This window comes from Myotis myotis, unplaced genomic scaffold, assembly GCF_014108235.1.
Source record: "Myotis myotis isolate mMyoMyo1 unplaced genomic scaffold, mMyoMyo1.p scaffold_m19_p_2, whole genome shotgun sequence".
Taxonomy (NCBI): Eukaryota; Metazoa; Chordata; class Mammalia; order Chiroptera; family Vespertilionidae; genus Myotis; species Myotis myotis.
Genome location: NW_023416324.1, coordinates 14,002,876 through 14,128,173, shown reverse-complemented (window position 1 = coordinate 14,128,173; position 125,298 = coordinate 14,002,876). Strand labels below are relative to the sequence as shown.

Genomic DNA, 125,298 nt, shown 5'->3' with positions numbered 1-125,298 from the left:
GCCCTGCACTGCGAGGCTTCTCCCATGGAGACGGCTTCGCCTGGACGCCTGGACGCTGAGAACAGAGGCCCTGGCAGGCCCTGCAGGCCTGAGACGATGGAGGGAGCTGTGGGGCCGAGGAGACGCTGTGGGGCTGTCCCGGTGCAGGCCAGACCCTGGCCTCCTTTGCCCCAGATGCACCCCGTAAACACAGTCACCCGGATCTCCCCAGCAAGGCCCAGGGTGGGGGGCAGCTGTTCGCCCCACAGACACCCAGCCTGGCCATGTGAGCAGGGCCTGCACCTCCATGGCTGGTTCATTTGGGTCATTAATGAAATGAGCTGTCAGACGGACAAGGGTGGGGGAGCCAGAGAGATCGCATGAACTGTTCCTTATGGAAACCCGGAGTGCCCCCAGCCTCCCCCCACGAGGGCGGGGGGCGGGAGGAGGCGAGGGGCCATATCCCCCAACATTCGCACCGCACTGTGTGGCCCAGCGGCTAGCGGAGCCGGCCGGATTCCAGGCTTCCTATTTTTAGCCTTGCAGCTAACGCACTGTTTGTTTTATATATTTATATTCACCCGCAGAGCGAGCCGCCCTGAGCCGGCCGGGCGGGCTCGGAGGAAGCCCTGGGCGGAGGGGAGGGGCCAGCCGAGGGCCAGCTCTCTGGAGCCACCCTCCCTCTGTGCCCTGCCCACTGCTGGGAACATGGGCCTCCGTGGGTGTCCTAATGGGTGGCAGCTGTCTGGGCCACACCACCCCCCTCTGCTCTGTGGGCCTGGTGTCTGCGAGGCCTTGGCCAGAGTTCATTCACTCATTCACCCAACAGAGGCCCAAGCCGCGCCCCACCCGCAGGTGCCAGACAGCAGGAAAAAAGGCGCAGAAGTCACAGCCGTGCCCTTGAGGAGCCCACGGGGCAGACAGACAGGAAAACAATGCTAAGCCGGGGGATAAGGGAGGGGGGGTGGGGGGGAGGGGGAGACAAGGTGGAGAGGTGAGTAGACAGTCACCCCACAGAGAGGCAGCAGGAAGGCCTTCTAAGTAGAGGGAACCTCCTGGCCTGGAGGGAGGGGCGTGGCTGAGCTAGAGGGGACGGTGGGGAAGGTGGGATAATGGCCATGGGATGGGGAGGTGGGCAGGCTCAGCTCGTGGGGGCTGAGGCCACGCTGAGGGACTTGGACTTGGTCCGGGGGCGCCGGGGAGCCCAGCCGAGGAGTGGAGGCACGTTCTGATGGGCACGTGTCCCAGGGGTTGCCGTGCAGCGTGGAGCGTGGGCTGTGCAGAGCTGAGCCCTGGTCACAGGCTGCTGCAATGGTCCGAGCAAAGGAGGGTGAAGTTCGTGCAAAACGACGTGGAGAGGAGCGGAGCACTGCCATCACAGGAAGGGCCCTGTGGCCCCGCCCTCGGGTGCACGGGTCTCTCCGCTTCTCGGAGCTCCTGGCATTTGATGGGACCATTGTGGACACGGTCTTGGTAATATTTTTGCTCCTTCTGACTGTGCAGTGACAACAGCCCTGCCCTCTCCCTGACTCCTTCACCCCACAGGTTTGTAGTGAAGCCTCATGTCCTGCTCATGACAACCCCTGAACACACCTGAGGCCACAGGCAGCCTCTGTGACTAAAAGGTCCAGGGCTCAGAGTCTGGTCCAGCCTCCCAACTCTCCTCCGTGACCCGAAGATGTAATGACTGTAAGACTCTGAGTCTGAGGTGCCCAAGTGTACATATTAGACTTTAAAACAACACTAGTACATTATTCTGGGGAAAAAGTAGATAATACAGATTGCCAACAATCGCACAAGAAGAATTACCCATAATCCCACCCCTCTAAAAATAACAATTGTTAATATTTTTACGGATGTTTTATTTCCCATCCAGACCTCTATTTTCTATACATATATAAATGTTTTCATAGGAATAAACATGTTTTTCTAGCTAGGTACACATTGCATATACTATATCTCCATTAATATAAGTTAAAAATAGAAATAAAGGTAATCTAGAATGAAATCACTAGAAAGATGGGTTAGAGTTGTTTTGTCCTTTACAGTATATTTCCTGGTATTTTCCAAATTGTCTAAAATGAGCACATTTGTTAGAGGCATAGTATATTGAACTACTAGATCTTGATAAATATCTAAGCAGAGTTCAAGAGCATGCTTGGCCAACTCATTAGCTGATATGTCACCTCTTACAGGTAGCCTTGCCGGATAACCCATGTTGAAAAATCTTACCATTTTAAACTCAGCCCATTAAGGGCTACCATTTTACAGATGAGAAAACTGAGGAGTGAGAACAGAATCCCCTCTCAATCCTAACAAGGGCAGAGTAATACCTGAAAGAGTTGAGTTTAAGTTTCTCATCAGCTGAAGGTATTAGAGGCTTAAAGTAAAAATTAAGTTAACTTTAGGAAAAAGGCAATATTTCTTACACACCTGAGTTTGTTTCCCATGACTTATATCCTATATAATAAAAGGCAAATATGCAAATTGTCCCTTCGACTGGGAGTTCCACCGAGAGTTTGACCAGGGGGCGGGGCTGGCTGGCCAACCACCCTCGGCCCCTCCCCCCGGCTGGCCCTGCCCCCGGTTGGCCCTCCCACCCTGATTGGGGTGGGCCGGTAGACCCCACCCGCGCACGAATTCGTGCACTGGGCCTCTAGCTTGCTATAAAGACAAATCATCAAGGGGAAAAGACAGAAAGGAGAGAGAAATGAGGAAATGTTGTTTTATAAGCAGAAGCAGAAAAGACACAAGTCTTTACGGCTCTTTCTCTGCTTCTGAGAGCGATATGTTTGCCTTTCTGAGTTGTGATTCTAAGATTTCACACATTTTGAAGTCAAAATACAGAATTCACTGTCTCGGGACCCTCCCATGGGGACGCCCTGTGAAGGAGGCCCAGCCTCTCTGCGGCAGGGCGCCCTCGGCCTGGAAACGCACACCGTGGGGCTATCTGCCGAGGTGGCAGGCTTTCCCCGTCTCGCACAAGTTCCAGTTCTTTTTCCATGAAAACAACTCAGTCCTAAATCACCGACGCCTGAAATTAGAAAAATACGAGCCCCATATTATCATAAAACTATTTTAGCACAGTGGGGCCCTCTGGGTGGCGGGAGGGGGGGCCCAGCGCTGCGCGGCAGCCCCTTCCAGTTGCAGCCCCTGGAAAGGCTCCGCGGGACGAGAAATTTGGTTTTCATTAGCAGCGAATGTGAAGCGTTCTGTCGCTCTGAATGGACCTTTGATTCTGGCTGGCGGTGGACTCTTTCCAGGGCCCAACGAGTTTTGTTTTGTTTTGTTTTTTTCATATAAAACGGGCCCGGCCCTTCTAGCTTATATCTCCCTGAACTACACAGGAATTGGGCAACACCCCAACCTCTTGGCTTCTAAAGTCAACAGCTGGGGCGGGCGGGAGGGTCACCCGAGACCATTCGGCTTTGTTGACTCTGAGGTTTTATTAAAAATGTTATGTTTCCTTGAGGTCTGCGCCAGACCCAACCAAAAAAAAAAGCCAGAGAGGGGCTGGGAGGGGCCGAGGGCATTTTCAGCACCTGGAAGACAGCCCACCTTGACCTGCTTCCTCCCACCCAGCGGCCCTCAGCAATGGCCTCCGCTGTAGAATCTCTACAGAAAGCACTCTTTATGCCTGTCTGTCTCCTTCCCGTGGAAGAACATGGGCTGCTCCTTTATTCGTTTGACACAGGCCGGGGAAGCACTTTCTACAGTGTTGGAGCGTGGGATGCAGCTGCAATTATGTCAAGGTCCTCAGCCCATGGAGCTTCCGCCCCCATTGGAGAAAGACCATAAACAAACAAATAAATATATGACATGATTTCAGGTAGTAATTAGAGCTATAAAAAAATAAAATGGGAGCCCTGGCCAGTTTGGCTGAGTGGATAGAGTGTGGCCTGCGGACTGAAGGGTCCTGATTCAATTTCGGTCAAGGACACATGCCTGGTTGCCGGCTTGATCCCCAGCAGGGGGCATGCAGGAGGCAGCCAATCAATGATTCTCTCTCATCATTGATGTTTCTATCTCTCCTTCTCCCTTCCTCTCTGAAATTAATAAAAAAATATTAAAATTAAAAATAATTTAAAATAATAATCCTATATAATAAAAGGGTAATATGCAAATCGACCAAATGGTGGACAACCAGTCGCTATGACACGCACTGACCACCAGGGGGCAGGTGCTCAACAAGGAGCTGCCCCCAGCCTGCAGGCCCTGATCACCCTATCCAGGCCTGCTGGTCAACCTCTCAGTCCCTTCCCTGGGCTGGCAGGCCCTGATCATCCGATGGTGAACAGGGATCTGGGGGTGGGTGGCAGTAGACCCGGGCAGCGCCAGGCCAAGGCCCCCATCCCACCAGTCACCCCACACACAGAGGGTGACCAGCTTAGGGGACAGGGCACCGGTGAGTGGGTGAGAATGGCCAACCTCTCAGTCTCTTCTCCCCCTCCCCCCCACCCCTCCACCCCACCCCTGCTGCAGGCTCCAGTCCCCTGATGGCTAACGGGGAACCGGGGTTGGGTGGCAGTGGGGGCCGGGGCCTGGGAAGATGGTTCTGATCACAGGCCAGGCCTAGGCACTGTACCCGTGCATGAATTTCACGCACCAGGCCTCTAGTAATAAAAATAAAATTGGAGAATATGATGGAGGGAGCCTGGGAGTGACAAAGTGACACTAGGTGATCAGGGAAGGTCCCTCTGGAGGGGACTGCAGATTCGCAGGAGCTTAGCCAGGAGCAGCCCGATCTCAGGTACTGTGCTAAATGCGGTATCTGTACTGGGGCAAGTCAACAGAGTGTCTGAAATTTGGTATCAGCTCTTGATTTGGCAAAGACTTTCCTCGTGATGCCCAACAGCAGAGGGGAGCCATCGCAGTTTGCCTTCCCGTAGCAGGGGCAGCAGGACACCTTCACGGCCCGGCCCCGGGAGCCATGTTAACTCTGCTCCCCATCACAAGATCATCGCCAGGGACTCTCTTAGGTCAGTTGCCCAGGAGCAGAGCTGGGGGTTTGGTGGGGTGGGCTTTCCGAAGTGAAATGAGGGGAGTGGGGCAGAGCAGGGAAGAAAGCTAATCCCTGATGTCTGGGCTGGAGACTGGGCTCATTCTGGTCTCATGGGGGCCTCTGGATCATGAATTTCACCACTGAATCCCCCCCCTTCTCAGCCAGCCCAATTGTGTGGGTGCTGACCCCCTGGAGGGGTGTAACCTCCCTAGGAAGATCCCTACTATTAGGCAGAAAGCAATTCTCCAGAGAAGGGGTAGCTATGAGCTGTTAGCAGCCAACACGCACGCGATGTCAACATGAGGGATCTGGGTGATGTCTGTGGACTGTCAAGCTCCCTCCATGCTGTGAACTTGGGAAGCTAGAAGTGGCAAGAACATGTGTGCCAGAGGGTGGAGGGCAAACCCCATGAAGATTCAGGGGTCCACCATGTGGATGAAGATATTAATGAGCCAGGGAGCTGAGCTGAGGCAGGCCCCGCCATCACCTCTAAGATAAAAGGTAAGCTGCTGCAAGGTGCCCCTTGCACCTTCTACCACGCAGTAGGCAAAACAATGTCACCCCACCCCACCCCACCCCACCCCTGCAAAAGACATGTCCATGCCCTAATCCCTGAAACGTGGGACTATTGCCTTACTTGGAAAATGGGTCTTTACAGATATAATGAAGTTAAAGATTTCCAGATGAGGATTATCCGCGAGAGTCCGAAACTTAATGACAAAGGCTCTTATAAGAGACACACAGAGAAAGACGAGGACATAATGTGACCCCAGAGGCAGAGACTGGAGTAAGGAAGCCACAGACCAAGCAATGTCTGGAGCCACCAGAGAGGTGGATGGAGGCCAAGAATGGATTGTCCCCCCGAGCCTTCCGAGGGAGCACAGCCCTGCCAGCACCTTGGTTACAGACTTCTGACCTCCAGGACCCGGGGGGAATCAATTTCCATCGTTTCAAGCCACTCTCTTCGGCCTCTTTACATTTTGGAACAGCGTATGCCACACTTGGGAATACTGTTCTGGCCTATTTATTAGAAGATCATAAAACTATCAGCTTTTTATTGTGTTTAAATATGTGGCAAAAAAATTTACCATCTGAACCGTTCCAGTGTACAGTTCAGTGGTATTAAGTGCATTCACGTTGTTGCGTCACCGTCACCACCATTCATCCCCATAACTCTTTTCATCTTGTAAAACTGAAACTCTACGTTCATTAAGCAATAACCTCCCCCCTCACTTCCCCTTTCCCTTGCCCCTGGCAACCATCATTCTACTTTCTGTCTCTGTGATGTTGATTACTCTAAGCATCTCATGTAGCGGAATCATACTGTTGTCTTTCTGTGACTAGCTGATTTCACTTAGCAACATGCCCTCAAGGCTCATCCGAGTTGTAGCATATGACAGGATTTCCTTCTCTTATTCTAAGGTTGAATAACATATCACTGTATGGTTATACCACATCTTGCTTATCCATTCATTCATCTATTTTAAATTGCATTGCTATAAACATGGGTATGAACCTATCTCTTTAAAACCTCACTTTCCATTCTTCTGGGGTATCTACCCAGAAGTGGAATTGCCGGATTATATGCTAATTCTATTTTTAATTTTTTGAGGAGCCACCATACTGTTTTCCATAGTCGGCGATACCGTTTGACATTCCCACCAACAGTGCACGAGGGTCCCAATGTCTCCACACCTTCACCAACATTTGTGTACAGAAGGCTGTCAGTTTGAGACAAAGAAAGAGATGACTGCAGCGATCCAAGGGTCAGTGCCAGCTGCCCTGCTATTGAAGCCACATGGCCAAGAAGATTCCAAACTGTAGATAAGACTATGGGGCGGAGTCTTAGGCAAGCCCCGGTAGGAGAGTGCTAATGAAGACTTCTAGGGTTTTCTACAGCAAAGAACTATTCCCCCTTAGAAAGACCATTTCTGGCATGTGACTGGCCATCATAGAGACTTGAGCACCTGCCCATGAGATATACTACCTGAGCTTCCATAGTGAGCTGGGTATTATCAGATCCAGCAAGTCATCATATTAGGGCACAGCCACAGTCCATTACAGGTTGGAAATAATGTATTGGGCATTGGGGCTGGGAATGTCCTGAGAATCCAGGTATATTCTATGAAGAGAAGCCAGCTCCCCATGTCACCTACTCCTGTTGCATCTATACCCATCCCTCAACACACACATGTAGCCCATGGTCACAGTTCCCGATGGTCAACCATCAGGGGAGTAAAGAACTCGGGTCTGGTTTGTGGGCTGGCACACGGGACAATGAGCAGCAGATGGTCATCCCTCCATATGAAGGAAGAAGAGCTACGCATCAGCACTAACTCCCGGGTTGGTTGGTCAGCAGCGTGAAAGGACAGGTTAGACCTGAGATGACGTGGCTGGGGGAGGCCTGCCTGAGGAAGGGACAATTGGGCAGGCGTGTGGGACACACCTCAATGCACAGAGCTTTGTTCCCAATGGGAGGACAATGAGCTGGGCTTCCATACTCCTGCATGTATGCCTGTCGGTCATTATCGTGCTAAGGCTTCCCCAGGGGACACCAATGCCAAGGCAATTCTAGCTGTGTGTGTGTGTGTGTGTGTGTGTGTGTGTGTGTGCACACGCTAAGCAGTTGTAGTAGCTTGAGGGAGGCCTCCAAAGAGAGTCACAGGTCAGGCTGTTAGAAGCAAAGGCACACAGGAGGGGCTCACAGGAATGGGGTGTCAGCTACAGCCTCCTTCCCAGTTATGGTCTCGGCATTTCCTGGTGCCCTGGGTTGCATAGTGTCCCCTCTGAAATTCCTGGCCTTCTGAACACTTCAGAATGTGGTCTTCTTTGGAAACTAGAGACCCAGTGCACAAAATTCATGGACAGGGCAGGGGGGGTGGGTAGCGTGCCTCAGCCTGGCCTGTGCCCTCTCCAATCCGGGACCCGTCGGGGGATGTCTGACTACTGATTTAGGCCCGATCCCCTGCTGGCCTAAACCCCCTAACTGCTCTCCCTTGCCGGCCTTACCCCCTAACTGCTCTCCTCTGCCGGCTTGAGCCCCCTAACTGCTCTCCCCTTCTGGCCTGATCACCCCTAGCTGCCTCTGCCTCAGCCCCACCACCATGGCTTTGTCCAGAAGGACATCCAGAGGGTTGCCTGGAAGATGTCTGGTCTAATTAGCATATTACCCTTTTATTAGTATAGATAAGATCACTGCAGATGTAATTAGTTAGGTTAAGATGAGGTCATGCTGAAGTAGGGAGGGCTTTTAACCCAATATGGCTGGTGTCCTTAGAAGAGAAGACACAGAGTTAGAGACACAGGAAGGAGGTCGTGTGAGGGAAAAGGCGGAGATTGGCATGATGTACCTACAGGTCAGGGGACACCAAGGACTGCCAGTGGCCACCAGAACCTAGAAGGGAGGCATGAAACTAACTCTGACAACACCTTGATTTCAAATGTCTAGTCTTCACAACTGTGAGAGACCAGCTGGGTGACAGGTAAGAGACAGCACACGGAGCTCCTGGGCTCTGACAGAGGCCAAGAGGCCTGCATGTCTTCATTTGGCCAGTGAGACCCAGGAAGATACTTATGTTCCAAAAGGAGGAAAGGAAAAACCACACACTTCCACTGTCGTCCAGGAGGTAAGGAGCTGCCTCCCATTCACAGGAACCTGGGTCCAGGCTGTGGACAAGAGTGCCATTAGTTAGGGCTGGAAAACGTATCCAAATGCTCCTGAGGTTGTTTTTGGAACCACATCTGGCCAGATGGTAGAGGTGTTGGGCTTGACAGCTGGACCAAGGCCAAGTTAAGGCAAGAGGAGGGAGTGGCTAGTACCAGTGAGCAAGCGAGGGAGGGGTTCTCTCCCCTTTGCTCCCAGAGACCCCTTGTTCATGAATGAAGGTCTAGGACAGTGATGGCGAACCTATGACACGCGTGTCAGAGGTGACATGCAAACTCATTTTTTTTTGGTTGATTTTTCTTTGTTAAGTAGCATTTAAATATATAAAATAAATATCAAAAATATAAGTCTTTGTTTTACTATGGTTGCAAATATCAAAAAATTTCTATATGTGACACGGCACCAGAGTTAAGTTAGGGTTTTTCAAAATGCTGACATGCCAAGCTCAAAAGGTTCGCCATCACTGGTCTAGGGAGAGCAATGGATGTTGCCAAATTGTCCCTCTGGGTGGGACACCAGTAGCCATATCATCTCAGTTCTGTTACCTTTTATATATATATATATATATATATATATATATATATATATATATATATATATATATCATCTCCCAGACCAGGGGAAATCCTTAAGCAGCAAGAATCCACTAAAAATGGGATCTCCCAAACTTCACTCAGTCAAATACCATCTTTCACTTTTTGCCATTTCTGGCACATATCAGCTAACTAGTATTTTACTCAACATTTTTCTTGAAAACATTGCCTCTTTTTAGTCTCTTCAAATTGGATATCCGTATGCAAAAGGATGAGGTTGGATCCCTACCTCACACCATTTAGAAAAATCAACTCAAAATGGATCAAGGGCCTAAAGCTATAAAACTCTCAGAAGATAACATGGGAGTTAAATCTTCATGACCTTGAATTTGGCAAAAATAAAAATAAATTTAAACATGACACAAGCAACAAAAGAAAAAATAGATAAATTGGACTTCATCAAAATAAAAAATTTTTGTGCATCAAAAGACACTATTGCCCGAGCCAGTTTGGCTCAGTGGATTGAGCGTCAGCCTTCGGACCGAAGGGTCCCAGGTCCGATTCCAGTCAAGGACACCTACCTGGGTTGCAGACTCCTCCAGGTCTCATGCAGGAGGCAACCAATTGATGTGTCTTTCTCACATTGATGTTTCTCTCTGTCTTTCCCTCTCTCTTCCATTCTCTCTAAAAATCAGTCGATAAATATCCACAGGTGAGGATTTAAAAAAAAATTGACACTATCAACTGAGTAAAAAGGCAATCTATAGACTGAGTGAAAATATTTGCAAAGTACATATCTGATAATGTATTAATATCCAAAATATAGAGAGAATTTAAAACTCAACAACAAATAGATAAACAATCTGATTAAAAAATGGGCAAAGGAGTTAGATTGACATGTCTCCAAAGAAGTTATGCAAGTGGTTGTAGGAGTGTGTTTGTGTGAACAAAGCAGCTCTAGTAGCTCTTCAGACAGTTGCACATGAAAAGATGCTCAACGTTACTGAAATGAAAACCAAAACTACAGTGAGATACCACTTCACATCCACTAGAATGGCTATAATTAAAGAAAAAAAAGGAAATGGCAAGTGTTGGCAAAAATGTGAAGAAATTAGAACCCTCGTACATTGCTTGTGAAAATGTAAAATGGTGCAGCACCTTTGAAAAGGTCTGGCAGTCCCTCAAAAAGTTATACACAAAGTTACCATATGACCCAGCAATTCCGCTCCTATATATATGCCCAGAAGAATTGAAAATCAGTATTCAAACAAGTACTTGTTCATGAATATTTATAGTAACACTATTCACAATAGCCAAAATGTGGAAACAACCCAAATGTCCATCAGTGGATAAATGGGTAAACAAAGGGTAATATATCCAGACAATAGACTATTCTTCAGCAATAAAAATGAATGAAGTGCTGATATGTGCTACAACATGGATGAGCATTTGAAGCATTATGCTAAATTAAACAAAAGGAGAGAACCAAGATGGCGGCATAGGTTAACGCCGGAGTTTGCTGCCTTGAACAACTACTTCAAAAGTGAAACCAAAAAACGGAAGGGACATCACCCAGAACCACAGGAACGCTGGCTGAGTGGAAGTCCTACAACTAGGAGGAAAGAGAAACGCATACGGACACTCAGAGGAGGCGCAGTGCTGAAGTCAAATTCTGAGGTGCGGAGTGCGAGCAGCGGGCTGGCGGCGGAGGGCACGGTTGGCGTTTTCAATCGGGAGGGAGTCGCAGACTCTGAGCTCCAGATCCGGGCGAGTCTTTAGGGACCCAGACTCAAACGGGAGAAGCGGGACTGTCTGGCTTCGGTCAGAGCGAGTGCAGCTTTCTCTCTGAGCTTTGCAGCGGGTGCTGGGACTCAGAGAGGCAGAGCCCCTGGGGACAGGACTGAGAGCCGCCATAACTGCTCTCTCCGGCCCACCCTGTTGATCCTGTGCGACCCGCCCCGCCCAAGCCCTGCACAGAGGCTTTTGCCGGATAGCCTCAGGCAAAGGCTAGATTAGCACCTCCCTAGAGGACAGAAGTTCTCTCACTACTGACACAGCTGATTCTCATAGCCACTTGGCCTGGAGGTCAAACCCTCCCTGGAATTAGCTACAACAATCAAGATTTAACTATAAGACTGCGAACAAAGACCACTAGGGGGTGCACCAAGGAAGCATAACAAAATGCGGAGACAAAGAAACAGGACAAAATTGTCAATGGAAGATATAGAGTTCAGAACCACACTTTTAAGGTCTCTCAAGAACTGTTTAGAAGCCCCCGATAAACTTAATGAGATCTACAAGAAAACTAATGAGACCCTCGATCTTATATTGGGGAACCAACTAGAAATTAAGCATACACGGACTGAAATAACGAATATTATACAGACTCCCGACAGCAGACCAGAGGAGCGCAAGAATCAAGTCAAAGATTTGAAATGCGAGGAAGCAAAAAACACCCAACCGGAAAAGCAAAATGAAAAAAGAATCCAAAAATGCGAGGATAGTGTAAGGAGCCTCTGGGACAGCTTCAAGCGTACCAACATCAGAATTATAGGGGTGCCAGAAGATGAGAGAGAGCAAGATATTGAAAACCTATTTGAAGAAATAATGACAGAAAACTTCCCCCACCTGGTGCAAGAAATGGACTTACAGGTCCAAGAAGCGCGGAGAACCCCAAACAAAAGGAATCCAAAGAGGACCACACCAAGACACATCATAATTAAAATGCCAAGAGCAAAAGATAAAGAGAGAATCTTAAAAACAGCAAGAGAAAGAAACTCAGTTACCTACAAGGGAATACCCATACGACTGTCAGCTGATTTCTCAACTGAAACTTTGCAGGCCAGAAGGGAGTGGCAAGAAATATTCAAAGTGATGAATACCAAGAACCTACAACCAAGATTACTTTATCCAGCAAAGCTATCATTCAGAATTGAAGGTCAGATAAAGAGCTTCACAGATAAGGAAAAGCTAAAGGAGTTCATCACCACCAAACCAGGATTATATGAAATGCTGAAAGGTATCCTTTAAGAAGAGGAAGAGGAAGAGGAAGAAAAAGGTAAAGATACAATTTATGAACAACAAATATGCATCTATCAACAAGTGAATCTAAGAATCAAGTGAATAAATAATCTGATGAGCAGAATGAACTGTTGATTATAATAGAATCAGGGACATAGAAAGGGAATGGACTGACTATTCCTGGGGGGGAAAGGGGTGTGGGAGATGCGGGAAGAGACTGGACAAAAATCGTGCACCTATGGGTGAGGACAGTGGGTGGGGAGTGAGGGCGGAGGGTGGGGCGGGAACTGGGAGGAGGGGAGTTATGGGGGGAAAAAAAAGAGGAACAAATGTAATAATCTGAACAATAAAGATTTAATTAAAAAAAAAAAGAAAAAAAAAGAAAAAATAAATAAATAAATAAATGAAACAAAAGACTACATATTATATGATTCCATTTATATGAAATATCCAGAGTAGATCAATCCATAAGGACAGAAAGTAAATTAGTACTTGTCAAGGGCTCAGGGGAAAGGGAAAAATTGAAATGACTACTAAAAGGTACAATTCGGTGTGGGGACGGGGGGAATGAAAATATTCTGGAACTAGTGGTAATAGTCGTGAATACACTAAAAAACACTGGGTTGTACACTTCGTAAGTGGGTTTATTGTATGGTATATAAATCTGCGAAAAAACTGCCTTCGAACCTGGAGAAATGGGGATCCACTGGGTCCACCGAGGCTCTGACTCCTCATGTTAACAATGCCCGCCTCAGAGGAGGCCCAGGCTGACTCTTGAGCTAATGTCTTGTTTCTCAAATGTTGGGTGCCGCGGAATCCCCTGGAGAGCTTGTTAGCACGCTAACGGCTGGCCACATCCCCAGGGTTTCAAATTTAGCAGGAGCCCAAGAACTTGCACTTCCAGTAAGTTCACAAGTGATGAGGACTCTGCTGGCCTCTGGACCACCCTTTTGAGAACCACTGAATTAACTCACATAAAGTGCTCTGGGTCTGGCCCCAGGTCAAGGACTCAGTATCGTGTGAGCACATTTTAATTATTCCCACAACCATCGCTGGGAGGTTTTCAGGACCCGCGTGCACGTGGTTTTTCAGTTGGGGAAACGGAGGTTCAGAGAAAGCAGTCGAGGACGGGAGGTGACAAGGCTGGGACCTGAGCCAGGCGTCCCGGTCCAGCTGGAAGACTCTTCACAGGCGGGCGGGGAGCACCTTCCCTCTGAGTTCCCACAGCCCTGAAGCACCCACTAGGACCGGCCCCTCCTCCCCTGCAAACTCATTGCACTCTCCCTGCCCATTCTGCGGTTTTATCGAAACCTGCTGTTCTGGATCCACTCCAATGTGGATGCCGTTTCCTGCCACCCCTTCCCAGCCCCAGGAGCAGGTCTCAGCCTGGTCCTCCCTGCCACTGCCTGCCCTGCCCGGGGACCCAGGCCTTGACCCCAGCAGGCAGGGTGAGGAAAGGCCGCCTAAACCAAGTCACAGAAGGAAGGGGCGTTCTGGGTCCCCAAAGGGGTCACATAACATACTCTCAGTGAGCCCCTCAGAGTCTGTGGCATTAACCCAGCGGTTCTCAACCTGTGGGTCGCGACCCCTTAGGGGTCGCCTAAGACCATCGGAAAATACATACTGAATATATAATTACATATTATTTCTGTGATTAATCACTATGCTTTAATTATGTTCAATTTGTAATAATGAAAATACATCCTGCATATCAGATATTTACATTATGATTCATAACAGTAGCAAAATTACAGTTATGAAGTAGCAACGAAAATAATTTTATGGTTGGGGGTCACCACCACATGAGGAACTGTATTAAAGGGTCATGGCATTAGGAAGGTTGAGAGCCACTGCATTAACCCCTCTGAGCTCATGGGAAGCCATTCTGCATTGTCATCTCAGGGGCTCCTGTCTGTTTTACGGAGAAGTGACTTTCTTAGGGCAGTGAGTCTGGCGGCCGCAGAATGAAGTCTGCATGTGCTCGTGAAGTCTGTCGTGGGCTCATTCATTCACGTGTTTCCTGGCCACTTGCCTCGTGCCAGGGGCTGCTGGGCTCCAAGGGAGCACAGTGATTAAAACCCAGTTGCACAGGGTCACAGCCAGCTTGGGAAGACCATGCTGACCCTGAAATAGTCTTCACAGGGGTGTGTCCGAGGTGCCACCCCATAAAGAACACCTTGAACCATCAGCCCCCCGAGGGCACAAGCCCAGGCTCCATCTGCACCCCAAAAGACTGTCCGGAAGCAGCGTGTGGACCAGGGGTTTCCCACAGCGTCCGGCCCTTCTCTCCAGGTCGGGGCCACCGGTGGACCCCAGAAAAAATGGGCAGACACCACTTGTCTGGGAACAAGCTGGCCAGCGAGACTGCTGGCCGGGAGGGAACGGGGCTTGGTCAGCAAGACAAGCTGCGTCGCAGAGAAAACCACTTCAGTCTGGGAAGAGGTTCGAAGGACAGTGGTGCACTCTGCTTCAGCGACTCTGAGAGGCACCGTTTTCACTTGATTCTCTCTGAAATCGGGGTGTGTCTTACTTACAGTGGCTTCTGGCCAGGGGCCTCTGGATGGAGCTGTCATTGTTAAATAGGTCAGGAATGGGTTTCTGTGGCTCCGAAGGAAACCCTGGAGACAATAGAGAAGTATTCTCTTAACCTCTGGGGCCCAGACGGCAGGTACAGGGTGAGGGAGGTGAGGAAGCAGACGTGTTCGGCAGCATTCCTCACACGGGTGTCAAAGTGGGGGGGACTGCACAACGGTAAGGGCCCAGAGCCATGGCTCTCTGTGCAGTTCTGCATTCTCAAGAAACTCTGCTTCACCCTGGCCAATGTGCTCAGTGGTTGGGCGCCAACCTATGAACCAGGAGGTCGCAGTTTGATTCCTGGTCAGGGCATGTGCCTAGTTTGCAGGCTCCATCCCCGGTGGGGCGGCGTGCAGGAGGAAGTCGATCGATGATTCTCTGTCATCATTGATGTTTCTTTCTCTCCCTCTCCCTTCCTCTTGCTGAAATCAATAAAAATATTTTTTTAAAAAATAATTATTTTAAAAAAGAAATGCTGCTTCATGGCCCCTTTGGTGGAGAGGGGTAGAGGAGGGCCCAAAGGAGTACTGGATACAGCAGTGGTTAGATCAAGCTCAGAGGTGTACCATTGATGGTGATAAACAGCCCTGTATTGTAGCAGTTGCCAATTGCCATGGTGTAAATATTCCTATTGTAGTGGATTTTAGGTGACTGGTTTAAAACCCAGCTTGCAGATTCTCACAGCCAATTGGCCTGGAGGTCAAATCCCCCCCAGTATTACCTACAACAATCAAGGCTTAACTACAACAAGACTGCGCACAAAGACCACAAGAGGGTGCACCAAGAAAGCATAAAAAATGCAGAGACGAAGAAACAGGACACAACTGACAGAAATGGAGGATATAGAGTTCAAAACCACACTTTTAAGGTCTCTCAAGAACTGTCTAGAAGCTGCCGATAAACTTAGGAAGGCCCTCAAAAAGACTGGTGAGACCGCCGATAAATATAGTGAGATCCTCAAGAAATCTAATGAGACCCTCGATGTTGTGATAAAGAACCAACTAGAAATTAAGCATACACTGACTGAAATAAAGAATACTATACAGACTCCCAACAGCAGACCAGAGGAGCGCAAGAATCAAGTCAAAGATTTGAAATGTGAAGAAGCAAAAAACACCCAACCGGAAAAGCAAAATGAAAAAAGAATCCGAAAATACGAAGATAGTGTAAGGAGCCTCTGGGACAGCTTCAAGCGTACCAACATCCGAATTATAAGGGTGCCAGAAGATGAGAGAGAGCAAGATATTGAAAATCTATTTGAAGAAATAATGACAGAAAACTTCCCCTACCTGGTGAAAGAAATAGACTTACAAGTCCAGGAAGCTCAGAGAACCCCAAACAAAAGGAATCCAAAGAGGACCACACCAAGACACATCATAATTAAAATGCCAAGAGCAAAAGACAAAAAGAGAATCTTAAAAGCAGCAAGAGAAAAACAGTTAGTTACCTACAAGGGAATACCCATACGACTGTCAGCTGATTTCTCAACAGAAACTTTGCAGGCCAGAAGGGAGTGGCAAGAAATATTCAAAGTGATGAATACCAAGAACCTACAACCAAGATTACTTTATCCAGCAAAGCTATCATTCAGAATTGAAGGTCAGATAAAGAGCTTCACAGATAAGGAAAAGCTAAAGGAGTTCATCACCACCAAACCAGTATTATATGAACTGCTGAAAGGTATCCTTTAAGAAGAGGAAGAAGAAGAAAAAGATAAAGATACAAATTATGAACAACAAATACGCATCTATCAACAAGTGAATCTAAGAATCAAGTGAATAAATACTGTGATGAACAGAATGAACTGGTGATTATAATAGAATCAGGGACATAGAAAGGGAATGGACTAACTATTCTTGGGGGGGGAAAGGGGTTTGGGGGATGGGGGAAGAGACTGGACAAAAATCGTGCACCTATGAATGAGGACAGTGGGTGGGGAGTGAAGGTGGAGGGTGGGGTGGGAACTGGGAGGAGGGGAGTTATGGGGGGGGGAGAGGAACAAATGTAATAATCTGAACAATAAAGATTTAATTAAAAAAACAAAAACAAAACCCAGCTTGCAAAATTCCTGACTATTTAACAATCAGCTCACCACTGGTCACTGATATACATGGGCATGAAAAACACCCTCATCAGATATGCTTAAGGTTTGTGCACTTTATTATGTGTCAGCTTTAGCTCAATGGGGGGTTTTTTTGTGTGTTTTTTTGTTTGTTTGTTTGTTTAATCGTCACACGAGGATAGTTTTCCATTGATTTTTAGAGAGAGTGGAAAGGAGAGGGAGAGACAGAGAGAAACATCAAAGTGAGAGAGAGACACATCGATTGGTTGCCTCCTGCACACACCCCAACCAAGGCCAGGGGACCTGCAACCAAGGTATGTGACCTTGACCAGAATCTAACCCGGGACCCTCCAGTCCATGGGCCGACGCTCTATCCACTGAGCCAAACTGGCCAGGGCTAGCTCAGTGTTTTTAAAACAGAGAGAGAAATCCGGGTAACCAACACTTGCTGGCACAGAAGACAATGTTGTGTGAAAAACATGAGCACACTCAAAGCTGGATCTTGAATGTAAAGAAGTTCATGTTCATATAAATTTCATTTAGTATACATTTATTTTCATATAAATATTCCTTTTATGAATGCATAAGAGTTATATATATATAGTCAGCGTCTATGTCTAATAGAAAGGTATCAATAAAAAATTCTAAATGATAAAGTATCGTCTCAGTTTATTTGACAGTATTTTTATTTCCTATGGTATGTAAAATAGTGGCATGTGTTGTAGATTTCTTGAAATATAGTAAATTTTTTTCAGTTTTATGGCTATTCTCAGGAGTTGGTTAGAACACTAACCTAAGACTCAAGAGATGGGTTCTAGGCCTGGATTTGCTGCTGTGTGGCCTCGGGCAAGTCGGTTCTCCTCTCTGAGCTTCAGTGTCCCTGCTCCTGAAATAGGGATGATAATACTACCGACCTCATGTAGCTGCTGGGAGGATCGCAGGGGATACGGTGCATAGAGTGGCTTAGCCCATTTTAACAGAAGCTGAGCACGCTAAGAGCTCGATAAAGGCAGCGAAATGTTGTTGTCGTCACTGGACTCTCCAAACTTCCATCTATCAAATGGTCCCAAGTCCCAGGTTTGCTGGGAAGATCCACTGAGCTAATAAACGTGTTATGCAAACTGGAACGTGCTCTAACAAAACAAAACAAAAAAATGTAAAGAGCAGTCTAAAGATCAATAGCGCTGGCCCTTGCGGCTCAGTTGCTTGGGCGTCTCCGAGGCACCGAAAGGTTGTCATTCAGTTGCCAGTCGGGGCACATGCCCAGGCTGTGGGCTCCACCCCCAGTAGGGGGCCTGCAGGAGGCAGCCGATCAATGTTTCCCTCTCTCATCGCTGTTTCTCTCTCCCTCTCCCTTCCTCGCTCTCTAAAAAAATCAGTAAAAATATCTTTTTTAAAAGATTGTGGGCAATAGACGTGAAACATCAGGGCAACGAAACCATGACTGGACCCACCACCCAGGGAAAGAGTAAAAAGGGAACTGTGAAACATGCATCAAGCTCAACGCCCACTTCCACACGTGGAAACATCTGTCACTCTGTGGTCAGACCTGCCGCCGGCCTCGCCTCGCGGTCATTTCAGAATGGAGAAGTGGCGTGGGCCCACCTCCTCGTCTGCAAACGGCTGACGTCGGGGCTCGGACAGAGGGTCGGGGGAGGCCCCCGAAGCTGAACTGAAAGCATTCCCAATGGGCACCTCTGCAGCCCCACCCGGTGCCCAGCTGTTCTGTGGCAGGACCACGTGGCCCTGGGGCTAAGGACTCGGCTGTCACAGCCAGAAGCAGCTGCGCCCAATCCCAGCCCTGCCCTGCCCCTGCCCCTGCCCCTGCCCCTGCCCCTCGCTAGCCCCGTGGCCCTGGGCACTCTCCTCCATGAGCCTCAGAGTCTCCTGCTGGGGATCATAATGACCTGCTTTGGGGTTGTTGGGGGGATTAAATCAGATAAAGTCTGTGGAGCACCTGGTAGGCCTCGCACATTGTAGGTGCCTCAGAGAACCCCCCTTTAACGAGGGGCCGTCCACCAAGCCCACGCCCCTGCAGAGCAGGTGGAAGCCACGGGGACACTCACGGTTCATGCGGTGCAGTTTGTGCTAATCGAGAGGGAAGCACGAGGTGCTGCCACCCCACGGGGGTGCCGGGAGCTTTCCTGGAAGAGCTGAATCTCCTCAGACGGGTAAAGGTGAGCTGAGCAGTGGAGGGTGGGAAGGGCATTCCTGCAGCTACGACCACAGGAGCAAAGCCAGGAGGCACAGAGGGCTCCTGCTCCGAAGACAAACCCCTCATCTTCAGGCTGGAAGTCCCAGGGAAGCCAACGTTCTTTCTTCCCCCGAGCCAGCGCTCATACTCAGCGGGCAGCGAAACGGGCTGCTGCTGCTCCCTAGAGCAGCGGTTCTCAACCTTCTGGCCCTTTAAATACAGCTCCTCATGTTGGGACCCAGCCATAAAATTATTTTCGTTGCTACTTCATAACTGTAATGTTGCTACTGTTATGAATCGTCATGTACATATCTGATATGCAGGATGGTCCTAGGCGACCCCTGTGAAAGGGTCGTTCGACCGCCAAAGGGGTCACGACCCACAGGTTGAGAACTGCTACTCTAGAGTTAGAGAGTGAGCTCCCCGGCACCAGAAGCATCCAAGCACTGACGCTGGGCTGGTCCCAGGTCTGTTGCCTCAAATACATTCCCTCTGTGTTGTAGAGGCTGATGACTATATATATATATATATATATATATATATATATATATATATATATATATATATATATATTCAACCCAAAAGTGGAACCTCAGTACAATCTTGTTATAAAAAATTAAAACATTGCAAATAAAGCTAAAGAGCTCCTGGCAACCACTGTGGGTTTGGTAATTTCCAGACCTTTTCCTCCTCATCTGGAGAGATCATGGGGGCATTAAAGTAAGCATCACTGTCCTGTGATTTCCCCACGCAGCCCTGTCCCAGGCCTTCCCTCCTGCCTTCAACTCGGACCTTCACGGTCTGTGATGGGAGCTGGCAGGCAATAGCCCCCTTTTGCAGATGGAAAAACTGAAGCTCCAAAAAGCAAATGACACCTGCCCACGATCACACAGGAGGGAGGGGGGGGCCCACACCCCCAAACAGACCCTGGTATTGGCTGCGGATGTGCCTTCTGGGATGAACTGCCCACTCCAGACAGATTGCTCGGCACAGCTTCATTCATTCATTCATTCATTCATTCAACCTCTGCCAAGGGCCTGCCGCAGGTAGGGCGCCTGTGGGTAGGGTTCAAAACAGGGTCCTGAAGCAACGCACATTCCAGAAGGCGGATGAGCGATCTCGCTGCTCCCAGACACTGCAAGCCACGCCCTCCCTCTCGGGAGAGATTCGAACATGACGAGGGGGCCTTCGTGTCTGTACTGTTTACAGTTTTAGAGACAAACACCCATTGCTTTTGTAATTAAAAAGAAATAACACAAAGCCAGCAGAATCCAAGTGAGAAACTGGGGACTGAGGGCTTTGCCAGGCGGCCCCCCAACTCCCTGGGATCTAAGACGCCGACTCCCAGGCAAAGAAAGTCTCAGGTCGTGAAATGGTAAAAGGGGAAGCGTGGAACTGTCAGCAGCTCAGGCCCCATTAAAAAGGCCCCGAAACCCAGAGGTCATTTCCCCCTGCACGGTGGAGGTGTTTATTTTTATATCTGGCCAAACGGAGGGGAGAAACCCGGCTACGCAGGGGCTGAGAGAGAGGGAAAAAGAAAACAGCGGTGAAGTGGGGTTTTATGGGCGGCACTAAATCCCCTCACACAATGAATCACACGCCCGCTAACGAGGAAGACTCCGGAAAGTCTAGGGAACGGAGTCAGGGGAGCTGCAGGAAATCGGATAAAGGTGCATAAAATGCATGTGTGCCTGACACACACTCACACTCAACACACAGTCGCACACACTCACATTTACACACTCGTACGTAAACACACTCAACATACACCACACATTCACACTTACACACTCATATTTAAACACACTCACAATCACACTTACACACTCATACTTGAACACACTTAACACACACTTGCACATGCACACTTGCACACTCAGCACACTCAGACCACGCTCACACCCTCAACACATACTCGCACTTAAACACACTCACACACACACACACACACACACACACACACACACCACTAACATCTTGACCAACTAGCAAAACCATCAAAAGGGCCAGCCGGCGTGGCTCAGTGGTTAAGCATCCACCTATGAACCAGGAGGTCCAGGTTCGGTTTCATTCCCAGTCAAGGGCACATCCCAGGGTTGCAGGCTCAATCCCCAGTGTGGGGCAGCATATATATATATATATATTTTTTTTTTTTTAATCAAAAGGTCCTCTTCATTTTCCAGAATTGTAGGTGCCTCAGAGAACTCCCCTTTAACGAGGGGAGGAGGAGACCCTGTTCCCCACACCTGGGCTGGGAGGAGGCCTGAGACATGTAAGCACTGAGCCCTGTGCCTGCTACAGAGTCTTGGTCAATGGGCCGCGAGCGTTATTCTTCCTGTCGTGTTGTTACCATCAGGGACCTTGGGAGGCCTGTGCCCAGGGGGTGGGAGGGAGCTGGAGCAGGAGCCGCAGGGAGGGAGCCTGAGCAGGTCCTGCACAGACTGGGGCAGGGCCCAGGGGCTGGGAGGGAGGGGCTGCCACAGGCCAGGCCCCAGGCCCCTGAGGGAGCAGTTGTGGGGCCTGAAGTCCCAGGACCCCCAGACCTGCAGTCAGAAAGGGAAGCGGATGCGGATGAGAGCAGGGACGGCGAGGGAGAGGAGAGCGCAGGGCTGTCCCTGAGGGACGGTGGCAGGAGTGGCCTGGGAAGGCCCGGTGTCCACTGAGTCGTACATGGAAGCTTTGCCTCGAACTGTGTGACTCGGGGCTCACCGCTGACCCCTCTGAGCGCGGTTTCCTCTCTGGGAGTCAGGATCCCATCTCCCCGCAGAGCAATGGCTCATCTGACGCCACCCACTGTACTACCTTCACCCAGGGCCGCCCCTCCTCACCTCAGAGCTTCCATAGCTGGGGCAACAGCCAACAATGCCTACTATTGCCTTCCCTTCCAAAACAAACAGGCGGGAGCCACAGTCTAAGTGTCTTTTGGGTCCGCTGCCTGATCTCCTTTCAGGCCTGTCACACACACAGCCCCGCTGCCCGCTGAGCCAGGACAGCGCCCGCCCGCCCGGTTCTGTGCGGCCGCAGCCCCTCCAGACAGGTGCTCGGCCGCTCCCAGGCCGCGAGGGCAGGTTGGAGGTATTCAGGGCACACCCAGCCCTGTGCACACTGCGGGCCTCTGCAGGGGACCTGTCACCCTGAACAACCGGTTCGCCCAGCGGGAGTGTGGTCGGAGCCGGGAGCCAGCGTCCGGGCCGGCGGTCTATTGTCTGAAGGTCGGCTGGCCATGGGGTTACAGCAGGGCCAGCGGCCTCTGGATCTGCCCCTAGTCCACACCCCCTCCTCCTTTAGGGAATCCTCCGTGAGGTCATCCACCAGCCCCCACAGCCCCAGGGGCCCAAGCTGACAGTCATGGCCAAGGTGGGGGAGCCAGCGACATCAACCGTCCTCTGGGGGAGCCCAGGGCAAGTCCTCTTCCCAGCCGGTCGGGACTGCTCCCCTGGCCAGGGTAGCCAGGGCGGCCGGGTCCCGCGCGGGCCACACCCAACCTCGCTTCCTTCCTGCCAGGCTGCCCTTCATCGGGTGCTGCAGGGAGGGGCCCCAGTCACAGAACCCCCAGTACCTTCCTGACCCCCTTCCCTCCCGGTGACACGTCTTCTGCTTGGGGACCCGAAGGGCTGAGAACAGCCCTCGACAGTAACAGCGGCCGAGAGCGGGCAGGGCCCTGGATTCCCACGCGTGTTTGAAATCAAGTTCAGCTCCACCAGGACCTGCTCGCCGGAACCCCAGCACCCGGCCCTGACCTGGGCTCCTGGGCCGGACAGCTGTCACGTGGGGCCAGCTCCTCAGGCACAGTCCGCGGAGCCAGAACCCCAGGATGCAGCCTCAGTCAGCCCCTAGGAGCGGTGCAGCCTTGAACAGATCATTGAGCCCCTGCTCCTGTCCCTAAAGTGAGGATAATGCTGGCACCAGCCCCGCAGGTGGCATGAGGAGAATCTGAGAGAACTGGGCACAGCTCTCAGCGCAGGCCAGGCTCACGTGAACGCCCAGTCGGCCGGCGCCCTCGCTGCTGCTGCTGCTGTGTGGGCAGCCGGCCCTGTTAACATGGCCCTGGCCCCTTCGCGCTGGAATCTCCGTCTGCGCTGCCTTCCTGGCCACACTGCCCTTCCCAGCCGGGGCGCTCGTGGCTGCACAGCTGGTGCCCTGCACGAAGGGCTGTCGCCGAACTGGGGCTGACACCAGCCTGATGCCCCTGCGAAGCCAGGCGGGTGCTGGCCTGGGAGCTGTGCCCACAGGAGCATGTTTTCTCATCAGCCCAAAAGCACCCGACAGGGAATGACGGGTTCGGGAGCCCTGGCCGAGCTGCCAGCCACTGCCAGTCAAGGGGCCTGGGCCCATGCTCGCCCCGCTCTGCCTCCAGCCCCACGCAGCCACCCTGAGCAGGAGGTGGCCGATGTCCCTCCCTAACAGGGAAATGCTGTCCCCACCCCACCCCACCTCCACCTCCACAGGGCCTGCCGCTGCGCTGTGGAAACTGGGGTCTCCCCGACATGGCCACTGTGGGGACGGGGCTGCAGGGGCAGGCTCGAGTAGGAAGAGAAGAGAATGGTGATCCACCAGGTTAGTAAAACTATATATATACATATGTATGTATATGTATGTGTATATGTGTATATACACTGGTATATATATATATATTTGGAGGACAACTTGGGAAATCTGAAAATCAAAATTTTTTTTTTAATTAAATCTTTATTGTTCAGATTATTACATTTGTTCCTCTTTTTTTTCCCCCCCATAACTCCCCTCCTCCCAGTTCCCGCCCCACCCTCCGCCCTCACTCCCCACCCACTGTCCTCATCCATAGGTGCACGATTTTTGTCGAGTCTCTTCCCGCATCTCCCACACCCCTTTCCCCCCCAGGAATAGTCAGTCCATTCCCTTTCTATGTCCCTGATTCTATTATAATCACCAGTTCATTCTGTTCATCAGATTATTTATTCACTTGATTCTTAGATTCACTTGTTGATAGATGCATATTTGTTGTTCATAAATTGTATCTTTACCTTTTTCTTCCTCTTCCTCTTCTTAAAGGATACCTTTCAGCATTTCATATAATCCTGGTTTGGTGGTGATGAACTCCTTTAGCTTTTCCTTATCTGTGAAGCTCTTTATCTGACCTTCAGTTCTGAATGATAGCTTTGCTGGATAAAGTAATCTTGGTTGTAGGTTCTTGGTATTCATCACTTTGAATATTTCTTGCCACTCCCTTCTGGCCTGCAAAGTTTCTGTTGAGAAATCAGCTGACAGTCGTATGGGTATTCCCTTGTAGGTAACTGAGTTTCTTTCTCTTGCTGCTTTTAAGATTCTCTCTTTATCTTTTGCTCTTGGCATTTTAATTATGATGTGTCTTGGTGTGGTCCTCTTTGGATTCCTTTTGTTTGGGGTTCTCCGAGCTTCTTGGACCTGTAAGTCCATTTCTTGCACCAGGTGGGGGAAGTTTTCTGTCATTATTTCTTCAAATAGGTTTTCAATATCTTGCTCTCTCTCATCTTCTGGCACCCCTATAATTCTGATGTTGGTACGCTTGAAGCTGTCCCAGAGGCTCCTTACACTATGCTCGCATTTTTGGATTCTTTTTTCATTTTGCTTTTCCGGTTGGGTGTTTTTTGCTTCCTCGCATTTCAAATCATTGACTTGATTCTTGCACTCCTCTGGTCTGCTGTTGGGAGTCTGTATAATATTCGTTATTTCAGTCCGTGTATGCTTAATTTCTAGTTGGTTCCCCAATATAAGATCGAGGGTCTCATTAGTTTTCTTGTAGATCTCATTAAGTTTATCGGGGGCTTCTAAACAGTTCTTGAGAGACCTTAAAAGTGTGGTTCTGAACTCTATATCTTCCATTGACAATTTTGTCCTGTTTCTTTGTCTCCGCATTTTGTTATGCTTCCTTGGTGCACCCCCTAGTGGTCTTTGTTCGCAGTCTTATAGTTAAATCTTGATTGTTGTAGCTAATTCCAGGGAGGGTTTGACCTCCAGGCCAAGTGGCTATGAGAATCAGCTGTGTCAGCAGTGAGAGAACTTCTGTCCTCTAGGGAGGTGCTAATCTAGCCTTTGCCTGAGGCTATCCGGCAAATGGCTCTGTGCTGGGCTTGGGCGGGGCGGGTAGCACAGGATCAACAGGGTGGGCCGGAGAGAGCAGTTATGGCGGCTCTCAGTCCTGTCCCCAGGGGCTCTGCCTCTCTGAGTCCCAGCACCCGCTGCAAAGCTCAGAGAGAAAGCTGCACTCGCTCTGACCGAAGCCAGACAGTCCCGCTTCTCCCGTTTGAGTCTGGGTCCCTAAAGACTCGCCTGTATCTGGAGCTCAGAGTCTGCGACTCCCTCCCGATTGAAAACGCCAACCGCGCCCTCCGCCGCCAGCCCGCTGCGCGCACTCCGCACCTCAGAATTTGACTTCAGCACCGCGCCTCCTCTGAGTGTCCGTATGCGTTTCTCTTTCCTCCTAGTTGTAGGACTTCCACTCAGCCAGCGTTCCTGTGGTTCTGGGTGATGTCCCTTCCATTTTTTGGTTTCACTTTTGAAGTAGTTGTTCAAAGCAGCAAACTCCGGCGTTAACCTATGCCGCCATCTTGGTTCTCTCTGAAAATCAAATTTTTATCAGATGATCATTAGGAAATGATTGTTAATCATGATGTTTACAACTTACTTTGAAATGTTGCAGCCAAAATAGAGAGGAAGAGATAGAGATCTAACATAGGAAAGTAAAACAAATACAGCCAAGTGTCAGCAACGATTACATTGAGATGGTCAGCGTGTAGGGACACGTTGGACTGTCCTTGCGTCTTTTCTGTCTGCTTGAAGTTTTTCATGAGAAAAACGTTTAAATAATAATGTTAAATGGTGAACAGGGGGGTCCAGTCATGTGAGTTCTCTCTGTCCTCTCCCACCTGCAGTGCTGCCTCTGCCGCCAGGAGGCACCCTCCTGGGCAGACCCCTGCCGCCTTCGGGGGTGTGAGGGGGTCCTCCCGGGGTGACACGCTAGAGCCACTCAGAAGCCAGTGCCCCAAGAAGGGCGGCCCATCACCCCCAGAGCAGTGACAACGCAGCTCACACTTAGGTGGCTCCTTCAGGGTGATGGGCCCTAAAGGATGAGAAAGATGCTCCTTGTTGCATTTTCATAAGAAAAAATGGAACTAGCCTCACTGTCCATCGGGAGGGACTGGGCCGTGCATTTGACAGCTCTCTCTCCGCGTGTTCTGACATCTCCATGTCCGTGCTATTCTGAGGGAGCGAGGATGCTGCAGATAATATGCGTAATACGGTGCTTTTACAAGAAAACACTAGCTATTTAAGGTCATTGTGCATTTCTAGAGAAGGATCTGGAAGGTGGCCCACCACCCTGTTCCCAGCGCTTGCTTCTGGAGAGTGAGAGGAGGCAGAGGAGAGACTTTCACTTTTCGTGCCAAACACGTCTGCATTTCTGGAATCTGTTCACAGTGCTAAGCGGCACCTACCTGCCAGCACTTCCTACAATTCAGACAGTACAAGGATACTTCCTAATACTCACATAGCACCTACTATGCGCCAAGAACCGTTGACTCACTTGATGGACACAATGTAATTCACATTATTATCAGACACAATCCCTGGAGCTCGGTTTAGAGATGAGTGAGGCCCAGAACCGTTCAGTGACCTGCCCAGGGGCACAGGGCCAGTGAGTGGCGGAGCTGGGGTTGGAACCTGGCTCCTCTCTGCCAGCTGTGCCCTCACAGCTCTATTACACCACAGAGGCCCAGAGCAAAGCCTGGATGAGTTTGGCCAGGGACTTGCTGGGGGGAGGGGGAGAAGAAAGGCCAGTCCTGTCATCGGCGGGGTTCCTGGGCCTGCTGTTTGCAGGTGCTGAGGACTGAGTGTTGAAATCCTATCTGCTTCACACGTGCAATGAAAGGTGGGTCCGGCCCCGAGACTCCCCAGTCACAGCGGGGACTCGAGGGCTCCAGGGCCCACCCCATCCCCAGCATCGTTAGGGCCTGGACAGAGGTGTCACACTGCCCCAGAGCCACACCTTAGAATTCTGAGAATAAGAAGTGGCCCATCACCCTGAAAGACACACCCAGATGTTAGCAGTGGCAGATCTGGGGCGTGAAATTGAGGGTAATTTTTATTTCCTTCTTGGTACTTTCCCACAGTTTCCAAATTTTTATTCAGTGAACATGCATCACTGTTACAAGTAGAAAAAAAATAATGTACATTTTTCTCAAGGACATATCACAGAGTATTTCAGTCGGTGAGTGTAAGATGTGTGGCCCTCATAAACCAAGAAGAGGAAATGGAAGAAGGAGAGAGAAGGAAAGCAGCATCTGTTGGGTACCTACTTCTGCGGTGAGCGTGGTGCTAGCAGTGCCACCTCTGTGATCTCTTTAATCCTGACAACTACCCTGAGAGTTTGGTGCTACAATACCCTTTTTACAGATGGGGATGCTGAGGCGCGTAGAAGGAAAGTGACTTGCTTTTTCCACTCACCATGCGACCTTTCCACAAGGAGGCACAAATGCAACGTCAAAGCCAAGTTTGCTTTAAAAACGTCCAAAGGACCTATGATCCAGGGCCTCTTAAAGAAGAGCAAATGGCTCTTCGCGGTCCAGCAGCCCCTCCTGTCATCGCCGTGTTGTAGCCCAGAACGGTGGCTGAGGACTATGGTTTGACTTTTTTTTTTATGACAGAGGATTATTTTATCTGGTGGCATTAATGGCTAATGTAGATAAAGGTGAAGTGGACTCAGTCTACCATTTGGTTGCCAGTAACACTGAAAATGGGTACAATCCTTTAGAAGCAATAAACAGGTTGAGATCTTTCGACTCAGGAATTCCATTCCCAGGGATATATTTCTAAAAACTACTTCAGCAGAAGCAGAAAGCTAAAGAGGAAGGGAGGGGGAGGGGGAGGGGAGAGGGAGAGGGAGGGGAGGGGGAGGGGGGAGGAGGAGGAGGGGGAAGAGGAGGAGAGAGAGGGGGAGGGGGAGGGAGAGGGGGAGGGCCCCCTAAAGACGGTCCTGTCAGTATTAACTACAATAGCAAATAACTTGCACTGCATCAGGGTGCGGGGAGGTGCTATTCCATGTGCTCTTGGGCAGTAGACAGTGTGTCCACGGGGTAGCCAGACTTCACGACGCCCCATGATCTTGGCCTCCTGACAGCCACGCCCTGTGGCCTTCCCTCTCAGCAGTGCGTAGGGCTGACTTGGGGAGCCGCAGGACATTGTCAAAGCCACGTGTGTGACTTCCAAGGAGGGGTCATGACAGCTTTCGTAGCTTCCACCGTGGTCTCCTCATCTCTCATTCTGGGGGGAAGCAGCCACCTCCTCATGAAAAAGCTCAGGCCACACTCTGGAGAGGCCCACGTGGGGACCCCCTGAGCCCCCCCAGAGTGAACCCTCTTGGGAACAGACATCCTCACGCCACAGGGCACGTGCCCGGGCTGTGGGCTGGATCCCCGGTAGGGGGCGTGCAGGAGCAGCCGATCGATGTTTCTCTCTTCATCCCTTCCTCTCCCTCTCTCAGATCAATAAAAGCATGTTTTAAATAATAAAATAAAATGCACATGCTCAGGAAGGCAGGATGGAAAAACCGGAAATGTCCATACTAGGGAACAGGGATTCCAGGTCATTTAAAAATCCTTAAGTATTTCATTTAGGAATGTATTAGAAAGGGGAAAGGGGACATATGTAAAACTTTCAGCAATAAAGAATTTTTAAAAAAAGGATTTATTAGACTGGCCTGTCAAGGAGAATTTTAAAAAGGTGCTGCCCGGCTGGTGTGGCCCAAGGACTGAGTGTCGACCCAGAAACCAGGGGATCGCCCGTTCGATTCCCGGTCAGGGCACAGGCCCGGGTTGCCGGTTCAATCCCCGGTAGGGGGCGAGCAGGAGGCAGCCTATGGGTGATGTTCCTCTCACACTGATGTCTCTCTCTCTCTCTCTCCCTTCCTCTCTCTCTAAATATAAATAAGAACTTTTTATTTAAAAAAAGGCGGAGAGGTATCATATATTTCCACAAGGTGACTAACAGGAAACAAAAATACAGGCCTCTAAGGCCGAGGTCGGCAAGCCGCGGCTCGCGAGCCACCTGCGGCTCTTTGGCCCCTTGAGTGTGGCTCTTCCACAAAATGCCACGTGCGGGCGCGCGTGCAGTGCGCTTGAAACTTCGTGGCCCATGCGCAGAAGTCGGTATTTCGTGGAAGAGCCACGCTCAAGGGGCCAAAGAGCCGCAGGTGGCTCGCGAGCCGCGGTTTGCCGAGCGGCAGTTTGCCAGCCACTGCTCTAAGGAGCAAGCCTTTTCTTCACCGAAACTTTGGCCGCGGAATAACTCCTTCCCGGAGACCGGAGACCGTACACATCGCGCAGCGCTGGTCCTCGCGCAGAGGCGGTGCCTGCAGCGCCATCGCTTTCACGGAGCAGAGCGTGGGGGCCCGCTCCCCAGGTCACGGGGGCCGGGGAGCCGGGAGCCGGGAGCCGGGGAGCCCGGGAGCCGGGAGCCGGGCCGAGCAGAGAGAGAGAGAGGACGGCATCGGCGGCCACACGGTGGGCAAGCGGCCACTTGCTGTGCCGGGAGAAGGAAGTGCAGGGCCCGAGTGACAGAGTAACAGTCGGAGCGGAAGCATCACCCTCGAACCCCAAAAACGGCTGCAGACGCAGAGGGACGTGGCGAGAACCTCCAGATTCCCTGAGCTCTGAACGCTGGCTTTCCCATGATATCTCACCAGAACAGAGCATCCTTCTGGGGAGAACGTGAGCATCCCAATATCAGAAATTGTTCCGAAGACACAGAATCTAGTTGCAGCCCCTCCATAGGCCATCGCTCAGCTCAAAGTCTGTCAGTGGCGCCCTGGCTGGTTCGGCTCAGTGGATAGAGCATCGGCCTGCGGACTGAAGGGTCCTGGGTTCGATTCTGGTCAAGGGCACATGCCCGGGTTTCAGGCTCCATCTCCAGTAGAGGGCGTGCAGGAGGCAGCCGGTCAATGATTCTCTCTTTTCATTGACGTCTCTCTCTCTCTCTCCCTCTCACATCCTCTCTGAAATCAATAAAAATATATATTTTTTAAATTCTGTCAGTGGCTCCCACCTGGCACCCCACAGCACAGCCTTAAAAGGTGTCACTGATCTGGCCCCAAACTACGAGTCCAATCCATGCACCTGAGACTGGGTCACCTCTGGCCTCCAGGCCACAGTCCCAGTGTGTCCCTCACCTGGGAACTCCCCTCATTGGCTGATCGTCACACTGCGAAGGGCTTTCTAAGCCTCAGAGCTGTGGAAGAAACCACAAAGGAAATGTCTGACAGATCTGTGCTGCAGAAAAACAAAAAATCGTGGCGCGATTAAAAAATACAAGCAAAATTAAAAGACAAACAGCTGGGGGAAACCTTTGCAGCTAATACCACAGATAGATGGTTAGAACCCTTAATTTATAAAGAACCCACATAAATCAATAAAAAACCCCACAAAGATGCCGGTGGATAAAAGGGCAAAAGGCATAATTAAAAGCAAAGACAGCCCTAACCGGTTTGGCTCAGTGGATAGAGCATCGGCCTGCGGACTGAAGGGTCCCAGGTTCAATTCCGGCCAAGGGCATGTACCTTGGTTGCCGGTACATCCCCAGTAGGGGGTGTGCAGAAGGCAGCTGAATCGATGTTTCTCTCTCATCGATGTTTCTAACTCTCTATCCCTCTCCCTTCCTCTCTGTAAAAAATCAATAAAATATATTTTTAAAAAAATAAAAGCAAAGATAGCCTGGCCGGTGTGGCTCAGTAGTTGAGTGTTCAACCTATGAACCAGGAGGTCACGGTTTGATTCCTAGTCAGGGCATATGCCTGGGTTGCGGGCTTGATCCAGGAGGCAGCCAATCCATGATTCTCTCTCATCGTGGATATTTCTCTCTCTCTCCCTCTCGCTTCCTCTCTGAAATCAATTACACACACACACACACACACAGACACACACATATAAACTTTCTGGCAAATAATTTGGTGATATTTAGCAATCTTCTTCAGATGTTCATACTCTCAGCTCACATTGCTGACTATTTCCTCTGAGACCTCGAAGCTGAAATACGGCCGAGGATGTCTGGACAGAGGTGCCCACTGCAATGCAAGTGAGTAATAATGAAAAGCTGGAAATAACCTAAACGTCCTGTAATCGGGGGAAGGGGTGAGTCAACCGTGACGTGTCCGTGTGACTGACAGCGCTGGGTAGACAGCCTATGAGACCCAAGCCTTCCAGGGGAGGAGGGGAAGGCTTATGATATAATAGGTTTGTAATGGAAAGTAAGCTCCGATTCTTAAAGGAAAAATCCTAGCCAATGGGCCGAAAAACATAAATCGTTTGCCTCTGGTGGTGAATTTGGGGGGAATATGTACGTGTGCATCTTTTACCCTTTTCTGTACTTTCCGCAGTGTCTACAATGAGCAGATTGACTCTGGTGAACAGTATTTTAAACTGTAGAAAATCCTCCTCCGTGATACACTGTCCCCTTTACGGACTGGTGTAGGGCGCGGCTATAGGGTTAAGCCTCGGACTGACCTGTTGGCAAAGCCACAATCAAGTCCCCGCTTAGAGGGCACAGTCCTCTTAGCATAATTAGGCTTGACCTTATGACGCGCCCTAGATCCTTCCTGGGGAGTTAATGGGCTGAGGGAGGTGCAGCAAGTGCTGCCAAAACAAGTGAAACTCACAAGAACATTGTAACTATGGCGACCACTACCTTGTTTACCTCTGGCTATACAATAAAGGCTCAGCTTGCCTGTGGATCTCTCTCTCTGTGGCCTCAGCCAGACCAGTGGTCGGCAAACTCATTAGTCAACAGAGCCGAATATCAACAATACTTCTTCAAAACAGACTCACCCAGGCCGAAAACCGACTTCTACGCACGGGCCATGAAGTTTCAATCGCACTGTTCACGCGCCCGCACATGGTATTTTGTGGAAGAGCCACACTCAAGGGGCCAAAGAGCCGCAGTTTGCCGACCACTGGTTTAGAATATCAAGTTGAAAGGTATTTTTAGAACACTGCAGAACTTGCCCAGCTGGTGTGAGTCCGTGGTTGAGCTTCAGCCCATGAACCAGGAAGTCATGGTTTGATTCCCAGTCAGGGCACATGCTCAGGTTGCAGGCCCGATCCCCAGTGTGAGGGGTACAGGAGGCAGCTGATCAATGATTCGCTCTCATCACTGATGTTTCTCTCTCTCTCCCTCTCCCTTCCTCTCTCTGAAATCAACAAAAAACATACATTTTTTTAAAAGAACATTACAGAACTTTTCTTTAAAAAAACACACACCTCTACCAACAATCACAGCAATGCTGATTGGACTTCACTTGACTTTATTTGCACCAGTGGTTCCCAAACTTATTTGGCCTACTGCCCCCTTTCCAGAAAAAATATTACTCAGCGCCCCCTGGAAATTAATTTTTTTTAAATTTTAATAGCAATTAAACAGAAAGATATATGTATTAATGTTTCTACCTTTTTCGTAAAATATAGTAAAGAAAGGTGTAAATTAAAAACATTGAAGTTTGAAATTATGAAACTATTTATTGAACTCAGAATAGAAAGGTAATACAAAAAAAGTTAAAACAAATGCACCTGTGGACATCACCGCCCCCCTGGATCGCTGCAGCGCCCACCAGGGGGCGGTAGCGCCCACTTTGGGAATCACTGATGTACACGTTTGTCTTTCTCCCCAGTTTTAGAAATAATTAAAACCGGCAGCCTTTGATTCTGGGAAGCACCATGGAATTCTTGGAGCATCAGGAGAAACTAGGGACAATTCCTCTGCAGTAAACTGTTTAGGAGAATGAGGCGACATCATTGAAATAACCATTTTCAGGGAAGCCAGGGAATGGAGAGGGACCTGGCTTTGGCCTCCTGCCCTTCCTTGAACTGGAAACCTCCCGGTTGCCCACAGCCCCATGGTTTTGCTGGCTTACAGTGACCTCTGCAGACAGCCCGGAGTTGCACGTGGCCTCTGGGTGGTGGAGAGGCCCTTTCTGCTCTCCCTGGTCCCCAGAACCCCCTCACCAAACAGGACCCCCTATTACACAGAATAGCCCTGCTGGCATCGTCCCACTCAACTGTGTGCTTCGGAGACTGGAGCTGGGCACCGCACAGCCTGAGCCTCCTGAACGTCCCACTACCGGCGGTTCTCAACCTGTGGGTCGCGACCCCTTTGGCGGTCGCACGACCCTTTCACAGGGGTCGCCTAAGACCATCCCGCATATCAGATACATTACGATTCATAGCAGTGGCAACATTACAGTTATGAAGTAGCAACGAAAACAATTTTATGGTTGGGTCACAACATGAGGAACTGTATTTAAAGGGCCAGAAGGTTGAGAACCACTGCTCTAGACAGACAAGTCTTCCCAGGAAGCTCCCAGCGGCTCCACTCTGGGCCAGGAGAGCAGCCTTCCGGGTGCCCAGTGAGCCCCTCCCAGCATGGGGGAGGCAGCCGCATGGAGCCCAGTGTCATCCTGGTAAGCTGGGCAGCCAGGTGGCCTCTCAGTTCGTCGGGCCAATTATTGAACCTCTCTATCTGAGAGAGAGAGAGAGAGAGAGAGAGGTGGGGGGTGGGGAGCTATATTTGTATATAAGCTTAGTACATTAACTGACATATAGTGTTAAATGAAAATTATTTATTATTTCCCTGGTCGGTTTGGCTCAGTGGATAGAACATCAGCTTGCAGACTGAAGGGTCCCAGATTCCATTCCAGTCAAGGGCACATGCCTTGTTGTCGGCTCCACTCCCAGTGGTGGGCGTGCAGGAGGCAGCTGGTAAAGGATTCCCATCATTGATGTTTCTATCTCTCTCTCCTTCTCCCTTCCTCTCTGAAATCAATAAAAAAAATATAAAAATTTTAAAGAAAATTATTTATTCTTATTTGACTGAGAAGGTCAGAGGAAGAGGGACCATTTGAAGACATGGAAGTTCACCCATTTCTGTGCAATGGCATCAGACTGCGTCCCACCGGCTTTCCTGGTTTTCACCAAAGGACCCCCCAGGCCAGCGCAGCTCACTTGCTGCCACTCCTCCCTCCAGGGAGGTCTGCAGAGGGACCTTTCTCCCAGACACAGTGTCACCTTCCGCTCTCAGCAGAGCCCCTGGCTCCTGAGTTCCTGGTGGGTTTTATATATATATATATATTGATTTGAGAGGAAGAGCGAGGGGGAGAGATAGAAACATCAGTAATAAGAGAATCGTTGATGGGCTGCCAGCTAGGGCATGTGCCCTTGACTGGACTCGAACCCAGGACCCTTCAGTCGGCAGGCCGGCACTCTACCCACTTCGCCACACCGGCTAGGGCTTCCTGGTGGATCTTGATCCGGCTCTGCGTCCGGTGGTCTATCCGAGGGGCTCTGCGGCCCGCACCTGGGCGCACGGCCTCAGTCACAGGGCGATTAGGGGCCCCTGCGATCGCCGGGCGGGGCTGGGGGGGGGGAAGGAGGGGGGGAGATGGGGGCGGGAGGAGCCCCGGGACTAGCCACAGCACAGCCCCTCGCTCTCCTCACCCAACTGCCACCCAGGCCTGTTATGCTGCCCCAGCTGCCTGGTTGGCGGCGAGAACCGAGGGTGTGAAGTACTCAGGTCTGCACGACCCAGGCGCACCGGCGTGGAAGCCAGAGCCCACGGGCGTGCTGACCTCAAAGCAAAGTCCCGCTCCCCTCCAAAATAAAGGGGTGCGAGCGCGTTGTGTGTGGCCGGGGGGGGGGGGGGGGGGGCAGGGAGGGGAAGTTCTGTCCCTGCCCCTGCCCCTGCCCCTGCCCCTGGCCCTGCCCCTGGCCCGCGGCGGGTGCAGGAGCGAAGGTGTCGCTGAGCGCTGCGCCCCGAGAGCGTCCGTTCGACACAGGAAGGAGGGAAGGAGGCCGGAGGTGCCTTCACAGCGCGCGGCGGCCCTGGCCGATCTGATAAAGAGGAAGGAAGCCCGCGATGCCACGGAACCGAGCTGACAGCTCCCCAAACCGACGCGCGGCCTGCAGCTGTCACCGAGGAAGAGTTTGCAGCCGCGCGGCGAGAGGAGGGGCGCCTGCCCCCTGCTGGTCATGGCGGAGCCGCGCCGGCTGGGGAAGCGCAGGCAGCGCGGGCCGCGGGGGCCGGCGGGCTGGGGCCTCCTGCAGAGGGTGGTAGGCCGGCCTGGGAGACGCGGGGTCTGGGGGGGCCCGGGCCCTCACCTTCTGCTCCTGGTAAGGTAACCTGCCCCGGAGGACAAACACGAGGATGTCTTTGCTCCGGCTGGAGCTCTGCTTACCTGGCAACCCAATTGCCTTGGCTGTCAGGGCTCAGAGAGCCGAGTCCCCCCTAATGAGAAAAGCAGAAGCACTTCTCAAGCTTGCACGTCGCGGTCTGCATCTTGCTACAGGGCTCTAGTTTCGCCTCTGTCGCTCGTTGTGTGGCCTTGAGCAAGTTTCTTACCCTCCCAGGCCTCAGTTTCCTGATCCATAAAATGGGAATCAAAGTCTCTACCGGGATTGCTAGAGGCTGAGTTATATGTAAAGTGCTTAGAATAGTTTCTGGCTTTTGCACGTTTATTAAATTTTTTAAATTTCAGTTTAGGTTGCGGGCTTGTTGCAGTTGCTATAACTGATTCCTTATTCCGGGGATTGTTCTCGCTTTCAATTATATATTTCTAGTTTAATTCCCCTGTGATCAGAGAACACACTTCGTATGATTTCATTCCTTGGACATGTGTGGATGCTTGCCTTGTGAGCCAGCATATGGCCTGCTTACTAAAGCGTCCATGTGCACTTGAAAAGTTTGTGTGTTCTGCAGTCGTTGGATATACCGTTCCAATGTCAAGTCGGAGTGGTTAACTGTGTTACTCCAATCTGCTCTTCCTCTCTGGGCGTGCGTGTGCGGGCGAGGCGCGCCCCTGCTGGATGGGTCCGTTACTGAGAGAGCTGTGGTCTCCAGTTATGATGGCCTATCTGTCTAATTCTCCTTTTAGCTTAACTTTTGGTATCTGCATTCAAGGCTGTGTTACTAGATTCATACAGTTTTAGGGCTGTCTTCCTAGTGAATAAAACTTTCGTCATTATAGAAGGACATTATAAATGGACTATCTGTCCTTCATCTCTGGTAGTACTTTTTGCCTTGACGCCTGCTTTGTGTGATAAATCTGCTTGCTTTTGTTTACTGTCAATGAATAGACTCTGTCATCCTTTAATCTCAACCTTTCTGGGTCCTTATAAAGTTTGTGTCTTGTGAATGTCATGTGTTGGGTTGAGCATTTTTTAAAATCCAGTTTGACACTCTCTGACTTGTCACCAAATTGTTTAGTCCACTTACATTTATATAATCACTAACGGTGTAGGGTTTAGAGCGCACCTTTTGCTGCTTTTCCAATTTGTCCTACCCTTTGTTCATCTAGCCCTCTTGCCCTGCTTTCTTTGAGTCATTAGATATTTTTTTAAACACCATTTCCCCTTGAATATTAGATTTATTATTTTTTTATTTTTTTATATATTTTATTGATTATTTTTTATTTATTTATTTTTTTACAGAGAGGAAGGGAGAGGGATAGAGAGTTAGAAACATCGATGAGAGAGAAACATCGATCAACTGCCTCCTGCACACCCCCCACTGAGGATGTGCCTGCAACCAAGGTACATGCCCTTGACCGGAATTGAACCCGGGACCCTTCAGTCCACAGGCCGATGCTCTATCCACTGAGCCAAACCGGTCAGGGCCTAGATTTATTATTTTTATATTAGATTTTTAAAGTTATTTATTCTTGTAATGATCTTCATTTTTCTAGAATTACAATATTTGTGATTTATTATAGTTTTCTTAAATTGGTACTTTCACTTGCTAAATAATGTAAGGATCATGCAAGTACTTAACTCCACTTACCTTCCTCCCATCCTTCTACCACTGTTATAAATTCCTCATTATATATTCTGTAATAGTGTATGTCTTCAAGACATTATTGTTGTTGTTTAAAGAGTCAACATCCTAATCCCTTTATGTCGCCTTCACTTTTGAAAATGTTTTCATTTAAGTATGGAATCCTAGGTTGGCAGATTTTTTTTGTTTCAGCACTTTGAAAATACCCCTGTTCTCTGGCTTTCAAAGTTTTTGCTGAAAATCCAGACATAAGTTTTATTATTTCTCCTTCATAAGTTATGTATCCATGCCCAGCCGGGATGGGTCAGTGGTTGAGCATCAACCCATGAACCAGTAAATTGCAGTTTGATTTCCATCAGGGCACAGACCCTAAATGCAGGTTTGATCCCCAGTAAGGGAAGGGCAGGAGGCAGCCCATCAATAATTCTCTCTCCTCATTGATGTTTCTCTCTCTCTCTCTCTCCCTTCCTCTCTCTGAAATAAAAAAATTAAAACTTTAAAGAAGTTATGTGTCCTTTCTCTCTGGCTGTCTTCAGAATTTTCTCTGGTTTTAGCAATTTGACTATGATATTCTTTGGGTTTGGTTTCTTTGTTTCTGTTCCATATGGAGTTTGCCGAGTTTTATGAATTTGTGGAGCTGAGGCCCAGGGAGCAGAGGCCCAGCCAGGCCGCGACGAGCGGTGGGAAGGGGCGGGCACACCCGGCGCGCTCGTGGGGCACCGGGCCACTCTATGCTCTTTTCTTCTTTTAAAAAATATATTTTATTGATTTTTTACAGAGAGGAAGGGAGAGAGACAGAGAGTCAGAAACATCGATGAGAGAGAAACATCGATCAGCTGCCTCCTGCACGCCCCCCACTGGGGATGTGCCCGCAACCCAGGTACATGCCCTTGACCGGAATCGAACCTGGGACCCTTCAGTCCGCAGGCCGACACTCTATCCACTGAGCCAAACCGGTCAGGGCTGTGCTCTTTTCTTGTAGTATTTGTTGTTTTCTTTTCTGCAATCTTTTTCTATCTTTGCTTCAGTTTGGATTTTTTCAATTGACCTATCTTCAAGCACCAATCCTGTCTTCTGTTGTGTCCATCCTTTTAAACCTATATGGTGAACTCTTAATTTCAGATTTGTGCTTTTAACATTTTTCTAAAAAGAAAGCTTTATTGAGGTATCCTATATAATAAAGAGGTAATATGCAAATTGACCATCACACGCTCATACAAGATGGACGCCCCCATGTGGTCATAAGATGGCCAGCAGGGGAGGGCAGTTGTGGGCGATCAGGCGAGCAGGGGAGGACAGTTGGGGGGGACCAGGCCAGCAGGGGAGGGCAGTTGGGGGCAAACAGGCTGGCAGGGGAGTGGTTAGGGGGTGATCAGGCAGGTAGGTGAGCAGTTGGGAGCCAGCAGTCCTGGATTGTGAGAGGGATGTCCAACTGCCAGTTTAGGCCTGATCCCACAGCAGTTGGACATCCCCCAAGGGGTCCCAGATTAGAGAGGGTGCAGGCTGGGCTAAGGGACACCCCCCTGCCCCAGTGCACGAATTTCATGCACCAGGCCTCTAGTAATTTATAATCTGTAGAGAATTCACCCATTTTAGGTGAAGAAAACGACATGATTTTTAGTACATTTATAGTGGAATAACTATTAGCACAATTCTTTCTTTGCTTTTCTCCTTTTAAGAATATATTTTGAATGACATTTAGTTTGAACTTTAACTCAGACACATCACTACCTTTGCCAATCAACCTCTCAATACACTGACTATCAAAAACTTTAGCAAGGCAGAATTGCCCCCCTTCGATTTTTTTTAAGATATAATTTATATACCATGAGTTGACCCTTCCAACCTATACAAGTCAGTAGTTTTTAGTATCTTCACAAAGTTGTGCAATCATCACCATTATCTAATTCCAGAACATATTCATCACTCCGAAAACAAACCCATACTCACCAGCAGTCACTCCTCATTCTTTCCTCCCCCGGTTCCCGGCAAACACCAGTTTACTATCTATCTCTATACACTTGCTTCTTCTAGGCATTTCACATGCACGGAATCATACAGTATGTGGCCTTTGGTATCTGGCTTCTTTCACTGAGCATGACGCTCTCAAAGTCTTCACATTGCAGCTTGTATCAATGTTTTAATGGCCCAATAGTATATACCATTTTGGAGTATATCATTTTATCCCTTCATGAGTTAATGGCTATTTGGGTTGTTAGGGCTATTACGAATGATGATGTCATGAGCATCCATGTACAAGACATATGGATGTAAGTTTTAAATTCTCCTGGTTATAAACGTAGGAGAGGAATTGAGGGCTGTTTTAAGTTTTTGAGGAACTGCCAAAGTGTTTTACAAATCAACTGCACCATTCTACATTGCCATCCGCAATGAGTTTTAATTTCTTCACATCGTTGGCAATTTATAATGACCTGTCTTCTTGATTGTAGCCATCCTAGAGGGTATCTCTTTGTGTGTGGTTCTGATCTACATTTCCCTGATTAAGTAATGTTAAGTGTCTTTTATGTGTTTAATAGTCATTTGTATATCTTCCTTGGAGAAACATCTATTCAAATCCTTGCTGATTTTTAAAGTGGGATGTCTTTGAGCTGTAGGAATTCTTTGTATAACTGGATACTAAACCGTTTTCCACAATCCGTATTAGAACAGTTCCATTACCTCCCAAAAAGACCGCTTGTGCCTGTTTGAGGTCAATTCCCACTCTCATCCTCAGTGCCAGGCAACCACAAGGCTTTCTGTGTTTTGGGAAAGCCCCTCCCTTGTGAAATTTTGTCTCCTAAATGTTGTGCAATTGAGATTTCACTCTGCCTTTTGGAAGCCCTTGGCTTAGCTTCTAGAATGTCATGTCCAGCTCTGGAGTTCAGCAAATGTCTTCTGAGAAAACCAGCCATGTATTTGGGGTGTCTCTGGTTTCCAGTGTGCCCTATGACCAAGAACCTTGTGGTTTTTTCTCCAGCAGAGTCCCTCTGCATGGCCCAAATCCAAACCTCAGTTCCAGCAAAAGCCCCCAGAGGAGAAAATGGCCAGACTATCAGTTCACCTCAGAAAGACTTCCTCCTCTGACATCCCAACTCAGTTAGTCTTTATTGCTTCCAGTTTTCTGGTGTTTTAAATTTTTTATTTTGGTGTTTTAAATCTTTTTTTTTTTTTCTGGTCGTTGCAGCAGGAGTGTTGTGTTGCTGTGGCCTACTATATCCTACCCAATAATTACTGTAAGCTTTAAAATCTTTGTATCTTCAGGCAAGTTTCCTTTCCCTCCCCCTTCCAGAAACATTAGCTATTCGGAGACATAAATTCTTCCATATGAATTTAAAAAATCCATTTATCTAGTCTCCCCCCCCTACCCCCCCAAAAAAACCAACTTGAGATTTTGTTGGACAATATATTGAATTTATCAATTACTTGAGACAGAATTAAAATTCTTATGCTTTCAAGTTGTCCATCCATGAACATGGTACACCTATCCATTGAACAGATTTCTATTAGGTCCTCTAATATTTTGTGCTTTCCTTCATAAAGGAATTGTACATTCTTTATTAGATTTAATCCTAAATATCTTACTTTATCCTTTAAAGCCCTTTTTTATTTTTTTAGGGTGATGTTTGTTACAAATCCTAAAAGTGCAAAAAGGAATGACACTTTCCCACCCATTTTCCTGAGTCACCCAGTTTTCCTCCAGAAGAAACCAATGTTACTAGATTATCTATTAATTTTAATGTGGTAAATATTAGTATACTAGAGGCCTGGTGCATGAATTCATGCATGGGTGGGATCCCGAGGGGTGGGGGGGCAGCACATGTTCAGCCCTCCAGACAGGCGGTGGGACGCCCTTGCCAACCTGGGATCCTGATTGGTCGGATTGGTCCTGCTGACATTCGCACTGGTTGTTGGGAGCCAACTGGTGGCTGCTTTTATATTGTTTCTTCCTCGCAGAGCATTTAGAGAAGAGAAGCGGCCATGGTGCCCAACGCTGACTTCCAGGAGGCTGGCAGCGCTGTCGGGATCATGCTGGCGGCACTGGTCTGTCGGTGCCTGGTCCGTTCTCTGGAGATTGGACCTGTAGGACTACTGAGGGAGTGAGTGGCTGCCGCTGGCCTGGTGGGCCACTGGGACAGGTCGGAGTTGCCATCGTGGAAGCACACTGACCACCAGGGGGCAGCTCCTGCACTGAGCGTCATAGCAACCTATTGTTCCAGTCATTCTGATTGGTTGGTCATTTAGGCTTTTATATGGATAGTTATATTGATTTTTGTTCCTCATGCTTGTATCTAAGTAACCTGGCTGAATTTTCTTATTATTTCTAATAGTACATTGGTCTTGGATTTCTTTTATGTATATGCATTCACCTGCAAAGAACAATCATTTGGTCAATTCTTCTCAGTGATTTTAATGCACTGGCTAGGATGCTGCTCTAATAAAGTAGCTGGAAATAGCTGTGATAGAGGGCAATCCTGTCTTATTCCTGACTTTAATGAAAGGGCTTCTGTTTCACATTTATATATGAAATTTGTTGGAAGTTCTTGGCAGATGTCTTTATCAGATTTGTTAAAATTTTACCTCTGTTCTATTTTGCTAAGAATGAGTACCATTACAGTTTTTATGAAATTATTTATGCACCAATTGAGGTCATATGGGTTTTCCCTTTAATGTATTAATTGTGCTGAATCACCCACTTGTGGGGAAAAAAAGTCTCAAATAAAACACTTTTACCCCAAATTATTATTTATTTTCATGAGGGGGGAGAAAAAAGAACCTTTAATGATAGTGAAAATATACTTTATTTTAATACAATAGCTGCCAGCAATATACTGGGTCCAGAGACAAAAGAAAAATACAAGCATTCTTCAATAGGCTTTCATTTGCCTTTTCAAATAATTTTAAAGGAAATACTCCAATTCTATTCAACATTATGACCTGGGGAGTTGAAACATTTTTCCATAATAAAAATATAAACTTGACAGCCCCAACATTTGATACTTTGTAAAGAATGGAATAAAAAAGCCCACAAAGTATATAGATAATGAATGCTTCCCTCTCTTTGAATCAAATACTATTACAGCCAGTATAAGAAATTGGTTGATCAATCAACTTGATGAAATGTGTATCAAAATGTTCATGAAAAAAATATGTATTTTTTTATCATGTTTACCTTGTAGATATTTTCTAAATGGATATTTGAAATGCACAGAAATAAACGCTATTTACATGCAACTCTGGAGAGACTCAAAACTCAACAGAAGTAAAACTGCCTAAATTCTAGAGTTGACAAATTTAGGGTAAGAGTATGTGTCAGAAATGTCTTAATTGTATACAGATTGCTCAGGGGCTTAAAGGTAAGTTGTCTAAACCAAAGTTACCAAGAAAGAAGTCTTATATTAATTTCATCACAAGTCAACAATCCTAGTAAAAGAAGTAACAGAGCCGTACAGAAAACCTGCATTTACTCTTTCTTTTTAAAGGAAGTCATCAACTGAAATGGAGAGCTTTCCAACTGCTGAACATGAAAACGTCACAGAACCCCTTGGGAAACAGAGCTTCCACTCAGGCTCTAATCTCCTTATTGGTTTAAGTGAAGGGGGAAATGATTCAGTAGTTGCCGAAATAACAGATGATTTCCATTATATAACCCATACGCCACATGAATTGTCATGTAAACTTTTATCCCCAAATCTTCTAAGATTTAAGCTATATCTTTGTACAAATATAAGGTGGGGTAAAATAGCATTTGCTGGGACCACCCTATTTACCGCCTTTTGTCCATTTGCCAATCTCAATTTCATGAACTAATTTCCCTGATAAAAGCAATGAGGTCTTTCTACAGAGAAAAAACCATTCTGCCTTCATCCATGTTGTAACAGTCCTACCTGTTCCTTGGACATTGAGAGGGATGCATCATGGGATACATTTTTTAAAGATAGAGAACAATCACCGGATACATTTTTCAAAGATAGAGAATAAATATTCAAGGTAAAAATACTTCACAATTGAGTTTGACTGTATTTTTCATCATTCTATTTATTCTAAGGAATGATGCTCTTTCCTCATTAGCTCTCTATTCCACACCACTTAGTCCACCGTTCACTGGCAAGAACAACACCCCTTCTTTTGACTCTCTTTCACACCCTAAGCTCTGAAGCAAGGTTCAATATTACCCGGATGCCAAGTTACCGCTATTTAAAAATAGGGAAAGTGATGATGGCTGTCTGTGTAGTGGTGGCAGATGTAACATTTCTACCCAATGAAGCTAATGCTATAGAATTTCTCAATAGATCACCTGCAGTAGTTCTTCCTGGAACCAGATAAGTCAGCATCCAACATTAATTACACAAAAGGTGGGTGCTCAAACTTTTGATCAGCAATAGAGAATTTTAAGAAAAACAAAGCAAAAAAATCTCCCTGAGCCAAATGGATACAATATGGAGCTTTACTTATCTTTTTGTACGAATTACTGGTGCATTAAAAAAAAATGCAGTATGCTTATAAAAATCAGGTTGCTTCCATACAGCCAGTGCTTACTAAATGTTAGCATATCAAAGGGAGGAATCATTGCCATTTTAAAGCAATATACTTAACATTTCCAGAAACAGCCTACGAGAAATAGGCTTCTTAAACAAGGAAAAAAATTACGGAACGTTCTGTAGTAACAACCCCGTCCAGAAAGTCCAATTGAAAAAAAAATGAGTAGATAAACAGCAAACTCGTTTTGTTTTCACTAAGCCCATCCTCCCTCGTTAGAGCACGAATAATTCCTGCTTTAGAACTTCAATTTAAAAAACAAACATGCAGAATGCTATTCCTCAACGTCGCTGCAGAAAAATGTAATGGAAGGAAACACAATGGCTGACATTAGGCAAAACTGCTGTAAATATGCACTCACCATAACAACTATAATTTAGTCCAAAAGGCATTTAAGCCCAAAGTCTAACAGTAAATAGGGGTGGAGGGAACAGCTGCTAATCTGTGTGTTTTGTCTTATTTTCAATATAGGATGGAGAATGGGTTTTTTGGTTTCCTACATAAGCTTTAGAAACAAAATTCTATTTGGTATTTTGACAAACCTTAATTTCTGTGTTAATTTTTACCTTCCTATTCATTGTACTGCTATAGCTAAGTCAACTAAATAGTAGTTTATGTAGTGTTGCTCAAAAGATCTACAAACAGCAAGATCTATGCTGACCTAAAAAGGAGCGTTTTAAAATAAAGAAAGCAGTAACGTTCCAAATGAATGGCACTGGGCAAAGTACATTAGCAAACACCACACTGAGACAGGTACAAGGTGTCTGCTGGTTTAGTTTATATGGATAAGATACTCAAAAAAAGATTGAGAATATTATCCCTCCCTCTGAACTTTTAGCTTCTACATAGTGTCAGATGTTACCATTGGTGTAAAGAATAAATGCTTTTAGGAAACGTGAAAATCCATGTACAAAACAGAATAGCAAAATCTGTAGTGACTTCCTGTGGAAGGCTCTCTCCTCTGGTGGTGAAACCTTTAGCACTTCTCCAGGATAGACTAAACTGAAACAGAGGGTTCTGATACAGTAGCAATCCTTTCATATACTCTTACTACATATAAAATTCCAAAAATACATAAATATCCCTTGTACCATGCATTATGCACCAGTTTGGGGCTGACTGATGAGGTCATGCTTACTAGTTTTAACCGTTAAACATTGCACCTCAAAAGTCCTGCCATCTATACACAGTGAAAGGACAAAATGGGGAGGGCTCTAGAGATAGGAAACTACCTCTAAAGTAAAAAGTTTCTGATGAACTTTCTCCAAATTAGAAGAGAGAAGGATATGGGTTAGGGGAGGTAGGCAGGGTAAAATAATTTTAAAATAATACTGCTTAGGAGTGTATGTTTAAAGATAGCTACTATACCTTATCTATCCTTTACCCTAATCTTGAATAACTGTCATATTCATGCAAAATAAAATTTCTATTTTATAGGAAGAGGAGCAGCCTGTTAGAAAAAGCATATTCTTAATCAGGAAGCGATGTGAAGACCTCTCTCATAAGTGCTGTTTTACTTGGTCAGTCTTTTGGCTACATCATTATATGCTATTTCAACCTCCTTATCACTGGGGCAGGTATTGGTGAACTCGTCCCTACTATAAGCATTAGTTAAGTATCTCCAGATGCCAGTCATTCTTTTTGGAATATCAAAGTTGCGATATTTTTTGGCCACCACCTGAAAGACAAAGAGATCAAAAGTTAACATTTATTTTCCATGTTAACCAGAAACATCTCTAGATTTTAAGGAAAACTGATTTTGTGAAACTCTGAGAACTCCTTCTATTTGAAAGCTTAATGTCCTCTATACCATTCTATCAATTTCATCAGAGAGGGGGAGAATGAAGTTAGAAGTCACCTTCAATCTAACTAGAATCCTATATAATAAAAGGCCAATATGCAAATCGACCAAACGGTGGAACAAGTCGCTGTGACATGCACTGACCACCAGGGGGCAGACGCTCAATGCAGACACTTAGCCAGAAGCCGAGCTCAGGGCTGGCGAGTGCAGTGGCGGTGGCGGGAGCCTCTCCTGCCTCCGTGGCAGCGCTGAGCAGTGAGCCGAGTGGTAAGGAGCGAGTAAGCAGGTGGTAAGGAGCGAGGGGTCCCAGACTGCGAGAGGGATGTCTGACTGGAGTGGGCCTAAGCCAGCAGGCAGACATCCCCTGAGGGGTCCCAGACTGCGAGAGGGATGTCTGACTGGAGTGGGCCTAAGCCAGCAGGCAGACATCCCCTGAGGGGTCCCAGACTGCAAGAGGGCGCAGGCCGGGATGAGGGAAGACCCCCTTCTAGTGCATGCATTTCGTGCACCGGGACTCTAGTTTTAAATAATGACGAGGACTGCAAACCACACCAGAGATTGAGAAATGTGACAGTGACTGCAAACACCTGCTCTGGCCATCCAGAGAGACGGCCATGGGAAATCCCTGGGCAGATACTTAAAACACACACACACTATTTTAGATCTGTTTTCCTCTATCTCAACCTTTACTGCACAACTAGTGTTTATTCCTATTCTATTTAGCAGTGTCTCATACAATACATGCTCAATAAGCATGTGTCCCTTGGATAGAAAAAGCCAGGTGATCACAGAGCAGAATCTATTGCATGTCAGTTAGCAAACTCCAATCCAAAGTTACCGGTTACATCTCTGAATTTTTATGCAGTCAGAGAAAAATGTAATATCCCTCTTTCTCACACACCTCAATTTTCAGACATGATTTCCATTTCATTAACTCTATGATGTGTAAGGCCTAAGCAGCGTTAAAGTACACTATTTTTTTGGGGGGGAGGGGGGTCCCCAGTCATGTCAGAAGACCAGAAAAGTTTACGCACGAAGAAGTGCTGTCTTAGTACATAGTTGACTAGGTCTAGTGGCAATGAGACACCACATCCTACGGGCCTACCTTCACAATGTGCAGTTTGGGCAGCAGGTTGCAATCAGCCAATGTCATTTCATTGCCATCCAGAAATTTACGTGTGGAACACTTAATGTCCTCCATGCTGTTCTCATCAATTTCGTCAGGGAGGGGAGAATTCAGATATTCATCCAGTTTCTGCAGTGTCTTCAAGAGACCCCTCTCCAATGCTGAAAGAAAGATGGGAATACGATGAGAAGGGAGCCCACCCAAGCCCAAAGTAGAAGCATTACTTTCAGTCAGTAACTGTTTGTCAAATGCTCGCTCTGACACTAGCACAAAGAAAAAACAGACAAGGTGCCTGCCCTCCTGGGCTTACCTACATGGCGCAGGGGCGTGAGACAGATTTGTTCGGATAAATATCAAAACAAGCATGACAGTTTCAGACAATGGTGTCTGTAAAATCTTATTTATAGCTCAACAGCCTACATATGAATACATAGCATAGATGATGTTTAAACTGGAAAGATTAGCCATAGCTGGTTTGGCTCAGTGGATAGAGCATCGGCCTGTAGACTGAAGGGTCCTGGGTTCAATTCCAGCCAAGGGCACATGCCTGGGTTGCAGGCTCATTCCCGAGTACAGGGTTTGCAGGAGGCAGCCCATCAATGATTCTCATCATTGATGTTTTTCTCTTTCTCTCTCTCTCTCTCCCCCCACCTTCCTCTCTAAAAATCAATGAAAATATATTTTAAAAGATAATAAAAATAATAAACTGGAAAGATTGGTGAGAAAGAGCAAACCTTCTAGTTCAATTCTAGGGAAGAAAATCCTGCTGAAACAGAATTTTTACTTTCAATTTTAAGTCCTACTCCCCTAAGAATATTTGGATTTTTCACCACAAAATGTGTTGTTAAACCCCAATGCAAACAATCTGGAGCAAAAAACCTGAAGTTTTTGCACTAATATTACACAGAAAGCCAAGAATAGCATATTGCATATAACATAAAAAACAGAATCAGATTAGAGCTGAATTGAGGGTGTCTCTAGACAAATAGATTAAGATGCTATAATTGTCGTGATTTAGAGAGAAGTGGGACAGAGCCAACCCTGTATATCTGGAAAGTCAAGTTAGTGACCTTCGTAGAGAGGAGGTGGGGACATCATTAGAAAGGAATATGGAATAAATATAGACAGATCTTCTCTCATCCTTTCTTAACCTTAACCTTCCCAATCCACCTTCACCTCCCACTCCCAGAATATATAAACTTACACAAATGATTACAGTATTGGTTGTAAAAGGAAGTTAAATGTTATGAGTTGACAACCTTTTTAGCTATAAATGTGAATAAAGTTGGATCTATTATGGGAAAATGTAAGTTCCACATGCTGCCCATTAGATAGTTCACCAGCAACATAAATATATCCTAACCCAACACTTCTTCTTCCAATGCTCCCACCTACTCATCCCTTGGTCCCTTCAAGTAGTTCAGACAATAGACAGTGGCCTTAACTAGATAAAAAGGAATGATGGGTTTTACACTGAAATAAGTCAGACAAAGACAAATACAGAGATACCTCATCTGACTGAGTCTGCTTTACTGTGCTTCACAGATATTGTGTTCTTTACAGATTGAAGGTTTATGGCCACTTGTGTTGAGCAAAGTTTATCAGTACCATTTTTCTTTTCTTAAAAAATATTTTTTATTTATTTCAAAGAGAGGAAGGGAGAGGGAGAGAGAGAAAAACATCAATAATGAGAGAGAATCACTGATTGGCTGTTTCCTGCATGACCCCTCCTGGGGATCGAGCCCGAAACCCCAGCATGTGCCCTGACCACGAATCGAACCGTGACCTGGTTAATAGGTCAACGCTCAACCACTGAGCCACACTGGCAGGGCTCAGTGCCATTTTCAACAGTGTTTATTCACTTCGTGCCTCTCTGTCACATTTTTGGTAATTCTTGCAGTATTTCAAACTTCCTCATTGTTATTATATTCATTATGGTGATACCTGATTCGTGATCTTTGATGTTAATATTGTAATTATTTAGGGGCACCACAAACCACACCCATATCAAACGGAACTTAATCAATCAATGTTGTGTGTGTTCCGACTGCTCCACTGACCGGTCATTCCCCCATCTCTCTCCTCCTCAGGCCTCCCTATTCTGAGACACAACAATATTAAAACAGGCCAATTAAAAACCCTACAATGGCCTCTAAGTATTCAGGGAAAGGAAGAATCACATTATTTCTCACTTTAAATCAAAAGCTACAAATGATTAAGCTCAGTGAGGAAGGCATGTTGAAAGCCAAGGTAGGCCAAAAGCTAGGCCTCTTGCGCCAAACAATTAGCCACGCTGTGAATTCATGAAAAGGAAAGTTCTTGAAGTTCTGCAGCCCATGGATCAAGGAGTAATTTTGACTGTCAAGTCTTATTTAAGAAATACATTTTGTAAAGCTATCGCTGCCATAAATCATGCTCCCTTTGACGGATCTGGGCAAAGTACATTGAAAACCTCTGGAAAGGAGTCACCATTCCGGATGCCATTAAGAACATTCATGAGTCATGGGAAGAGGTAAAAAATACCAACATTAACAGGTGGGAGGCGGTGCATTCCGGCCCTCACGCATGACATTGAGGGGTTTAAGACTTCCATGGAGGAAGTGGCTGCAGATGTGGAGGAAACAGCAAGAGAACTAGAATCAGAAGTAGAGCCTGAAGATGTAACTGAATCACTGCAATCTCATGATAAAACGGATGAGGGGCTGCTTCGAATGCATGAGGAGAAAAGGTGGTTTGCTGAGATGAAATCTACTGGTGAAGATGCTGTCAAGACTGCTGAAGCGACAACAAAGGATCAGAATATCGCATGAACTCAGTTCAAACAGCAGCAGCAGGGTTTGAGAGCACTGACTAATTCTGAAAGAAGTTCTATTGTGGGTAATATGCTATCGAACAGCATCACATACTGCAGAGAAACCGTCCATGAAAGGAAGGAAGAATCGGCCAAGGAGGCAAACTTCATTGTTCTTATTTTAAGAAATTGCCACAGCCACCCCAACCTGCAACCACCACCACCCTGATCAGTCAGCTGCCAACATGGAGACAAGACCCTGCACCGCAAAAAGATTATGATTCATAAAAGACTTGTGCACTCACTGGATTATAGAAGGAACATAACTTTCATAGGAAGCCAAAAATTCATGTGACTCATTTACTGAGATATCGCTTTATTGCAGTGATCTGCACCAGAACCCACAGTATCTCTGAGGTACGCCTGGGCCATATTGTTTAACTTATATGTAGAATCTACAGAGCAAAACAAATGAACAAACAAAACTCACAGAAACAGAGGATAGATGGATGGTTATTAGAGGGAAAGGAGGTTGGGGAACGGGCAAAATTGGTGAAGGGGGAAACTAGGCTTACTGTGGTGATTACAGCATATACAAAGATCACATTGTTATGTTGTACACCTGGAAACGAATGTAATGTTACAGACCAAGTTTACCACAGAAACATTGGGATAATGATTATAACTGTCTACATTTCCATAATAGCTAAAAATAAAAGACTGCACAAAATTTTAAATGCAAAAAAAGGCAGTATCACTGAATATCTTGTAGTTTTTAATATGCTTTTAAAAAATGTATTAATGTGGTGATTACCACGTGGAGGGGGCCGAAGGGAGGTGGAGGGTATAGGGGGCATATATGGTGATGGAAGGAGACTTGACTTGGTATGGTGAGCACACACTACAGTGTACAGATGTGTTGTGAGGATGTGTGCACCTAAACCTATATAATTTTGTTAACCAGTGTCACCCCAATCAATTCAATAGAAAGAAAGAAAAATTTATTAGTTATGTTCAGTCCTTGATACAGGTACTTTCTATTACTATTACATTTTAAAACCTTTATATTTTTAAACTCAGGGCTGATTTACATTAAACTAATAGTCTAATAAATCATGAACTTCTTCCTTGTATGATTACAATGAACAGAAGCATGGCCAGTAAGGAAGATAACATTACCTAAATTTAAACACTGAAATGATGTCTGCAATGGACTTGAGTGGTATGGCAAGTGAGCAAGCTAGTAATCTTCAACCTATTCTAAATAAATCCTTTTTATGAATTAATTTTCAAATGTATCCAATAGAAAATAAAATATCTTAAATTTACAAGGTTTATATCATATGATGCTTAGGATCCCAGATGTAAGGCGCGAACTAAAATTAAGATAACAAAACATTACAATTATTGTTCTTTCTATAATTTTGGGCTTAACACAGCACCTGCAATCAAGTTGAATTGTTGTACCTGACTAGAATCTTGGGTAATTTTTCAAAGTTAGAAATGTCAGAATAAAAGGTATATTAGTGAACACAAAGAATGCTGAATTAGTTTGCTACAATTTTTATGTGTTAATATAAGAGATGGCCAACAAAATAAAGAAAAATAGAAGTATCGAAAGGCACTAAAGAGCATCATTTAATAAACAAGTTTTGAAACCACCACAAAGGAATTTGAAGTTGGTTGAGAATAAGAAAATGTAAAGATTAACCACTAGGAGGCAGTAGCTAGCCACCAGAAAGTAGCTCCTTGTCTTTTGTAATTAATAAGTAGCACTATTGTTCTCCAATACCCCTGCTGTAGTAACACTCGGATCTCTAAAAAGGTCTTTCAAAGGCTCTCAAAAAAATGAGTAAGTATAATAGAAGCCATACAGTCAGTTTTAAATTATGGAAATCAAAACACCCTTTTTTGCCTAAGAGAACACAGCAAAATTTAAGATTAGCACACATGCACACACCAGGGTCAGAAGTATGGGGAAATGAATACGAAATTTCACGTTAGTGGAAATATTAACTGGTATACACTTTTGGAAAATAAAATGTTTTAACCTATTTGGAATCTAGTACAAGGCAGTATTGTTTGTCATAATGAAAAAAAACGGAGACAATCTCAATGTCTATCAACAGGGATATGGTTAAAAATCCATGTTATGAAATATTAAGCAGCATTTCTTAGACAATGAAGTAAAGTTCGATATTCTAAAGAATTTCCACCACATAATATGTGAAAAAGACAAGTGCATAATGTAAATATATAAATACACCATTTATGTACACTGCAAAATTACATAGAAAAAAGATTGCGTACTGTTGGGGAAGAGATTACATAATGTGATTAAGGAGCACTGAAATTTTATTAAATTTACATTTATACTACTTGAACTTTTTAAATAAGCAGGCATAACTCTATTACCTGCATAATTTGAATGAGTAAACATAAGGCAGATATCATTAAATGTAACAAGTCCCTAATTGTTGTAGAAATCAATACAATTCACAAAGAAGAAAACAAAAATTATGAACACTTACATGGATAAAACTATATTTTAAATCTCCTGCTAGTTTTAATAAAGGGTAATCTGACATAAACAATGTTTAAAGGCTAGGTAACACATTAGAGGAAAACAGGAGAAGTAGTGCGTAAAGATGGTTAAATATATAATGCAGTTTCATAGCTACAATGATTAACAATCATCCTCTGATTCCACTTTTCCAGAAAGAGAGGAAGGGAAGGAGAATGAATCTTGAATGAATAGGAACTCATTAGAACCTAAAGATTCAATTCCTCCATTTAAAAATAGGAATTTGGACATTAAGGAATATGCTTCAGAGCATATAATGGCAGGTTTTCATCACTAGTAAATTCAGGGAAATGAAGAATATTATTATAAACACCAAACAGACTAATAAATGATCAGTTACATTTGGGGGCTTAATAAGTTATATAAATTGACTGGGGGGATAAACAGATTTGGGACAGGTCGTACCTAACCCATCCCCGTAAAAGGAATTACTCATTAATCTCCTTTAATGCTTCAAAAGATTTCACAAACTCTTACTCCAAACCAACTTGGACATGTTACCAAAAGAATTATATATTTTACCTATCAATCTCTCTACCTCTCAATCTATCTATCATCAGTGTTTATTTTATTCTTTAAATCTTATGTTTACTTTGGATCCCAACCTAAAATACTGTAGCATCTAGGCATTTAATCCCTTACTTAGAATGAGGTCTTAAAATTGCCCAAAGCTTTGTAAAATATTAGAGTTTATAAAATATTTCACAGGCTGGCAAAACTAATCAAAGACCTGCCTATAATGACTTACCATATAAAATAACAAATCCATCTCTATGTAAGTTGTTCATTATTTGGAGAAATAAGGAGGTGGATCATTGATTTACTATGCTTATTTAAGGCATTTAATTGTATGAGACAGGTAAGAGACTTGCAACAAATATACATAAGGGAGACCCATTAAGGTACAAAATTATTTGGAACATTGTTTTCTCAAGTCTCATGGCAGTGACAGGCCCCTGTGGGGAGAAGTTGCTTAGCAACTGGATTTCTTATTTACCAACAGGTAATTTAATATAAGGCCTTCTAAGTTATGCACTGTGTAATTCACTGTTGTTTGTTCTTATTGGTTACAGAATTCTAAGGACAGTAAGTAAGCATAGGTGGCTACTTAAGACAGTAACAAATTGATAGGAAAAAATAGAATACGTACAAAGCTATACTTAAATGACTCATTCTCTGCCTCCAAACCTGTCCAGCAAAGCAATTTTTTTAAGCAAACACATTTTTTCCCTCTCCTCCCCACCAAGTGTCAAAAGAAATTCAACCACTCTCCAGCTTCCAAAAGCCACAAAGAGAAATGAAAACATTATGATTTAACTAAGAGCATTCAAAGAACTATGCAGCCAAGAGCATCTGGGTATAAAAGACAGTTTTATGAAAAGGAAAGGCAGAAGAGTATAGGAACTGTGGACAGAGCGTGCTCCAGTGTAACTGTTTTCTTAGTGTGTAAAATGCTTAGACAGAAACACGAGTCAGAAAAAAAGTCAATTACGAAGGAGAGTTGCTCCCAAATCAAGACAGCCTCTCGAACACATTTAATAGATGTAAGCCAGGCCTGATCACTAACCTTCTCCCTTTTCTCCCTTCACTGTAGAAAAACATTTCATGCAGTGAATATTAATTATTCCGGGAACCCTTGAAATTCAATACTAATTCATGAAATGCAATAATAATTTTTAAAAAGCCCGAAAAGCTTGGAAATCTGTCTAAATGATAAGGAAACCAGCAACTGTTAAAATGCTATTCTCTAAGCTCTGCTCCCCCACCCCACCCGACCCCACTTTCATACTCTTGGCCATTTGCTGCCATAAACTCCCACCCAAAAGAACCCCGGAGGGTCAGCCACAGGGTTGGGGACAAAAAAACAGCAAGAGGCAAATCACTCACTTCAGATCACCCTACACTCAGAAGTTCCTCCCGCGTATCACATTCTGTAAGGGGGGCACTGAGCAGAGAAATAAGATGTCAGGAATCTTGGTAACAAGTGTTCTGTTGTGTTATTACAAAGTTTTCCTACTTTGAGAAGTCATTAGTGACACAACGGCTTTGTGTTCAAAAAGCACACAAATGAATATTTTATATATTTAAATATCACATATTCATATATTTCTTCTTTAAATAGGAAAATATATATGAAAAAAAAATTCAACAGTCTATAGGGGTGGGGGACCTTTATTCTGCCAAGGGCCATTTGGATATTTATAAGATTATCCGAGGGCCATACAAAATTATCAGCTTAAAAAATTAGCCTGTTATATTTGGTCAAACATTTAATGAACTCACCCCTAATGCCTTGGCAGGGCCAGACCAAATGATCTCACGGCCTTTGCCCACAGACAGGACGTCCCCCACCCCTATAAAACAATGGTGGAGTCCCTGACCAGGTAGCTCAGTTGGTTAAGGCGTCATCCTGATACCCCAAGGTTGCTGGTTCCATCCCAGCCAGGGCACAAGAATTAATCAATGAATGCATAAATAAATGGAACAAAATCAAATCAATAAATAAAAACGATGATTAAAACCTTGAGGAGCTAGCTTTTTGGTTATTGTTGTTAGTCTTAATTAAATACTAATGCTCTCCCTACACAGTTTCTTAACATCCCAAAGGAAAGAAAAAGGGAAATTAGTGGATGGTGTGGTTAAACAGGTTCATTAAATGGGACCTCTTTCAGCCCAGCCGATGTGGCTCAGTTGCTTGGGCATCCTGCCGTGCTCTAAAGGGTTGACGATTTGATTCTGATCAGGACACATGCCTCAGTTGGAGGCATGATCCCCATAGGGAGCATTCGGGAAGCAGCCATTCAGAGGCAGCCAATTGATTCACTCTCACATCAATGTTTCTCTTTCTCTCTCTTCCTCTTCCCTTCCTCTCTCTCTAAAATTCAATTTAAAAAAAAATAGGGGGGGGGGGGGAGAAACAATACAAAAGGACCTCTTTCAAAGAGGCTTTCCTCCAATATACCAAATATAAGTTTGGTGAATGAACTAATGAGAGAGTGTGTCCTTTAATAAATAAAAGAAAATCACATCCCTATTACCTAAACCATTCTCACCATGAAAATATGACTTGAAATTAAAATCCTTTTAGGATGCAGAGAAATTTGGAAGGCTGGTGGGTCTAAAGGCTCTCTTAGAGAAAATCCAAAAATTGCTCTGTAAGGGTAATTAGCACAAAAATCCACTGAGGCTGATTTTAGAATGCTGGCACCTAACAATAAACAAGATTTAGTAATGGTTTTAAGTAAGTGCCATCAATCCATTGTTTTTTGTTTGTTTGTTTTTTAAATATATTTTATTGATTTTTTTTTACAGAGAGGAAGGGAGAGGGATAGAGAGTTAGAAACACTGATGAGAGAGAAACATCGATCAGCTGCCTCCTGCACACCCTCTACTGGGGATGTGCCCGCAACCAAGGTACATGCCCTTGACCGGAATTGAACCTGGGACCCTTCAGTCCACAGGCTGATGCTCTGTCCGCTGAGCCAAACCAGTTAGGGCTCAATCCACTGTTTTTGATGTGCCATTAGTTCTTTGTATAGCTCCCTTCACACAATATGAGAACAAATTCTCTCAATAAACATTTTATCACACACCTACTATATTGCTAGGTACTGTCCCATGAACTAAGGACTTAACCTGGTTTTTCTCAAATCTCTGATCAACTGTGAAAGCCAGTTTTTAACACATATGGGAATGTCTGGACTCCAAAGTATTCATTTATAATCATTCTCATAATAGGGGTGGTTGCTGTTTTTGTTTTTTGCAGTGATAATTCAAACATTCTTTTTTACCTTCATTAGCCTCTGGCCTTGAATTCTTAATATATGCAGAGAACTTGGCAAAGATGTCCATTCCAGCAGTATTTGATTCTGGGTGCTTTGGCGAAAGCTTTAAGTACCTAAATGGAAAAGTGATAATGTATTACAGATCCCCCAAAGATACATTAGCATAAATCCCCTCAATCAACAAACCATTGTGCTAGCAGTTACTAGACATCTTTTAATAGTTAATATTACTCTAAGAAATACCATCATCTGTTTTCTAGGATATTTTTTAAAAATATATTTTTACTAATTTCAGAGAGGAAGGGAGAGGAAGAGAGAGACAGAAACATCAACGATGACAGAGAATCACCAATTGGCTGCCTCTTGCAAGCCCCACACTGGGGATCGAGCCCACACCCTGGGCATGTGCCCCCAGCGGGAACCAAACCCTGGCCTCCTGACTCATAGGTTGACACAACTACTGAGCCATGCCAGTCGGGCTGTTTTCTAGGATATTTTTAAGATTTTTTTTTCCTTAGGAAACAAAGCTCTGCAGTGTTTTTGTTCACACATTAATATTCTTGGCAATCAAAAGGTATCCGCACTCCACCTACGTTTTACAAACTAAAATGCTGAGGAGACTGTCTACTTGTTCAGAGACTTGTGCCAAGCCAGTGGCACTTTAGAAAGAGACCCCTCGAGCCGCGCTAAGGAAACTTCTGTGACGATGGAAATATCCTGTATCTGAACTGTCCAATCGGTATCCCACTAGTGATATGTGGCTATTTGAACATGAATTTAGTCATAGCAATTAAATCAAGTTAAGAATTCACATTCTTCCAGCCGCAGAGCTTTCTTAAGTAGGAATGCTAGCCCGATGCTTGGTGTATAGTGCCTTGAACCAGCCCTGGGCAGCAGCGCCAGAGAACCCTGGGAGCAGCAAAGTCGAGGCTGGTCAGCATCTTGTCCATCCAGGGGGTTGGGGGCAAAAGCAGCGAAAGGCAGATCACGCACTTCAGAGGACCCTACACTCAGGACTTTCCAAAACCTCTTCTGTATTACATTTTGTAAGGGGCACGGAGCAACAGGAAAATAAGATGGCGGGAATTTTGCTAGCAAGTGCTCAGCTGTGTTGTTACAAAGCTTTCCTACTTGGAGAAGTTATTAGTGACACAACGGCTTCAAAAAAAATGACACAAATGTGTATCTTACGTATTTTAATTTCAAACACACATGCCCATATGTTTTTTCCTCAAATTGGAAAGTACATGTAAAAAAGTTTAACACTTTGCTCTTGCCTCTGACATCAGCTCCAGGGACTCAGGGCTAAAGGAATTCGGACTCAAAGAACCACTTTAGGAAAAGTTTATCTGCTAAAAGGCCCTCCAAAACTTCACCGGAAAATGGGCTTTCGGGGCAGTAAGACTTTAGAAAAATATCTTATATTGAACTATAATTTAGACTTATTTATATATTTAAGGTACTGTTTTACCACTTTAAATTAAAGATGAAGATGAGGTATTTTTAGATAGAAATTTAGTTCAATTGCGAGGTGTGGTTTCAGGTTAGTTCTTATAGTCATTATTTTTTACACTTTACTATTTTGAATTCAAGAAATAATACATTTTCTAAAAATTGGACACAGTAGCCCTAGCCGGTTTGGCTTAGTGGATAGAGTGTCCGCCTGCGGACTGAAGGGTCCCGGGTTCAATTCTGGTCAAGGGCACATGCCTGGGTTGTGGGCTCAGTCCCCAGTAGGGGGTGTGCAGGAGGCAGCTAATCAATGATTCTCTATCATTGAAGTTCCATCTCTTTTTCCCTCTCCCTTCCTCTCTGAAATCAATTTTTAAAATAATAAATAAATAAATAAATAAATAAATAAATAAATAGGACCCAGTATACTATATGGGTAAGAATATAAAATATCTATGGAACATTTATATGTTCAAGCTATCTTTCTTTTTTAATATCTCTCAATTTTTAAGCTTAAAGATTTCTCTTATAAACAAAAGTATTTAAATAACTATTTTTAGTGAAAAATTATAAATTAATTTCTCCCGAGCTTTTATATATACATATATATATATTACGTATGTATGTTTTTTCTTCCCATCTATAGAAAACCTTATCCCCACACACTTTTTTTTGTTTCCCTACCTGAGCTGTAACAGTTAATCCCTTCTTCAACATCCCTGGGTTTCCCTTGACTACAAAAACAACCAACTTCCAACTTAAATGCTTTCACCACTGGTAATACAGTACCTTCATTGACTCATTCCAACAACAACAAAAAAAATAGTGCAAGGTACATAAATGCCTATCCAAATACATTTATGTCTTTCTCTAGCCAAGTTTCCAAAATTAGTCCTCTTTTCCCCAACCAATATTTAGCTGTACCAACTTTTTCTACTGAAGTAAACTTCATAATTTCCAAAAAAACTTACAGGAAGGCAGGCTTACATTACAGATCATGTATATATTCACTTCATACATGATAATAATTCTAATTATTACCTATTATGTGTCAGGCATTGTACTAAGTGTTGGGGATGTAATGAGCATTTCTATATGAGCACACTTGGTAGACATCTATTTTGATGAACAGGTAAGAGTGAAGGACTGTCAATCAGCATATCCTTATTCATATGGAAACAGACGCTATTAAAATTTTTTTAAAACACTGTCTCTAAAGCAGGTTAAACATGCCCTGTGTTTCCCTTCCAAGACAAACGATTAAGTGTGTGTTCTTAACTTAATGCATACAATACTATAGCTACAAGAGGCCTTCTCAATGTTTCATTTTGCCTAAAAGGAATTATTTTCCAGCCCCAGTCACTGGATTAATTAAAAGTTTCCCCAAACTAAAACACACGTATTTCCAGTCCTCACGTGCAGTGTTGTTAAAACATAAATCAGCCCAGCTAGTGTGGCTCAGTGGTTGAGTGTTGACCTATGAACCAGGAGGTCATGGTTTAATTCCTATTAAGGGCACATGCCCAGATTTCCAGCTCAATGATTCTCTCTCATCACTGATGTTTCTATCTCTCTCCCTTCCTCTCTAAAATCAATTAAAAAAAATATATTTAAAAAAATAAAACATAACACTGGATTTTAATAAGTCATCAATTATTATTAGTTTTAACAGCTTGATAAAACAATAATTTTCAATTATTGTGAACATTCATTTTAACATTTAACAAAAGGAAGGCAACTAGTTAATAAAAGGCTGTGTCAATCATAGAATGGACATGAGCATCCTGGGTATTTAGACTTTTAGATTAGTTCTTTACTCTGTATTAATGGTAGACTAGCTAATAATATTTCCATCATTTTAGGAAAGGTTTCATATATTTTCTCCTTTCTCATACTAATGTAAGAATAAAGTCTGGTTATACAGCTTATTAAATTATCCTTATATATTTAACTTTGGATTTTTGCCTGAGAAAGTTTATTTAGAAAATCACAGAGGTAGAAGAAATCAGCTCAGGAAACAAGTTACAGAGGGGAAAAAAAGGGGGGGGGGGGGGCCTGGAACTTAAGCGACAAGGAAGCCCTGACTGGTTTGGCTCAGTGGATGGAGCGTCGGCCTGCAGACTGGAGGGTCCCAGGTTCGATTCCGGTCACGGGCATGTGCCTTGGTTGTGGGCGCATCCCCAGTGGGGAGTGTGCAGGAAGCAGCTGAATCAATGTTTCTCTCTCATCGATGTTTCTAACTCTCTATCCCTCTCCTTCTCCCTTCCTCTCTGTAAAAATATCAATAAAATATATATTTTTAAAAAGAGACAAGGAAGATGCCCCCAAGGGAAGAGGGAGGGGAAAGGTGGGGGTAAACTCTACAGAGAGCAGCACTGGGTCCTCAGTCTTTTTATTTTTTTTTAATTGATTTAAGAGAGGAAGGGAGAGGGAGAGATAGAGTCATCAATGATGAGAGAGAATCATTTGTCGGTTGCCTCCTGCATGCCCCGTAATGGAGACCAAGCCCACAACCTGGGCATGTACCCTGACTGGGAATCAGACCCTGACCTCCTGGTTCATAGGTCAAAGCTCAACCACTGAGCCACACCGGCCGGGCTGGGTCCTCAGTCTTGAGGGTATTTATCTGGAAGTCGCAGGGGAGGATCCCAAAAGGATATTCATCAGCAGCTTTCCAGGTGAATACATTCAACTTTCATTGCATGTATTTCTCATTTAAAAAAAAAAGGCTTCATAATGCCTTTGCGAGCTCTTCTCCAAAATTATCTAGCTTTCTCTATCCTTCTATCCTGTTATCAGTAAGTTAGCCAAGTGTACAGTCCTGCTTCAGTTAAAACTCCATTTCAGAGCTTTTTGAAAGCTTTTTTTGGGCGGGGGTGGGATGGAGGAGGCAAAGTAGTTCCTTCATTCAAGCAAGAGGAACTAAAAACATAAACACTTTCCCCATCGAAGAAAAAAGAGAAAGTTTCTTCTTAAAACCTATAGTTACACTGACCAGCAAAAGCTGCTTGATTTAAGCTTTCCGTTAGTCTGTAAATGCAAAACAACTCTAGAATAGACAGTTGCCTATATTTATATTTGTCATGGCTAAATCAGAAGTGCTCACATAAAAACACTGTTCTCATTAGCATCAAATGCCAAAAACATTTATTAGAAATGCTAGATTTTAGCCTACCAGCTTGTACAACAATTCTGCCTTTCGCCTCATCCTATTTGGAAACAAGAAGGTTACAATTTTGTGAGGAGGATCAGCCAGAGTTAAGGACCTGAAGGTCTACCTGTTCTAGAGAAATGACAGTGAGCAGGATGGTCCCTGAATGCCACAGAACAACAAAGGAAAGGGAGAGGAATGCATGTCACAGTCCCAGAAACCCGGCTCCTCCATACAATTCTGCGCGACAGAGACGACTATGCTGCCTGCTGAGCAGTTCACATCGCGGGTTGCAGCGCCCACGGAAGGGAAGGAATTCCCAATCCAAACATGCTGCTGCAATCATATAAACAAAAGCTCGTCAGAAGTTAAACCTCACCTACTTTTTAAAAAGGACTCATTAAATTCAGTTTGACAACCACCTTCAGTCCAGCCTGCTCATCAGAGTAAAGTAAATTTTCTAGGATTTCTCGACCCTTCCTTTAAGCTTGAGCTAGCCTTCAATTTGGTACTCTTTAATGCACAATCCCACTTAAAGACACATTTCACCTCTTTTATAAAAGTCAAACTCAACGAAATTGAGAATCAGAAAGAAGACAACAGGAGAAACATAGGTTTTTGAAGTTACATAGACCTGGCTTTGGAATAAATACGTCAGCTCTGCCACCATTAACCTTGGACAAATTGTTTGGATTACTCATCTTCGGGTTCTTCATGAAGTCTTTGAGGACTGAGATAATCCACAAAATAATCCATTAATGCACTGTACACAAGGCACATAATGGTACTTGAATGTTAGTTAATAACAGCAGAGGTATTAGCAACATCAAAAACCCTCCTTTCTAAATTAAGTGAATTATAAAACTATTTAGGAACTCTCTTTAGATTATAACCTACAACATAAAAGCAAAGAAATTACCCTTAAAGAGAATTTAGCACACTGTGAACCCTTTATAACAGAAAGATCTCCAAGTTTTAAATTAAATTATTTAAACTGAAAGGAAAGACCATCTCTGATTAAAGTATCTGTATGAATACATCCAAACAAAATGAGGCTGAAATTTCTATGTATAAAAAGCTAAGTGAAAATGTTTATTCCCATGGTCCAATTCAAAAACCGATGTCTTACAGAGGACTGGGTGTGAAGAAACCAGAATATGCTGATATTAGATCTATTATCTTAATGTCCATTTCCTCTGAGAAAAATAACAAGGTCTAATAAAAAATTATTTTTGGCCCTAACTGGTTTGGCTCAGTGGATAGAGCATCAGCCTGCGAACTCAAGGGTCCCAGGTTCGATTCCGGTCAAGGGCATGTACCTTGGTTGTGGGCACATCCCCAGAAGGGGGTGTGCAGGAGGCAGCTGATCGATGTTTCTCTCTCATCGATGTTTCTAACTCTCTATCCCTCTCCCTTACTCTCTGTAAAAAATCAATAAAATATATTAAAATAAAAATCATCATTCTCCCCTTTAAAAAAAATTTATTTTTGTTGTTGCTGTTGATGAAGACTATTATGAAAATATAAGAAAATGTCCATTTGACTGAAATGGTATATAAAGGTATCAGCATACTGATTTTAAAAACAACTATCTTGGGAGAATTTACACATTAAACACTTCAGACAAAACACAGTTTTCTTCACAGAGGATGGCAAGTCATTCAGACTGTTCCTCTGTTTATAATGTAATGTTGATACAATGATCTACAGTTACAGGAGAGGAGGATCACTTTCATTACTGTCTGAGGACAAGTAGACAAATGTGAACTTCCCTTGGGGCTGACAGACTTTTAAAAATAAAAAGGGATCTAGTAGGTTCTATGATGCAACATTCTTTCATAAGTTATTTCTACTACGTTGAATATATGGTTGTAACAGCTCCTTACTGATATGTGTAAACCTACAATTTACATTTTGCAAATACAAAGATCCCAGTTTTGATTTATTGGTATTCTGCTTATATACAAGGTCTGGAAGAAAAGGCAAGACACAGTTTTATTAGTGTTGGTCTGAAGAAACTTTACTGGGATGGAAAGAAGGTTTGGACTCCTGATAAGCAGAGGTAAAAGAAGTTTGAAGCTCTTAGAAAAACAGGAAGGAAGGCAGAGGATAAGCTTTTATAATACAGGATTAAGAAAATGAAATTTTAAGCTTAGTACAAGATTGCTAAACAGAGGCCAATTCTGTTCATAATGGAAGATGGGTTAGATACCTCCAGCTCTCAAAAAAAACCACTACTGATACAAAATTATTCTTCTGCCTAGAATGATTGCCACTCCTTCCCTCACCTGGTGAATGCCACTTTTTAAAAATTAAAGTTTATAAAAAAAACAAAAACAAACAAAAAAAAAAGCCGAAACCGGTTTGGCTCAGTGGATAGAGCGTCAGCCTGCGGACGGAAAGGTCCCAGGTTCGATTCCAGTCAAGGGCGTGTACCTGGGTTGCGGGCACGTCCCCAGTAGGGGATGTGCAGGAGGCGGCTGATCAATGTTTCTCTCTCATCGATGTTTCTGACTCTCTGTCTCTCTCCCTTCCTCTCTGTAAAAAATCAATAAAATATATTTAAAAAATAAAAAGTAAAAAAAAATTAAAGTTTAATTCAAGTATCATCTATAAAGCCTTTCCCGATTCCCCTCTCTTTTTTGCCATTTAATCATTTATTTTTCAGTTACAGTTGATCCACTCACTTTCCCAAACCACCACCACCACCATCCATATTGCAGGAACTATGGCTTATTCACTATTGTGTCCACAAGGCTCTGCTGCCCAATAACTGCACAGTGAGTGAATGAATGAATATTGAGTCATTAGTTATTTTGGAAACCTCTGACTCAATAATCCCATTCCTGGGAAATTTATCTGGATATAGAAGATAAATGATGGTAACTAGCAAGAAAGGCATGGGGGGAGGGGGGGATTTCCCCCCCCCCCCCCCCCCCAGTTTTAAAGATAATGAAACTGGAAAAGCCTAGAAGAATTCAGTAATGCCTTAAACCTATGCCAAGATTACAGTATGATGCAAAACTGCCTCTCTGCGTCTTAGGTAACTGTCATGAGAGTTCATCTAGTCTACAACTGTACTTTGCATTATAGGAAACAGAACTACAAAACTGTTAACCACGTAGGACCTGGGGATCTAGAACACCTCAAAGAAACACATAAATAGAAAATTAATCCCAGGGACACAGTCTAAAAAGTCAATTCCCTTGGGTGGCAGCTTCAGAACGTTACCTTTGAAATGACCTGGTAAGAAATCCCCCAGCAACCTGCACCACACACCTGCTTATACATCCTGGCTGGGTTCAGTTTAAATTTGTCTTTCCCCATCTTTTCTCCTCCCTAAACTTCTCTTTAAACTTGGAACCAATGTCCCTCTAATAGCCAGTCTTTCCTGACCTATCTCACATGCCCCAAACCTACTTACACCATGTCCTCTACAGCTTCCTACCTAATTAGATTCCTACCTTTCTTAATGTAGCTACTGGCCTCGCCAGAAGCCAATTCTGACATCTGTGTGGAATTAATTATAATAAATGAAGGGAAGTCCTAGTCATTCCAACTTAACACTGTGAGAATTTAACTCAAGTACCAGTCAAGACAAAGCTTTAAAGAGATGGAAGAATTTCCATGCATTTTTCTTTGATACTCACTTGGGAGGGCATAAGACTTCTTCAAGAAATTCTTCAATTTTATTTACATCTGTTTTGACTTCGTTGTTGAAAGTTATAAATGGTGGATGGGTCCCAGGAGCCAAGTTCTGCAGGTCTACAGGCTTCCTGTTAAACAAAAACAGTGGTCAAATTGGACAGAAGGTGTACCAAGTCATCAAGCAAAGAGGACCTAAGATTCAACTTCTAGTTCTCACCTGGCACTCTGAGGCCTCAGGTGTTTTGTTTGACCCACAAAGGCTCATTTTACAGATGCTTTACAAACACTTAACATTTCAAGAACTGTAGTGTGAGATACATGAAACTGGGCTGATAGGAAATGGCTAAAAATGTATAAATATTTGGTTTATATCATGAAAGGCCTTCAACAAATATTCAACAATTCAGTCAAACTCATTCAAATGTTTACCTTGTGTGACATATCCAGAAAAAGCAAAGTACACAGAATTCATGCCTTGAGATAAGAGCAAAAAATATACCTCAATGTTTGGGGGACTTTGTTCATTCTTTTGTTAATGTTTTTATTGATTTCAGAGAGGAAAAGAGAGTGGGGAAGAACGAAAGAGAAACGCAGATGTGAGAGAGAAACATCTATTGGCTGCCTCATGCACACACCCCGACTGGGGATCGAACCCACAACCTGGATATGTGCCCTGACCGGGAATCAACCAGCAACCTTTTGGTACACTGGGCGATACTCAAACAACTGAGCCACACCAGCCAGGGCTGGATTTTTTTTTTTTTACTTTTAATGTTACTTATCAAAGTAGACCTTTTTTTTTTTTATAGTAGGAATATTTTAGATTAAAAAAATATATTCTGTTCTCTCCCATTTTGTTCTCAGGTGAAGAAAATAAAATAAAGAGAAACAGACAAATAACAAACAGAGAGGGAAAGAAAGAAATTCAAAGGAGGAACCTGACCGGAGCTAATACTTTAACAACCTAAGTGGCTTAACGTCAATTAAAATTTAATGGGGTACACTTGCAGCAACTGGAGGACGTGGGGCTGGTGGCTCAGTTCCAGCTGCCTCGTTGAAGAGTGCGGCACAGCCACAGGACACTGACGCTGATTCTTAAGATGACCTGTCTGTAATTAGGTGACTCACTAAATGGAGAAAAAATACTAAGTATGTAGAACTTCCCCTTTCCTTTTGAAGGCTCTGAGTTTCAAGGCATAATATTAATTCACACAAATCAAGAGAATACTGGACACTACAAAGCAAACAAGCAAACACAAGTTAACATCACAAATCCTTTATTTATTTCAATGTACTCCTATGAATTATTCTTCACTAGCTTTGCTACTTTCCGATAGTAAAGCCACTAACTGAATCAGTGGATTGTGGACTCACCAAGACACACACCAGATCCTAGTTACTAAGCATTTGTCTAGTTGTGCCAGTTCAGTTAAAGGATTTTATTAATTTTGATTCAGTGTGGTATACTGCTGATCTTTGTCTACTTCAATGTTGGTTTGTGGCGCAATTGTTTTAAAACAAAACAGCACCCATGAAAAGGTTTCAAATACAGCTTCTATGATTCTTAACAGATTTTGTTTACACAGTTTACAAGTAGAGTTTATATTAATAACAGAGTTAGAAAGCTACTCACTAACATATTTCTAATCCAGCTCTTAGTGGCCTCAACAGGGTTTATCATCTTTGAAATTATCTTAAAAAAACATCATAAAGCCACGTGGCAGCCAAGTTCTCCCTCTCTATCTGACTATCTCGATGTATGTCTCTCTTTCACACACACACACACGTGCACACGGGATATACATGATTCAGGATGCATTGGTGAGACACATATCTTGAATTGTTAGGATTAACAGGGCTTCCTGTAACTCAAATCAAATGTACAAAGGGGAAGAATGGAGTTTGTACTTTCCTGACTGGCCAGCGGTAGGAAGTGGACGATCTCTCTAAAAGGCTGGCCTGTTCCATACATTTAGTCTCTGTGTCTCATGGCTGTTTCTGAGGAACTACCTGGAAATCAAACTGACCTCTCAACTTGCTGAAAGCTGTTTTCAGAAAGTTAGAACCACAGAGACATGATAATGAAAGCAAACTATGTAAGGGATCTATTTTGAAATCAGACTTTGTTCTAAGTTTATAACGGCCCTTTAAGATATGCAGAACTATTCGTTTTATCATTTCATTGTAACATCTTAAACTATTACTAAGTTGTGAAAGGTTAAACTACCATAATCTTCTAAACCTTTATGCCATTATTATGGCAACTTACATGTGAGTGTGACTCACATAATATGTTACAATTTGGTATGTTGACATTTCAAACAAGAGAATCAGTAATGACATTGCAGAGGAAATAGTTTCAGTGTTTAAGGTGGGGATGAGGAAATGGAAACATGTATTTCTCAGACTTTTAAAAAAGTGGTCTCCAATTTACTTTCTCTTCTCAGAGAATACAATGGAGGGGGATTTTACTCACTAGTAATATAGCAGATATCACTGCTTTTACAATAAATTCCTTAAAAGTTATTTCTACTCTCATTTCTCAAAACCAGAGTTTCCCCCAGCAAGTATGTGATGAAATACGGCCACACCCAGCTATTGCCAAGGCAGTGTCTCAATTTCTTTCTCTTTCTTTTTCTCTCTTTCTCTCCCCCTCCATTCTCATACTTTCTTCTTTTCTCTTCCTTGCCTACATCTCAGGTTTATCTGTGCTCTAAAGATGCTAATCTGATTTAGGAACTTCTGGGCATAATGAAGATAGTGTAAGTCTTCAAATAAAGATCTTGGTCGCTGCCAGGAACCTGTCAGCCAGAAAGATCCTACAGTAGCCGTGTTATTTAAAAAAATGAATTACATTCAGTAGCAGGTCTGAAAATGGTTTAGTGAGAGTAGTAAGAAGTACCCTGAACAATGGTTAGCACATAATAGACTGAAGAAATGTTAGTTTCCCTTCCTTTTTCCTGAATTTAAAAATGAGACAACTGACCTCCCAGATGAGACGCTTGCCCAAGACCCCAGGGCTCTCTTCAAACAGAACCAGGCCTCTACCCCTGATACTTGCTACAATGCACGGTTGTTCCCCTCTGACGACATGTGATAACATCTTTAAACATTCGCCCCAAATTTTAATATTTCCACTTATTTATCTGAACTTTTTGTCCAAATAGTGGTTGATGTAAAACCTAAATTTCTCCTAACGCTTGGGAACTGTTTTGAATCCAAAAGTTCTGTAATGCGATTGTAGCATGAACAGAAAATTAGGTTTAAAACGGACTCCCACACTAACGCATTAAGGCAGCACTGGCAGGCAAGCGACGGGAGATTGTTCCAAGTTTCACAGGGCACATGAATACCGCCAGCACCGTCATTAACACCAATTGAGATTCAAAGAGACCGTGTCACACTGTGCCAGAACTGGCTTGATTTTAATGGATGAAATGTCATGTAACAATAATTTTTTCACAGCATAGAGTGGGTTTTTAAATAGCTCTCAGGAAAGTTCTATTGCTCACCACGTTTCTTCTGGGATCAGTACTTTCCACTGAGGAATTAGGCAATTAATCAGAAAAAAAGCAGGAAAATAAGCACTATGGGCATTTTCTCCCACACAGCTTCCTATAATCAGTCATAGTTAAGACTATATTATGAAAGGTACTTTTCACTACAGGATGCTGTATTCCTCTGTGACAATTTGATTTTATAGTTTTTTTGAGCCAATGTTCACTTTCTCTTTGAAATCTAACTAAAGGCTATAAGTAAACTCATAGAAAAGGATTGGAAAGATAAAGACCAACTCTAAATATATATTTTTTTTCTTCTTTTTTTTTATTTCATAGAGGAAGGGAGAGGGATAGCCAGATAGAAATATCAATGATGAGAATCACTGATCAGTTGCCTCCTGCACTCCCCCCACTGGGGATTGAGCCAGCAACCCAGGCATGTGCACTTGGCTGGAATCGAACCTGGGACCCTTCAGTCCGCAGGCCGATGCTCTATCCACTGAGCCAAACGGGCTAGGGCAAGACCAACTCTAAATGCAATGATATTTGTGAAGAGAAGTTGATGACCAGGGGTGGAGGGACTCATTATCATGTACTGCTTTTGTATATTTTTAATTGCCCTTAAGAACCATTTTAAAAATATATATATACTATAGACCTAAGATTTCTAAAGAAAACTAAAAAAATATAGGCTCCCATGTTAGTGTACTCTGTTGATTTTACAAAAAGCCCTAGGAAATAAAATACCTTTTTTTGAGTGGTAGTATTTTCTAATAGGAGGCCCTGAAACTCCCTATGTGTCACTTCTAAAAAATTTTTTAAAATCTATTTTAGAGGGTGAGGGGAGAGGGAGGAAGGAAGGGAGGGAGGGAGAGGGAGAGAGAGACAGAGACAGAGAGAGAGAGAGAGAGAGAGAGAGAGAGAGAGAGAGAGAGAGAGAGATATCTATGTGAGAAACATCAATCAGTTGCCTTCCCATACAAGCCCAGATGAGGATTGAACCCACAACCTGGATATGTGCCCTAACGGGGAATTGAACCCACCACCTTTCCATGTATAGGACGATGCTCCAAACAAGGGAGCCACACTGGGGGCCCATGTGTCACTTTGGACATGTAGGGTACATCACACTTACACATATGCTCAAACATCAGCCAGCTTACAAGAATAATGCCTTTTAAAAAGTTTGTAAATGAAAAGTGAAACCAATGACTTTGAAATAGCCATTATGTGTTAACTTCCTTTCCTGAACCAGACGGTCTTCGTTTATGGTACCATTACTGGTATGTACCCCAATCGAGCACTGTATTGAGCTGTTGAAAGGATTTTTGGAAGCATGGCAGTCAACTCACTTGCTCCAATCCAAAAATGGAATAGCAGAAATACATGTATTTTAGGCCACAGTCAGGGTGTGTGCCTGGCAGCATGGTCTATTTTTAGAAGTTATATTGGGAAACTTCTTTGCGAATGCATGTAGGAAAAAAACAGTAATCAAAGGATAACTCCATGAATTATTTCATTCTTACAATAGCTCTGTCCGATATGAGTTAGGTCTTCCAAAGAACCTGCAGTTTTAACTCTTACTATCCCCAGCGGCCTTCTCTACATTCATATACATAACTAATGGAGTTCCTGGAAGATTTCAGGCTTATTTTCAATAAATAAATTCTACGTCTGCATATTTTCAAATAAGTGCACTAGCAGTAGGTAAGGAATAAACTGTAAGGAACTGACAGGTGTCCCAGGGAATGCTAACCTAGAACGGGGAGTAAGTTCACAGCTCTCACGAAACTCTCACTCTGTGATGCCCGGAGGGATAACACAGAGGAATTCTGCCATCCATTAAGTGATAGCCTATCCATATTTTTTTCTTGAACACTGTTCATGACTGATATGCTTAAAAATAAGCAGCAAACCATGTTGTGTCAAGAGGAACACATTTCCATTGCTGAGTCCTAGATTGTCTATTGCTACAACTGTTCTTAACCCTTGATTTAAGTCTTTTTTCTTTTCTTTTAAGTATGAATGTTCTTCATCTCAGGAGGAACAGGAGTTCCTGAGTAAAAACACCTTACTACCTATCAGGGCTCTTCTCAGCCTTCTCCCTCTCCACTGTGCTCCATGGCAAAAGTTAGAAACAACTCTTCAACTAGCAAGAACAATCACAGCCACGGATAATTGCTCTTATCTCTATATATAAAAGGCTAATATGCAAAGTGCCCCCTCAGGAGTTCAACCGGGAGACCTGGAGTTCGCTCACTCGCTATGACACGCGCTGACCACCAGGGAGCAGCACAGAACATTACAGGCAACCAGCGGCGGCAGGACACTGAGGGAGCGAGGGAAGGAGGCAGGGAACCTGATCGGCCCAGGTCGCCAGCCAGGCCTAGGGACCCTACCCGTGTGTAAATTTCATGCACTGGGCCTCTAGTTTTACAATAATACTTAACCAAATATGGTGGAAATTGTATTATTAAAAAATCCTATTTTAATTCCTAGAAAGGAGGTTAAATAAAATAGACCTAGCTGTATTTATCCTCCTAAAATCACATTCTTGCCTTTAAGGATCTAGATCAGGGGTCCTCAAACTACGGCCCGCGGGCCACATGCAAATACAAATATTGTATTTGTTCCCATTTTTCTTACTTCAAAATAAGTAATGTGCAATGTGCATAGGAATTTGTTCATAGTTTTTAATTAAACTATAGTCCGGCCCTCCAACGGTCTGAGGGGCAGTGAACTGGCCCCCTGTTTAAAAAGTTTGAGGACCCCTGATCTAAATTATATAGGCCACGTGTTTATCAGCAAACTTGAGCTCAAGAAGCTGTCAGCTTAGAAAGTTCTTCATAGACTCATGTTTACACAGAAATGGCAAAGATTTCACTGCATCCACACCAAAACGTCACTCCTGGTGCTGCTCTTGAAATGTAAGGTAAACATACAACGAGTTCCTAAAAAGACTGAGTGGCGACAATGCAATTTACTGATATTGTGAATTACCATAATACTTAATACAAGTTCAGTTTGTCCACACATCAGCTGAACTTTAATACAATATACTTTCTTCAGAGAAGATATGGCGAACAAAGTGAGGGACGGGGAGAGGATCAAACTGAAAAAGTGATCTACATATACTCAGATAACCGCAACCACGTCTTACCTTTTCAGGTCAACAGTTGTGACGCTAAATACAACTCCTTTGAGCCAAAGAATCATGAAGAGCCTCTGGGAAAAGGGGCAGTTTCCTATGCTTTCACCATCACTGCCAGCCTAGGAAACAGAAACATGAAAAAACAAGGTCAAAGTGATGACACTCAAAACAGACCTTTTTTCTGAACTCTAATCAAGAGTACAAGGAGACAGGAAACGTGGCACTCTGGAAAGAAGGGTAGAAATGCGGGTCTTTATTATTTTGCTCTTTCACTTGTCTCTTTCTCTTTTTAAAAATGGCCAGTCTAGTATAGACTGTCCAAGAGAACTTTCAGCAACGATAGGAATTATCTCTACTACCACTGCCCAATATGGTAATCATTTGTGACATGTGGCTTCATGAGTACTTGAAATGTGGCTAGTTCAACTGACCTAAACTTTTAAATTTTTATTTACTTTTAATCAATTTAAATGGTCAGGTCACATGTGGGTAATAGGACAGCACAGGTCTAATTAGCCCCTAGGGCAGGGGTGGGCAAACTTTTTTGACTCGAGGGCCACAATGGGTTCTTAAACTGGACCGGAGGGCCGGAACAACAGCATGGATGGAGTGTTTGTGTGAACTAATATAAATTCAAAGTAAACATCATTACATAAAAGGGTACAGTCTTTTTTTTCAATAGTTTTATTCATTTCAAACGGATGGCCCGCGGGCCATAGTTTGCCCACGGCTGCCCTAGGGACTAGGGCAGTGGTCGGCAAACTGCAGCTCGGCAAACCGCGGCTCACGAGCCACATGCGGCTCTTTGGCCCCTTGAGTGTGGCTCTTTCACAAAATACCGACTTCTGCACATGGGCCACGAAGTTTCAATCGCACTGTACGTGCGCGCCCGCACATGGTATTTTGTGGAGGAGCCACACTCAAGGGGCCAATTAGCCGCATGTGGCTCGAAAGCCACGGTTGCCGACCACGGGCGTAGGGGATACATATATCCTTGCCCCAGGGAAAAGACAAAGTCTATCATGGGTTTTATAAAATGCAAATCATGTTTTGTTCTATGAGATAATATTCTTTATAGGACAATATATAAAGGGAAACTTGTAGGTGTGTCCAAAGAGTTAACTGCCAGCCTCCCCCTATTCTAAAAAATATTCATTATAAAAATTACATATCCTGTTTTACACATTCCTTCAGGGAGAGAAAGAACAAACGTAGCTTTACAATAAGCCATTTGTGATCCAATTAATGAATGCCGCAGTTGACTTCCCCGAGTTCAACAATGAAGTACAATTTTCCTAAAAATCAGAGTGGAACAAATCTTTAATTCCATCACGTGGGCCCCAAGCTTAAAAAGAAGGAAGGAGGGGGAATGGGAAATGGGGGTTGGAGAGGGCCAGCTGCTGGAAGAGAACACTCTGACACTTGCTAGGGCCCAACACAGCTCCCTTCACCAAGAGGTCTATGGAGAAGCCAGAAATGACCTCCAACAAGTCATTCAAAGACGCTGGTAAAAGTACTGTTTATTATTCTGAAGTAACTCTCAAAGCAACTCAGAAGCCATGTCCGTAAAACGCTGTATCAAGTTACATCATTAATTCCTAGTTAATGGTCAAGTGGGGGGGAGGGGGGCGGCAGGAGGGTATAAAAAGATAAAAGCAGTTAGCTGATTACACATAATATAACCAGCAAAACATACAGGCATATAAGGACCCCAAAACCCTACCCTAACCAGACAGTATGGGATAGTTACAACTGAGCTTGGAGGGAAAAAACTTACCATTCTTTATCAGAAACAAAATATACACAGAATTGTAGCCAGAATGAATTTTATTAATTTCTAATACTGCAACTTATACAAAATTTATTTCCTAAAGAAGTTCTAGTCCTTAAATTTTAGAGTGACTAAGAATAACTTAGAGAAAGCATTTAAGATGAAGATTTCTGTGCCTTACATCCAGAGACTCTGCTGCAGAAGAATTCCCAGGGCGAGGCCCAGGACACCCAGAGTCACAAAGAGGCATCTGCTGGGCACAATGAGGAACACTGGTGTGAAAAGGTTAGGACAGTATTCCTTTATTTATTTATTTTTATTCTTTTGATTTCAGAGAGGATGGGAGAGGGAGAGACAGAAACATCAATGATGAGAGAGAATCATTGATCGACTGCCTCCTGTATGCCCCCCACTGGGACTCGAGCCTGCAACCCGGCATGTGTCCTGGCCAGGAATCGAACCATGACCTCCTGTTTCATAGGTTGACACTCAACCACAGAGCCATGCCGGCTGGGCAATATTCCTTCTTTAGAGCACAAGTCAGTTTTTTAGGACTAAGTCCTATTATATAACAAACTGATACTCAAAGTTGCTTTTTTGAAGGTGCTCACCATCCAAACACATAGCATACAAATGAGTTTATTACAGATCAGAAAAAGTTAACACACTACCTTTCTAAATAGCTTGGTGATTGATATTTTCACACAAGCTTGTATCTTTAGATAACCAACTTTTATCATTGTTTTTCTTTTGTTTTTCTCCAAGTTTTAACACGGTTAGCAGCAGAAGCATAAATACAAAAAAAAAGGATACCAAATTTGAGACTTACTGAAAAAGCAGAAAAGTTTAGTAAACAAATTATAAGTCTGACTAAGGTCTTCATCCTTTTCCATTTACTTAATCTGTAAAATTAACTACAACTTTCCAAACTACCTACCACAGCAGTGTTAAAATCATTAAATTGGGCTCTGGCGGGTATGGCTCAGTTGATTGAGCTTCATCTGTGCACGGAAAGGTACAGTAACGTAAGTCCTATTATTCATTCAAACTATTCACTGAGTCCTAGTCGGTTTGGCTCAGTGGACAGAGCGTCGGCCCATGGACTTAAGGGTCCCAGGTTCGATTCCAATCAAGGGCACGGACCTTGGTTGCAGGATCAAACCCACAACCTTTTGGTGTATCAGGCAACCCTCCAGTCAACTGAGCCACCCAGCCAGGGCTTCGTAATTTCATTTATAGAAAATGTCCACAACAGGCAAATCCATAGAGACAGAAAGTAAATTAGTGGTTGCCTAGGGCTTATGGCCGGGGGGGGGGGGGGGGGGGGGGGGGGAGTTAGGGAGTAACTACTAACAGGTACAAAGTTTCTTTCTGGAATGATAAAAATGTTCTAAAATTAGACTGTGGTGATGGTTGAACAACTCTGAATAAACTAAAAACAACTGAAATGTATACTTTAAATGGGTTCATTGTATGGTCTTTGAATTACACCTCAACAAAGCTGATTCCAAAATATATAGACACAAATTATAAGTATAAATATACATATACTGGACAAGATTTTAATTTAGAATATATAGTTTTAAAATTATAATTGCAGCTTATAAAAAATTAATGTCTATAATTTTTCTTAAAAACCAGAAAACCCAAATAATCAAAGCAAAAATTTGAATAATCCCACTGGCCCAGAAATAATCACCAATTTCCAGATAAAAGATGAATTGGCATTCATTTGGGTTTTGTTCTTATAAAGGGGTTAGTTTTGACTGACTTGCTGTCTGGGGTTCCTCTCACACACTCAACTCTTCCTCACCCTCCTCCATCAGGACCTCTGTTGTAATTCTTGAGTTGCCTAATACCACTATTTAATCAGAAACTGCTGGATTAACTCCCACATTGCAGAAAAGGGGTCAGTGGTAGATGCCATAAATATTTTAATGTTTTACTAATTCAAAGTTAAGGAACTGCTCACTTAGAAAACCCAGCGTAAGCAGTTTATAGAAAGTCAGACCTTAAAACACCAAAGATCTTCAACTTCATTCTTCTCTATTTCTTTGTGTTTATGGGACTGGGGGTGAGGGGTGCTGATGAGTAGGGAAAAGAGAGGCTGCCTCTGAAGGTAAGAATGGGCTCCTGACCATTAAATCATTTCCTTTGACACATTTTCTAGGAAATGTATAAAACGTGTTGCCAAAAAAAAAAAAAAAAAATGCACTCAAAATTTAAAGACCTCATTTAACTTTTAGTGTGGATTCTATCTAAATTAGCTATCTAAATATACAAAAGGGCTTGCTTTGATTTAGATTAACTTAAAGGTCAGAAAACAACATGATAAATGGGTAGTCACCTGGCTTCTATTATCTATTTCTTTGGTTTTTGCTACACACATGCTGAAACCAAGGTCTAAAGGTTTGTTTAGTAAGCTGTTATCCTTCTACAGGGCTGCAGAGTATGTGGGAAATAACAAGGTTTAGAATCAGACAAACCTGGAGTTGAACCTGATTTCACTACTTATTAGCTATGGAATCTTCATTTTAACATTACTTAACATCTGTGAAACTCGACTTCATATACCTCTTATTATGGGGATCCAAATAGTTAGGGTACACACACAGTTCCTGGCACATGGTAAGAGTTTAGTAAAGGTTACCTAACTTTAAAGATACTTCTTGCACAGAACTCAGCCTAACAACCTGTTCTTCAGTTGACGCCCTTACCTATGTGAAATAACCTTTGATGCTTACTGGGGGAACAATTTATTCACTCACTGAACAAACGTTAACCAGGTACCTACTGTATAGAAAGAAATCATTGGACACAATGATTAACAGCAAGGACTCTGGAAGCAGAGTCCCTGGTTTAATACAGGGGTTCTTCTACTTAACCACTTGTGTGATGTTAAGCATGTTACTTAACATCTCTGGGACTCAGTTTCCTTACATGTAAAATGGGGAATAATATCTACATCATAGAGTTATTTTTTTTAATATATTTTATTGATTTTTTTACAGAGAGGAAGGGAGAGGGATAGAGCGTTAGAAACATCAATGAGAGAGAAACATGGATCAGCTGCCTCCTGCACACCTCCTACCGGGGATGTGCCCGCAACCAAGGTACATGCCCTTGACTGGAATCGAACCTGGGATCCTTCAGTCCGCAGGAGGACGCTCTATCCACTGAGCAAAACCGGTTAGGGCCACAGAGTTATTATTAGCCTAAATGAGTTAATATATGAAAATCTCTTAAAATATAGCCCAGCATGTGGTTAAGTGCTCAGTAACAAAGTATATGCCAAGTGAAAAACATATTCCTGACTTCATGGAGCTTGGGGGACAGGGGTACTACAGAATGGGGTAATGGGGTACCACTGATGGGTTTTGGTGGGTGGGGACGTGAGCATAAAATGCAATTTCCATTTTCAGGCAATAAATAACACTTACTACCATATGGAAAACAGGTTGGGGGTATGGGGCTGATGAATGGAAGCTGGGAGACCTACTGCAGTAGTCCCAGCAAAATGTGGCCGGGATTAGGTAGAGGCAATGGAGATGAAAAAAAATGCATAGATTAAACTGAATTCAGAAGGTACAACCCTAAAGACTTGTGGATGGTTTGGATGTGGGAGGTGAGGGTAAGAAAGAAATCAAATAACTCTTAGGTTTCTGGTTTGAACAACTTGGTAGAGGAAAGCCTCAAGACAGCGGTGAATGTGTCTACATTTTGTTGCAAGTTAAAAAGAAAATCCCATCAGGAGGTAACAACCATAGAGCTGTACTAGCCTTGGCTTGAAAATATTTTTAGGTGTGAAAGGCTATAATCCAAAATTAACACTGTCTATATCTCAGGACACATTTGGGGAGAGGAAGGGACAGGGATGTTAACTTTATACACCTCTGCACTGTTTTATCGTCTTTGTTTGATTTAAGAAAAAAATGTAAAGAAAATATTCCAAATGTTTACACATGATAATCTTCTTGTCCCTAATCACTGCCAAAACAGTCGACTGCTTAAATACAGACCTGCTTTTTCCTTCATATTGCTTTAAAAAATGTTGAATGCAAAATAGTCAAAAACCACTAACCGAACTAACAATGACAGTTAAAAAAGATCCTACTGAGTACTTTTGCCTGCTACATATCTGAAGCATATGCTGAAAATGAAAACAACGGCTCTATCTGTATTAAAATCAAATCTGAGTCTTGACCGGTTTGGCTCAGTGGATAGAGCGTCAGCCTGCGGACTGAAGGGTCCTAGGTTCGATTCCGGTCAAGGGCATGTACCTTGGTTGTGGGCACATCCCCAGTAGGAGGTGTGCAGGAGGCAGCTGATCGATGTTTCTCTCTCATCGATGTTTCTAACTCTCTATCCCTCTCCCTTCCTCTCTGTAAAAAATCAATAAAATATATATTTTTTAAAAATCTGAAATGTTTCAGCAGGGATACTTTATTAAAACAAAGTGTCAGATATACAATGACCAGACTTTCCATCTAAGCACAACAGAACCATAATGAAAACAAGTTCTGAGAAGTTTACATTCACTCCTCAAAAGCCTAAAACAGGAGGAGCGAAAAAGACTCTAGTGGCTCTATTTTTTTTAAAATAAAAAGAAACAGGCAAAATTAATTTAAATAATATTTTATTTTATATTACCTAAAATATCATTTCAACATGTAATCAACAAAAAATGTTATTACATTCTTTTCTTGTAGTAAATATTTGAAATCTGGTATATATTTTAGACTTATAGTACACTTCAATTCAAACTAGACACATTTCAAGCTCTCATTAGCCACATATGGCTGGTGGCTATCATATTAAACAGAGGAAAAAACCTCTGAAAAACCAATGGTCATGTACCTGACCCATCAACTCAACATTCAAGCTCTCAGAAATTATTTATTCTTATTTCAAACAAATTTTAACAAGTTTGCTTATCTGGCTTAGCCAACCACAACAGATTACAATAGAAAATGAAAGGAAATGGGCTGCATCAATAGAACTAAGTTAGCAAAGGAAAAAATAGAAAACACATATAAACATACACGCACCCATGAACTCACACAAAGGAGATCTAGATTCAAAAGGCATAACAACAGAGGCCGCTTTAGCAGAAAGGCAAAAAGTAGTCTTACCCAGGCCACGAGTTCCCGAGGCCACTGCTGCAGGACTGAATTAGTATTCAGAATGCTGACATTAACTGGCAGTTAAATTCAGCATTTTAAGAAGTCACGGAAACAATGTTTTAGAAACATTTCCTTTTAAAATCAATTTGAGAACTCTGTGCTATTTTTGAAATTTTTCTATAAATATAAAACTATTCTAAAATTATAAAGCTAATTTTAAAAAATCAATTTCAGCCCTGGCGGGTTTGGCTCAGTGGATAGAGCATCAGCCTGCAGACTGAAGAGTCCCGGGTTCGATTCTGGTTGAGGGCACATGCCCGGGTTGTGGGCTCAATCCCCAGTTTGGGGTGTGCAGGAGGCAGCTGATCAATGGTTCCTCTCGCATCACTGATGTTTCTATCTCTCTCCCCCTCTCCCTTCCTCTCTGAAAATCAATTTAAAAAAAAAAACAAAAAAACAATTTCAGGCTTCGAGTATGAACTAAGTAGGTCCCATAGGATCAACCCTCTGCCCCAGAGCAGTGACAGCTTCCAGACAAAAATAGCCCACTTGACAGCACTGGAGAATGAACAAAAAGCAGGCAGATGTGGGAGGGGACACTTGGAAAAAGGGAAATAGAGTAGACAAGTTGCCCCAATTTTTTTCTTTTAACCTTGTGCCATGCAGGGCAGCTAAGACTCCAATGGAAAATTCACAATGTTGCCGCCTGAAGAACCGAAGGACAGAGTGAAGAGCCACCATCACCACCGGAAAAGAAGGTAGAACGCCACAGAAAAGAGAGCCAAAGAGAGGGAGTCCTAAAATCCCAAGTCTGAGTTTAGCTGAAAATCAAGTCAAATCAAGACAATTTCAGATAAAACGCAGTAGAATGTAAATGCTTGGCATTTAAAAGAGTTAATTTCAGGAATGGAGAAAACCAATGTGTTCATTATATTAAGGCATGATTCTACTATTAAAAATAAACATGTGCCCTTTAAAATTACTTATTCTCACTTTGGTCACATACAAAAAAATTTTTACCTCAAATTTTTTCACTCAAAGCCTTATTCTTTAAACATCTTCTAACCAAAGATAAATTCACTGCCAGTCTTCCCTTGTTTATCAGCAGAAGCCAAATACACTGTGGGTGGGTAAAATTCTTACATAAGTCAGAATCCAGCAGCCCACTTCCCTACGAGCAGTTTAAAAATACACATGCAGTAGTACAAACTAGTCTCAGAAAGAGTCCTGGGAGTGAAAGAAAACAATTCAGTGTTCAAAAACACTCTTCCCAGACCTGTGCGATGGCTGCTACCTAACTCTAGTGGGTAAGGGCTATTTCTCTTTATAAGCAAATTCCCAGACCTAGAAATTCCACAAAGAATTCAGCAGTAGAGTAAAAAATCCAACTTGTCCTTTTGTAAAAAAAAAAAATCTAAATTCTCCAGAAAGCTGTTTGTTTTTAAGAGATTATACTTTTGGTAAATAAAAGAAAATAAACTGAAGAGCATTATGCTAAGTGAAATAAGCCAGTCAGAGAAAGATAAATACCATATGCTCTCACTCATTTGTGGATTATAATGAACAACATAAACTGATGAACAAAAACAGACCCAGAGACAGAGAAGCATCGATCAGACCGTCAAACCTCAGAGGAAGGTAGGGGAGGGTGGGGGTAAGGAGGAGAGAGCAACCAAAGGACTTGTATGCAAGCATATAGGCCTAACCAATGGACACAGACAACAGGAGGGTGAGGGCATGAGTGGGAGGGATGGGGGTAACATGGGGATAAGGACACATATGTAATAACTTAATCAATAAAAAAATTAAAAAAATAAATAAAGAAAAGAAAAAGAATTCAGAGGATAGCCCTGGACAGTGTGGTACAATGGTTAGAGTCGTTCCACACACCCAAGGGTCACGGGTTCGAATCCCAATCAGGGGCATGCACCTGAGTTGAGGGGTTTGCTCCCGCCCCCAGTGGGGGCACATGCAGGAGGCAACCAGTTGGTGTGTCTCTCTCACATAGATGTCTCTCTCTCCCTCCTCTCCTCCCTGACCCCTCCTTTCATTTCATTAACAAAATAAAGAATTCAGCCCTGGCCGGTTTGGCTCAGTGGATAGTGTGTCAGCCTGCGGACTCAAGGGTCCCAGGTTCAATTCCGGTCAAGGGCATGTACAGTGGGGCCTTAACTTAATTGCATTATATTATTATGTACAAAAATATTGGCTATAAAGGTACACATCACAGTACTGTTTGCTAAATTTTGGACCTCTAAATGACTACAAACAGTGGATTAATAATGATAACAATGAACAGTGAAAAACTGCAGTCATGAACATGCTACAGAATGTTTTAATATAAAATATTAGCACTCAATAAACATGAATCTAAAAAAAATAAAATAAAATAAACATGAATCTTTTGCTGGTATTTTATTTTGAATTATCCATGTTTAAAATTCTCATTAAAATATATTACAAAGTTTGTTTTTTTAAATTATATACTCAGCAATACATTGAAACTGTGAAAAGTTAACATTCAGAATTCTTGTCTCACTTTTTAGCTGGCCTAAATAAATTTAAAATATCTGACTAGTACTAGATACCTTGCTTATTATTAAAATGTTTGCTTACCATTTCAATGCACAGATGCCTTAAATATGATAAAGGCAAATTCTAACTGAGAATAGTTCTGTATCTGTTTTACTTTAGACACAACAAACAAAACCTTCCCTTTACCTTTCATGTTGGTTCATGTGGAAACTGTATTTTCTACTAAAAAAAGTCATTCTTGAAATAGTTCTCATTTTTCTGGCAAACTGCTCCCATTGTCACTGGGAATTTTTATTGGCTCCATTTATATTTGTTGTCTAATAAACTGCTGCTAATTATGAGAATTTAATTACCTGGACCTGACTCTGAAATCTCAACTTCCTGTCTGAGCCTAAACACCTACTTTAGCACATAAAGTAAATCTGGATTAGATTGAACATCACTCCTAAGACACACACCCACTTTACAGGTGACAACAACTTGAACCTCATCTTCCATTATGCAACTTGGAGATTCTAGACCTCTAAGCCAATCTATTAAGTTTAGATCCATGGCTATCAGTCTAGTAAGCAAATTATATGTCTTAAGTTCAACAACGGAATATTACTTTTACCTCTGGTATAAGACAACACCAGAAACAGACAATACTCTCTCTTCATGCTTCTATCCACAGACTATGCATACCAATTTGCCCAAAAACAAACACTAAGAGATACTTATTGAATTAATGAGCTATTTCCTATATAACAAGATGTATGTTAGGTGGGAGATATAAAAGATAAGAAAATAGACCCTGATCCCTGATTTCCTGGAATTCACATTCTAGCCTGGAACACAGAGGATGAAAAATTCAGAGGAGTGGCAGAACATGCAAAAGCACAAAGTGCTCCCGACCGGTAGTAGGAAGGATTCGCTCTACTGAGGGTCAAGGAAGGCTTTGGAAGATATCTGAACTCAATTTAGGAGGGCAACTTTTTAATTATGTTCCAAAATATTTCTAGTAAAATATGTCATAAAAGTATATCATTCTCCTCAGAAGCATAGCACGCTTCTAAGTGCCTGAATGTTTCTGGCACGCTTGCAAAGGGCTCTCTCTGAGGAGCGCGAAAGCTGCAAACAGTTATTTTAACAACGCTTTCGCATTGTTTCGCAATGCTCTTAAAAGTCCTTATCTGAGAACAACATGAGTTTTGGCCATAAATAGGAGACTGATTCCTTCACTCTGTTCTATAGTATCTATAACCAATCAAGCAGAAGAACCCTATTACCACTTGAACACACTGAGATCTGACTTAAAACTAATAAACCAAGAAAGCACTAAGTAAAACATGTTTCTTACACTAGACAAGAGTCTAGCCTCACAGTAAAAATGTATGTGAAAAAGACGTAGGGATAAAAATAACTAAAAGAAAAGAACTGGTGATTCGAAAATAACCATAGGTCAAAAAAAAAAAAACCCTAAAGAAACATCAACAATCTGCTTCAAAAAGAGGAATAAGCAAGTGGTTATACACAAGCAGGTTTTCTTTTTTTACTTGTGTGTTTGTTTTACAGAAAGATCCCTTGTAAATAAAGGATTTGGGTTTTTTGAGGGACAATGGGAGGCAGACCACAGGACTAAACAGTTTGGTAACTGTTTAAGTGAGCCAAAAGTTAAATAAAAAAGAACAAAAAAAACCAAAAACACCCAGATCCCAAAGCACTGGCTGATCTCATTAGCTCTGCTTAAGAAACTTTATAGATGTGACTTCACTCCTGGATTACACGTCTATATTTAGTTTATACCTAATATGGATAAAGTCCTGAACTAACAGCCATTTCCTCTCTCCACAAAAAGAAACTTCCTTGCTTTTTTTCTATCAACAATGCAAAGATTAGTAGTGTAGGCTCCTCTGAAGGGAGAGGTTAAACACACACACACACACACACACACAATTAACAACTTAGTACTTTTTTTTTTAACTTGGACTGCTTTGACACTTCTAAATTGGAAAAAAATTCTAAAATCAAATAAGTGATGGTCAAGTCAAGTTCCTTAATAAGTTTATAAATAACCCTTTTAAAGACTTTATAAAATACTAATTAACCAAGCCCAAAAATGCACAGAGGTGAGGCAATGGAAATTTTACAGTTTCCTTTCCAATGTGACCAAAAACTGAAAGCAACCAAACTCATTTAAAGAACCATCAAGGCTCATTGGTTGTTAGCATGTTTTAGAAATATCCTTCAACAATCTGATTGATTTATTTATTTTGCAGGCTGACTGAAAAGAGCAAATAGTAACTCTGGTAGATAATATTCAACTTCCAATAGAGAAAAAGAATATAAACAAGATAAAACAAGACAACTCTTAGTGGTTAAGAGTTAGGCTCCAAGTCACAAAGACCTTGGTGCAAATTCCAATACTGCTACTTACTAGCCCCACGACCACACACAAGCAAGGACCTCTTCAAGCTTCAATGTGGTATTCATAGCACCTATTTCAGAGTTTATGAGGATGAAATTGGCTAACATATGTAAAGGGCTTGGCACATATGTTTTGGTGCCTGGACCATAATGTGCACTTACTGCTATCTATTATCTTATGATTATTATTCTAACTTTAACAGAAAAGCAAAAAACCTACTGTTCATTTTTATATATCAGTGTACTCTATCTTATATAGGAATAAATGAAGTAGTTTCAAAAAGCTTATAACATTATTATAAAATGAAGGCTTTTAAAGTCACCTTATGGTCCTACACAGTTTGGGTCAGTGGATAGAGCATCAGCCTAAAGGGTCCCAAGTTCGATTCCAGTCGAGGGCACATGCCCGGGTTATGGGCTCGATCCCCAGTAGGGAGCATGCAGGAGGCAAGCGATCAATGATTCTCCCTCATCATTGATGTTTCTATCTCCCTCTCCCTTCCTCTCTGAAATCAACAAAAATATATTTTAAAAGAGCCCTAGCTGGTTTGGCTCAGTGAACAGAGCTTCAGCCTGCAGACAGAAGGGCCCAGGTTCGATTCCAGCCAACAGCACATGCCCAAAGAGAGAAAAAAAAAGCACATGCCTGGGTTATGGGCTCGATCCCCAGTGGGGGGCATGCAGGGGACAGCTAATCAATGATTCTATCACTGATGTTTCCATCTCTCTCCCCCCCCCCCTCTCTCTCTCTTCCCCTCTGAAATCATCAAAACTGTTTTCCAAAAAAAAAAAAAAAGAGTAAAATGTAAAATGTAGTAGCACAGGAAAATAAGTGAAATATATATGCCAAAATCCATAATTCAAAAGAACTTCTGCAAGACCACTAGATCCTATCTATATGCCATAGATTATTCTTTACTTCTTTTGTGCTCTCGCAAAAAGTCAGGGGATGCTGGGGGTGGGGGGAGGAGTTGAAAAGAAAAGAGACAAGGCAAACATTCCTACAGAAATGAACTCTCAGCTTTAGCTACAAGTCCAAAGAGTTGCTGAGGCAGACGGTCTAAGACGGCAGAGTCCAATCTAACTATCCTTTAGTTACCTAGTACATGTCAGCTGGATCATGGTTCACTGACGTTAATTCAGGAATAAATTCAAGTCTAATCTTGAAAATTTTTTGCACTAAACCTGCTCTTCTGATAAAAAATGGAAACCCCACCTATTTGTAGGGACAGCCTGGCAGATGCTTCTCTTAGTAACATCCTGGAGATTGGAACCACATATACTGAATATATAAAGTAACGTGGGCCAATACAATCTTAACTCAGCATTCCCAAGGCCCATGGAAGAATAATAAGGCAATGCTCGCTGTGTCAAACGCTAAGAACTTTCTCATGTAGCTACTATCACCCCAGTGGAGACACGAGAGCAGCTAGGGAAAGGCAGAACCAGGACTGAAGCACTGTGCATGGCTCCGGAAACCATGCTCTCCCCCACTACACTATGACATGACACTCATACCCACTCTTCCAAATCACAGCCCACTTGCCTACTTGAAATATTAATTCTAACCATCGTCAACTCTGAAATAGACCACTTAGTGCCTTCCATGGGGAACACAATGATATTTCAAGTCAACAACCATTCCCTGGGTGTGACTTTTGAACCTTTTTACAAGCAATACCAAAGCAACCCCATAATGTAGCACTGGGGTCTCTGCTGAGTCTTCAGGACAAAGACTGCAGCTCTTCATCCTAGCGGCAGTCGACACATACCTAGAGCCAGATCATAGGTGTGGATTCTCCGTTTGATCTTTTTTGCAAGGGGAAAAAAAGTAATTATGTTCATTTCAATCTAAAATAAGAGTCGTTTTGAGGCACTAAATCAAAACAGCAAATATGAACTAAACCAATGACTTGCATTATATTCTCAGTCTATTTCTCTGGCTTCTTGTATGAATATTTCTATGAATTTAATGAGCATTTGCTTTTCCCCAGATATTTTGTTCCTTCTTTTCCCACCAGCCTCCTCTGGAACCAGCCCTGTGCAGAGGGGGTGGGGGAAGCTTCTGTGTACTTCTTCAGCAAACATTTTTTTTTTAAATATATTTTATTGATTTTTTACAGAGAGGAAGGGAGAGAGATAGAGAGTTAGAAACATCGATCAGCTGCCTCCTGCACATCTCCCACCAGGGACGTGCCCGCAACCCAGGTACATGCCCTTGACCGGAATCGAACCTGGGACCTTTCAGTCCGCAGGCCGACGCTCTATCCACTGAGCCAAACCGGTTTCGGCTTCAGCAAACATTTTATTAAAGAACAATCAAATGAGTTAATACAAGTAAGCACTTAACACAGTGCCTGGTACACAGCAAGCACCCCATAAATGTTTATGTTATTTTAATTAACTATGAAATACTCTTCTATGTATTTCTTCTATCTTCTGCATTTGGGAAATGCAACAAAAATATAAGTCAGTGGGAATAAGCATCAATTCTAAATATACGTACACAAACCAGATCTTCCAGTCAGTGAATTATGACTCGTGGAAAATATTTTCCTTTCTAACATGATGGTGTACAGTGTTTCTTCTAAAATTATAGTTCTTATGGCTCATACTTAAAAAAAAAAGCCTTCCGTTGACAGGTATCCCCTTCCAGCTACCAACCTCTCTTCTAATTAGCCACGTTTCCTGTTAGAGTTGGTTTTGCACAGTGACTCTACTCTTACTTCCACACACTCTACTATGGCTTTGCCCGCACCGCCCCAAAGCTATTACTAGTAAGGTTACCAATGCTTCCAGGCTGATAAAGCAAATAGGTACTCATCTTTCTTGACACAACTGGTCACTCCTTCCTTCTTAAAACCCTCTCATAAGAGTGAATGGTACTTCACTCCTGTAAATTTTCATCTTCCCATTCATTACTGCTCTATTGCAATCCCCCTTGTTCTCCTTTGTCAGCTTCTCCTCCATTACCCAACCCCTAAGTGTTGAAAGTTCCTCAGAATTTGGTCCTGGGCATTCTCCCTACTCTTCACTCATCCACACTTTAAATACTATATATCAAGTCCCAAATTTCTTTTTGTGCATGAGATCTGTATATCCAACTTTCTAGTAGACATCACCTGACATCTGTCAGGTCAAACTCAAGTCAAAAACTGAAAATTCTCTCCTCCCCTCTATATTAATAAAAGGCATCTTCATCAACCAGTGATTCTAATTAGAAACCTAAGTTATTTCTCACACTTCTCTCTCTCAAACAAGTCCTTCTTCAATATATTCCTAGTGACCCCCTCCTTCAAAATTTATCTCAAATCCATTCTCTTCTCTCCATCATCACCCTAATCCAGTGGTCGGCAAACTGCGGCTCGCGAGCCACATGCGGCTCTTTGGCCCCTTGTATGTGGCTCTTCCACAAAATACCAACTTCTGCGCATGGGCCACGAAGTTTCAATCGCACAGTACGTGCGCGCCCGCACGTGGTATTTTGTGGAAGAGCCACACTCAAGGGGCCAAAGAGCCGCATGCGGCTCACGAGCCGCAGTTTGCTGACCACTGCCCTAGTCCAAGCCGCCATCGTCTTTCTTGATTGCAATGGCCTCCAATTAGTTTTCAATTTTTCTATTCTTGCCTCTCTTCAATTCATTTTCCAGAGTGGTCAGACTACTCATCTTAAAATGCAAATCAAACCACGACACTCCCTTCCCTAAACCCTGCTGAGAAATGCTCTTTATACTAAGGATAAAATTCACGTGACATACAAGGACCTGCATGATGCAGCCCATCTATCTGCTCACTCTACACCTCTCTTTGTTCTCTATTCCAGGCGCACTCTCAATTTGTTGAATTTATTCCAGCTTTATATATGCCAATTCCTCCAGCCTGGGATGCTCTACCCCTCATTTTTCTATTTGAAATGTTTTTGGCTTCTTCAACCTCTCCCCCCACCTCCAATTTCTGCTTGCTAGAATAATATTTGTACTTCTTTCATGCAATCATTTAACAAATATTGAGGCATTGTTCTAGTGGCTTGGATATATCAATGAACATTATGGTGTTCTTACTGAATTATGGGAGATAAACAATAAATGTATATCTACTAATGATAAGTGCTCTGAAGAAAAATGAAGCAGGATAAGGAGTATTGAGAATGATAGGGGGTGCTGTTTTCTGTTTAACGACATTCTGGTAGCCTTATAGGGAACAGCACATAGGAAGGTAAGGACAGAAGCAGGGAGACTAATTAGGAGGCTATTTATTTTTAATTTTTATTTTTTAATATATTTTATTGATTTTTTACAGAGAGGAAAGGAGAGGGATAGAGAGTTAGAAACATCGATGAGAGAGAAACATGGATCAGCTGCCTCCTGCACACCCCCTACTGGGGATGTGCCTGCAACCAAGGTACATGCCCTTGACCGGAATCGAACCTGGGACCCTTCAGTCCGCAGGCTGACGCTCTATCCACTGAGCCAAACCGGTTAGGGTAGGAGGCTATTTATTAATTCATGCATGAGATGACGGTGGCTTGGACTAAGGTGAAAAGTAGTCTGATTGTGGATGTATTTATAAGATGGAGATATATTTATTTTGATGGATTGAATGTGGAATGTGAGAGAAAGGAGTCAAAAGTGATTCTGAGATTTTTTTGTTCTGAGCAACGAGAATAATGGAATGCCATTAACTGAGATGGGAAGATTGGGAGGAACTAGTTCTAATGGGGGGTATCAGAAGTTTAGTTTTTGACATGTTAAATTTGAATGTGTTAAGAACACATGAAACTATCTTTTCTTGGGGTTGCACTACTGTCCAGTGAGCATGTAGTGAAGCCAGTACTACTAACGCCTAAATAACACACTCCTATCAACTAGAGCTCTGCTTTATTTTGGTGCAGATTTTTGGCGGGGACAGGGGGAAGAAAAAAGAGCTCCCGGAACCTGTTGTTTAGTAAGAGTGGCTTATGTTAAAGAAATACATAAAGACAGCGTATAATTACATTAAAGGCAAGAACAAGGCATCTTGAGAAAGAATGAGAGGAATCTCAGTTTAGATGGAAGCTCCGTGGGGGCTTCTGAGAAATTACATGTACGACGCGTAGTAGTATAGAAAAATGAGGGGTAGAGCATCCCAGGCTGGAGGAATTGGCATATATAAAGCTGGAATAAATTCAACAAATTGAGAGTGCGCCTGGAATAGAGAACAAAGAGAGGTGTAGAGTGAGCAGATAGATGGGCTGCATCATGCAGGTCCTTGTATGTCACGTGAATTTTATCCTTAGTATAAAGAGCATTTCTCAGCAGGGTTTAGGGAAGGGAGTGTCGTGGTTTGATTTGCATTTTAAGATGAGTAGTCTGACCACTCTGGAAAATGAATTGAAGAGAGGCAAGAATAGAAAAATTGAAAACTAATTGGAGGCCATTGCAATCAAGAAAGACGATGGCGGCTTGGACTAGGGCAGTGGTCAGCAAACTGCGGCTCGTGAGCCGCATGCGGCTCTTTGGCCCCTTGAGTGTGGCTCTTTCACAAAATACCACGTGCGGGCACGCACGTACTGTGTGATTGAAACTTCGTGGCCCATGCGCAGAAGTTGGTATTTTGTGGAAGAGCCACATACAAGGGGCCAAAGAGCCGCATGTGGCTCGCGAGCCGCAGTTTGCCGACCACTGGATTAGGGTGATGATGGAGAGAAGAGAATGGATTTGAGATAAATTTTGAAGGAGGGGGTCACTAGGAATATATTGAAGAAGGACATGTGGGGCATGTAGGAGGCAGCCAATCAACGATTTTCTCTCATCATTGATGTTTCTATCTCTCTCCCTCTCCCTTCCTGTCTGAAATCAATAAAAATATTTTAAAAATATGAAAATATGAAAAAATAATTCATGCAAGTTTATAAAGAAGACAGGATATATAACAAAATGGTAACAGCAGCCACTTCTAGAAGAAAGGTTTTAAGTGATTTTTATTATATTTGTGCTTTTCTGTGTTTCCTAAGCTGTGTACAGTGAACGTGTAACTTTTTTAATTGGAAAAAAAGTTTTAAAAGAGCATAATACATGCAAATGAATATACTAGGAAGCAAAAGCAAACAAAATTGTTTTTCAAGTTTAGGGCCAATATTTAAGCTAAGACAGACTTAGGTTAGCTACCACTTATGCTAAGCCATTTTTTTAAGTATATTTGTAATCAAGACTCCTCCTGACAATTACAAAATGTAAATGAAGGCTGTTATTGAGGATTAACAACAATTTCTACATGATTTAATGAAGAATCAACAACCCCTAATTTTTAAGCCAAAATTTTAGATTCCTATGTTAACTAAATTATGCTGTGACCTAGAACATCAAATAATATAAAACTTCACAGTCTTCAAGTTTATGTCTGAAATTTTTTAAATATATTTTTATTGATTTCAGAGAGGAAGGGAGAGGGCGAGAAAGATAGAAACATCAATGAAGAGAATCACTGATCAGCTGCCTTCTGCACGCCCCCCACTGGGGATCGAGCCCGCAACGAGGGCATGTGCCCTTCACCAGAATCAAACCTGGGACCCTTCAGTCCACAGGCCATCGCTCTATCCACTGAGCCCAACCAGCTAGGGCTGTTGGAAATTTTTTTTAATTATTTTTTTAATTTATTGATTTCAGAGAGGGAGGGAGGGAAAGGAACATCAATTTTGTTGTTCCACTTATTTATGCATTCATTGGTTAATTCTTGTATGTGCCCTGATTGGGGGAGCAAGGGGGATCGAACCTGCAACCTTGGCATATCAGGACAATACCTGAACCAACTGAGCACCCCTCCAGGGCTAAAAAATTTTCAATTTAGTTTTGGATGTATATATGTTCAAAGCCAAATTTTCATTTAAATAGCAAGCTCCTTTTTTTTTTTATTTGAGAGAGAGAAACATTGACATGAGAGAGATATATATGGATGGGAGGGGATCAAATCCACAACCTCGTCATGTGCCCTGACCGGGAATCAAGCTGAGATCTTCTGGTGCACAGGATGATGCTCCAAACAGCTGAGCCACAGCCAGGGCACCACCTTCTTTTTCTCTCCATTAGTCTATGTAGTCTGGTCTCACAGCTACCACTCTTCCACTTTCCCAAGTAACACAATGGACTAATTTGGCTGTCTTTAGTTTTTAATGAACTTTCACCCTAGTAATCTACCGTGTGGTCTCCATGTCCAAAATAAAGTAGTTAAAGAAGGAAAGCACGCACAGAACTCACATAGTGTTATAAGTTGATTACCTCTGCTTTCATTGAATTGTTTGATATTGTATTCTCCAATGTTTGCTCAGATTCTTTTTTTCCTCTCTCACACACCCAATAAATAGCTATGCTAGATGGTGGTAAATTTCAATACTTAGATTATTACAGATAACTGACATTTTTACAATTCTATTATAGTGAAAACTAAATCTTTTTCATAAAAAGGAATTATTTCGCATGTAAAGTTAGAATAATTTTATTACAAAAAAAGGGGGGAATCTATTGAGACAAAAGATGTTTGATGAACATGGCCTTGCTTCTAATATCGTTACTTCTTCAAAACATTACCGTTAAAATTTAAGATCCTCTTAGTCCATCTTTGGCATAACTATCAGATACAGTCTTATTTATCTACACTAAGTTGTTATTTTCATAAATTTAGACTAACATAGTCTCCTGGCTTTATATTTTAAATAAAGGAAAGTAACAAACCAAATAAGGCAAATGGATATCCTTTGTACCAATACTTGGTACTGAGCACTGAGGGATAAAAGCCAAGTCTCAAAAAAAGGACAACAGGATTAAAAGTTCCAAGAGAGCCCTGGCCAGTGTGGCTCAGTTGGTTGAGCATCGTCCCACCAAAAGGTGGCCAGTTCAATTCCCGGTCAGGGCACATGCCCAGGTTGTGGGCTCAAGACAGCTGATTGATGTTTCCTCTCTCTCTCTCTCTCTCTCTCTCTCTCAAATCAATAAAAACATATTTAAAAAAATAAAGGTTCCAAGAGAATTCACAAACCAATGCCCTAAATTAAATTTAGATTTCTGTTAAGTCATAGTTGGATGATTTGTAATCATGGCCTAAATGTCATTTTCCTCCAGAAACTCCCTTTCCACTCTCTACAACAGCCTCTAAAACAGGCACACCCATCCCAACTTACTCCCTTACTTGATCAAAATCTTCATTCCTGTCTTAATCACACTTGCCATCCTGCCTAACACATTTCCCTTTTATGGACTCACCGATTCCCTATTTAGGAGACACCAGTGAGCCTCCACAGCTCGAATGAAACAGGAAGGGGGAAAGTGTTGCTCATCATCCTTTAACTTACTTCCAAGCAACTCTGCAAGCCTCCCTCCAAACCACACGTGACTTCCAGCGACAGCCAGGCCCTCCGCATCGCCTCTTTTCTAATGGTATTCATACTGCGCTAGGGTTTTCCTGTGTTCGGTCCCCTTGGCTCAGAAGTCTCCTGTTTCTTTTCCATTCTGGGTCCCTTTCTCTCAATCTTTTTACATTTAACCGGAATTATCACCTTTATTAAGAGAAGCATGGTTAGATCGTCAGTAACATCTTAGACAAAACTTAGCAGGAACACTTCCCGTTTTTACATTCATTTTCATCTCCTGAATGGTCCCTTCTGAAACCCTCAAATGAACGATAAATCAATTTACATCCAAGGTAACACTCTACTGATGCTGAGTTAGTTTTTGTTCAATTACTAGAACAAAGTTCTCAGCATCGTTTCCAGTAGAAAATTTATTTCATTTGTCCGTGCTTTTTAAAAAGAGGGTTGAAGCCTGCTCTTGAAACAAAACAGAGAACCCCCACTTTATACTGGCAAAACAGCTAAGAGTTTGCCCATCTGTCTGATCCATTCACACCTTCCCAAATCCACTGGGAAGTTGTAGAATATATAGTTGTTGAACAGGAAAGAGTTGGGAGAATAAACGAGGCTAGCAAAATGTATTAGCAAAAATCTAAGTTAGGTTTGAAAAGTCTCATACTCAACTTTTAAATAATTTGTCTCCCTGGCACTATGGACTTAATTTTATTCCTAGTTCCTTCTTCTTTCAAGTTTCAGTCTATCCATTGTTTCCTGCAGAAGGAGTTTACAAATGATGTCATAACTAACACTGCCATTCTTGGCTATTCCCAATCCACCTACTTCACCCACTTTTTCAGGAGCAAGTTCAACCTTACTTTCATCTTTCTGAACCATCTCCTAGCCCCATGGTCGGCAAACTGCGGCTCACGAGCCACATGCGGCTCTTTGGCCCCTTGAGTGTGGCTCTTCCTAAGCCTTAGGAGTACCCTAATTAAGTTAATAACAATGTACCTACCTATATAGTTTAAGTTTAAAAAATTTGGCTCTCAAAAGAAATTTCAATCGTTGTGCTGTTGATATTTGGCTCTGTTGACGAATGAGTTTGCCGACCACTGTGACCTAGCCCAACTTAATGTGAACCATACTTGACTCCAAACCATCTTGTATTGTTTTCTTTCCAATAAAATGTATATACCTAAAGATAGGAAATATTTAATAGCTTTTATAACTCCCAGAGTACTTAACGCAGTAGTAGGCACTTAGCTCATGCCAGTAAAAGTCACAGGTAATCAGATGGAAGTGACTTCAGTGATTATCTAGCCCAAACACTTCTATACCTTACTTATATGAATTACGCTTGACAATCAGAATGCCACCATGTACTTTTTTTAGAAAAATGGTTCTTAATCCTTGGGTTAGGAATCTGCAGTGCGGAAAAAAATTCAGAGAATCTTCTATGTAATTTCAAGGATTTACAGAATCCCTGAATCCTATTACAGTAATGAAGCCCACATTATTTTGTAATCTTCACCTGAAGATATTTTTTTTTTCAGAGAGAGAGAGAAAGAGAGAAAGAGAGGGAGAGGGAAACATCAATTGGTTGCCTCCCATCGCACCCCAACCTGATCAAACCTGCAACCTAGGTATGTGCCCTGACCTGGAATTTAACCCAAAACCTTTTTGGTGTATGGATGAGGCTCAACCAACTGAGCAACCCAGCCAGGTGAAGGCCACATTTAAGAATAATATACTGTCTGCCCTGGCCAGTTATTTCAGTGGTTAGAGCGTTGACCCTGGGACTGAAGGGTTATGGATTCCATTACCGGTCAAGAGCACATATCTTGGTTGCAGGCTTGACCCCTGGCCCAGGTCAGGGCATGTGCGGGAGGCAACCAATCTATGTGTCTCTCACATCTATGTTTCTCTCTGTCTCTCCCCGTCCCTTCCACTCTCTCTAAAAACCAATGGAAAAATATCCTCGGGTGAGGATTAACAGGAAAAAAAAATAACACAGATTACCAGTTTATCCCTTCAGGAACTCTATAAAATTGTCATTATATCCTGATATGAGAGATCAGGAAAATAAGGTACTGAGTACATATAAAATTTGCCTGACACTTCTGGAAGCCAGATCCAAGCCAAGCAGTCTTGCCCCAGGGTCCAAGCACATTAGAAACCCTGCCAGATATCTCAAAGAAACAGCTATTCTTATGTGTTAAGCCACTCTGCACAAGATTTCTTTCTTTCTTTTTAACAACCACCACCCCAATTCCTTACTATCTAATAGGAGGATCTGTAACTAAATATGTATATACAAAATGACACACAAGCCCTAGCCAGTTTGGCTCAGTGGACAGAGCATCAGACCGCGGACTGAAGGGTACCGGGTTCAAAATAACACACAATTAGCATTTACTTGCTTACTGTGTACCAGTCGCTGTTCTATGCCATATATATTCACTAATTTAATCCCATGAGTTTGGTCTATTAATAACTCAACTGTGCAGATGAGGCACAGAAAGTCTTAAGCAACATGTCTTGAAACACACAATAAGTGAGCAAGTCGAATTAGAAACCCAGATAGCAGTCAGATAAGACCTTGCTAAAGAGTTGAACTTCACCCTCTTGGTTGGTGGATCCCAACTGGGGCTGGCATTATCAAAATATATACACCTACACGTGGTGGAAGTGGGTATCCTCACTGTTGAGGAGGGCTGCCTTTGTAAGCCTCTTTACTCCTGGGAAGGTTCCTGTCCTATCAGTGTTGAGGTAAACACACAAAAATAGACAAGTGCTGTTATACAGGGGATGGCGAGTCACTGGGCTCATGGGTAAATGATTCCAAAAACGATATTCCCCAGGAAGCGAAATGCAGTCACACTAGTTGGGAAGATCCTAGCCTATTTCTCTTAAATTTAAAGTTATCTAAATTTAGGTAGGCTCAACGCTTTTCACTTGGGCTTTAAGTTTAGATAATAGTTTTTTCTTTTTATTTTTCATATTGATTTCAGAGAAGAAGGAAGAGATAGAAATATCAACGATGAGAGAATCATTGACTGGCTGCCTCCTGCATGCCCCTTACTGGGGATGGAGGCTGCAACCAAGTTACGTGCCCTTGACCGGGATTGAACCCTGGACCCTTTAGTGGGCAGGCCGACACTCTATCCTCTGAGCCAAACCGGCTAGGGCTAGATAGCAGTTTTCTGCTACAGAAACCTTTTGGCAGAATAATTAATACGGTTTAAAATACCACTTTGGACAACCATGGCCTCTGCCCCCTCACTGCTTTCAAAATAACTATATTTACAAAGGTATTTTCCCCCATTTGCATTTTTCGCACATAGGTTTTGAGAAGAAAGAAAAATACTCTTTACCACAATTTATCTGCCCCCTCCCCCCCCCCCCCACTACCTTTTCTTTTTCTCTCCTTTGAAACAACCATCCTGGTTTACATCAGTACAAAGTTTTGCTTATGCTGAATCACCGGGCAACAGAAAACATGTCGCCTATTACTTCAGAAACGAAAATAAGTCTCTGAGAGGGAAAACAACTTGCCCAGAGTAACCAAGTCAGTGAGTAAAGAAATGACTTGAGCCCTCGAGGGTTTGGCTCAGTGGCTAGAGCGTTGGGCTGAGGACCAAAGAGTCCCAGGTTCGATCCTGGTCAAGGGCATGTAACTTGCTTGCAATCTCCTCCGGCCCTGGCCGTTCAGAGGCAACCAACCGATGTGTTTCTCTCACATCGATATATCCCTCTGTCTTTCCCTGTCTCTTCCACTCTCCCTAAAACTCAGTGAAAAATATCCTTGGGTGAAGATTAACGAGAGGAATGTGACTTGAACCCTGATTCTCTGCCACTAAGGCCAGTGAGAAAGGCTTACAACTAATGATAAACAGGATGCTTTTAGCTGATTCACAACCTTTTCTATCTTTATAATATAATCATCACACCTAACCCATAGTTTCACAGGAATTATTACTTAAGGATAAGCTGTTTTTTAAAAAGTGAGTCGTAGAGCCCTGGCCAAGTGGCTCAGTTGGTTAGAGTGTCATCCCGTACACCAAAAGTTGCAGATTCGATTCCTGGTCAGAGTACATACCTAGGTTGCGGGTTTGATCCCCAGTCAGGGCACCTGCAGAAGGCAACCAATGGATGGTTCTCTCTCCCACCCATGTTTCTCTCTCCCCCACTTCCTCTCTCTAAAATCAAAAGCCATATCCTCAGGTGAGAATTTTTTTAAAAGTGAATTGTATTTAGTAAACAATAATATCATAATACTGATCTAACACAAATACGGAGAGCTGAGAAGAAGTATGCAAGTGACTCAAATTTGGGAAGTCATGTTCCTCTCCTTTATTTAAAAAATATATATTTATTGATTTCAGAGAGGAAGAGGGAGAGAGAAATAGAAACATCAATGATGAGAATCACTGATCAGCTGCCTCCTGCAGGACCCCTACTGGGATCAAGCCCGCAATCCCGGCATATGCCCTGACCAGGAATCTAACTGTGACCTCCTGGTTCATAGGTCAAGGCTCAACCACTGAGCAACACCAGCTGGGCCTCTCCTTCTAATTTAATGGTGAAATTAATAGCAAGCAGGGCATTAAGCATTGCTCTCTTCCTCTCTAGTTCATACACCTCATTTTTCTTGTCTTATGGTATTGACTAGGACCTCCAGTACAATACTGAAAAGAAACCATTACTGATAGTATCCTTATCAGGTTCTAAATTTAATGCTACTTCTAAGGTTTCACCATTAAGGATAACATTATTTTTAGATTTTTTTAGTAGATATACTGTTTTTGAGCTTATGGAAATTCCTTCCTACTCCTAGCTCAGTAAACAATTTTAACACTAATCTCTGACCCCCGCGCCCCTTCTCAATGCTGCCTCCCACTCTTTCTCTTATTTCAGCTACCTTCCTACACTCTCTGCCCCTCTGAATACTCTATCTGCCACCCAGAGTAACTGAGACTTTTACGATATTCTGGGGTTTCTATACCTATCTCCTGTTTCAGTTCCCTAGACCAAAATCTTTCTACAACTGGTAACCTAAACACAATCCTAAAACAGACACTGTTCCGATCGCTTGCAGATCAGTTCTTCTCTCCATGCCTCAAACACACCCTTCCCATGTCTTCCCTTCGTTAAAATAAAAACTCAGGGGAAAAAATCGTTCTGCATTTCTGTTAACTCTCCTTCAGAGCCCAGCTTTGAATGAGTCTGCTGAAGAAAGTGACTACGAGAATCTAGAGGATTTTAAAGAAGTTTCTTTTTTAAAATATATTTTTATTGATTTGAGAGAGGGGAAGGAGAGGGAGAGAGAGAGAGAAACATCAGCGATGAGAGAGTATCATGGATCAGCTGCCTCCTGCACCGGCTTAAAGAAGTTTTGAGGAAGGCAGCTGGATCCAGATGTTTCTAACTTCTACCCTCTCCTTTGCTCAAATGAAAACTATCAAAGAAAACAAAGAAAGGGCCAGGGGTAGTATTGGCAAGCAAATAAGGTAATTCCAGGATCTAACCATCAGAGAGACCGGAGGGGGAAATCAACCCTGTAAAGCCCAAGCAAGTGGTGAATTCTTTCCCTCCTCAGTTTTTCTTTCAAAACAAAAGAGCACACACACTCTTTCCCGGAGGCAGCACCACCAGGGGAGCAGCCAAAACGTTGCATCATACGAGACATTCCGCGCCCGAGAAACCAGAAAACCAGATGGTGGTAAAACACCTAAAGCAGGAAAGCCCACGTTGGGAATCTCGGGCTTCTCCGGAAGCCAGGAATGCCTGCTCTTTTTTAAAAAAAAAGATAGGATTGCATGGAAAATTAAAGTGAGTTTCACACCAGCGGGGAGGGAACTGTTCTTTCCAAAAGCGCCCTAGAAGTTCAGCTCATCTCACCACCGGCTCGAGGCTTCTGCCGGGGGAGAGCGGGGGTCGGTGACGGGACGCACCCCGCCCTGGCCCCGGGGCCTCTGGGGCCCGACGGGGGGCAGCTAGTCCCACCCGGACGCGGGACCGCGGCCTCGCGAGGCGGCGACGACCGGCCCCGAGTGCTAGTTTTCGGGGGTCCCGGTCCCACTCTGGCTCCCGGGACCCACCTCGGCGGCGGGAAGGCGCGGGTGAGCCCGACACAATGGGCGGGGGCGCGAGCAGCGCTGCCCCTCAGCCCCGGGCGGGTGCCGGGCGCCACGGGAGCGCCTCGGGGTGCGGGGGCTAAAGACGCAGCCCAGGGACCCCGCCCCCCGCAGCCCCGCGGGCGCTGGGGACTCTGCGGGGCGGACGGCGGGCCAGCGCTCACCTTGACGAAGAGCTCAATGATGGGCTCTTTGTCCTCCTCCTTCAGCCCGTTCAGCGGCATCGACAACGCCATGGCCGGCTCGACGACACTCCGCGGACAACGGTAGCGGCGGCTGCCTCTGCTCCGGGGATGCTCGGTGTGGGCTCCCGCCGCGCGGCGCCTTCCTGGACGGTCCGGGCGTAGCGCTCGCCTCCCCTTCGGCTGCTCAGCACCACCCGACGCCTCGCGCGCGACTCCGGGGCGGCCGCAGCCCGAGCGGCTTCTAGCCGCGGGGCGGGGCCGGGGGCGGGGCCTGTGGGGCGGGGCCTCGTTGGGAGCGGGCCCAGGCCGGCGTCTCGGAACTCGCTGGAGGAAATGGGACTGCCGGGCCCCGGGGCGTGGCCTCGGTGGGGGAGGACGGGAGGGGGCGTGGCCCAGGCTCGGGGGCGTGGCCTAGACGGAGGCTGTGAGCGGGTCTCCGAACCACCCGCCCCGCCCCGCCCTCCCTCCCCCCCGGGGCTGGGGCCTGAGCCTGACACCGCCTCCCGCCGCAGCGCGGGCGCGGCCAGGCAGCTGCTGCTGGCGGTGCGCCAGGTGACCTCATGCCTCCTGTCCGCCTGGTAGGCGAGAAGGCGCTTCCTGCCAGCTCCCTAGCTGCAGCCCCAGGATTCATTGCCCTTCCCCGGAGCGGCCACTTCCCCAGCTCCCTCTGTTAGATGGAGCTGCCTTTTCCAGGACTTTTTGAAAGTTCTCATCCCCTTAGAAACACTTTTTTTCCCCTCCTCTGACGTCTCTGTTTTTCCCTTTGACTCTTCTTGTCACTTCCATTTTGGGAGCCAGCCTAGCACCCAGGTGAATCTAATAAACACTCAATTTTGCCAGGTGAATACATCTCAAATATTTAGGAGGCCCTACTGTGTTCCAGGCCCCCGGTGATGAACAGTAGGGACAGGATTCCTCTCCTCCCAGAACTTAGTCTTGAACTGCAACCCCAGTGTCTGCAGGCCACGAGGACTCCCAAACCATGTCCGTGCTGTGCCTCCTGCCTAGAGGATTTCTGCCCCCTCCCCCCATGCACCTGGCAAGCTTGAGTGTGCATCAGCTCCACCTGGGCGCTACTCCCAGACCTGCATTATCCAACTCTGATTCTCCTCCAGAGAAAGGAGAAATTCACATTTTAACAAGCACCAGGGCGATTTTTAATGTAGGGATCCTCAAACCAGAAATACTGCACTGAGGACAGGGCTGTGATACTTTAAGCCAGCCACCCAGTCGCACCTGGTCCAGGCTGGCTGCTGTTGAACACCTGGACAAATGTCACCCCCTCTGGAAACAGTTAACTTGTTCCCTCTTCTGCCTTTCTGTGATGTTTGACTCACAGCTACTCCTCCCTAATTCCCTGGTTAGGTTGAATGATGAGTCTTGGAAAGGCCACACATAGATGTGTTTCCACACCCTTAGTGCACCGCAGTAAGTTTCACAGGTGATCTAATTTTCGAACAAATTAAATGTATGCCTAAAAATACAGCTAAACCTGCAGCTTCTTCCTCTCCCAGACCAAAGCAAGTTGCTCACATATTCTTGTAGGGACTCTGATACAGAGACAGTGGACTCCAGAGGTTAGGAGCCCCTGCTCTAGAGTCCCACTATCCTGAAACTTCAAAGTGTCTAAACCCCTAGCCTCGATTTCCTTACCTCTAAGGCAAGGACAACTACTGGTCCTGGTGTCCTGTTCAGTCAGTGATGGCTATTGTCACTGCATTGGGCTTTCTGTGGCCACTGTTCACCCCTGCAGGCCGGCATGGCATCATATTCAACTCCCTCTATGACCAGCTTGACTGTTGAAAAGAAAGAAAGAAACATTTAGGCTGCCCCCTAAATGGGTTCATGAGCCAAAAACAAACCGAGCGCCTGGCTGGACTCTGAACTGAACCCAGTGTTGGCTTTGCACGGAATCACGAGCTATACCAAAGTTCCCTTCCAGCCTCCCCCTCCTCTGCCAGAAAAGGAACCCAAATGGTGAACCAGGGCAAAGCAGATCCAAGATCTACACCTACAGGATCAAATGGAATCTCAAGGAAGGCCCACCCTGGCCCCGAGGAAGGGACTGTTTCAAGGCTGGTTTCAGAGGTGTGTCTGAGGGTTTATCAAATTCAGTTTGAATCAGAGAATGTTCGCTGTGGTGATGACCTGGAAGACTGAGCAGACTACGGATTTTTAGGCCGAGTTGACTGAACTTGGATCTTGGCTGGGAGGAAGCCAATGGCATTGTCCTCCACAGAGCCCTGAGGTGGTGACGATCTGCCAGGCTCAGACGCAGAGGCTCTGCTTAAAACCTGGTCACTGTCATTCACACCAAGTTTTCCCAATTTCCACCCCTGTGTGGCTCAGTCACGAGGATGGTCAGAGCTGGGCTGGGGAGGTTGACAGAGGAAGAGAATGTTTATGCAGGGGAGGGTCCATAAGCACACTGCCTTCAAATCTCACCTTTGAACTTTGAGAAGCTTGCATATTTTGCATTCTATACTCATGGTTTTTATAGCACACACACTAATCTGGAAGACGGGTGGAGATGTGCTCTCCTCCCTCCTCACCCGCCCTTCTGACCTTATCTCTTATTACTCTCCCCTTTCTCTCCACCCCAGTCAGGTAGCCTCCTAGCTATTTCCTAAACATGTCAAACACGCCCTCACCTCAGGGCCTATGTATGCACTGGCTCTTATCCCCGCCACAAAACATTCTTTCCCCAGAATTCCTTCAATTCCCACTCCCTTGCCTCCTTCGGGTCTTGGCTCAAATGCCACCTTCATGGAGCCTCCCGGAAGCTCCTCCTGATGACACACTCCCCTCCTCCCACGCCTGAGTCTGTGGTGCGGCTGGCTGGCTCTCTCACCCACTTTCCCCAACTAAGGCAGTAGCGTCAAGTACTATGTATGGCAGACCCTGGGGCCAGACTGCCCGGGTTCCGATCCTGCCTCTGTCATTTGCCAGCTCAGATAACTTTTTAACCTCTCTGTGCCTCAGTTTCTCCTCTGTAAAATGGGTCTAAAAATATACCTATTTAGTAGGATCCTTGATAAGTAAATTTATGTTAAGTGCTTGGAATGGTGCGGGGCATGAGGTAAGTGCTTGGTAGGGACTAGCTGTAGCTATTATATCCAACTGTCCACAGCCTCAACCACTGAGCTCCCATGCTGCCTGCCAGACACCTAGCTGGGTGCTTTTATAGCCAATCACATTTATTCCTCAGGGTGTTTCAGTGGTTTTCATTGTGCCCATTTAACAATTAAGGAAATTGAGGGTCAGAAAAGATAAGTACAAGTTATTCAGCTGGGAAGATGGTAGAGCTGAGATTCAAACTCGCGTCTCTGCACTGCACTCTATATTAAGGGGGTGTGGGAAAAGGTAGTCTTCTACCCATCCTTCCAGGCCCAACTCATGTCCGCCTGCTCCAAGGAGCTTCTTTCTGCCAATGCTTCGGTCTGAACTCTATGTCACCCATCACAGCAGTCAGGGTGGTGCTGCAGTTGCCAATGCGGGCTTCCCTGGCAATCTGCCTGTTTTTTAAAAATACGTTTTTATTGATTTGAGAGAGAGAGAGGGAAACATTGATGAGAGAGAAACATGATTTGTCTGCCTCCCACAGGCTCCCTACTGGGGACTGAGCCCCCAGCCTGGGCATGTGCCCTGACCAGAATATAAACAGTGACCTCTCAGTGCATGGGAAGACGCTCAACCAACTGAGCCACACTGGCCAGGGCAATCTGCCTGATTTTGAATTCCAGTTGGGCAGTTTGAATTCCTAACTCAAGCAAGTTTCCTCATCACTGCAATAGAATATAACAGAACCTGACTCATAAAGTTGCTGTAAGGACTAAAAGAGATAATCCGTGTAATGCATTTAATAAATGTTAGCTATTATTACTATTCTTTTCTTTTAAGTATGGAACACTTCATGAATTTGCGTGTCATCCTTGCGCAGGGGCCATGCTAATCTCTCTATCATTCCAATTTTAGTATATGTGCTGCCAAAGTGAACACGATTATTACTCTTCTTATCAATGTCTTCTTCCTCGGTATGCTGTGAGATTCTCAGAGTGCAAGGAACCTTGTTATATCCACCTTTACTTGAGCAAAATATTTAACTTCCCAGCTGTGTGATTTTGAGCAAGTTACCTTCTCTGTACTCAGTTTCCTCATATAAAGTGATGGTAATGAGCCTGGCCGGTATGACATAGTGGTCGAGGGTCGATCTCTGAACCAGAAGGGTCACGGTTTGGTTCCCTCTCCCTTCCTCTCTGAAATCAATTTAAAAAGATTTATTTTTAATAAATAAAAGTAAAATGGTGGTAATTACAATAGGTACCTCATTGGGTTGTTATGGAGATTAAGCAGGTGAATAACTGTAAAGCACTTTGCACACTGCCTGGCATGTGCTAAGCGTTCAATCAACACTAGTTTTTATTTTTTTTAATATATTTTAATGATTTTCTACAGAGAGGAAGGGAGAGGGATAGAGAGTTAGAAACATCGATGAGAGAGAAACATCGATCAGCTGCCTCCTGCACACTCCCTACTGGGGATGTGCCCGCAACCAAGGTACATGCCCTTGACCAGAATCGAACCTGGGACCCTTGAGTCCACAGGCTGACGCTCTATCCACTGAGCCAAATTGGTTAGGGCTCAACACTAGTTATTATTTACATTCTCCTATACCTAAATCAGTGCCTGTGACATAATAAGATAATAATCAGAGTGAAAGCACAAATTTTTAAAATTTCAAACGTTGCCTTTTAATCTCCCACTTACCAAACTTTCTATTGTTTTTTCCTCTCACTGCGCTTATAGCAGATGCTCTGTTCATCGTTGGCGATGTCGGCGAACCCAGCTATGGTAGATTCTAATGCAGCTCTGAACGTCAAGTATGTCCCCATGATGTGTATTAGGTCCTGTAAAACCTTGCTAATTGTGACTTACTCATAGTTTTGGCCAAAGTCTAACCTGAATGCTGTGTCCACAGAAGCACCAACCTTTCCTGCCTCTTTGTAGATCCAGGAGCCCCTGGAGCAGGGGTGGGGAACCTGTTTTCTGCCAAGGGCCATTTGGATATTTATAGCATCATTCGCGGGCCATACAGAATTTTCAGCTTAAAAGTTAGCCTGCTATATTTGGCCAAACATTTAATTAACTCACCCCTCATGCCTTGGCAGGGCCAGACCAGATGATTTCACGGCCTTATATGGCCCGCAGGCCGGATGTTCCCCACCCCTGCCCTAGAGGAAGCAAAGTCACCCAACAAACACAGGAGCTGGAGACCATCAGTGCGGCTTTTCCAGGCTCTCGGAACAGAGTTCCAGGACTGAGTTGTTCTTCTTGGCCACGAGCCCCAGTAGATGGACCTTCCCTGAGAGGAGGACCATCCAAGTACCATTTGTAACAAGGATACAGTGGAGAAAACCGAGGCTCAGAGAAGGTCAGCAGTTTGCCTAGGGTCACACAGCTGATAAGTGGCAGAGCCACTAATCAAACCCAAATCTCTTTGTCCCGTTGCCCGTGCCCTGCCAGCCACCTGCTCCTAACACTGCCTCAGAGAGTTCTTTTGAGGGTTAAGAAAGATAATATGGCCTGGCCAGCGTGGCTCAGCGGTTGAGCGTCCACCTTTGAGCAGGAGGTCTCCGCTCAATTCCCGGTCAGGGCACATGCCTGGGTTACAGGCTCAATCCCCAGTACGGGACGTGCAAGAGGCAGCCGGCCAATGATTCTCTCTCTCCCTCTCCCTTCTTCTCTAAAATCAATAAGAATATATATTTTTTAAAAGATAATACATAAAGTTTTTGACACAGTGTAGGCATTGAAAAAGTCACCTGCTTCGGTATATATATTCACAAAAAGACTTTGAAAATGTTTTGATCAAGGCAAGTGAAGTAAGAGCAAAAATTAATGAATGGGACTACGTCAAACTAAAAAGCTTCTATGCAACAAAACAAAGAAACGAACAAACAAAACAACCCTCAACAAAACAAAAAGGCAGCCAACTAAATGGAATAATATATTTACAAAAGATACCCCCAATAAGGGGTTAATATCGAAAATATATAAAGAACTTATACATCTCAACAACAAAAAAAGTAAACAATCCAATTAAAAAATGGGCAGAGGACCTGAGTAGACACTTTTCAAGGAAAACGTACAGATGGCCAACGGATATATGAAAAGATGCTCAACTTCACTATTTATAAGGGAAATGCAAATCAAAACCACAATGAGATATCACCTCGTTAGAATGGCTTTTATCAATAAGAGCAGAAATAACAAGTATTGGAGAGGATGTGAAGAGAAGGGAACTCTCATACATTGGTGGCAGAAATGTAAATTGGTGCAGCCACTATAGAAAACAGAATAGAGGTTTCTCAAAATGTTTTAAGAATAGAACTACCATATGATCCAGCAATCCCTCTTCTGGGTATCTACCAGAAAATTTGAAGCACTTATTTGTAAAGACATATGCACTCCTATGCTCAGTGCAGCATTATTCATAGTGGCCAAGACATGGAAACAACCTGAGTGGCCTTCGATGGATGATTGGATAAAGAAGATGTGGTACATAAATATACCATGGAATACTACTACTCAACCATAAAAGAAGATGAAATCTTGCCATTTGCAAAACATGGATGGATCTTAAGAACTAAGTCAGACAGAAAAGGACAAGAACCACATGATTTCACTCATCCTATATAATAAATAGGTGATATGCAAATTGACTGTCACTCCTTCACACAAGATGGCCACCCCATGTGGTCAAAGATAGCCACCCCCATGTGGTCACAAGATGGCCAGCACGGGAGGGCAGTTGGGGGCGACCAGGTGGGCAGGAGAGGGCAGTTGGGGGTAACCAGCCCAAGAGGGGAGGGCAGTTGGGAGCGATTGGGCCGGCAAGGGAGCAGTTAGGTGTCAATCAGGCTGGCAGGGGAGTGGTTAGGGGTGATCAGGCAGGCAGGCAGGTGAATGTTTGGGAGCCAACAGTCCTTGATGGTGAGAGGGATGCCCGATACCTGTGGGATTGGGCCTAAACCAGAAGTCGGACATCCCCTGAGGGGTCCCTGATTGGAGAGGGTGCAGGCTGGGCTGAGGGAAACCCTCCCCCACCAGGTACTGAGATATAAAACAAAAAGCAACAAGTCAACAAACAAAAAAGCAAACAAACTCATATATACATACAACAAAATGGTGGTTACCAGAGGGAATAGTGGGTGGGGGAAGGATGAAGATGATAAAGACTTCAAATACAAGGTGATGAAAGGACACTAGACTTTGAGTGATGAGAATACAATGTAGTATATGGATATCTATATATATAAAAGCCTAAGCAACCATTATGACCAAATGACCAGAATGACTGGAATGACCGGTTGACCAGTCGCTATGACGCACACTGACTACCAAGGGGCAGACACTCAACACAGGAGCTGCCCCCTGGTGGTCAGTGCACTCCCACAGCCAACCTCCTGTGCTCCCTCTGCCCCCGCCCCACCGGCCAACCTCCCACAGCCCCTGCCGGCCGGCCCCCTGGATAGGCCCCAATTGGGGGGCCGGCCAGCCAACTCCTGGGGTCCCACCCCTGATAGGCCTCAATCGCTGGCCAGGTAGAATTCGTGCACCAGGCCTCTAGTTGTATTATAAAGTTGTACTCCTAAAATTTATAGTTTTAACCAGTGTACTCAAATAAATTTAATTTAAAAAAATAATTAATAAATTTAATACAAAATTGCCCTACCCGGTTTGGTTCAGATAGAGCATCATCCTGTGGACTGAAGGGTCCCAGGTTAGATTCTGGTCAAGGGTACGTACCTTGGTTGCAGGTTCCCTGGCCCTGGTTGGGGCATGTGCAGGAGGCAACCAATCAATGTGTCTCTCTCACATTGATGTTTCTCTCTGTCTCTTCCTCTCCCTCCCACTCTCTCTAAAAACCAATGGAAAAATATCTTTGGGTGAGGATTAAATAAATAAATAAATAAATAAATACAATGCAATCTTTGGGTGCAATCAATAACACAATTTTAAACAAACAAACATAAAACAGATTGAAGGAAGAAAAAAAGAAGTGTGCCCAGCCCTGGCCAGTTTGGCTCAGTGGATAGTGTGTCAGCCTGCGGACTGAAGGGTCCCAGGTGCAATTTCAGTCAAGGGCATATGCCCAGGTTGTGGGTTTGATCCCATTGTGGGGCGTGCAGGAGGCAGCTAATCAATGATTCTCTCTCATCATTGATGTTTCTATCTCTCTCTCCCTCTCCCTTCCTCTCTGAAATCAATGAAAATATTTTTTTAAAAAAAGTGTGCCCAACATGGGACTAGAACAAAAAAGAAAGAAAATGCTTTGATAAATTAAGAGGCATAATCTATTCTGAGGATAAGGAGACTCAAAATTATCAGGATATTTGGTCTTTCCATATTAATCTAAGATTTATGGTGATACTCCTATATCATCTTGGCATGCCTGTAATGCCTGTATATCATTTGCATTTCTCTCTGGAAAGGTGCACAAGAAATTGGTAACAGTATTTACCCTCAAAGAGAGGAACTGGGCACTGGGGACAGAGATGTACATTTGTTTACTACATACTGTTTTGTTTCATAACTCTAAAATTTTGTTCTATGGGTATGTATTACCTAGCCAAAATTTATATTAAAAAGAAAAAAAAAAAACAACAGTTGAAAGCATTCTGAGAGCAATTAGGTCCAAGCTTGTGGCAGTCACCTTTCCAGTTCTGCAGTGGGGAGCTGTGTGACCTGGGGCAGGGCTCATCCTCCGTGCCATCTCGGCCTCCCGCCCTGTTCCATGGTTGGGTGGGAGCAAAGGAACCCATGTCTCCTTGCTTGCCATCTCACTCCTTTCCACTGCACCCAGCTGCTCCCCAAGAGGACTGGTCTTGGGGGTGGTGACCCGCCTCTGTGACTGGTTCTCTCTCTCTCTCTCTCTCTCTCTCTCACACACACACACACACACACACACACACACACACACACACACAATTAAAACAATTTGGGTGCAATGAATGCAGATCTGTTCCCCTGGGAGCAGAAACTCTACCCTCAGCCCCTTGCTGCCCTGCTCGCCTGGAGACGGTCTCATCTTGGGAAAGTTACAGGTTTCATTTTGTCACTGGAAGCTGCGGCAGCCAGGAAGGGCACTGCGTTGACTTGGAGCCAGGGCCTTCATTGGATTGGATCCCTGTGGAGGCCATTCGCCTCTTGCTGCAGCTTGGCAGAGAGGAAATACTTCCTCCCCCATCCCAATTCCATTCTCACACACCCAGCCAAGATCTTCCATGGCCTCCTACCCGGAGAAGGTACTGTGTTAAGTTTCCAATTATTAGTATTCTCCCTTCCACTGGAACCACTTTTTACTTTTTCCAGACACTAGCAAACACTGTATTGTGAGCAGGCTCATTTGCCACCAGTTTTTACTGAGGGTCTACTATGTGCCAGGCACTGTTCCAGGCCCAGGACGGGCTGCATCTTGCCTTTCACGAAGAATGCATCTATTTGAGAAGTCAGATAAGCCAATACCCAGCCCCACTTGCCTATGTCAGAAGGTAATGAAAGCTACGAAGAAGAATGAAGCACAGTAAAGGAATGGAGAGGGGTGCTGGGGGCACAGAGGAGGAACAGGCTCTGAGAAGATGGCATTTGAGTAAAGGCCTGAGGACCGACCGTGAAGATGCTATCTCGGGAAATAGGGCTCTAGGCAGAGAGAACAGCGAGTGCAGAAGCACTGAGGCAGGGGTTTCCTCGGTGTGTTGGAGAAAAGCGAAGAGAAATCAAAGGCCAGAGTTTGGTGAGTTGTTTGCTGAGACATCCTGCTGCCAGCTCAGTGACGCTTACCCTTTCCTCTGCCTGGTGAGCACTGGAGAGTAGCAGAGGGTTTAGAAACATTTCGTGAGCCCTGGCTGGGTAGCTCAGCTGGTGAGAGCATAGTCCTAAGATTTCAGGTTCGATCCCCCATGAGGCCACATCCCAGAATCAACCAAAGTGTCCCCTCGGGAGTTCGACCAGGAGACCAGGAGTTCGATTGCTCGCTATGGCATGCGCTGACCACCAGGGGGTGGTGCGGAACATGGTGGGCGACCAGTGGTGGCGGGGCACTGAGGGAGTGAGGGAAGGAGGAGGCTGGGAGGTGGGAAGTGGGGAGACGGGGAACCTGATCAGCCCTGATCGCTGGCCAGGCCGAGGGACCCTATCTGTACACGAATTTTGTGCACTGGGCCTCTAGTAAATTCATAATTCTTTACCCCTTTTGGCCTCGTGTGTTCCTCCTTCAGCAACCCTAACATTATGAAAGCAGCAGAGCTGGGATTTTAACCCAAGTCTATTCTGACTCCAGATGGTGCAGTTTACGACACTGTCCTGCCCGCTCCCATCACCTATAGCCACACTGTGGGCAGTGCCCTGCCTTCAACAGTCTCCCCCCAGATACCTGCTCTGCCCTTTGCCCCTTAACCTAGGACTATGGATATGACTGACCTTCAACATAGAGAAATAGCTTTCATCACAGAGAGTCCCCACTGGAGCTGGGGGCCTTGACTCAGATGAGGTGCCCATTTTCTGCTGCCCAAAGGCACAGGGACAGCCAGCTGTTGCCCCAGGGGAACCCTGGGGTGGTAGTCCACTTCCCAGCTGCTTCCCTGCAACATCAGAGCAAAAATCAACTAGCGTCTGACCATTAGGAGGGGCTCGGACATGCTCCTCTCCGGCCACAAAGTCTGATTTGAGTGCGGGCATTCCTTCTTCATCCTTAGGCATTCAGTTCACTTATTTGGTACTTTGGGGCCTGGTTAAACTATTTGAAATTCAAGCAGGCGACTGTATTCTTTCAAAGCTGAGCAGTGTCCTTCATGCTTCAGAAGAAGAGCGCGTCCCCCAGCTCTGAGCTGTGCCATCTCAGCAGCCAGAGACCCGAAAGCAGGGGGAAGGGAAAATCAACAGGCCAACAGGCCGATGTTTTCCCAGCTGCAGCCCACGCCCTGGCCGTCTGCCTCCCTCACTTGGTGGTGGCTTGGTGATACTTGGAGGCTTCGCTTGTTTGTTTGTTTGTTTTTCATATAAAAGAGTTGCTGATCTCCTCACACAGAGATATGCTTCCTATTGTAAGGTCCTATTTGGACCAGGACCACTAGTCTTTGTGTGAACACTGTACACACAGCGACAGACAGAAGGACAACAGCCTGCCTGAGCTGATTACAGATGTGGGCAGGGTCCCGAGGGTTGAGTCTAACTCCCCCCATCCCCCCTGATCCCCCCTGTCTGGTGTGCCTCCTCATCTTCAGGTGAGGCTCTGGAAGGACTCAGTCCTTCCCCTGAACCCTCCCAGCCCCTCCAGCTGCAGGATCCACCCTGGAGTCACCCCGCAGGGCTCCCAAGGTGGGTGAGCATGTCCAAGCCCCACCTAATGCTGATACAGTATGCGGAAAAGTGGCCTCATCCCAGCCCCACAAGTGGGGGGAGGGGTAGCGGGGGAGGGAGGAGCTGGATGACCAGGACAAAGAAGCTGGAGGGGGGCTGGGCACCTCTTCCTGCCCATCAGAAATAAACACCACAGAATCAGCAGGAAGAGGATATTTACATGACCTTACAGTGTCCCCGCAGATCACTTATTACTTGCAAGGGGGAAAACTGTAACTCATGTGGTGGGGAAAACCAGACCACCTCTTAACCAAGGTGATCAAAATGAATAGCACCCCCTCCAGGCACACAGACGCCAGGGGCATCTGGGAGTGTCCCCAGAGAAGCACACAATATCAGGTTTGTAATAGTCCAGCGGAGAAGACATACCCTGGATCTAATCATGAGGAGACGTCAGACACACCCTAACTGAGCAACACTCTGTAAAATAATGGTCTGTATTCTTCAAAATGTCAGTGTCATGAAAGGCAAAGAAAGGCAGGTTGCTGCTCCAGATTAGAGGAAAATAAAAAGACATGACAACTACAAAAAAAATAAAAAATAAGACATGACAACTAAATGTAGTGCAGGCTCTTGGACTGGATCTTGGACTGGAGGGAGCAGAATTCTATAAAACCTTACTGGGCCCGGCCTGTGTTGCTCAGTGGTTGAGCGTTGACCTATGAACCAGGAGGGCATGGTTTGATTCCTGGTCAGGGTACATGCCTGGGTTGCAGGCTCAATCTCCAGTGGGGGGTATGCAGGAGGCAGCCAATCTCTGATTCTCTCTCATCATGGATGTTTCTATCTCTCTCTCCTTCCCCCTTCCTCCCTGAAATGAATAAAAATATATTCAAAACAAAACAAAGCATTACTGGGTCGATTGACAGAATGGGACTATGGGTAATAGATGAAAGAATTATACCCATGTTAAATTTCCTGAACTTCTTATCTGTACTGCGTGGTTATGTAAGAGGACAGTGTTCTCCTTTGGAAATACAGACTGAAGTGTTGGGGTTAAAGGGAGAGTGATGTGTGTAATCTACCCTCAAATAATTAAAAAACTAACATTTATCCCATAATTACATGTGTACCCATATCTATCTATCATCTATCTATCTATCTATCTATCTATCTATCTATCTATCTATCTATCTATCATCTCTATACCTAGATAATATCTATCTAGAAAGAGAGAGACAGAAAATAAACATGGCAAAACGCAAAAATTTGTGAATCTAGGCAAAGGGTGTTTAAAAGCTCTTGTATTATTCTTGAACGTTCTCTGTTAGTTTGGAATTAGTTTTAATGAAAATAAACATCACAGGGTCCAGAGGGAGGCGAAGCTGGATCCCAGGAATTTTCCCCTCCCTTTGAAGGAGGGTGGTGGCAGATCCACTCTAAGACGTTTCTCTCTCTCTTTTTTTTTTAAATTATATTTTATTGATTTTCCACAGAGAGGAAGGGAGAGGGACAGAGAGCCAGAAACATCGATGAGAGACAGAGAGCGAGAAACATTGATGAGAGAGAAGCATCAATCAGCCGCCTCCTGCACACCCCCCACTGGGGATGTGCCCGCAACCAAGGCACACGCCCTTGACCGGAATCGAACCCGGGACCTCCCAGTCTGCAAGCCGACGCTCCATCCACTGAGCCAAACCAGCCAGGGCTGAGACGTTTCTCTTTCAAGGACTTTTCCGTGGGTTGGTTGGGCTCCCTTTTGCTAACAGCCAGGAAGACACTCCCGCCCTCTTAAATCACCATCCGTGGGGCCGCCGAGTCTGGCAGTCAGGGTGGAACCTTCCAGCTCACCACTGGGCTTCCCGAAGTGAAAAGGCAAGGGGTTCCGAGCCTGGGGACCCACTGAGGGGAAGTGGGAGGAATGCGCGCTGTTATGCCTCTGCACGGACTGGCCCGGCACCGCACCCCCCATTGTCTTGAGTGGAGGGAGGAATCAGTGGCCCAGGAACCACCTTTTCTGCTTCCTGCTTGTCAGGGGCGGTCAGAAGACTCTTGTCAAGTGCTCCCTGCTCAGTGGGCTGTATAAGTGTCTTTTCTGAAGAGGCGAGGTGTGCAGTTAAGGACCCAGCCTGGAGTTTAGACCACCTGGGCCAGGCACCTCACCTGCAGCAAGCCTCCTCCCGCTCCCCTCCCACGAGCCTCAGTTTCCTCCTCTGGAAAGTGGGGACAGCACCCTACCTCATAGGCTCCTTGAACCTACTGAACGGAATTCTTCATGTAAAGAGCTGGCCCACGCCGAATACCGCGTAAATGTCCATTGTTACCATTATTGTTAACCACAGACCCTGCCCTCCCAGAGTGAGCTGGCTGGCCACGAAAAACCACCAGTTTAAGAAGCAATATAACGAAGCCTGAGAACTGGGTAGAGCAGTGGTTCTCAACCTCGGCTGCACATTAGAATCACCTGGGAACCTTTTTAAAATCCTGATTGCTGGCCACTGGGTTAGAGGGTCCACAGAATTGCCGTGGGCCTTGAAAGCACAGAGTGGAGTGTTAGATACTTCACATGGTTTGCAAATGCCCAAAAAATGTTTATTGCTTTGAATGGATTATTTCACTTATTTAATAATATTTTTTTTTAGAAACTTTCAATATGTACCAGACCCTGCCCAGCCGGTGTGGCTCAGCCGTTGAGCATCGACCTAGGAACCAGGAGGTCGCTGGTTCAATTCCTGGTCAGGGCCCATGCCTGGGTTGTGGGCTCCATCTCCAGTAGGGGGTGTGCAGGAGGCAGCCGATCAATGATTGTCTCTCATCATTGATGTTTCTATCTCTCTCTCCCTCTCTCTTCCTCTCTGAAATAAATAAAAACATATATTTTTTAAAAATGTACCAGACCCTGCCCTAGCCGGTTTGGCTCTGTGGATAGAGTGTCGGCCTGTGGACCAAAGGGTCCCGAGTTTGATTCTGTCAAGGTCACATACCTTGGTTGCAGGCTCCTCCCAGGCCCGGGCTGTGGTCTGGGCATGTGCAGGAGGCAACCAATCGATGTGTTTCTCTCGCATCAATGTTTCTCTCTGTCTTTCCCTCTCTTTTCCACTCTCTCTAAAAAAAAAAAAAATCAATGGAAAAATATCCTTGGGTGAGGATTAACAACAACAACAAAAACACAACCCATAATAATAATAAATAAATAAAATTTACTGAAAAAAAAAGTACCAGATCCTGAGTGAACACCAGGATGACATGATCCAGCCACAGCCTTCAAGAAGCTCCTAAGGTCCAGGTCCAGTGTGGCAGGTCAGGGAGGGCCTGCATCACCCTGAGAAACGCGGCCTCTCCCCTGGGTGCAGAGGTGCCCAGGAGCCAGTGAAGAGCAGCCGCCTGGCCCCGGGGGGAAGAAACCTTATTGATGCAAATGCTTTGGGGGAGGGCGTGCAAAGTGGGGCAGGCAGAGGGGCATCTTTGCAGTTCTGCTCCCTCAGTTGCCAGGCACCCAGTTCTGGGAGATTCTCCGCCCACCCCCGGAAGTCAGCCTTCCAGTCGGACCCAGGATCTCTCCAAAAGGGGTGTCTCTTAAAGAGCCAGAACAAAGAATGAGAGAGGGGAGCCCAGAGATGGGACCCAAGAGGATATGGGGCTTGGGTCTGGTTGTTCCTCTTGACTTAAAAAAAACACACACACAAAAAAGACAGAAAAAACATAAAACCCTTTTCTCAGAGGTTATGCAAGCATAAGGTCAGGTAAATAAATGAAAGTTCAAGCAGTGCCCTGGAGCCTGCAGCACAAAGGCACCCTCCCCACCTCCCCAATCTCTCATTTCCCCCCTGCAAGGCCTTGACCAATTTTCCTGGGTTGCCTTCCAAAGACATTCTATGCATATATGCATCGGTCTATGTAGCTATAGCCCATGGGGGAATTTTAAGAATGAACTTTAGGCCTAGCTGATTTGGCTCGGTGCATAGAGCGTCGGACTGCAGACCGAAGGGTCCCAGGTTCGATTCTGGTCAGGGGCACGTGCCTGGGTTGTGGGCTCGGACCCCATTTGGGGGCGTGCAGGAGGCAGCCAATCATCATTGATGTTTCTATCTCTCTCTCCCTCTCCCTTCCTCTCTGAAATCAATAAAAATATATTTTAAAAAAATGAATGAACTTTAATGTTCTTCTATGTGGTAGTGGTGGGGCGGGACCATTAAAAAGCAAAATATGTTTATTATAGAGAATATGGGGGGGGGGCAAAAAGTAGGAAAGCAGAACAAAGCTATGCTACCTTGCAAAGGCCATCACCGCTACCGTTTTCAACCTGTGGGTTCTGCTTTAAGAAGAAAAACCAGTAATCTTGAGAGGCCTGGGAAAAGCAGCTTTGCATTCTTCACTGTCTTCCAGCTGCCCCGTCCTACTGGCATTTGAAATAATGAGAATTATTATTATTTCGAATGAGAAAAGTGGAGACTCGAAGAAGTCAAGTCCTATGAAGAAAGACCTCCTGGCTCAAGAGCCCCTTTACACAGCCGTTCCCCCACCTCCTCCCTGTCTCTCCGGCTCCAGGAGGGAGTTCCCCGGCCTGGCCCTCAGACAAAAGCCCTGGCTTCCCGCCTTTGTCTGCCAGGTGCAGGCCTGCGGGTCCCCTGCTGATGCCACCGCCTGCGGTGTGTGGGTCTCTCTCTCCTCCCACTGCCCTCTCCCTGCCGGGACGGGGCTTGGCCAGGAGGTTCAGGGCATGTGCAAAGCACTGGCATCGGGGCCAGACTCCTGGATTCACCGCCCAGCTCTGCCCTTGCCAGGCGGTGACTTTAGGCAGAGGACTTAATCTCTCCGCACCTCACTTTCTCTGTAAAATGGGGAGGAACACTTCCCCATGCCCACAGGAATCCCTCAGCATGGTTAGTGCTATTATTATTATTCTAGTCCTCCCAGCCCGAGGGTCAGGTGGGGAGGATGAAGTTCTGAGGGCCTTGTCTCCACCCTCCCCGACCCACCCCTCTCCCCTGCCCACCAGCCCAGCTTCCCAGCAGCCCACAGGTCTTCGCCGACCCTCTTTCCAAATTTTCCCGGCTAAGGAAACCTTGCTCATATTTCAGGATTCAGAGGCCAAGCCTCCAGGGATCCTCCCACAAACACGCCTCCACCCCCAGTCCAAACAAACCTCTTCCTCCTCTGGATCCGGCACCGCCGGACTCGAGATGAGCACATTGTGCTGCAACTATTTGTGTAACCCTGGCGCCACCCCCCCCCCCCAGCCCCCGCCCCAGGTTCTCCAGCTGGCAAGGATCACTCGTTCTCTAAAGTTGCATCCACAATACCTCATGCCTCGCCCCACCGAAGGGAAGGCCTTAACTGTCCGGCTGGGGGCACTGCCTCTTTCTCTTGCTGGGGTAGAGGAGAGATGCCTGACACTCCGGGTGGGCCCGGAAGCTGTCTTGCCACCAAGAGAATAGCTACCCTGGGACAGGCAGCCAAGGTGCAGAGCTGGAGCCAGAAAGTGCCTGGGCCCTTATGCCATCACCGAATCACTGCACCCATTGATCCCGAGGCCAGGAAAGCCCTGGGACTTCTTGGTGGTGAAATGACAACTTCCCTTAATGTGTAAGCCATTTGGGTTGGGTGTTCACATCTTCACTGCGAATCCATTGATCCCGAGGCCAGGAAAGCCCTGGGACTTCTTGGTGGTGAAATGACAACTTCCCTTCATGTGTAAGCCATTTGAGTTGGGTGTTCACATCTTCACTGATCAAAGCATAAGAGTTCGCATTCAATTTATTGAGCACCTCCTATGTGCCAGGCACTGTTCTGAGAGCTTTACATACATACATGCATTTAACACAACTACCTTAATAGGTACATGTGATCTGTGTCGTAGGTAGTAGCACATTTTCGGGAGTGAGACCGCCTGGGTTCTCACGGCTCTGCTGCTTGTTGTGTAAACGTAGCCAGCTGTTTGGCTTCACCTACATCATAGGGTTGTCGTAAGGAATACAATAGGGTAATTCGTAAAAAGTATTTGTAGGTGCTGGACAAAATTAGTCTTTATACTAGTATTCCCATTTTACAGCTGAAACCAAGGCTCAGAGAGTCTCCAATGGGACCTAAGGTTACCCACGTAGTAAGTTTGTCAAACCCAATAATCTAGTTCCAAAGGGTGCTGTCCCCACTGCCCCTCCCACTGCTGAGACCCGGCCCCATCCTTTCTATGTTCAAATATTTCATGCCCGCAGGGGGGTATGGCAGAAAGTCGGTGGTGACCGCGGAGGGAGCCCGCACTAAAGAGCTGAAATTTGAGTATTAAATATCCTGGTTCTTAAAAGTCCAGCCAACATTTCCAGGACCGTGTGGACCTTAGGTTGCTCTTTCTTCAGGCTTGGTTTCTCCACTCTCACTCCCTCCACCTGCTTCCAGGTCTCAGGGCTCCCCGTACCTCCTTCCCCGAGGCCTTCCCCAACCCTCCGGCTCTCCAGGCTGTGGCCAGGGGGCGGGCCTGCCCTTCGCACCCAGGGCCACGACCAACATCATTAGCCACGCAAAGACCCCCCTCCTCCTCCTAAAGGGATTCTGTGGCCAGGCGTTCATCTAACAGGCTTTCCTCCCCCGGAGTCTGAGCATTTAAGGCTCTGGGTTGGGTGGATTCAGGCCCCTGGCGTGGGGCTCAGCCTTATTCCAGCGAGTATCCAGAGAAGGAGAGATGAAATGATCACACTCCAGGCTCGCTGCACCCCTCCATGAGTCAGCTCTGAAGCGGGGCCTCTGGGCCTTTGCTGTTCTCTCCTTGGGCTCCGGGAGAGCAACAGGTTGTGAGCTGCCCAGGCCGCTCTGTGGACTTGGCAGAGTGAGTGGCAAGTGCTGGCAGGCTGCCCCTCGGAGGCTGGGCCATTACTCAGTTCCCTGCATCCCACAGCCGCCCCCGCCCCTCTCCCCAAGGAAGGGAGAATCCCATCCCAGGAGATGAGTAATGGGTGCCCGTGGATGGGCGGGTACACGGTGTGCCCCAACTCCTGAGCAGAGGGACGGGGCCAGAGAAAGTCAGAGGATTGTCCCTGGGACTGGGGGGCCTGGGTTTGAATCCCTGGACCCATGATGTTAACTGTCTGCCCCAACTGCCTCATCCGTAAAAAAAAAATTTTTTAGGTTAGTAAGAGTCCCTCCCCCAAGATTACAAGGAGTAAATACATGTATACGCGTAAAGCACTCAGAAGAGGGCCTGGCGCACAAAGAGCTCTGTGTCGGTGTTTGTTTCATGAAAAACAAGGTCAGGAAACCGCCATAGGTCAGGTCCAGGCCAGGTCCTGGGGACAGAGCCCTGAGCAAGAGCAAGAAGGAGCCAGGAGCTGCCCTGGGAGAAAGGGCACCTGGCCTTTCCCTAGAGGGACTCAGTCATCAGAGTGGGGGCGTAGGGAACCCCAGAATCTGTGAGCAAATGGCACCTACAGTCAAGTCTAAACAAATGGGGAAACTGAGGCCTGGGGAGGGGCAGCTTGTTGCCCACCGTCTTTTTTTTTTTCTCCAAATGAGTTGGTTTAACTCCAGGTGGTACAGAATCTCAGATAGAACAAAGACTGAAGAACACACTTCGATAGGTTCTGGGTTTACTCTGACCACACAGCTAAGGTTGAAATGGCAGAATGAGAACGGAAGAGATGAGCTAATGCATGAGGATTATTTTACAAAAGTATATTCTTAAATGCACAGCAGGCTCCAAGACAGCACTCCATTTCAGGTGTAGGTGGCAAGAGATGTTATGACAGGGAGTCCAGAGGTTAAAACAGGAATGGAATGAAGGGTCGCCATGGCCCCGGGCGCAAGGAACAGCCCACTTTTTGCCAGATTTCTTTTTTTTTCTTTCTTTTTAAATTTTATTTTATTGATTTCAGAGAGGAAGGGAGAGGGGGAGAGATAGAAACATCAAGGATGAGCGGGAATCATTGATCGAATGCCTCCTGCACGCCCCCTACGGGGGATCGAGCCCACAACCCAGGCCTGTGCCCTTGGCCGGAATCGAACCCCGACCTCCTGGCTCATAGGTTGACACTCAACCACTGGGCCATGCCGGCCGGCCGGGCTTGCCAGATTTCTTCATTCCGCCTGCGGCCAGGAGGCCCTTCCCCGCGGCCTTCGCTTTCAGCCCCTCAAGTTTCTTCTGCTCCTCTTACTAATTCTGCTTCAGCGCCTTATCGTCCTCGTCCATCTCCTTGGCCTGCTTCTTGGGCTGCTTCAGGGCTTCTTGCCCCTTCGTGGCTGATGCGGTGCCTCCGTCCCTTGCCCAGACCCTGCCCGCCCACGGTCTTATAGCGGGAGAATAATGACCGCAAGCGCTGACCTTACGGAGCGCTTTTAATGTGCCAGACGCGTACTGTTTTGTCATTGTTCCCAGTTTACAAGTGAGGAGCTGAGCGCAGACAGATTAAGTAACTTGTTCAAGTTCGCACATGGCTAGGAAATGGTAGAGCTGGGGCTGAACCCCAATGAACTGTCCTCTATTGAGTACCCACAATTCATACGGCAAAAATGCATGTTCTTCTTTCACCCCCACACCCCCAGAGAAGGTGGGTACCCTTTCTGTCTCCGTTTCACAGATGAGGGAACTAAGGTGCCCGGAGATTGTGATTGGCCCAAGTTCTCACAGCCAGGCAGTGGCAGAGCTGGGGTTTCTAGAAACTAGGCCACCCCAGACCTCTTCATTCCCAGCAGCTTTCCCTGGCCTGGCTGGAGCCTGGGTCGTCCCCCTCCATCCCTCCTGGGCCCGGGGGAGTGCGTGTGGAGAATGCAAAGCTGTTGACCCACGTCTGGACAAATGGGCATTATGAGCAGAGCCCGTCTGCCAAGCAGAGAGCCCTACGTGCAGCCCGAGCCAAGCGGGCGCCGTCCTGGAGCAGCCACAGCCCACTCCCTCCGCCTGACCCCCAGCTCCAGACTTCTCTGGGAAGACTGGACTCCCCTGGGCTCAGGCCACACACCTAGGTGAAGGCTGAGCTGCACAGCAACCTCATGAAGGGCCTAGTGTTGTCCTCATGTTGCCCTGGACAGTAGAGGATTAAGAGCACTGAGTCTGGAGCCAGCCTGCCGAGTTCCACCCCCAGCTCTGCTACTTGCTAGTCGTGGTCTCCAAGCAACACTAACCTCCCTGGGCTTCAGTTTTTGCACCCCTAGAACCTATATTACAAAAAGCAAGCAGCCCTAATGCCTTAACGACCCAACGGCGGGTGGGCGGGGCCGAGTGATTCCGAGCTGGGCTTCTAGTAAGGATAATAATAGTACCACACCTCAGAGGGCAGGCAAAAGAATTAGAGGTGCTGGGACATGGCAAGAGCTTAGAACCATGCCCCGCACATAACAGGCACTACGTGTTTGCCACTTTCAGGAAACCGAAGCTCGAAGAAGTTCTGTGAGTTGGCCCAAATCACAGGAGCGCCACATGGAAGAGCTCAAGGACTTGAACTCAAGTCTGTCTGACTCCAAAGCAGCCCTCTCATCACACACCAAAGGTATTGAGCTCCTTCATGGATGAGCAGGGTTTTCAGGTTGAAGGGAGACAGACAAACAGCACTTGCCCAGAGGTGGGCATGGGCCACAGAGCTGCCTGGTGGTCGTGCCAGAGCCCGAGCCCCAGGCCAGGGCCTGCCCAGGCGAGGGCGATCCAGATCTTTCCACAAGCATTTCCTGAGCACTCCCTATGTGCCGGGCCAGGTACTGGGCACTGAGAAAAGAAATCACAGTTCTTGCCCTCAAGAAGCTCATACTCTAGTGGAGGAGACAGATGTACAAACAGGTCCCTCTGATCCAGCTAGATGATGGTTCGAGAGTGGAGAGGAGCCAAGAGCAAATTCCCCTGGGAGGAGCTGGGGGGGCTCATGGAGGAACTGGCATTCGAACGGAATCTTCAAGAGTCGAGCAAGTGCAAAAGGGAAAACGTGAGTGCCTCCCCGGCAGGGAGCCCGGCAGGAGGCGCAGGCACATGGGGTGTTTGGGGGAATGGCAGTTCCGTGTGTCCAGGGCAAGGCAGACAGGGCTGCAGAGGGGGTTCGAGGCCAGGGTAGCGGAGCCTCTGTATTGGTCAGAACTCTTGGGTTGCAAGAGACAAAAGACACAATCCCAAGAGGCTTAAATGGGCGGGAAATCTATGGACCTAAAAAACTGAAAAATGCAGCTATCTGCTTCAGGTAGAGCTGCATCTAGGGGCTCAGCGATGCCAGTCGGTCTCCCATCTCTCTGCTTCTCCCCGTGCCGGCCTCGCCCCGGAACAGACCCTTTCCAAGTGGAGGCAGCTCCGGGCTGATGCCCTCCCAATTCCAAGGCCAGGGAAAGGAAAGATGCATTTCTCCAAACGTTTACTAAACACAAGTTTTGGAACTGAATTCCCTCGACTGGTCTGGGTCTCCTGACTAGTATGCCTGGGATGGAATTCTCTGATTGGACAGATTTTGGTCACATGCTGATCTCTAGGCACAAGCGTCACCCAAACCACATGGACAGAGGGGAAGGAGGGTGGCCTCCAGGAGCAAAGGGATTTACAGATCAGAAGGAAAAGGAGTGGGTGCCGAGTGGGCAGAAATGACAGTCTGCGCCTCGAGGTCATGGTCCTTGGACAGGGGCGAGGCTGTGAGGACTTTAATTCGGGGACTGGGCAGCCTAGATTAGATTGGGGCTTTGGGAGTGGAGAAGGAGAGCCGATGGGGGCAGAGATTCTTGTAGGAATATGCAAGTCCCTTTAAGACAGCGGTTCTCAACCTGTGGGTCGTGACCCCTTTGGGGGTCGAACAACCCTTTCACAGGGGTCGCCTAAGACCATCGGAAAACACATATATAATTACATATTGTTTTTGTGATTAATCACTATGCTTTAATTCTGTTCAATTTGTAACAATGAAATTGGGGGTCACCACAACATGAGGAACTGTATGAAAGGGTTGCGGCATTAGGAAGGTTGAGAACCACTGCTTTAAGAGATCCTGGAGGCCTGGGGCAGAAGGCAGGGAGAGCAGGGGCAGATGCAGAAGAGGCCTGGCTGGGATGCCCCAACTGTTACTGCAAGGGCTGTTTCAAGGACCCAGACCACGTCACCCTCTTGCTATGGGCCTGCAAATGCCAGCAAGAGCGTGGGCTGAGGGCCCAGGCTCCCTTCCCCCCAGAACCCCATGACTAACCCTTTCCCTCCATCTGTTTCCACACTTACTCCCCACCACCCCTTCTAGCCCCGGGGCCCCAGGGAATCTGATCTCCCTGTTGTGCAGTAGTCACCTTGACATGAGATAGTATGGGTGGAGTGTGTATGTGGGGGGGTTGATTGTTGAGCACTTCTGACTCTCCCAGTCTTAGCAACCTCTTTCTGAGCTTCTAACTTCCCACTCCTTGTCCCCGGGGCCTGGGACATCACCCTGCGGGCTCCAGATGGGCCAGCTCCTCTCCCTGGTGAAAGAAGCCATTGTGAGACCAGCCTGAGCTGGCAGGCTCTGGGCTGGCCCACGTGGCTCAGAGGGCCCAGCCATTCCTGTCTCTGGCTGCTTGGGCCTGCCCAGAGGAGGGAGGAGGCCTGGGGGGCTGGGGCTGCTATATGGGGCTCTGGGCCTGCGGTAGCTGGGCCCCGGGGATAGGCTGCATTCTGATTCTCATCTGCCTCAGGTCTGAGGGAGGAGGCTGGAGGGCAGGGCTGGCCACTAGACTCTTGGGAACTGTGGAGCAGGAAAGTCTTGCCAGCTGGGCCCTGGCATAGCTGGGCCTTCGCCAAACTGACAGCTGTGGCGTGCTGGACAAGGCCATAACCCATTCCTCGGCAGCCTGGCCAGACCTGCAGGGCCCTGGGGGGAAAGGCAGGGCACTGAGGCCATCCAGGTTTAGGGGTGAGTGGTGAAAAAGGGAGGAGCTTAGGATTTGCCATTTCACCATAGACTGAAGAGACCTGACTGAGCCTGTGGTGATGGTGTCACCATACTTGGCTACTATTTTTTAAGCACTTGCTAAGCGCTGGGCATGGTGCCAACAACGTTACATACGTTATCTCGTGTAACCACGTAAGGCCGGTATCATTCATCTGTACAGCTGCTGTGTACAGTTGTCTGGCTTGTTCACTGAGTAAGAGGACCCAGGCAAAGAAGGTGCTCTACTTGCTAGATGTGTTCCTGCACATCTGTGTCCATACCAAGGCCCCATTCTCTTGATGTTACAGCTCATGAAAGCTAAGCTCCGAGAAGGTGGGGTGACTTGTCCAAGGCCCATAATAGTAAGCGACAGATATTGGATTTTTTTTCTTTTTATATTTTCCTTTTATATTTTTACTAGTGTCCCGGTGCACGAAATTCCTTCCCCGGTTGGGGGGGGGGGGGAGGGGTCCGTGTCCCTCAGCCCGGCCCACACCCTCTCCAATCTGGGGCCCCTAGGGGATGTCCGACTGCCGTTTTAGGCCCAATCCCTGTGGAATTGGGCCTAAACCAGCAGTCGGACATCCCTCTCACAATCTGGGACCACTGGCTTCTAACCGCTCACCTGCCTGCCTGCTTGATTGGCCCTAACCACTCTGCCTGCTGGCCTTCTCACCACCAACTACCTCCCCTTGCCAGCCTGCTTGCCCCCAACGGTCCCCCCCACCCCCCGCCAGCCTAATCACCCCCAACTGCCCTCCCCTCCTGGCCTGATCGACCCTAACTGTCTCAGCCCCGCCATCATGGCTTTGTGCAGAAGGACGTCCAGAAGGTCTCCTGCTCTAATTAGCATATTACCCTTTTATTAGTATAGATTGATTTCAGAGAGGAAGGGAGAGGGAGAGGGAGAAATATCAATGATGAGAGAGAATCATTGATTGGCTGCCTTCTGCATGCCCCACATTGTGGATCAAGCCCACAACCCCAGCATGTGCCCTGACCAGGAATCAAACTGTGACCTCCTGGTTCATAGGTCAACACTCAACCACTGAGCCACACTGGCTGGGCTAAATCTGGGATTTAAAGTCAGGTCTGTCTGACTCCAACACCACTCACTGAATAGCTCTGACCTCCATGGTCAGACCTGCTCACCTACATTCCTCTCCTCAGGGCCCAGCTGCTCAGAGTCAGCCGCGTGGTGTGAGGCCAGAGCCTGGGCGGGGAGGCGGGACACCTGGGTTGCAGCCCTGGGTCTCCCTCTTACTATTTACATTTCCTCTGCGTACCTTGTCCTCCTCCTCTGTAAAGTGGGTCTGTCTATTAGAGTTCTTATAAGCAAGCAACAGAAACCAACTTAAACAACAAAAAAGGACTGTGTGGGAAGGCTCTGGGCTCACCGAGAATGGAAGGAGGGCTCAGTGGATAGCACCTCAGCCCTTGGACTGAAGGGTCCCCGGTTCAGTTCTGGTCAAGGGCTCGTACCTAGGCTGCAGGCTCGATCCCTGGCCCTGGTCAGTGCATGTGCAGGAGGCAACCAGTGCATGTGACTCTTCTCACATCGATGTTTCTCTCTGTGTGTGTCTCCCCCTCCCTTCCACTCTCTCTAAAAATCAGTGGAAAAATATCCTCAGGTGAGGATTAACAAAAAAAAAATGCGGAAGGAGGAGCTAACCTGGGCCTTAGAAAGTCCAGAAACCAGGGCCACTCCGGGCATCCAAGGGCAGACCAGTGAGCAGTACCTTCAGGCTATTTGTAAGGAAGAATCAAGCTGGCTCTGCTATCAGCAGAAGGAATGTTGAAGCCGCCCAAAACAACCATGCCCATATCAGGGAGGAGGCCCGCCTGCTTGGAGGAATGACCTGGAACAAGGGAGCTCTGGTGGGGAAGCCCTTTGCAGGCTGCAAAGTAGCACAAGACACAGGGGAGCATCGCGTGTCTCTGTCCCTGCGATCCAGGGCAGGAAGCCCTGTGAACAGCGCCTGCTGCTTGTCCTGGCTTTGCCCACCACTGGTTACATGTCCTTGGGCAAGTCACTTTTCCTCCGGTCCATTTTCTTTTCTTTTTCTTTTTTTAAATATATTTTATTGATTTTTTATAGAGAGGAAGGGAGAAGTAGAGGGATAGAGAGTTAGAAATATTGATGAGAGAGAAACATCGATTCAGCTGCCTCCTGCACACTCCCTACTGGGGACGTGCCCGCAACCCAGGTACATGCCCTTGACAGGAATTGAACCTGGGACCCTTGAGTCTGCAGGCTGACGCTCTATCCACTGAGCCAAACCGGTTAGGGCCGGGCCATTTTCTTTAGCTACAGAAGAAAGGTGACCATCTTGGAGGTCAGGTCTTAGCCTATTAATATGCTAGTAATCCATCCCAGAGGCATTCCAGAGGTGAAAAGGAAGTTCCTAGAGCAACTACTCAACCTGAAAGAATGAATTCCAAATGGTGGAGTTTCAGGCATCCATGAAGATGAGACCGGGTGGGGCTTTACTGGTCACAGGTAGATGCGTGCTCACTTTACCTAGGAGACCAGGGAGGGAGAGGGGCAGCACGTACACAGAGCCCTGACCTCACGCCTCCTGCGCACTCTGCACTGTCGCGGGAGTGTTCAGCGGCAGGCGGTTGATCACCTTTGCCATTTCATTTGCTAGCGGGGTTGCAGGCAGAGGAAGCACAGCTAGCCAACAGGAGGGTGGGTCACACATGTCCTGGTGCTTCTGTTGGAGGGACACAGAGATTTGTGACAGACTAAGGCACTGTGCAAAGAAGACATCAGTGGTTCTCTCTGGGCCTCAGTTTCCACCTCTGCCAACTGGGGGTAAGGTCACTATTGTGCCAACCCTATGGGGCCCTTCTGAGGATCAAATGGACAATATGTCTGAAAGAAAACCAAAGAAAATAGGGCTCAGGTGCTAAAGAAGGACCAGAATGTCAGCTTCACGGGGTGAGGCCTGTGTCTATCTTGTATGGCTGTGTCTTCAGTGCCCAGCACATAGTAGGTACTCAGAAATCAGTTGTTGAGCATTGCTGGCTCACTGTAATATGTACTTATGTTTCAAGCACTGTTCCAAGAGCTTTCTGTGCGTGTGCGCTTTGCCCTTTACAACAGCAGGTACTGTTACGTTCTTCCCCATCTAAAGATAAGGAAACTGAGGCACAGAGAGATCGAGTCTCCTGCCTGAGGCCATGCAGCTATTCAGAGATGGAGCTGGGCTTTGAACCCAGACCAAGGCATGCGCTCTTAAGTATGACTATACCTGCCTGAACGGCTGACTACACGAGCGGAAAAATGAATGCGGGTATCTATAAAAGAGGTTTGGGATTCAGGCTTCTCACATCTTTGTTTTGGAAGCAAAAATGGAAACTTCCAGCAAGGATTTCTCTTTGTAAACGTCACCGTTTCCAAAGCTGGTCTCATCTTCTCCCTACAAACCCGTTCCTCCCCTTCCTCTCCTCCAAATCCCAGCTCCTGCTGTCACTGAGGACGGTGCCCCAGAGAGAAGCTTCCCAGTCATGGTTGACACCTTTCTCTCTCCCACCTAGACAGCCTCTGGGTCAGCACCTCGAGGTCCCGGCAGAAACACGATCTTATGCCAAGTTTATCCAAATGTCGCCCCTGCTGTCCTGCCAAAGGCCGCCCCCCACATACGCTTTCAGATTTCATGTAACATTGGCTTTCCTACCCCATCTCACTGTGCTGGGATTCGTGGCTTATTTCCTCTTCCACTTATGAAACTATTGGTGTAAATTAACCAGCCCAAACTTAGTAGCTTAAAACAAGACCATTTGATTATTATTTCTCACAGTCCTGTAGGGTCACTGGGTTCCAGCAGGGCACTCTCCCTTGGGGTTTCTGTGTGGCTGCCGTCGCAGTGAGTGGCGCTGGACTGGTCTAGAGGCTTCCTCATTCACACGTCTGGCAGTTGACACGGGTTGTCAATGGGGGTGTCAGCTGGGAACCCCTACACTTGGCCTCTGAATGTGCCTTGGACACAGCATAGCAGCTGGTTTCCAAGAATAAGTGTCCCGAGAAACAGGAAGCGAAACCTACCAGTCTCTTAAGATTTGGGTCACTTCTACCGTATTCTATTGCTCCAGCAGCCACAGAACCCATGTTCAAGGGACGGGCTTGCAAAGCCTCACATTTCAATGGGACGAGTGTCAACGCATTTGGGGAACATGTTTTAGAACCATCACACCTCCTAATCCCTCGGGGATTCCATTTCTCCCAGTCAACTTCTATTCTTCTTTCCATAGAACCCACTCCTGCCAAATGCTTGATCTCCCTCAGCTCTCAGCTCCCTTGGAGGTACTTTCCACTCCACTGGCCGCCAAAGGTGGAGCATAGCTTCATTTTCTGGGTTTTCCCCAAGGTTGTGTGTCAAAACGTGATAGACTTGTACTGACTCATGGGTGCTGGGTGAGAGGAGCTGCACTGTATGCCCTCCAGCTGAGCATCAGGCCTCTGCTCTCAAGAGGCCTTAGTCCTTGCTGGTTTGGCTCAGTGGACAGAGTGTCCTCCTGCGGACTACAGGGTCCCTAGTTTGATTCCGGTCATGGGCACATGCCTGGGTTGCCGGCTTGATCCCCAGCAGGGGACGTGCAGGAGGCAGCCGATCAATGATTCGCTCTCATCATTGATGTTTCTCTCTCTCTCCCTCTCCCTTGCTCTCTAAAATACATACTTTTTTTTTTTTTTTTTTTTAAAGAGTCCTTCAGCCATCCTGGCTTCTGGGCTCCCTCCTGCCTCCGCTCCATTGTCCTGACAGATTGCCAGAACCCCTTCCGCCTTCAACCCACTCTCCTCCCCCCTTCCTTTATTACCCTCAACAACTAAGTCCTCCACCTCCTCTCCTTCCCAGGGCCTCGCAGCTGCTTCGAGGGGCTCTCTTCCCGCAATTCCAATGTCTTTTTGCAAAGAGAACTGCTGCGCACAGGCAGCTCCTTCCCCGAAGAGGAAGCGGTGGCCAGAATGTTCCCCTTCTCCGCTCCTGGAGTCGGAAGGGCCCGGAGAGAGCCCCTCGCTCGGCGTCCTCCAGACCGCCGGCCTGGAAGCAGGGTCGTTTCTTGCTTCGGTCGAAGATGTCCGGTGGAGACAGTGCGGTCAGATGTGCGTGGGAGAGTCTGGGTTCGGGTGACGCCGGCCTCCGCTGACGGCAGCACAGCCAGCACGTCCTGCCATCGGGTGCTCTGTCCCTTCTGTGCTGTGTGGCATCACTGCCCGAGTGCCTATCCA

At 45.4% G+C, this 125,298-nt stretch overlaps 1 protein-coding gene and 2 non-coding genes across 4 annotated transcripts; 1 reads left to right on the top strand and 2 right to left on the bottom strand.

Moving 5' to 3' along the window:
• Positions 1-41,632: 41,632 nt before the first annotated feature.
• On the bottom strand, positions 41,633-97,079 carry CLIC4 (chloride intracellular channel 4). Of its 2 annotated transcripts, none has more exons than XM_036351725.1 (6): positions 96,835-97,079; positions 70,388-70,497; positions 63,730-63,855; positions 55,483-55,589; positions 46,296-46,477; positions 41,633-45,067 (listed from the first exon to the last, which is right to left on the bottom strand). In XM_036351725.1, exons 1-6 carry the CDS (start codon positions 96,904-96,906, stop codon positions 44,903-44,905), a joined length of 762 nt encoding a protein of 253 aa, XP_036207618.1. In that variant the 5' UTR covers positions 96,907-97,079; the 3' UTR covers positions 41,633-44,902. The 2 variants fall into 2 exon arrangements, with proteins under 2 accessions (XP_036207618.1, XP_036207617.1); XM_036351724.1 differs by lacking the exon at positions 96,835-97,079 and adding an exon at positions 90,537-90,741.
• Positions 86,990-87,116, top strand: LOC118678051. The gene has a single exon (XR_004974725.1). It is a non-coding gene; the product is annotated as a U4atac minor spliceosomal RNA (small nuclear RNA).
• Positions 97,080-100,750: 3,671 nt separating the features above from the next.
• Positions 100,751-100,854, bottom strand: LOC118677852. The gene has a single exon (XR_004974576.1). It is a non-coding gene; the product is annotated as a U6 spliceosomal RNA (small nuclear RNA).
• Positions 100,855-125,298: the final 24,444 nt, after the last annotated feature.

Excerpts from the sequence above, each read along its gene's own strand:
- CLIC4 (XM_036351724.1), bottom strand. The coding sequence starts at position 90,629 with ATGAATACCATTAGAAAAGAGGCGATGCGGAGGGCCTGGCTGTCGCTG. Across the intron at positions 63,856-70,387 it reads ACAACTGTTGACCTGAAAAG|GAAGCCTGTAGACCTGCAGA; the intron begins GTAAGACGTGGT and ends TTTGTTTAACAG. Across the intron at positions 55,590-63,729 it reads GAAGTCTTATGCCCTCCCAA|GTACTTAAAGCTTTCGCCAA; the intron begins GTGAGTATCAAA and ends TTTTCCATTTAG.